General features: G+C 42.8%; 1 protein-coding gene across 1 annotated transcript; it reads left to right on the forward strand.

Moving 5' to 3' along the window:
• The first annotated feature begins 34,046 nt into the window (after nucleotides 1-34,046).
• NUAK1 (NUAK family kinase 1) lies at nucleotides 34,047-90,779 on the forward strand. Its single transcript, XM_067536336.1, has 7 exons — nucleotides 34,047-34,423; nucleotides 59,412-59,532; nucleotides 72,203-72,354; nucleotides 73,866-73,931; nucleotides 84,926-85,045; nucleotides 85,383-85,515; nucleotides 86,686-90,779. Exons 1-7 carry the CDS (start codon nucleotides 34,148-34,150, stop codon nucleotides 87,837-87,839), a joined length of 2,022 nt encoding a protein of 673 aa, XP_067392437.1. The 5' UTR covers nucleotides 34,047-34,147; the 3' UTR covers nucleotides 87,840-90,779.
• The last annotated feature ends 53,400 nt before the right edge of the window (nucleotides 90,780-144,179 follow it).

Here is a 144,179-nt window from a genome sequence, read left to right on the forward strand (position 1 = left end):
GTGTGGTTTAATTCATATTGACAGAGAGCAGTGGGATCCTCATCTGTAAAGGTGTTATCGGACAGTCAAGCATGATTATTCTGATGCTGTAGCACCTTAAAGATTAACAAATTTCTGTGGGCATAAGCTTTCGTGGGCTGCAACCCACTTCATCAGATGCATGGAGTGAAAACCACAGATAGGAGGTATATATATACATCCAAGGGTAAGAAACATAACAATGGGGAGGGCAAGTGCTAACAAAGTCAGTTCAGTTAGGGTAGATGAGGCCTATTCACAGCCGTTGATTAGAAGGAGAGAATGTGTGAACAGTGACAATTTCTTCTTGTAATGAGATAACCATTCCAAGTCCCTATTCAGACCCAGTCTGATTGTGTCAAGTTTGCATATGAGTTCCAGCTCTGCAGTTTCTCACTGAAGTCTGTTTTTGACGTTTTTTTGTAGAAGTATGGCAACTTTCATGTCAGTTACAGAGTGTCCTGGGAGATTGAAGTGCTCTCCGACTGGCTTATGGATGTTACCATATTTTATGTCTGATTTGTGTCCATTTATTCTTTTGCACAGTGACAGTCCGGCTTGGCCAATGTACATGGCAGAGGGGCATTGCTGGCACATGATGGCGTATATTGCACTAGTAGATGTGCAGGTGAATGAGCTCCTGATGGTGTGGCTGATGTGGTTAGGATCTGTGATGGTGTCACTAGAGTCGATGTGCGGGCAGAGTTGGCAACGGGGTTTGTTGCAGGGATAGGTGCCTGGATCACTGTTCATGTTGTATGGTGTACATTGCTGGTGAGTATTTGCTTCAGGTTGGGGGGCTGTCTGTAACCAAGGATAGGCCTGCCTCCCACAGCTTGAGCGAGTGAGGGATCATCTGCTAGGATAGGTTGTAGATCCTGTGTTGGAGAGATTTTAGCTGGGGGCTGTAGGTGATGGCCAGTGATGTTCTGTTGTTTTCTTTGTTGGGTCTGTCCTGTAGTAGGTGGCTTCTGGGTACCCGTCTGGCTCTGTCAATTTGTTTCTTCACCTCTCCAGGTGAGTACTGTAGTTTTAAGAATGTTTTATGGAGATCCTGTAGGTGTTTGTCTCTGTCTGAGGGATAGGAACAAATCTGATTGTATCTTAGGGTGTGGCTATAGACAAGGGATCGTGTAATGTGTCCAAGGTGGAAGCTGGAGGCATGAAGATATGTATTGCGGTCAGTTGGTTTTTGGTATAGGTGGTATTAATGTGACCATCCTTTATTTGTATTGTAGTGTCCAGGAAGTGGATTTCTTGTGTGGACTGGTCCAGGCTGAGGTTGATGGTGGGGTGGAAATTATTGAAATCCCAGTGGAATTCTTTGAGGGACTCTTTCCCGTGGGTCCAGATGATGAAAATGTCATCAATGTAGCGTAGGTAAAGGAGAGGTGCTTGGGGACGAGTGTTGAGGAAGTGTTGTTCTAGGTCAGCCATAAAAATGTTGGCATACTGTGGAGCCATGCGGGTGCCCATAGCTGTGCCACTGACTTGAAGGTATAGATTGACTCCAAATCTGAAGTAGTTGTGGGTCAGGACAAAGTCACAAAGTTCAGCTACCAGGTGTGATATATCATCATCAGGGACAATGTTCCCGATGGCTTGTAGTCCATCTCTGTGTGGAATGTTGGTGTAGAGAGCTTCTACATCCATAGTGGCTAGGATGGTGTTTTCTGGGAGATCACCGATGGATTGTAGTTTTCTCAGGAAGTCAGTGGTATCGCGAAGATAGCTAGGAGTGGAGGTGGCATAGGGACTGAGGAGAGAGTCCACATAGCCTGACAGTCCTGCAGTCAGAGTGCCAATGCCTGAGATGATGGGGTGTCCAGGATTCCTGGGTTTGTGGATGCTGTTACTCAAAATCAATATTCCCCAGGATTACTGTAATTAAAGCAGGGCAGGGGTGTATTCTCACTGTCATGCACAGGGAGGGGCTTGTGTAAAGGCATTGCTGCATGGGGAATGGCTCTGTGAGTAGAGTTATAGCACTCCCTCCTCATACTGCCCCTTTGGGCCTCGTACAGCTGGCTGGGTCTCCAGCTTCTCCCTTTGCTGCTCACTTCTCCTTCCACTCAGCTTCTCCTCCTCATGCCCTCTGGCCAGCCAGCAACTCCTTTCCTTCAGTCAGCACACAGTACTAGCTCAAGGGGTCTGACGCCACCTGTTACCTGCCAGCTCTGTGTTCCTGGGGAACCCTGGCACAGTACTCAGCCTGTCTGACTCACAAAGGACTTCTCCCTCCCTGCCCACCTTTGCCTGAACCGATCAGAGGAAAGTCTTACAAAAAGCAATGAAAATGCAGTGGGAATCACACCTAAACCCCTCCAGACAAGGGTGACAGAATTAAGGCAACTCCCCTAGTCTCATTTGCATCAAAGATGGGACAGGGAGGCACCTCCATTAGTATTCAAAGCAGAGAACAGAGATTCCAAGGCAGGGACCACACTGAACTCTGGGACCAGAGAAGCAGGGGAGCACTGCATGATTGGAGATCTCTGCTCCAGATATTAATGAACCCACGCCTGCACACCTCAACTTAGTTATCAGACCAATTCTAGGAATGAATCCTTTATTGGTATCCAAAATACTGAATCTGCCTGATTGCGTTGTGAGCTCCCTTGAAGTAACATCGCCCATAGCCAGGAATGATCAGTTCCTAGTGTCTGACCTAAACAAAATGACTCTGGTATACGTCCTTGAGCCATCCTTTACCCATAAACAAACCTAGTGTTCTCCCTTGAACCATTGTTGTTTCCCTACAAAAACCCCGACCCAAGTTCAAAATTCTGTTCTGGTGCTTGGATCCAAACGCTGCATCAGTTCCACTGAGACGTCACCTTTTCCTGACTGAAATACCTTCATAGATTATGTTGGCGGCTCTGCCTGTCTCAAGCACTCCGGACCCTAAGCTGAACAGCCTGTCTCCTGGGAACCTTCTACTGGTTCAAGCTGCACTGAGTGGTGAGACCCCAGCTATCTCTCTCTCTTTTTGTTAAACCCACTTTTTCCCCTCAGACCTAATTTGATCTCTCTCTCTCTCTCTCTCACTCCAGGTATAACTTTCTAAGCCTGACTTTTGTAAACAAACTTGGGCTAGGTTTCCCCAATACCCCAATTGAAACCTTGTAATATTGTAACTGTTTGGTTTGTTTTTCTCTCCTTGTATGGCTATTACTACTAGTATCATAAGTTTTAAATACCTGGCAATAAAATAACTTTTATGGTCAAGCTGGTTGCCAGACGCTCTCTGAATTTTATTTACTCTTTCATGTTCTCAGCCTCCCTATTTTGCTCTGCAGCAACGCTCCTCTTACCTAAGCCAAAGGTCCCTGTAACACCCAAAAATCATATGGGGTCTGCTCATCAAAGGAGTTATTACTAGGACAAGTGTGACATAAGATTGGGGGGAGGGTGCTGAGTCTGGGGCATGTGAGGGTGTCAGCTTGAAGGTGCTGACTGACCCTGCTTGCTCAGATGCTCTGTTAACCTGTGTGCATGTGCCAGACTGCATTTTATTGTTGCCCTGCTGATATAAATTCTGTGCTGAGTCTGGGGCATATGAGGGCGTCAGCTTGGAAGTTCTGGCTGACCCTGCCTGCTCAGATACGCTCTGTGCGTGTATGTGTGTTCCACTGATTCTGTGGCTGAAGGAACCCAGCCCTGCTGAACCAAGCCCCGCAGGGTAGCTCCACTGGGAGGCAGGGACTTGCAGAAGAAATAGAGCTCCATATAGAAACACTGCTCCACTGTGCACAGAAACACTGTGCTCCACAAGCAGCACACTGATAAAATTACAGAGACCCCAGAACATAACCGTAATAAATGAGCGCACCCCAAGGTGACGGGCAAAACTGGTAACACATCAGATACGTACCTGCCACGCCCCCACCAACCCCAACCTGTTATTTGGCAGCTGCTCCCCCGGTCTATCTGCCTGTGTCTCCTACTTCTCTCCTTATTGGCCAGCTCTTCAGTGGCTGCTCTTTCGACCTCCTTCATCACCCGTTTGCCTCTATCTTACTCTTGCTTCTCTTGCCTTCCTTCTTCTACCCGCCTCTCCTGACCACAGTGGCTCTGATTGTTTCCTTTGATGTCACTCATCTGGTATCTCCTTTAAGATCAAATCTCCCGCTGCTTCCAACATTAAAAAGAAATCCAGGGTGAAGGAATTGAGAGATGAGAATAGAGATGACTCAGTTTCAGAGTATTTTTTTCCCTATGCAATGTAGCACAAGCTTTATTTCGCTGATCAAACAGTTGAAACCTGCCACCTTGTGGCAATAGTTTGTAATAGCAACACTTTTAAAATGTGTTTTTAAGCTGTGGGCTTTTGCTAAGCACTAATTTAGCACTTATATAACATTTTTCCATCCATAGATCTTAAAATGCTTGCCAAAGGGAGGGCAGCATTATTCCCAGCAGTGCCTGCAAAGTTTTGGATACTCCCTCTAGACTATTAGGACCAGATCTTTCAAGTGCTCAGCAGCTACATATTGGACCAGATTTTCAAAAGAATTCAGCTCCAATGGACATACTTAAACAGGGATGACATTTTCAAAAGGTCTCCATGCCCAAATATGCTGAGCCCTTCTAAAAATCTGGCCCCTGCTTAGATGATCTTGAATGTTATCTTTAGGAGACAATACACTAATAGTTATTAACTTTTGTTATTTGCATTTTAAATATTTTCATAATAAAAGTAAAAAAGCGACAACGTGCAGTGAGTCCAGGTTATTGCACATCAGTAGCTGATGCCTCAGATTGGACACTAATGTGGAAGTATTTGGCCTAATCTCTGATCTTGGCACTGGTGTGGGAGTCAGGAACCAGGAGTCAGGGTTCTAGTCCAATCTCTGCCACATACGGGCTGTGTGACCTTGAGAAAGTCACTTCATGTCTCTGCACCTCTGTTTATCCATATGTAAAATGGAGATCAAGTGCCACTTCCAACTTCTTCTTTGGAAATCTATTAGAATTCTAACTGCCTCCAGCCACGTGAAATGCACATCTGGTTGCTGGAAATGGACAAGATCATTTTGAACTGACATCAAAAGTTTGTAAGCACAGAATTAGTGCAAATAAAGATGTGGGGAGGCCTCAACCAGAGTTCCATAATCCAGGTAGTACATTTGGGAAAGGGCTTATTAGCAGGGAAAAGAGAGTGACACATCACTGGGGGAGCACTGAGTCCTTATATTCATCTTTCAAAGTAGAGCAGTGTAGTGGTGGACCTAGAAGTGGGAAAGGCTTTAATTGCATGTGGAGTTGACAGATTGTGGCCCTAACAGTTTGAATCACCATCTTGACTGTACATTGACACTGGCGTAGGGCCATCTCTGGGCATACAAACGAATCAGCCCCATCCTTTCCCCTCACACTTTATTGAATAGGTTTTAATACAGACTTAGAAGTTACCTAAATGGGCATCTCCTGTCTGCAGTGAGGTTCCATTCCCCATGGAATACAGGCTAGCATCTGCAAGCTACAGAGTCTAGGAAGTTTGCCTATATATTCTGAGCCTCACCACTGTGTAGGCTCCTTTTGCCTGGATCGTGGCCCTTTATAACTTCTTTCTTATGTGATAGGATCCCTTTGAAAACAACTGCTCTTATTTCTGACCACAGCGTTCTGCTATTTCTCCAGAAAAGGGCCTTCTTCCTAGCTCGTCTCTGCTTCTGCAATCAGATCCATGCAGGTGAATCCCTATGCTTGTATGAAGTCCCATTGACCACATAGCAGGGTCAGGGCCTTAGAAATGACCGGTAGTACATGGAAACAACCCCAGATTAATCCCGGCTCTGGTGCTAAGCTACGTATAGAAATGACTGCTTCTTATTATTCCAAATTCAGTCACTTCACTATTGCCTGGTCCCTGCCCCATTTGCTGTCTCTCATCTTATGCTTGGGTTGTATGCTGGGTTTGAGCCAGGGACTGTCTTTTTTAATGTAATGTGTGTGCAATGTCTAGCTGAATGGGGCCCAGATTCCTGGCTGGGGCTCTAGGTGATGCTACAACGCTGTTGCCTCTTTGTCCAACACCAGTGCCTCATTCTGACATCAGCCTCACTTTGTGCTGACCAGTAGCAGGTGTCCAGGGCCTTGCAGGTCAGCCTCTCAGTCCCTGTCACACAGCCTGGGTATCCTTTCGTTGTCACTTCCTTTATTTACACCCAGATGTCATTGCGGATATTATAGGGTCAAACAACATGCTGGGCAATCCCTTTCTCCAGGAATCTCAGCCCAATACTAAGGGGTGGTTCCCAGGGAGCAACTCTGCCTCAAGAGTTGAGGCTAATCAGAGCCCAAGACAGAAACCAAATCCTTCCGCTACTCACACAGCTCCTTCTCCTTAAAATCTGCCTCTGTACAAAATCCAAGAATAGTTCAAATAACTGTGGAACCCCATGTACACATATAGTTCCATACTATTGCACCAGGCACCTGAAAGGATGGATGCATAACCCCAAAATGGCATATGTTCCCAACAGTCAAAACTTCCTTGCAGGCTAAGAAAAAGATCTTGGAAGTCTATAGGTAACAGTGCCACCTGGTGATGCCTATCATAACAGTACAAATACATACATAATAATAGTAATATAAAGTACAGTGCAATATAGCAGGTGTAGTCCATTATGCTAAGGCAAAGAAATCCCTTACCCCTCGTGTCTTTTTATTGGTTGGAGATTATGGGGCAGGCATTCATTTGGCAAGCATGCACATACAGATATTTGATCCAGAAATCCTCGCTGAGCCAGTGCTCTCCATGCTTTTGTTTATGGGAAGATTTATCCATTCAAGATGCTAGCTTTGCTATGGAAAAAATGAACTCCAAAGAAACAATTTTCCATTTTACGACACGTCTCTTTGGAAAATTGATTTCAAACCATACATTAACTATCTCCTTCTCTTCCCATCTTCCACCCACAATTCCAGAGGAAGAAGCTAACTGAAACGGGACAGACCTTACTCTGCTCAGAAGGATTTTCACCTTGGCAATATCCCGACATAAATAGACTGAATCCTGTGAAGAAGTCTTGGGTGTGGGTAGAGAAGAAGTCCTACGGTTATGGGTAAGGATGGAAAGCATAGTAAGCAGACCACCAAGCAGAATTTCCTTGAAACTTTTCTGGCACTTTAAAATTGTGTTCTGAGACTCCTGAGTTCAGAATGAAGTTTTTATTAGGTTTTGCCACAAACAGTCCATTTTCCCTTTCGGTAAAACATCCACATAGATGTGTATGGTTTAAGGGATGGATAATCGGATATATTTATTATGTGTATGACAGTAGCACCCAGAAATCAGAACCAAGATTAGGGTCCCATTGCACTAGGCATTGTACAAACACATGCGTAGGTACAGAACCTGTAAAAGGCCTGACAATTGAAATAGACAAGACAGACAAAAAGTGGCAGATTATTTAGAGCAGTGTGGAGTAAGGTAATTGCATTCCATGGAGGATTTTACTATCTCAAAATGTGGTTTTGTTCTGAATGAAAACCAAAGATTTGGAAATTCAAACGGGATCTCTGGCTCGGGGGCACAGCCTGCTGGGCTGCCCTGCAGCCAGGGAAGCTGGAACAATTTTTATAGTGGGGATGCTGAGAGCCATTGACTCAATCTGTAAACCCTGCATGTGATGGAAACCACTTCAAGCCAGGAGGTGCGGCAGCACCCCCCACACCCATAGTTCTAGCACCCATGGCTGGAGCCACAGACACTAGAAAACCTGGAGGAATCCGCATAGGGGAAGGAGGCATTCTGGGGCCACAGACCCTGGAAGCCTGGGCTTCCCGGCAGCCCACCAGGCAGGCTGCTTTGGAGCCAGGCGAGTGAATTGGCTTGAAACCAGCCTGACAAGAGGGTTTCAAAACCTCCCAGGGTTCTGTCGGAGTTTCGGAGAAATCGGTCCAGCACTACAAAATGTTCCAATTTGCCATGCCGGCAAATTCCAATGAAACATTGTCTTTTTTCAGAATTTTCCCAACCAGTTCTATTATCACCCCCATTTTACAGCTGGGGAACTGTGACACACAGATTTTGGACCTGATCCAGTTCTCACTGAAGTCAATGGCCAAACTCCCATTGATTTCACTGGTACAAGAGCGATCTGAAGTGAAATGGCCTTCTTCAGGGCAAACAGTGACACAGAGGCTCATATCTACATGTATGCCAACTCAGTGCAGAAGGCCTGTCTTTTGAAACATGCAATCACTTGACCAAGCTGCCATGCGACTAGAAAACTTGTACAGGATCAAACCCAAAGTGACTTGCCCAAGGTCATAGAGAAAGTGTATAGCAAATCCAGGAACTGAACCCAGGTCTCCACTGTCTTAACCCCAAGATTGTTCTTCCTCTCATTACAGTAAGTTAGAGCTGTTGACAAGCATCTGGAAGCTGTTACCATCTTCCCCACTTTGCAAACCCTATGCAGGGGCTGGCTAAAACTGCAGGCCCTGCACTTCTCTAAGTGGAAGGATGCTCGAAGAGGTGTCCCACAGCCTCTCCACAAGGCAGAGGCAAGATCATGCCTGCCCACCGTGGATTGGCCAGTACAGTTGGCTGGTGATGGAGAGAATGTATATTAAGGGGTGATGGTATGCTGAGCACCCTCTGGGGTTACCCCCTACTCTGGGCTGTGTCTTAATGGCATCCTCTGGTCATTAAGGGCCAAAGCCTGGTCCCATTGAAGCCAGAATTTGACCATGATGTACATGCATTAGGGGTGTTTAGTGCTCAAATCTTTTTTGCAGGAATGTATGGCAGCAAGGGCAGCCCTGTATTGAGAGGCTGCTATTCAGATCCCTTGATCAACCATTGACCACATCTCAAACTGCAATCTTAGGCCTCCTTCCCTGGTAACTAGTCCACAGGGCATCATGCTACTCTTGTTAAATCTGCCTGGGCCAAGAAAGCTTCTTCGGCTTTTCTTTGGTGGCTTCCAGCAGGCAGCCAAAAGGGAGCGGAAAATGACTAATTCATCCCTCATCAGCAGCACCTCACCTAGCTCCACCAAACTTACGTTATTTTGCCAAAGGAGCAGCTGTAAACTATTTAAAGTTGATCTCTCCCAGAGCGCATGACCTGCATTACGAGCATGGAGTCTCAAAGTGTTTGCTAATCCACACTAACATGTGCAAGCCCCTATGTGCTCTGTGGCAAACTGGCCTTACATTTTGCAGGGCTCTGTGGCACTGTGGTGCAGTCAAGTGAAAAATTCTGAGGCAGTTTCATTTAAATGGGAAACCCAAGGTTCTACTGAAATAAGTATAGGAATGAACAATGCGATCCGCACTGTAGTCAGTTGATTTTGTGCTATCCCCACACTTCCAATAAATCACACAGATTTTTGCACAGACAGTGCATCACTACATCCTGGATATTGTCAAGAAGGGAAATTGGGGACTTTGTCAACTGCGTAATGGACAATCGGGACTTTTGGTACCTGGGGAGGTAGTTTTCAACTGTGGAATAAGCATATTAGCTGGAAGTTTCTGTTCAAATGATCAGCAGTGAAGCAGTTTACAACACAGACATTTAAGTCATCACCATTAGACTTCAGAGTTAACACTCACATGGGATTAAACAGGATTGTTCACACGTCTCAGAGCTACTGTTTCTAGAGATCTGGAAACTCTGGCAGACAACACCACATCTGTTTAAACTCAGCTCATTCTATCAAAGTTTTCCACAACCACAAGAACTAGAAACAATGATACTGACTAGTGTATTTCCATTGTCCTATGTGAATGAAGTTATTACTACTGCTTATTTTGTGTATTGCTGTAATGCTCAGAGGCCCCAACCCCATTGTGTTAGGAGCTGAACAAACAAAAGACAATAAGACAGGCCCTGCCCCCAAAAGCTCACAGCCTACTGGTAAAAATAAACCAGGGGAACAAATGGTAGAAAGTGAACTAGATTTTTTAAAAATGATTTCAGGTTTAATAATGAAACCTGTTTTCAGTAATGCGAGGAGTGATGCATGGGACTCTTCATATGATTTGATATGATCAAATCATTTCATGTGATTTGGATTCTTTAATCCAATAGCATTTCTTTGAGTTACAGTCAACTGCATGTTCACTCATCCCAATTCTGCAAACAGGCGTGTAAGTATTTTTACTCATGTGAATCCTATCATTGCTTTCAATGGGACTATTGTTTAAATTATAGTAGCTCCTAGAAGCCCCAACCACTTCCATAGTGCTAAGCACTGGACAAACACCTACAAACAGGCTCTGCTCTAAAAAGCTAACAATCCAAATAGAAAGGGAGACAGAGACTGAGATTCACAAAAAGGTGAAATGGCATGCCTGTGATCACGCAGCACATCAGTGGAAGAAGCCAGAACAAAACCCAGCTCTCCTACCTCCTAATCTACTGCCACTTTCCTCATACGAGCACCATTACCCCCATGTGTGTTTTCAGCAGTTGGCCCCTAGCGATGAAATACATAAATGTGTTTAGAAGTCAAAATCATGTTAGTGACAGGATGTTAAAAATGACAAATTTTAAAAAGCTTAAAATGTATTCTATCATCATGGTGTGACAGAAGGCAATTTCCTGCATGATCCTAGTTAAACCTTATTGACTGAAGTTTAAATATTTTAGGAGTGCATTGAATTAAGAATGCAAATGTTCCCGTGTTATTGTGGGACTGGATGTAACTTCTTGAAGGAGAAGGCATGGCTATGTAAACCCAAGGACATGTTATGCACTTCAAAGGACCCTTTGAAACAGAGGGCTAGACAGAGAGGGGGGATTCTTAGGAAATACTTGGGAGGGAAGGAATGCAAAATAAGCCACCTTTAGATCCATCCTTTTGAAGCTGCCCCTCAAGCAGAAAACCATTGTGTGGCTGATTAACTATTCACGGTCTCTTCAAAGACTCAGACTGGCTAAAGGGGGGACTCACAAGTCTGCTCCTTCTGAGCAAAAGCTGTGATGAATTTGTGACCACAGGAGAAAACCCTGTGTAGGATCTGAAAGACAGTTTGCTGGCCAGAGTCCTTGCTGGAGTTGGGGTGATCTCCGGTAAGCTTATTAACAAGTGTGTAGTTGGTTTTTTATTGTTTTTAATATGTTTTCTCTGTAATGCTTTACCTTAAGAATAAACTGGCTTGCTTAGACAGACCTGTGTGGTAACTGTAACCATGGCAATTACACTGTTTACCATCTTTGAGGAGACATGCAAAGCAGGCCTGCCTAGGCAATCTAATTTTCCTGGGGAGGACACAGTATAGGCAGGAAGTTATGCAACCTTGAAATATCCCAGTGAGGAGAGAGACACAGGTTTCAGAGCAAGAGAGGTGATGGCTGAGGAGCTGGGAGTCTAGAGTGGGTGCCCTTCCTGGACCACAGCGGGGGAACGCAGGTGCATTTGCCCTGAATTGTGACATGTTATTTTGTTCTGTCCCTTTAAAGTTCTCTAGGTAGTACTCCAAATAAGGTAAATCCAGGAATGAAATGTTTGTGAGAAAGAAACTGTTGCTGTTGACAAATGTCCCATTAGTCAAATGTCAGTCAAAATGTCCCGGGCCATTTTAATAAAGCCATCATTTTTTTTTAGTCTAAATTTATGTCTGGTGAAAGTCAGCACTGAAGTCAACAGAGCTAAACTGGTTTACTCCAGCTGAAGCCCTGGCCCTATGAGTTTCATCCCTTGTGTGGGGTAAGTGAATGAACAATTGAATTCAGTTTAATGGTCACTTTGAATCTGGGACATTGTCCTGACATCAGGCTTCGAAGATTTATGTTTTGTCTAGATTCTTGCACACACCCAGTCATTCTAACACTGGATACAAACAAGTAATATGCACCATAATTTATGAAGACGTTCACAGCTAAAAAGTACAGCTCTTATTTTTCTCACTTTTTAATTGAAGTGAAAGTATGCAGTAAATAAGTGTAATTATAGGAAATTTTGCATGCGTGTGGATTTTGGTATGAACTAAGCACCAGGCTGTGTCCGAACACTGAAGTCTTCATGTTCAGATTTGTACTGATATTTTCATTGACATGCCTGTCACATTCAGGGCTCCTGCACCTGTATTTCCTTCTCATAGTCCAGGAAGGGCATCCCTTAGGCTTCCATTTCCCCAGCCATCACTTCTCTTGGGTGGGGACCCGCATCTCTTTCCCTCCTGACCTGGGTTTCCAGACTGCACAGTTCCTTGCCTACAGTGTGAATTCCCCAGCTATATAGACTGCCTCAGCAGTCCAGTTTTACTTTCTCTTCAGACATTGTGAAGAGTCATCACACAGCACTTTCTAAGCAATCACATTTATACTTACGGTAAAAGCATTATAGAGACAAATTAAAAAAAATAAAAGAACCTCCAAGCATGCTGATAACCTTATCAGAGATCACCTCCAACTCCAATAAGGGTTCTTGCAGTTGAATAGTCCTTCAAACTCCACACAGGAATTTTCCTGTGGTTACAAGTTCATAATTTTTTCCTCAGAACAAGAATCCCCATGAATCTGTGAGTTACTCCATTATGATCTTTGGGCCTTTGGATCCTGGGATTAGGTAATTTGTAGACAAAGGTCTCTTCCTGAGAGCAAAGCTTCAAAAGATACGGTCTGCAGGTGAACTTTTGCATTCCCTTCCTCCCACATATTTCCCAGGAAACCTACTCAACTAACAGTTCATTCTTGTCTTAGCCCATTGTTTCAAAGCGTCCTTTGACACTCATACCACTTCCCAAGGTTTACATCCGTCATCTCTCATAGCCAGGTGACATACAATGCCACACCTGAACACCTCACAATCTTTTAATGTATGTGTCCTCACAGCACCCCAGAGAGGTAAGGAAGTGCTATTCTCCCCATTGTACAGATGGAGAACTAAAGCCCAGAGACACGATGACCCAGATCCTCAAAGGTATTTAGATGCCCAACTTCCATTGATTTAAATAGGCATTAGGCACCCAAATACCACTGGAGATATGGGCCTAAGTTACTTGCCCAAGGTCACGCACCACATATCTGGGGAAGTAGAGAACTGAACCTGGTCTCCCAGCTCCGAAGCACTCTAGCCACTGGCTCATCCTGCCTTTCATTACATTTAGGGAACATTAAGGGAACCCTTCTGTCATTTATTTAACTCTCATAAATTCTCACCAATACTAAGCAAAGGCTCTGTAGCATGATGCCGAAAGCACTGGGCCAACATTTCCAAAACTAGTTGCCTAAAGTCAGGGTCCTAAACATATATTTAGCCACCTGCTGCATATTCAAAAGTGTTGCATACCCACCAGCTCCCATTAGGCCATGTTTTATATATTTCAATATGGACTCATGAGTAGAGCCAAATCTCTGGCCATTCTGCCTCTGACCTAGCCAAAACTATGGCCCCAATTCTGTGAAGCGCTTAAGCACATGGTACATTTTATCATCGAAAAGGGGACAATAAATACAACACTGACTGGAATTTTTAGTCTGCACAGGAAGAATATTGTTTCTTGAGTTGAAAAATGACCACCACTGAGTAATAAATGATGCAGGCCTCGGTCTATGGCTTTGGACGTAACAACCCACTATTGGTCATTTCCCCATAAAATCTTGCAATTCTTTCCTTTTCTTTTCTTACACTTTGCTGCCTCTTTATATGTTTGTAATTAGTTTTTTTTTTAAATGTTTCTTTATTACAGTCCACCCTGTTCCATGCTGTCAGTTATGCATTTGGCCATCAGGTTGTAAGCATTCCTCACCAACATGCCCTCCTATGTTTTTACTAAGGGAGATCTCCTCTTTCTCCAAATTGTTTCCACTAAATTAAATGTCTAGCAAGTCTTCTACACTTAAGGAAAATTCTCCCCTGGGAATGGGCCAAGGTATGGTTGAGGACTTTAGATTGCTGATTAACCTGCTTCCAATAATAACAGCGACATTTAGAAAATGGAAGCTCTCATAAGTGTTGATCTTAGTAATTACATGCACCCTGCTGATGATGAAAATATCATAGTGACAGTATTTTTGATTCTCCTCTGTAGCTGGTCAAAGAGAAATGTCTGGTGTTTCACCAGTTCTCTTGCAAAATGAATCAAATATCCAAGCAGTAGGTCTATTTTTAACTATTTTATTAACTAATCCAGGTTTTGTGATATCTTGAAGCATACCATGCTTTCCGTGCTGTCAGTGAAATACTGCTGACCTTACTTTGCCCTAACCATCAATAATTAACTGCAGGAGACTGGCTACTCTTCTCCTGAACACGCATCCTCTTATTACTTGCATGTTCTTTTGCAAAGACAAAAGTAAGTTTTTAGACAGAGTATCAGCTAACCATCAAAGTAAGTCTCGAAGGGCTGCCAAAAGGATAAAGGTACCACTTTGTCCTAAGATCTGGTCAGATCTCTAAACCTGAGCAGATATGGTAGCTGGATGAGAGACCTGCAGGGAACACATGGGCTGTGCAGGCATTGGTGATTTACATAGAATTCAGTTTGTGCATGGAGATCCTCTTATGGCTTCTAATTCATCTTTTCTAATGAACAGCAGGAGCTCAGTGGTGTGGGAGCAGTAAAGTGTCCTAGCTCATGCAAGTAACAGAACTCAGCTCGGGGCTGGGAATTTTCAAAGGAGCCTATGTGGAGGTAGATGTCCAAACCTCTTTGTAATTTAGTGGGGAAACGGGTACCTAACTCCCTTAGGCTCCTTTGACAGTCCCAGCGTAGGTCTCCAGCTATTGCTGTAAGCACTTTGTCAAGCCCTCTGCTAGATGTGATTTGTGCAGCTGGTTTGGCACCAGTCTCATAGGAGGCCACTTGCCCTTGGCGGCCCCGAAGAGCTCCAAGTTGATAGATGTGACAGAGGAGGAGGGCGAGCTTTTCAGTAAACACATCAGACAAGAAAGAAAGAAAGAAAGAAAGAAAGAAAGAAAGAAAAAGAAATCTGATAAGCCCCCCCCAGTCCTCAGTCACAGCCTTGGGAAAACCAAGCTAGTGGCAGAGTGTAGAAGGGAGAACCATCAATAGAATATTTGAGAATACAGACATGAAACATTTTAGACAGTGATACCGTGATGAATGGAAAGCTTTTGAGATACAGATTTCGATTCCCTGTGCCAAATTCTGCTTCAGTCACACCAGTTTACGTCTGGAGTAACTCTGTTTAGGCCAGGGGCATACCTCTGGATTTTGATGTAACAGAGCAGAATATTGCCCCTTGAATCCTGGTTGCTGCTCATAGTCTCACTGACCACAAGGTTCTCATTAATGTCCTTAAATCTTTGTCCCAATTAAAAAATATGTTTTATAACCTGGCAGCAGGAAATGACACGAAGCACAAAAACCAAACCTAACACCTGCTGCATATATTTTATAAGGCAAGGAGTTGATTGCCTCTACAGAGGGTTTGGAAATAAAACACATTTAATAGTCACAGAGGGGATTTAATATTAGTTTTATGTATTTTTTACTTCAAAGCCCAGGCCCGTGCAGCTTGTATGTTCTGCTTGCCACTGTTTCTTTTTTTCATATAAATCATTCTGCTCCTATAGATGCAGTGCCAGATTCCGCTCTCACTTGCACCAGTGTAAATGCAGAATAACTCTTTGGAAGCTAGTGACGTTATCCGGATTTACACTGGTGTAACTAAGAATAGAATTTGGCCCGTACTGGCTCAGATTCATTCCTGATGTATCTCCACTGAAGCCAAAGGAGCTACAGCAAGACTGCCTCTGGTCCAACTTCTGAGCGACCCTAGCATGTCCTTCAGGCTGCACACAGCATGCCTGTAAGTGAGAGGAAAGTGTGGATAGATAGCAGAAGGTATATGCTGTGTGCTAGGCATATCTCATTAGATTTCTGTAGTTGTACTGGGCAAACGGGCCTATATTGATTCATACCAGCTGAAGATCTGGCCCAAAGTATGCATTTATGACTGGCAAAAATATGTATGCTGTGCAATGGCAGCCTCCTAAACCACCTGTAACTGTGAATGACGAACAACCGCCAGAGTTCCTGACTTAGATCCCTCTTTGGAATCCCATGATAATAACCCCCCGGGGGAGAAAGCCTTTTCTGGGCAGCTGGAGGTTTCATTTCGTTCTTTGTTTAACCAAACCAGCAAAGAGCTCCAAAGATGTGGATTTATATTCAATAGGATTGGGATGCACTGAAGCATGGGGGAGGAGGCGGAGCACCAGGTGTCTCTGAATGAGCTAACGGAGCAACCAGTTTCTGCACTGTTCTCAGAATATAACACCCAGCAACACAATGAGTCAGTATCAGCCCAGGCACAGCTGCCAAAGGTCAGGCGCTGCCCTTCTGCAGGGGGCGTCTTTAATTTAGGCTCCTTGGGGACTCATCTTTCAGCCTATGAGAATGCTGAAGCGATGGCTCTCAAGGGGAAATGACATCAGTTGGTGAGAGGACAGTCAGCTGAGAAAAGCAGCTCTTATTTTAGCCTTTCACACCACACCCTCCAGCAGGACACTCAGGTAGCCCATCCTGCTGTGATTTTTGTTTTAAAGAGCACATAAAAAGTCAGACATGAGCCCAGTTCCCTAAAGAGAGAAAAACGGTTTTCAGTGGAACGTTAAAATTTGGTAGAGAAAGAGTAATAATAAAGGAGGCAAAGAGGAATGTGTGTCTACATTTGCCAACTGTATCGTACGTAGAAACAAGACTATCTTCACTCCGCTCTACATTCACATCCAGAGAGCATTAAGTCTTTTTGATTTGCACTGACAAACCACAACGCTGCCTTTTAGTCTGGACTATTATTTTCCACCGACTTATATTGACTTGGCCTGGGCTGTTAACTGCAGGCGAGTTGTGCAGTGAACATTAGATAGCACAGCCAGCTCCTGAGGATGAGGTCAGGGCCTTGTGGAGAGTGAAACCCTCCTCCCCGTCCTCCACCTTTGGACAATTAACAAGTGGCTTTAATGGACCATTGAGGAGAGTCCCCATTCAGTGCTTCTCAGCTGGAATGGTGGCTGTCTCTCTTTTTGCAGCTGGCGCTGTGGGTACTGAGTACCTCTGAAAAATCAACCCCATCATGTCTGGCTGTTGTAAGTTTGCTCACGATACATGATGGGCTGATTATTTTTTATAAAGATATCCATCTCAGATGCTGTCACTTCGCATGCATAGCAGCACCTTGTCGCCATGGGACTCCGCACCACAGGAACACACTGCAGCACATCGCAGTCCAGCAACCAAAGCATCTGCAGCTGCTGTTTTAGAAACACGAATCCCCAAAGCTTCACCTTGGCTTCAAAAGGCTTCTTTGAGCCTTGCCTTTTATGCTGAAAATGTCCTTTGAAAAACGTTGTTGCTGTCATCCCAGCTTCTAGGTCTCCTGCTGCATTTCTAGACAGCAAGTCGCTTCAGGAATCTTACACTTCATTTCAGGTGCACTTCTGTATGTGGGCAAACAGAGCAACCACTAAGCACCTGCTTTTTTAAGCAGAGAAATGATGGTCGGGACACAGGGAGCTGTCCTTTATTCTTTTCAGGGACTCTTGGGCCTGAGCAGCCACCTGTGAGGAGTAGAAAGTCCTTTGATTTTACATGTCATTGGAAGTAAAGCATATTCAACAATGCAGTGGCAAGAGGTAACTCACTGTATAATGGCAATATTGGCCACGATGAATGCAAGTTCTGGTGTTCAGTTTAAACCTATGACCGTCTGACCAAGAGCCACATTGCCATCCGCTGAGCCCGAATGATACTTACAATGGGTTAAAGCAGAGATTCCAGGTGACGTGGTGGCTGAGTGATATATTGCATAATCAGCCTGAATGGATTTTTGAAGGTTTAAATGTTGATAAAAGCTTGATAGCTTTGTTCTTGATTCTGAGATCACTTACACTAGTTTTCTACTGGTGTCATTCCATGGTCTGATCTACTGTAATGAATTTTATGCCTTCTGGGGGCCAGATGTTTTGGTTTGACTAAGATGCACTTAGCACAAGAGCAGGGGGAACAAAGGCTCTTCTAAATTGTGCCGGATGCCAGCTGACCCCAGAGGCCATTTTGGCGGTCAGGTAGCAGAGGGACACTGAACACGTTCCCTTATCCCAGCATCTCTCCTATGCATAGAAGCGCTAGAGTGCCTCTCTGTCACCGGAGGACTTTCACAAGCAAATAGAATCCTCCACTCCTTGGATCCCCTTTAAAGTCCAGCCACCCTGTGACGTTCTGCCACCAGCATGTTCTAATATTTTTCCAGCAAAAACTCTTTTTGTGGGAAGGACATGTCTTTTTGTTCTGTGTTTGTACAGCACCTAGATAATGTGGTCCTGTTCCATGACTGGGGCTCCTGGGGCCACCACAATAATAATTCCTGTTCTATCATCTCCCTTCTTGACTCTAATAGCTATTTTCTTTTAATTCAACATGCCTGAGTCTTCTGTCACTTACATTGGTACAACTCAATTGACTTCAGGGGAGTTACTCCTAATTTACATCAGTGTCGGTGACATAAGAACCAGGCTTGATGCTTTAAAATGCTGAGAAGGATTAAAAAGTGTTGCTGTAAAAAGATCCTGTCTGTGTTTGTTTTGAATCCTATACTTTCATACTCAACCACTTGGTGGTGCTACAGGAAGGTACTTTTCTGGTTTCAGAGTGAACAATATGCAGATACCAAATCAAAGTGGGTAACACTGTGGCAGTGAACTCTAATCTCATTTCTAAGACATATACAGCCTTCTCTATGAGAGGGTTAAAGACTTAGAAATCCATCCGGTATTTTTTTTTTTTTTTTTTTGCACACGTACTTAAAGTTATAACCTCTGCTAAATCATTTCCCATATAACAAATAATACCTACTTCTTATATAGTGCTTTTCATCCATAGATCTCAAAGTGCTTTACAACAGAGGGCAGAATCATTGTCAGTATCATTTTACAAATGGGGAAACTAAGGCAAAGGGAGAGCAAGTGACATGCTATTCGATTTATGCATTTGCAATAGATGTGGGAGAATACTTGAGAAGAAAGTATCCCATGAGCATTTATTCACATTTAAAAATGCATTTGTTTCATGCCCGCCTTTGTGTTTGCTTTCCACTAACATTCAAGCCCCACCCCCTCCCCATTTTTATTGCACTAACGCTAGCAGAAAATGAATTCTCAGCTTGTATATTGGGAATTCTCAGGTATTCACATTGGAAGTGAGAGTTGGGCACCTAACTATGCAAAATCCCAGCCACATTTTATTTGGGACGGGATGGCACTTGACATGCTGGGAAGGGAATGAGGGAGTTGGAGGAGTTCCAAAGCGCCTCCTCCACATCCAAGCCTGGGCACAGAGGCAGCTACGGTCCTGCTTCAGCAAAGCACTTAAGCCTCAGATATAGGTTTGAAGGTGGAAGTGAATGCTGCATACCCTACTACTTCTTCCTGGAACAGGTGGGCGGGGAGGGAATGAGCAGACCAGCCAGTGGACCTGAGGCAGCATGCGGGGTTGGTGGGGGAGAAGCGATTAGTAATTTATAGCGGCCTTGTGGCACAAGCTAGCCTATTCTGAAAAGGCTATCTGATGTCATGTGTTTGTAGACCTACAGTCACTTTAAGTTGGCAAAGAGACCATTTCTGTGGACTTCCTTCACACAGAACTCCAGCTGAAGTCAGGATATGCAGGATTAAAATGAGCACGATTTTGCCTTACTTTGCCCTGAAATAAGGCAAAAAGAAAAACAACCTAACGATCAGATTGCTCCTTTTATTAGCATTGAATACTTCTTTTAAAAACAGACTCCCAAACACACTCCCTTTAGAAACTAGAGTCTTGCTCCATTAACAGTAAATCTATTTAATTACCATAACACAATTAGTGTCAGCGATGCAGGTCTGATGAGGCTCTGTTTGTGTATAATTCTCGTGAGGCAGGAAAGACTATTCCAGTTGCTGTCAGAGAGATAAGGCGAGTCAAGTTTAAAGGCGGTTTCTTTTAGATCCTGGCCCAGATTCTCTGCTTCACCAGATTTACACAAGCACAGCTCTGTGATTCTCTGCCTGGCCCCAGGCCTCAGTGCAGGTTAAAGATTCCTAGGGGCTGCTTTTACATGCACCCACTGGCAATGATCCCCTATAAATTGCCCACCAGCTACGCCTAGCTGGAACACAGCATGCCCCGGTCCCTCCTCCCTGTCCCTGACATTTCCCACCCCATCCCTGATACTCTGCCTGCATGGGCAGAGAGGGTGATGTCTGAGCCAGCAACTTTGGCTCTACGCCAGCTGGGGACCCACCCACACTGGGGTTATTCCCAGCAAGGGGGATTCATCAAGTCTCTGCTCCCTTTGTACCACATTAGCAGCACACAGAAATGGGCAGAGAATCTTTTACCCACTCAATGAACTGCAGCTGTTATGCATAATGACTCTTTGATCATTTTTGTCATTTAGTCAAATTGTCATTAATTAAAAAGTTAACTCAGCTGAGCAAAATGCATAAAGGATGACATTTCAGCAAGATCTGAATGGAAGATTGCATTTGATTCTTGTGCATCAATACATACACTGATTATTTACCCTTTAATTTTTTTTCCAGCTCACTGCCCAGAATTCTAAGAAATGTGGGCACTCTCTCTTTGGGATTCACTATCTCTTTCTCACTGGTACATACCCCAGAATCAGAATACCCTGTTTGCCTCTCTGTGATCACTCCCCATAAAATGATTATGTTGCTATTAACAGGTTTTATGACTTTATTTTATTTACAAGTTGTAGGCAGCCGGCAGCTTTTAAAGCAGGAAATCACTACAAAGAGATGAAAAGTAAATGGAATTAAGCTAAATAAAGCAGGCAGCCTCCGCTCTGGCTGATCATGAATGTATTTTCTAATTTAGTTTTGTTTTGATCTTGACAAACTAATTTTCAATGATGAAATCATGCAGACAAAATCACAGTTACACAAGGAAACCATGGTGCCCATTGTGGTAAATTCCAAGTGTCCCAGGTCCCAAGTATCTTTGGTAAGAATTTGGGGGCAGGGGGAACAGATGTTGAGAGAGGATTTCATAGGGCTGGACTGTTGCCCTAGGACCTAGCCCACAGTGAGGGGTGACACTTTGCTATGCTACCCCACGAGCATCCAGGGAAGGGATTGTGACTCAGGAGGCCACAAGTCCCTTCCTGCTTGCTGCGGGTATTAATTTGCAATTGGCCAACCTCCTATGTGTGTGTGGGAGGAAGGGATAGTAAGGGGCCAAGGCTCCACTTATTCCCATCCACATGCTCCATAAAGGGAATAAATGGGTGTGCAATGTCCATTACTACTGTACACCTGGAGCCAGCGTCCAGGTGGTTCACATCAAAGAGTCACTTATATTACCACATAATTATAAGGAATGCTGGGTTTTGTCCATATATAGTCACAGTGGACATTACAGTTTATGTTTTATGTGGCTGCTTTTTCAGTATGCATGCAAAACATGCTGATGGTTTCAAACGGCCCAAAATAGACTGGACGGCTCAGTGGGTAGACCAGTAGTTCCACTAGGAAATCCAAGCTAGGCTTGGTGTGTCCAATGTCAATTACCATCCAATGGCTGTGCCATACGTGAAGAGAATGTTAGAGCTAGATTCTGTGCTCACCTCTAAAAAATATATAACTAAAAAGAAGATGAAAAAGGCTACAAATATCCTGAGGTCCCTTCCAACTCTAATATTCTATGATTCTATGATTCTACACCAAAGTATCTCTTTTTTCTAGACTGACAACTGTATTTTAAAAGAAAATTGGTTATACTTATTATTGCTGGGATCACGCAGTAGAAGAATTATACAACCTGACAAAAGTCCACAAGCACATCAACCTTTCCAAAACAAAGTTTATGTAAAATTGACATTTTATTTTCTTCCTCACAGGCATCAGTTCAAAGAATAGGTGCAATGTTTGAGTCATGGATGTATCTGGACCATAGACCCTTCAGGGATCCATCCATGACACATCATGATTAGATCAGGTTGACCTGGAAATCCAAGCATCCTAGCGGGATTGTCTGCTTCATCTCCTCTATGAGTCACCAGGATGAATGGGTCAAAATGACAAAAATTCACTCTTCCTCATATGAAAAGCTTTTCTGACTTTGAGCTAAGGTTCTTAGACTATACATCCCACCAAAACTATGCAGAAAGAGCAAGGAAATAAGTAATTAAACCATTGGATGCCTCCGCTACCCTCCATTTCCTTTTCTGAGCTCAGCTACCTCCCTTCAACAGCCCACAGGCCACATTTCTTCACCCTTATCCGGGACAACCAACTGGCACCCTTGAATGCTGCCTGTTTTTACTGGTTATATGATCAATGATGACTGCAGGATTTGTATGGTTTTCATTAGTCTCACCATCTGTATTGTCAGTACGCAAGGTATAATGTCAGATTGTAAATGGTGGCTGTAAGATAAGTTTCTCCGTAATGTTTCGGAAAAATTTTGTGCCCAGATGATCTATGTTGTTAGTGATTGTTCTAAATTTGGTATTCAAATCTATGCCGAACGTAAAGGTTTGAAATCTGCAGGTACACTCGGCAGAATGTAAAGAAATGACAAATGGTGAGTGTGCTCGTGTGATATATTGATGGTGGAAGATAAGGTTGCCTGTTGTTCAGGATAAGGGTAGAACTGAGGACGTGATGGAAGGGAGGTAATTGAGGATGAGAAAGGGAAGTGATGAGTGGAGTGTGAATGGAGTGTTGAGTGACTTAATTGCTTATTTCCTTGCTTTTTACATTGTGTATTGATGGGATGTGCAGTCAGTGAGCAACCTTAACTCACTGCTAAGGACGATGAAAGATGAAATGTTGGTTTTCGGTTACAACCTGCTGATGTATGTGACTTTAGCACTGAGGAGTAATGCTCCTTTTGATTGTTTATGCTTTGTACTGTATATCTTATTTCCACCATAAAAATAATATTTAAATAACGTAATAACCCCTTGTGTCATCATAGAGGTTTATGGGCATTGGAAGAACACCTAAACGGAGAGGAGTGGGAGAGAGTGGAGTTTCCATTGATTTCAGCTGGAGTTGGGTGCTCTCAGCACTTCTGAAAATCAGGTCCTGTTCTTCTTCACAGGGCACCTAAAACCAGATGCACCCACAATTAGAGGTCACTTTTGAAAACTGGGGGGGAAGGGGGGCTTACCTACTTTAGTTTTCCTATCTATAAAATAGGGATAATGATCCCCTACACCATAGGGCAGTTGTGAGACTAAATAAATGAAAGTTTGTGAAGTGCTCAGATATTACATTGATACAGATTATAAGTAAGTACATATTGAGAACATAAGAATGTAAGAATGGCCATACTGGGTCAGACCAATGGTTCATCCAGCCCAGTATCCTGTCTTCCAACAGTGGCCAATGCCAAGTGCTTCAGAGGGAATGAACAGAACAGGTAATCATCAAGTGATCCAGCCCGTTGCTCATTCTCACCTTCTGACAAACAGCAATTCCTGCCCATCTGGCTAACAGTCATTGATGAACCTACCCTCAATGAACTTATCTAGTTCTTTTTTGAATCCTGTTATAGTCTTGGCCTCCACAACATCCTCTGGCAAGGAATTCCACAGGCTAATTGTGCATTGTATGAAGTAGTACTTCCTTTTGTTCTTTTTAAACCTGCTGCCTATTTATTTAATCGGGTGACCCCCTAGTTCTTGTTTTAAGAGAAGGAGTAAATAACACTTCCTTATTTACTTTCTCCTCACCGGTCATGATTTTATAGACCTCTATCATATCCCCCCCTTAGTCGTCTCTTTTCCAAACTGAAAAGTCCCAGTTTTATTAATTTCTCCTCATATGGAAGTTTTTCCATACCTCTAATCATTTTTGTTGCCCTTTTCTGTACCTTTTCCAATTCCAATATATCTTTTTTTTGAGATGGGGCAACCAGATCTGCATGCAATATTCAAGAGGTGGGTGTACCATGGATTTATAAAGAGGCATTATGATATTTTATGTTTTATAATCTATCCCTTTCCTAATCATTCCTAATATTCTGTTACCTTTTTTGACTGCCACTGCACATTAAGGTCCTTCCAAATCCAGCTGATGACTTGCCTCTCCTGCGCAGATAAGGTGACCAGATGTCCCAATTTTATAGGGACAATCTCGATATTTAGAGCTTTTTCTTATATAGGCACCAATTACCCACCAACCCCATCCCAATTTTTCACACCTGCTATCTGGTCAGCCTATGTGCAGAACCTGTGGCCACCATAACAAAAATAGTAATAAACAATTACTCTTTAGAATTAATGGTAATACATTTGTATTCTAATCCCTCCTTTCAACCTGAAGGAGTAGACTCAGACTAGGCCTCTCAAAGGGGCTTAATGAAATCAGGCTCCACCTCCGCCCCTAAAAAAATCACAGCCTAAAAAGCCAAGAAACCTTCCTGTTTCCCAGCATCCATTACTCATGACCACTCCCCCAAATATCAGCAGGGATCCCAGAAATCCATTTGCCATGGAAAAACATGGAATTTGCATTTTTACAGCGAATTTTTAGTTTTTACATTTTGTGAAAAAAATAAAAACATATATTAACTATTAACTAAATTTTACTGAAAGTACCAGTGTCACTTATTCAATGCACACAACCTCCCCTTCTTGTGGCTGATTTTTGAATGTGCTTTAAATTTACAGTGGAACCCTATTTATCTGATCTAACTAGGACTGGGGCCAGATTGGATAATCAAAAATTGGGACAATCAGGAGAATTGGCAAAGAGCTTTCTATCCCTTATTTTAAGTTGTAGGGGGCTGGGGCTGACTGCCTTAACCCCACCCTATCAGGAGGCTGATGGTTCGGTTAATACAAAGAGCTGGATAATGGAGGCTCGGATAAATGGGGTTCTACTATATAGCAATAAAACATTGTGTTCCACTGATACCTATATATATTGTGACCAGGAAAACTAAAGTACAGTGTTTCATTTTAATTGCAGAAGAAATGCAGATTTTTATGGTTGTTTTATTGGAGAATTTTGGGGGGGGTTTTATCACGGAGAACTAGGATCCCTAGTGAACAGGCATTTATTATTTCACTGAAATATTACTTTATTGGTGAAATAAGATATACAGTACAAATACAAAACATTCCAGTTGAGACATAGCTGGAAGAAGCACTGTGTAAGGGACCAGGAGGTAGACAGTCTGGCCTAGCAGTCACAGCTGGGCTGGTGTCCACAAGTCATGGACAGCCAGAAGGCTATAGTGAACAAGCAGGGACCAGAGTAATCACTAGAGCTGGGAGCAAGAGTCAGGTTCAGAGACCAGAGATAGATAACAGGCTGGAATCAGGAGGCAAAAGTCAAAGACTGGGAATCAGACAGCAAGGTGAGGTGTGGCATCACAGCAAACCAGATGTCCACATGGGTACCAGCCAACTTCCAGGGCCACCCTCCAGGGTTAAATAGAGAGCATGGGCCAATCAGAAGGCCACAAGGTGCTGTTGCTCTGAATCCTTTGGGTGGTATGTCCTGCACTGCCTAATCCCCACAGGACTCCTAGGTTAGAGCACTGTATAACCTGCAGGTGGTGGTGTGGGAGGGAATATTTGCTCTTACAGGCTCTGCAGATCTGGGTTCTAATTCCATGGATCCCTTACACAGTGATCTTCATGGTATTAAAGATTTATTTTTATAAACATACACACCCGTTGCTATAGAGAATATCAACATTACATCCTTCATCCTGAATCCGCTTGAATCTCATCATTCTTTATAAAGTATTTATATAAAGAACTTAAGTGGCAGGATAGGATGTGACCTGTCGGGGAAAATAATACACAGTAATCTGCAGCAGGAGACAGATGCCAGCTACCTCTGCTTCCAAGAGATAGTCTCTGTCACTTAGTGAAACATATTATCATGTTTTCATTTCATCCTACCAAAAATCCATCTATTAGAATGCATTAAGTGGAGGAGGAAGGAGTGTTGCCAGGTTTTCCTTCTATTGACCCTATTAAGAATTGTCACATTTGCAAGTATGTAACTCTTTTGGGGCGTGAGCCTACTTGGTGGTGAGCTCTAGCCTGAACCAGCAAAAATAATTCAGTAATATTTTAGTCTAATCCAGGTGATTCGCCTAAATGCAGCAGTAAATGGGTGGGGTATAGTGGCCTGTTATGTGCAGGCAGTCAGACTGGATGATGTAGTGGTCTTTGCTGGCCTTAAACTCTATGACTCATGAGTCTGTGCTTATCTTTAAGCATATGAATAGTCTCATTAACTTTAATCACATGGTTAAGTGTTTTTCTGGATCAGGACCACAGTCCTCAGCATCTAGAAGGACTGAGCCATAGAAGACCAGCCCATCAGTTTTATAATGCACATATCCTTGTCTATTATTGTATTGTATCCAGGAGTTCCCATAATAATAATACCTACTGCATCCAGCATTAACTGTGATTGTGGTCAGACAAGTGATTATGTACAAATTATACCTCCTTACTTAACAGCTCTGCAATGTACATAATGTACATAACTGGAAACACTTGGTGTTGGAAAGAAGAATTTGGAGGAAATTGCTTTGAGTTCTGCTGTTTATTTCATCCCACTGACATACATGAGAGGAATTAAACATCAAAATCTATTAATCTGATGTATGCATCCACATCAGGATTTAAACATTAGATTGAAAGCAATTAGGCCAACATTTTCAAACTTGAGTGTCTAAAGTTAGGTACTAAAATAAATGGAATGATTTTCAGAGGTACTGAGCACCCACAACTACCACTGATACGTCTTGATTCAAACGTGGTTCAAGAAAGAACTAGATAAATTCATGGAGGATAGGTCCATCAATGGCTACTAGCCAGGATGGGCAAGGATTACTATTTGCCAGAAGCTGGGAATGGGCGACGGGATGAATCACTTGATGATTACCTGTTCTGTTCATTCCCTCTGAAGCACCTGGCATTGACCACTGTCAGAAGACAGGATACTGGGCTAGAGGGACCATTGGTCTGACGCAGTATGGCCGTTCTTATGTTGGCATCAATAGTGTCCATAGGACATTCTAGAAGGGTAAGTTAACATGCTGAATGGTAGAATAGGAATAATAAATCCATTGTATAAGAGCCCCCTATTTTCTAAAAGAAAAATCCAACACTTTTATTTTTAATAGTATGCACCACCTTATGTTGCTCCCACAGTTTGGATCTTGTCTAGGCAGAGTCTCCCTGTAAGCTCCTGGGGTCAGTTAGAAGAGTTCAGACCCACAGTGTTGATGAAAAACCTGCCTTTCGTCTCTATGGGTAGGCTGCCATGAGTACATCAGGTCTATGCCCAAGCCCTTCCAATGGGTCCCAGTCGGCTTCCAGTGCTAGTGTAATGCTTTGGTTGTAATCTTCAAAGCAAGTGATGGACCACGTCCCAGCTGCATCAAAGATCAATTTATGAACCATTGTGGCAGCTGCACTCCTCTAGGACAATGCAGATCACAAATCCCAGGATGTGATGCGTGACCTGGGGACAAAGCATTCTTGTCCCAGCTGGTTGACAGTGTAAAGGAATTTCTCTCATTATATTTTGTCTTCTCCCATTATAGCTCTTAAATGCTAATCTCTTTCATTTTATATGGCATGACAGAATATTAGTTTTGTACAGAAGTTTTTATGGGAGTAGTCTATTGTCTTCTTGCAAATTAGGGCCCCAATCCTACACCCTTTGTCATCAATGGCAAGATCTCCTTTGGTGTCAAGCAGAGGACTGGGACATTTGAGAACAAGGAGATATCACGTAACAATATCACAAATGAAAAATTCCCTCTTGGTTTCTAAAGACACAGAGGACCAAAATCCTGTGGTCCTTACTCAGAAGATGCACTGAAATAATACATTTTTTACGCAGAATCATAATTACTTGAATAATCAGAAATGTCTAGTATCTAAAAGAGTCATTAATTTTAGATTATTTTCTGCACCTATTTTATTTCTTTCCTATCCTCTTTTCTTTCTTTCAGTATCTGTAAAAGTCCATAGGCTTAGAAGCAGGGTCTGAGGCACACACTGCTTCCTCATTGACACCAGGGACCCAGGGAAGGTTGCTTCTGAGAAATACTGAAAACCTAAGCCCTGCAGAAGTCATGTCCTAAGGGGGATGAGTAACAGCCCACTGTCATTCACTGATTGGCTGGCACTTTCCATATAAAACAGGAAGCCATTTCTGGGAATTGTCTGGCAATGCCTCAGATCCCACTTATAACTCACCTGAATCCCAGACTCCCAACCTTATTTAATGTCTTTGGTGTAGGACCATTGCTGACCATGATGCAAGACCCTGGCCTGGCCTGACCCTCACACTCTCAATTTGGTAATAGACTCTGACTCTGTGGTTTTGAGCAGAACTGCCCTCAAACTGATCTTTGACTCTGCGGCCCAGATATTGAGCAACTCACTCCCTGCCCACAGGCTGCCTGTGACCTGGCCCTGGCAGTATCCTCACACCAGACGCTGTTGATGAACAGAGATTTGCTGTTGCTTCATTACTTTAGTTTTTGACAGTGACATAAATATAAAATTGACTGTAAAGCTGACGATTCTTCAATAACAGTCAGGAAATATTGACATATTGTGGTATTTTTAATCTTTTATGGGTACCTTCATGTCTCACTTTATATATATCTATAGTCCATAATAGAAAGGCATATTCTCTGTTGTCACGGTGATTACACCTGGATAGATTCAGTACCCCATATCTTATTTCTAATTAAATATCTAATTTGTTCAATGCCCCTCTGGCTTTTGTTCAATAGGGTGGACATTTAAAGCAGAAAATAGTATTTATGATTGTACAACCTGCATGTACTTATGCCACTAAGAAAAGACATTTCTTAATTTGGAATTTTAGTTTGGAGCATTATTACATTTTATATCTGTCCATTCAGAATAAATAACAATCATTCATGACCTATGAAGTCATATAAATGTGAGTATGGTGTATGCTTATGGGTAGGTCAAAGAGAACATTTTCTTGTGAAGATTAATAACCATGACCAAAATGCAATGGGCAGATTCTCTCCCAGCTGCTGCTCAGAATGTGCAAAGGCTCTAGATACTGCCCTGTATCTGGCTAGCTAAGAATTCACCCCATCAGTCCAAGACTGGCTTAGCTAGTTCCTATGCCACCCTGCCCTCCCTGCCTTAGGGAGCATGCCAATAGCGGGAGAAGGTATGCATGGAGTGCTTCTGCCCTCCGGCAATTTTCAGCTGGCGGACAGTCCCTTGGGAAGATCCTAGACTGCTGTAACTTTGAGCAGAGCCAGGGCTGGCGCTGCACAGGGCTGAACAGCCAGAGAGGTGTAACTGCTTCCTCTCCTGCACTCAGCAGAGCTTGATGCAAGAGAGAATCTGACCCAATTTTTCTAAACATTATTATTAACTTATTTTCCTTCAGACTATGCCAGAAATACATATCTTGGTCCCTTCTGCTTCAAATGAGGTTGCACCAAGTTGGCTAAGTATTTTGGGGCAGGCATGCAAAACAATTTTTCACTTCTTCCCACACTCCCAAACATAACAAGCTCACATCCAGGCCACTATGCACAACCCCAGAAATAGGATTTGCAGGAAATACTCCTCAGACTTAACTAACTTACTTTCCTTAAAATTTTGTGTGAGGGAAACCTGCAGATTGATAGATTTTAAAGCCAGAAGGGACCATGATGATCATCTAGTTTGACCTGAATAATACAGGCCATAGAATTTCCATCCTCCTAGAGATTCCAGTTAGAAACACAGCTCCTCCTCTGCTCAAAGAAGAGGTGAGTTCCCTTTCCCTTTCTTTCTCTCTCCTGGTTTTGTGGGAGCTCTGCCATTCCCTCTCCTCTCCATTCCTCATTGGCAAACGAAGTGAGGACTCAGCAAGTTGGGGAATCTGAAGTGGGAGCAGCAGGAGTAGCTTGTGGCTGGCAAGGGAGTTTGTGGAGCTCCAAGCCTTTCCTGTCTGGCACAGCACTGACGTGTCAACTGATGGGATGAATTGTTTCCATCTGGGAGTCAGTCCCCTACCTGCCTCATTTCTACAGTAAGCTCTCTGACCCTGTTGGACCTCTCTCCCCTCCAGGGGGAAGAGCAGGAAAAAAGGGAGCGTCTGCTGCCTCCTCCTCTTCTTCCTCCTTCTGCTTCCAGAGGAAAAGGGAGACCTTGTCACTGGCTTCCCTCTCCCTGGAAAGAATCTAGGGTAATGGTCCTGCCAGATTCCTCTCCTCTCCTGGCTGTCCAGAGTGGAGCATGCAGGCAGGGTATCGAGGGTGGATTAGAGCACAAGGGTTCCCCTTACTCAGAGCCACTCTTGGCATGTGCATACGCACACTTGTTTGGTTGGCTGAGGGCCTGCTTGGAGACATGGACTCCAGTCCAGTCAGATACTTTTATTTCTTTTGCCCCTTTTCTTTGCCATGTCCCATCCCACTAGGTGATGCAATGTCACTACACCATATGACGTCAATACTCATAATGGACCGTCACCACAACTGTGAGCTTCCTCTGCCATATTGAGCTCCTTTAACCATTGGTGTTGAGCTAGTGACCTCACAGAGGGCTCAGCTTTATCATCAGGCAAGCAAGCTAAAGGTGCTGGGCCAGTAAGCTCACAAATCCTTTTACTTGACATTAGTCAAGCAACACAAAGTGTTGATCCAATAACCTCACAAAGGCCTGTTCTTTACTATCAGCCTTCTGAATTAGAAGAGATTCAAAAATGATTACAAGAATGATTAAGGACATGGAAAAACTCTCTTATGAAGACAGAGTAAAAAGGTTGGGATTGTTCATCTTAGAAAGGAGACAAATAAAAGGAGACACAATAAAAATCTATAAAATGACTCATCTAGAGAAGGTAGATATGGGCCATCTGTTCTCCCTGTCTCACAGCACAAGAACAAGGGGACATTAAATGAAATAAAAGGTGGGACATTAAAATGATAAAAGGAAATATGTTTTGCGCAAGGTGTGATTAGACTCATTGCCACTCAAAGTTAATCAGACCAAGAATTTAAGATTTTAACAGGGGCTGGGCATTTATATGGCTATCAAGAATATCCAATCGTTGTTAATGATAGATTTTATGGAAGGGATATTAAATCTCATGTGTCAGGGTTTAAACCAAACTCTAACCATTAGAGGGGGAACATTATTCCACATCTGCCTACTGCGGGGTTCTTACACTTTCCTCCGAAACATCTGGTACAGGCCATTGTCAGAGACAGGATATTGAACTAGGTCAGGAGCTCTCAAATTTTTTTTGGTGGGATCCCCTCTGAAAATATTTCAGGCTCTGACGACCCCCCTTCCCATGCTATGCCACTCTTACTTCTGCACTGCTGCTATGGGCAGCGCTGCCTTCAGAGCTGGGCACCCAGCCAGCACTTGTTGCCTGCTCTCCAGCCATCCAGCTCCGAAGGGCTCCGCCTCTCAGCCATGCACGGGGCCGGACAGCTCACAAACCCCCCCATAATAACCTCACGACCCCTTGGGGGATCCCAACCCTCAGTTTGAGAACCCCGAACTAGGTGGACCTCAGGTCTGATCCAGTCTGACAATTCCTTTACTCCTAAAATGAAGATGCAGAGCCAATAACCTCAGAGAGACCTGTGCTTTCATATCAGTCCATTGGTTAGGTGTGCGGAGCCATTAACATCACCAAGGCCTGTTTCTTGGCATTATCTCAGCAAGCTAGAGGCACATTGGCACACTTCACAAAAAACTATAAGCTCTCACATGAGCCCAGCAAGTTGGAGGTGCTGATCAAGAAACCTCACAGAGCGCTGTGCATAAACACCACCCCAGCATTCTAACACAGCTGAGCCAGTGTGCTGAGCTTTTGCATTGGCACCGCCAATGACACAAACTGAACTGTGCCGTAGCATCATCCCAGCGGGCAAGAAGAGTGAGCCAGTGACCTCACAAAGGTACAGACGTTGACAGCAGCTTAGTAAGACAATGCTACTGAACACGGGACTTCAAAAGGCCTGTGCTTTGTGATTATTCTAGCAAAGTAGAGCTACTTAGCCCGGAACCTCAAAAAAGGCCTGTGTCTTATCGTCAGCCAGCAAGATGAAAATGCTGAGTCAGTAACCTCAGAGAGCCCTGGGTCTTTGTATCTGTCCTGCAAACTAGTCATGCTGACCCCAGGATAAAGGAGGCAACACAGTTCACCCTCTTCTGCTAAAAGCAGAAGGTGCCCCCCTACCCTCTCCTGGGCTTTGGGGGACATGCAATTTTTAGGGAAGATAAGTGATCAGATTTCAACCCTGGCAATCAGTTAACATTTCTATTTTGGTTTCTAGCTATCTTTGCAAGAGAAAGGACTAGAGACTTCCTTTAAAACATTTCAACCCTGGCAATCAGTTGACATATCTATTTTGGTTTCTAGCTATCTTTGCAAGGGAAAGGACTAGAAACTTACTTAAAAAAAAAAAAAAAAAAAAAAAAAAAGGAAGTTAACTTTCTCCTTTACATTTTTTGGTTCCCCAAACTAGGGGTGAGAGCTCTGTAGGACCAAAAGGTTGGCTCTGGCTTGCATGGATCCGAGCAAAATTTGGGCACAGAATCTAAAGACTTTTCTTAACAGTGAAAGACACTCGCCTAGATCATCAAAGGGATTACACGTGCTGCACGATGCCAACACAGAAAACTGATGGGTGTGCCCTCTGTTTTTCTAAAAGTTCTAATTACACAGAAACCTTACAGAGCTGTCAGGCTACTGGAGAATGCAATCGCTTTTTGGGAAAGCTTTCAAGACATAAATGGGTACATTTTCTTCTGGGCCTCTATCCAGCCTGTGTGTGCGTGCACACATCTATGCCTGCACTATACAAATTCTGAGACTGGTGTGCACATCTTAAATATTCCAATATCTGTGCATGCACACGTTTTTTTGCAGTGTCAAATCTGAACACTTATGCATGCTTTGGTGTAAGTCCATTTAAATTGCACGTCCATGTGCTTGTACCTCCAGAGCACAGGTCATTTTCAAATGCCTTGCGTTTGAGATTTTGGGCCACGGTATTCTGCCGAATCTAACTAGCTCTCTTTACTAGAAGCCAATTTATAAAGTGCTTGGAGATCCGTATGGAAGTGACATTAAAAGCATCCTGTGTCTATCCCCATCTTTGGTATCTATCTATCTGTCCAGAGAATCTGTCCTTCTACTGTCCCGCTGTACGTGGCATCTGTCTGTCCTTCCTGTCGTCCTAACATCCCTCCATCTGCCCCTCCGTCTCAGTTTCATGTGCAGCAGGTTGACGGCTTAGCGCCGACTCCCTTTGGTGCCAGGCTTTTGTCCTTGCCTGGCTTCACGCTGGCGCCGGCTGCGGGGCGGTGTGTCTGCGAGCCGAGCGGCTGGCCGGGCAATGCCAGCCGCCTCCTGCAGCAGCCTGCGGCCCGCTTCGTGACCTGCCAGGCCGGCCACCGCCCCAACCCTTCAGCCCGGCGCTGGGAGAGGGGGCGGCTCTCGGCTGCAAATCCGCTAGGCGCTGCCGGCCCGGCCCCGCAGGGGAGGCGGGCGGGCGAGCGAGGCGGGCTGGCCCCGGGGCATGTGCGGGGCCGGAGCGGAGGAGGGACTGCGGCTGCCGCTGCCGGCCGCGGCCGGGCTGCAGGGACCATGAGGCGGCGGCCGCTCCTCTGCAGGGAGAGAGCGGCTGGGCCGCCCCAGCCTCCCCGCCGGCTGCAGTTCCAGCCCGCGGACGTAGCCCGGAGCGGGCGGGCCACCTTCCAGCCGCACGTGTGCGGCCGGGGCCGGGCCCGCGGGCTGTAAATACCGCCCCCATCCGGCCGGCCGGCCCGGCGGCGGGGCCAGGCCAGGCAGCCTCCTCCTCCTCCTCCTCCGCGGCGGCCGCTGCTGCCGCCGCACAAAGAAGGGAGGCGGCGGCCCCAGAGCCCCCGGGAAGGCCGGCCAGGAGCGGGGGCTGCCCCCGGACCGCTGCAGCCAGGGGATCCCGGCCAGCAGCAGCAGCTCGCCGCCCCGCCTGCCGCCGGGGGTGGGGACTCGCCAGGCGGGGGCTGCGCTGCGCCCGCCTCCCCCCGGGTCCCCAATGTGCATCAGCCGGCGGAGAGGGGGGTGAGGCGGAGGGAGGGGCGCGGCGGAGGTGGGCAGAGCGGGGAGGCGGCGGCCGCGCTCCCCCGAGTGCCCCCCGCGCCCTGCTGCCGCCGCCGCAGATGGACGGCGCCGAGCTGGAGGCTGGCCGCGGCCCCGCTCCCCAGCGCTGCCCGCCGTGCGACTCCCCGCCGGGCGAAGGCAAGGCGGCGGCGCTCATGGAGGAGCCGGCGGAGGAGGCTCCATCCTGCGGGGCGCCGGAGGCGAGGAAGCAGCAGGGGGTGAAGAGGCATCACCACAAGCACAACCTGAAGCACCGCTACGAGCTGCAGGAGACCCTGGGCAAGGGCACCTATGGCAAAGTCAAGCGGGCCATCGAGCGGTTTTCTGGCCGAGTGGTAAGGCAGCCTGGTCGGGTTTTTTTTTTCTTAGCTTGCCCAGCTGTGCGGCAGCATCCTCCCGGGAGTAACTCCGAGGAGGTAGCAATGGAAATGTGGCATCCAAGAGGTGCCCAGGTCACAAAGCGTAGCGCTAAGATTCCCCCGCAGTAGGGGAGGACAGGAATCCGGCTTTTGGGGTGTGCTACCCATTCTGCAGCCGGTTCTGGACTTTGGACTAGACCTGAATAAGCCTGCCTTTGGAACCAGTGTTTTGACTCAAGGCATATTTACCTGGTGCCAAATGATATTTATGATTGGGGAAATGTGTGGTTTCTGCATTGGCCTTCACTCGAGTGGCCATCACCACCGGTAATCGTTATTTCTAACCGTGGAAATGTATAGTTCAGTGAAACTTGCTATGTTCCCCAGCAAAAATTGGCATGCCCTTCAGAATGGTGTCAGAATATTAATTGTTGTTTTTAAGTGCTACATTGCTGTGATTTGTTGCAGTTATTTTTTGTGTCCTGAACTTGGCTGACACCTAAAAAATGCTGGGACTGTGATCCAGCCCCACTGATTTTTACAGTCCAACTTATGGCTCAGTTTTGTGGGATGGCTCAAGACCTAACACAAACCTGAGGCTACCCTGTAATAACTGGGATCCAGTCTCCTCCTACATCTCCTTCAGCATCCCACAGATGGGCTCTTGTAATGCATCTGAAGAGTAATACACACATTAGGCAGAATTATTGCCATTTGTTTCTCAATTGAAATACATAATTCATTTTAGTAGGGTGATGGTTCAAGAAGCAGGGAGTGCAGTAGCGATTGACTGCTCAGAGACTTAGATGCTTTTCTGAAGAACTCTTAACACCTATTTTCATTTGATTTGCAGTAGATTTGATACAAAAGGAAGATATAGCCCTGACATACAAGTTTTGTTTAATTGCTGTTTTTGTTTTGGTTGTCTGTAAACTCAGCACATACCCAGAGGCAGAAACTGAAACTGCCAGTGAGAAGGCTTTAACAAGGGACATTTACTTTACAACTATATCTGTGTGTCCACAGTTCAAATGAGAGTTTCATCCAAGCTGTACAGTTCTGTATGTGTTCTTTCATTTTGGAGGCTGGCTAAAGAGAAACCAGAGATGAACATCTCTGCACATGCTCACTTCAAGCAAATGATTTTCAGTGTTTGCTGTCTTGGCTAAAATTTCAGACTAACAAAAGCTAATGATCTCTGTTGTGGACCTACTGATATTTTTAAAGTCTGTGTTTTTTAGTTGCAAAAAAGGAGCAAACATCTATTTTTAAAACTTGAATAACTTAAAGAAAGATGTTGAATGGGCTTTAATCAGATTTGTTTATGGGAAAAGTCCTCCTGAAAAAAGATGTAATTTTTCAAATTTCAGTCTGAACTGAATCTATATGGCTGAGTGAGCAAAGCTTGGAGAAATAGGGAGAGAGGGTGAAAATCAAAATATAGCTGGATTCTTAAATGAAACAAAAATGTTGCATACAGTCTGTCTAGAAGACTTATTGGAGTATGTTATAGCTTAATTTTATATTGTAAAACATAATCCTTGCCACATAGCATTTATTTTTATTAATTAGGCTACATTCAAGTCCGATGTAATGTTATTGTCTGGACACTTCTCTTTGAGCACATGTAAAATATCTGCATTTTGTCTGTTCTAAAGAATTAGAGCTAGTTGCTCTAAGCCCAGTCAAATATGAAGTTAATAGAAATGCCTTTTTTTTCTAGTTTCCCTATCGGGCCCTCGTACTTTCAGCACTAATTTCTTTCACAGACCACTTCACACACAAGAGGAGAATGGAGGGAAAGGGGGCTGGGTCAGGAGAGGCACAGGGTTTTCATTCAACTTTTTTCATTCTCTTTCCTTTTTTCCCTTCTAGTCTCATGAGTCATCAGCATTTATGGCATCATTGAAAAGGCTTGAATAGATTCTGTACTATGACCAGCAGGGGATGCATGGAGAGCAATGTGGCAGGCACCATTCCATTATGGCTTAAACACAAATTGTCCAATAACCAGAAGCTAGGTTTCAAGAGTTCCAAGGTCACTCTTTAACCTGGGCTGTTTGCTTCCAATCATCTTTTTTTCACTCAGCACTATGTAAATAGTTGAAGCTATATGGCAACAGATTGGAAACCTGAACCTTGGAAACAACATTACATTCCCAATTATTAGCCCTGTCCAAGTGATCTGCACTAATATATTTGGCCTTTAAAAGTTTTTATTAGCCAACAAGCAATTTAGTTATACAACAAGATTATTGCATGAGTGGCCAGACTTTCATATAAAATGTAAGCTTTGAGTTTTGCAGTCAGTTGTTTCTAACTGTAATAAACAACTTAACAACAAAGTAGCTGTCGGCAGGTTTGACAGACTAAGGGTCTGATTCTGATCTCACATTGCTGTAAATCGGATGTCACACCACTGAAGCCAAAGGAGTAACAGAAGTACAAAACCAGCATGAGTGGAGAATTGAGCCCTATTTACATTAATGGCTCAATCCTGCCCCAACTGAAGTCAACAGTAAGTCTGTATTGACTTCAGTGGGAATAGTATTTGGCTTTGATTAGGTTATGTGTATTCAGTTTATCATTTCTTTATCTTTTTGCATTAAAATATGTTCACAAAGTGTTCTGAAACTAAAACTGCTAGGTGGATTGTATGATATATTTCTTTTGTTGTTGAAAACAACTTATTTGAATCTTCATACTACTTTCTACAGTTACTACATACAGCGTTGTGTATTGGATGAAACAGTGAAATTAATACCCCAATATGTTGTTTTGGGGCACCCTGCTTTTCAAACTAAATGTCCTTAATTAGTACTGGTTGGGTATAAAATACACATCTTATGATATCTTAAGTGAAAGTTCCTGTAGGTATAATGGTGAAAAGAGGCTATAGAAAGTCTGTGAAGTAGCATGTACATTGAAATTCCTGTGGGTGTTTTCTCCACTTGTCCTCTTGCACATGAAAGCAGCAAAACAAAATTTTGCTTATGTACTGTAATCAGTACTGGTTAACCAAGGAATCCATAGTGACAATTATACAAGTGCGAGGCATGCTACGTAATGGTCATCTGTGCCCGTACAATGTATGGTGCATAATGAAAGGAAATGATGCAAGATGGTCATTTTAGGAAATGCTTAGTTTTGGGATAATTACCGTAAATTACTGATAGGTCCTTTCAGCCTTGACTCCATCTTTATGTAGTGTTTTTCTGGTATTACATATACACCAGCAGTAAATGGTATTATGCTAATACGGTGCATGTTTTGGTTAATATCGGCAAAAGGGGGTTTAGCATTGTGAAACATGGCAAGAATCCAGATGAAAGCCTGTTACGCTGCACAATGCGCCCAAAGCAGAGCAGAACTTGATTTTTTTTTAAAAAAAGGAAGCATATCACAGTCCCCTGCAGATCCACTCATATAGGCATTCGCTTGTGTCATCAGTCAGTCCCCTCGCCATACTCCAATGTCCCACTTATTAACAACACTGTATATTGTATGTAGCAGTTTCTGACGTGCCCACTCTCCCAAGCATCCAGTCTCTATCCCCCTCAACATCCACCCACTGGACGGATTTTTCTTTCTGCAGGGGCCAGGAGTGGGAGCAGCAGCAGGGAACTTTTTTCTCTGGTCCCCTCCTGAGAGTCAGGGCTTTTATCTTCCTTCTGGCCAGCAGAGGGCAAACACTATTCTTCTCTCCCTACTCCCCAAACGTTTTACATCATGCCCTCCTTACTCCTGTCCGTGCCCCCCCTGGAGCCGGGGCTGCGGCTGGGGCCGGAGCTGTGGCCGGGCTGGGAGCTAGGGGCTGAGGCTGGGGTCGCGACTGGGGGGAAGAGCAGAACTGCATCTAGGCTGGGGGCTGAGCCTGAGATGGAGTCGGGGGCCAAGGCTGGGGTGGTGCTGCGGCCAGGGCCAGGGGTAGAGTTGCAGTTGGGTGTGGAGCCGCAGCTGGGCTGGGAGCCAGGTTCTGAGGCCTGGGCTGTGGCTGGGGGTGGGGCTGGAGCAGAGCTGGGGGCAGAGCAGGGCTGGGTGGCACTCGCTCCCTGCCCCCCATTGGGGCTGGCACAGGCTCCGCCGTGCCCCCCTAAAGAGGCATGCTCCACAGTTTGGGGAACTGGACAAGTTGCAGCACTACATAAAACAAAGGTATTTCAGGCATATTGGTACACGTGTTTACATCTTCTTTACTCTTCTGTGTAGAAATACACCATGCAGCTCTGTTACAGGGACTCTGCCAACTTAAATTTGGCCCCAAATTTACACTGTATAAAAGCAATCTCTTGCAAAATTTTAGATCAATGGAAACATTTGCACAGTTGAAAAAAATTCCAACTAAAAACTTTGTTTTAAAAAAACATCAGCATTCCCCTGTGGTGTTGGAACATTGCTCAAACATTACTTTTGAGAGCCTGAAAGTGAAATGGCGTAAACAAAGGAAAATGGGCTTCATTAATTGTCATTGCCCCGACAGAGAAATGGAAAACATAAATAGTGACAAATAAATTGGATTTTTAAAGTTTGGTATTTTAATAATAATATTTGTAACACAGATAAATGTGTTTGTTTACAACAAGATTTTTAAGGTGAAAGTGTCCCAATTAATGAGATAAGAAGAGCCCTTGCGCAGATCACAAGGAGTAGTGTGATTCTCCATTCTGCTGAGTTGATCTCAGTGTAGGAATGGAGGGGTGGGTAAAGGGGCTGTGAACCACTTTATAGCCTTCATGTATTCTTGCCCCAGTTAGGATCCTGCCCAGTCCTTTGGGCAATCGCGTTGCTCTAATATACATGCTCTGTGCCTCAGCTTGTCCATCTATAAAATAGGGATACTACTACTTTGCCACACAGAGAAGTTATGTTAATTTATAGGCCAAATTCTGCCCTGATGTATATCCCCTGCAATCTCACTGAAGTGGAATTCATGATAGAATTTGGCCCAGTGTTTATAAAGCAGTGCTCTGTTAAAAAATGCTATAAAAGTGCTAAGTATTATTACAAATGGTTTCAGAACACCATGTGTGAAAGAACACAACAGAATGGAAACTGTACAAACTCTTTTTCGGTACCTAATGGTCAAGTGTTCTGTGGTGTTAGGCTGTGTGTGATTTTATTTTTTCTCTAAGAATCACAAGTAGGATATGACATATGGAGAGTGTTTCATAGATATTCTCGTTGGGCTCATCTGTGTTGGATAAAGCTGTTTGGAATTTACAGTTCTTGCTAAAGATTGTTTATTCATTATAGCATTCTCATCACGGTTACTCTGTTGGTCTGTGTTTTGTTTGGTAAATAAATAACTAGAAAATATTTGCTGGATTGGAGAACCAATGAGAAGCAGGTGGTAGCCACAAAAATATCAGAGGAGAAAACCATACACGGGGTTAAAAAATGCTGACAATATTTGGCAGATGTGCAAACCTTGGCCACAGCCAGATCCTCATGCACAGATCTATGAAAATCAAAGGCGAGAGAACATGTTAAACATTTTAGTGTCCTTATAGCATACAAAGATCTGCTGACATTTTTCTCTTGTACTTCCCCCCCCCCCCAAGGCAGAATTTGGCCCTACATTGCCAGGGCATGCACCTGACTCTTTAAAGAATATTCTTGTTACACTTCTTTGTTTGAGACACATTTCCTTGTAACTCCAACTATACCTCGTATACAGATCCATCAGAAGTGTATTACTAGATATGCAAATTATACTGGTTGATGCATATTTTAGCTATCTTTTAACATTCGGGGATACCATGTGTGTCCATTTAATAAACTAAGCCAAAAACAGTTTCCACATTTTGCTAGAAATATGGCCAACAGTAAAAAAACTACAGAGCAAGGTAAAAACAGCATATGTGTATTGTTATATTTGATGACCAATTCACTAAAGCCATAAGTGTAACCAGGCTTTCAATAGTGTTCTCCTGCTGTTGCTTCCTGTATTCCCTGACTATAGAATCAGGCACTGTGGCTCTCATTTGTCTTCCCCACATGAAAGCCTTTAAGCATCTGTGAGTTATGATTTGAGAAGTATCTGCTTTTTAAGCAGATTATATTTATCACCATGTCTGCACAGACAACGTTGTACATAGTATAAATTAGAAGATCCTAGACCTTTGAACACTAGGGGGCTGGGTGAGGTATTCCATGAGAGTATAGTGTCTGGCCATACTGATCAAACATCCTGGACCCACACCAAAAATACCAGATGTTTAATTCATGTAGAGGCCCTCCCATCACCTTTAACTACATGTTCAAATGGGGAAAAAATGCCTGAATGCAGTCGTCCCTCACTGTGGTGCTATCTGATTTCTGATTGCAGCTAAATATAATTTTTATACCAATCACCATGTGTACAAATGAGCCAATTCCCAAATCTCTCCATTAAACTAATATGGATTATTGGTATTTGTAATATCCCTGTTCTCCAAAGGCAGATAACACTGCTACTAGCTTTCATTGTTCCCAAGATATCAGACCTTATAACTGCCACTGGTCCAGGACTGAATACAAGTCCTGGATTTTACTTGAGTGTGATTTTTCAGGTCCTGGTCTGATACACGGAGGAAAGGAATAAAATATTTTTATGGTTAGTTCCTTTTATTTAAAAAAAATGGCTGCTGTGGGAAAAGTGCCTGACAGGATTGAAATGTTAGGAGTAGTCCTGGTGGAATTAGATTTGAGAGCCAACTGTAGGTAAATTCACAGTTATAAAATAAATGCAGTTTATTCCATGGTCTGTAGCTTATTTCATGGCCACAGTCTATTCCTTGGCGAAAATGATCACATGACCCCCATCCCTACATCTCCCAGACCAAAATCTTTTTAAAATAAAGAGTTAACCTTCCATCAATGCAACAATTAATCCCTAGATAATGCCCCAGTCATCCCTTGCAACCAACAACAGTTGTTCCTTATCCTCATGACTTCAGCCACATTCACACCACAGTAATCTGTCCTCCATAGCCCTGTTTCCCACTGCACACCTCACATTCTTGTTCACCCTCCATGTTCTTTCCCACATCCCTACTCAGTCTCTTATGGTCTCTTTATGTGGGGCACTCACCACTTCCTCGCTCCCAGTAGGACAGTTATATGATGCACTGGGGAACCAAGAAAGGCCATGAGGTGGGAGATGGGGAGCTTGATGGTGGTGATAGGAGATTCGATGGGAGGCAGGGGCGTGACTACGGATCCCACTGTCTCTATGCCAAGTCATCAGTTTGTAAAGGGCTCAGCCTGTTGCCTTGGCTACCTGGTAGACCAAGGTAGCAGCACTAGGTAAGCCCTTAATGTGCGGGTACTTCAGCGTAGAGGCACCTAGTTATGTTGGCACTGCCGCTGGCATATTGGAGAGCTCAGGCAATAGCAGTGAAGAAGCCAAGTCTCTGAGCTAAGGCACTGGGGCTCAAAAAACTCCCTGTGGTGCCAATGCTTAAGTGTGCTGGAGAGCTGAGTCAGCAGTGTTTGCATGGCAGAGGGGGCAGCGTGTCTTTAAGCACCAATGCCTTGGCACAGAGACAGTGATTTGTGCATACTTGACTGAAAAGAATAGAACATTCGCTTATCCTACGAAGGATTATTGTGCCAAAGTTGGAGACTACATTCAGTCATTAAGACATAAAGCAGAGGGATTTTGGTCCTGCTTTAGGTGGAAATCAGCAGGAAATCACTGTGCAGTTTTAACTGTGCAGTTGCTACTGATGCCTCCAGAATATATTTCCCATCCACAGAAAAGGATCTAATTAATCCCTACTATAACTACCAATCTCAACATAACCCTAAGTGCTAGGACACTTCCATAATATTCACTATATTTGGAAGAGGTTTGTTGAATTTAAAAATGAGTCTGAATATTTTCCTTTCGGAACCTGCTACATAATCCAGCAATGAGGGTTAGATAAAAATATCTCTGCGAGGCAGCATGAACTTTAAGATCAGCATTTGCTAAAGATCATGATTGAAAATAACTGTTTTGTTTATTATTGATGCAAATGATTGAATCAATATTTAAGTAAAAGTTTAACAAAGAAATGACCATGCATCATTTGTTTAAAAAAAAACCAACCCACAATCAAACACATTTGGAATTTTTGTTTTGTTTGGTTTTTGCCGGGCTTTGCTGAAATAAAAACAGAACCCGTTTTGGTTCCATATTGGGGTTTAATTATGTTTGTCATAAGGAATGACATGCGTGGATTAGTAAATAGCGTAGTCCTGGAATTTAGAACTCTTGGGTTTGTAGTTAAACTTGAAATGAAGACATATCTCATAATCACCATAGCAGTGTTCTGCGGTCGTTTGTTCCGAGTGGAACATTTTGGCATAGGAAAAAGTGACCACTGGGAGAATACTGAAGAGTGGAAACCTCCTTGGTAGCTGGAGGCTCAGCAGGAGGGTAGGTTGCTCTAACACTGCCCTCCCTGAGGCTTGAATAGTTGCTTACTGATATGAAATATTATAGCCTGTAAAAATACCAGCTAAAACACAGTACTACTGCCTTACCACAAGAGTATTTAAAATACATTAGAAAGCAGTACAGTTGGAACTACACCAGTAGGTAAAAACATTTGATAACTCTGTTGTGATATTAGTAGTTAGCTAAACGTTTGTTTGTTTGAGTGTAGGTCTATTTTTATGATTTGTTGGTCCCAGTCATCTGAGAATGAGCTTTAGTTGGTCTTAATTAACCCAGAAAAGGGGTTACCTGAGGGATACTCACCTCCCTCCCACATGCAACGGATTTTTTAATCTTGTCTGCACATGAGTAATAGGATGTTTATCCATTGCGTTATCCTGAGGTGCCTTTTCTTTATACAACTCAACTTTTCCTCATTCACTTTTATATATAGGCTTTTTCTGTGGGGCTTGTCATCACCATAATGTCTGAGCACCTCACAAACGCAGACATAGCAAGGCTTTCCTTTGAGATAGGAAGAATTACTTTCCACCTGGTACAGAAGGGGAAATGAGGTCTGTTTTATACCTACGTTCTGCCAGCGTAGCTAGATCAGTTATGGATGTAAAAAAAACCTCTCACCCTTAACCAATGCAGCTATGTCAGCAAAAGCCCTACTGTAAACACAGTTATACTGGTTAAAAAAACTCTGTTTGCTGGTATAGCTTACTTCATTTGGGGAACTGGTCTGAGCTATATTGTCAAGAGGTTTTTTGTTTTTTTGTTTTTTTTCGCTGATATAAGTTGCATCTTCATTAGGAGGCTTTGACGGTATAGCCATACCGGTTTAGCTGTACTGACAAACCCTTTCTAGTGTAGACAATGCCTCAGGCAATGAGAGATTAAGTGATTTGCCCAAGGCCACATAGGAAATCTATGGCAGAGCTGGAAACAGAAGACTGATCTCCCAGGTACCACTCCAGTGCCTTAATCATAAGCCTAGCCTTCTTCTACTTGACTATCTATGGCAGCTTCATACATCCCAGGAAAAGGCAGCACTTCCTCTGTGACAAGTAAACTGAGTATCCTCCTTTCAGGCTGTAGCTATACCCCATGAATGCTGTATATCTTACCTTTCTTCCCATCCACAGACTGCCACCTCTTATTCATGCCCAGGTCCTACCCCATATCATCTTTAGTAGTTAAGACTCCTAATGAACAAGGGCCTTCAGCAGAATTGTGCAACATATTGGCAGCTAAGTGATAGGCTGTCCCTCTTTTTCAGCAACCGTCTTATTCTGAGTATATAATCCAAGAGTTTTCTATGCATCTCTTTATTTCAATGAAATAAGTATAATCTCTCAGTTCATCCTGTCTAGCATTTCATTATAAAAATGTGTTCTAACAGGACCATGAAATGCTTCATTGTGGAGTGAATATTACCATAATGAAATTCTTTTCTGTAATGAATTCCTCCATGTACTTTAACCTCCCTCCTTCCAGCCTTCCTCAGATGCAAAGAAAACTGTGCAGCCATGAATGTTATTGGTTATCTTTATTCACTCTTCTTGAATGTAAAACAGAAAATCACATCCCTTGTGATGTCTTTGGGCCAAATTCTGCTCGTGGTTACACTAGCACCATTGTAAACTGAAGAGTTTGGGCCCTTTGTTTCATTTGAAGGATTTGTTTAATGCAGGCAAGGGCTAAACGACACACTTGAAAGCAATCTGTGTTATTGTCTGTAGAACAGAGCTTGTGTTTTATGAACTGGCTGATCATAAAGGCAGCATAAATCATTCAAAGCATTCTCATTTGCTTTTTCTCTTTTTTGCAGATGGGGCTCATAGAGTAGAATTGCAGTCAAATGTCTGCTCCAGGATATTTTAGTTGAACTGTATGAGTCCATTAAACAAATGAAATGGCTTTTTGGAAAGAAGGGCTATGTGTTTCAAACCAAATGTTTTACATAGAGAACATCTGGGTATTACTGGTGTTTGTGTGTACAGCACATCAGACAGCAGCTTTAGCGAGCTAAGTTGGGAGGTTGCCTGGGATGTGGTTGTAGGATATGACAGTTCAGTTGTTATAGGGAATAATTTGTATGAAGTATTGCCATAAACTGAATGTTTGGCACAGACAGCTGTGTCTTTGTTTCACTGTACACCCAAATTCTTCTCGTTATCTGCCCAACAAAGCCCTCTATGACACTTTAACAGCCTATTATATAAGCTAATTTAATTGTTGGCTCATTCTGTGGCATGCACATTAAAACACACTTCAGAAAGCAGTCACAGTAAAAGGAGGGCTAAAATTGCTTCATTTTCAGCAAGGCATCTCTATTAATCCCGGTCACGGATTATTTGATGCAATTGAGAGGTTAATGCAGCGCCTGCACAAGTGAATGTAGAATTGAGCTGGAAGTTATCAGTATTATAGTGGTAGCCGTGTGCATTCTTGTTTTGAGAAATGTAAAAATGCAAAACCAGGAAAACACATTAATTGAATACAGCGCATGGTCTTATCCAGGGACTAAAAAAAGGACTTAATTACTGGTGTAACTCCACTGAACGTAATGTATTTGGTTTTATTTTAGCTAAGTCAGGGTTAGTATATTTCTAGGAAATGGAGCAAGTAATTTATGTAGAAAATGTCGCAAACGTTTTTATTTAGAATCTGTTTTAAAAATGAAATTATTTCTGCCACTTAGCAAAGGAATGCATGGCTCAAATGAGATGAAAGAGGTTCTGAATTCCGGAGTAGCAATGCAACCTCCTCTTTCAGAGTAGTTTAAGTAAAAAGTTAAATAAAACGGGTTAGGCAGTTGCTCGCTCAGTCCCTCATGGACAGCAATTCACATTGCAAAGCACCACTTAAATAGTTCTGCACCGTATGACATGATTTGTGGTATTTGCTGAGATGAAATTCTGGACCAAGTAGCATGAGAGGGAATTGTTCTCCGCTCGAGGGACAGTGGTACATCCAAGTCTGTGTTAAGGTCACTGGCAGGGTGAAGTGGGAAGCCTGCATTGCTGCTGGTGCTCTACCTAACTTTTGGCAAAAGGATCCCAGAAATCTGAGCATTGACTCTCCCTTGTTCAATTGACTCTGGCTAAGGCAGATGCCAAAAAAGGGTGTGTGCGTGTGATGGGGGAGGGGGCTACAGCTCGAATGAGATTACACAGTCTGAGTGAGTTCATTGCCAAAGGCTTTTTTACCCATTCCTTCGTTCTGGGTTGCCTCCTTTTCAAATTTAATTCTCCTCCAACTGCTCAGAACAACCGCCTTGATTGCTGAATAGGGAGAATAGGTATCCTTCTCTGCAGCTGCAAAATTGTTGGTAACCAGCTGCTAGATCTTGTGATAGAACAATTCATTCCTCACCCTCCCTGTCACATCTTTGTCCACTCCAGCTCTACTGGTCCAGGAGAACCTGAGTATGGTTGTTCCTGTATTACTCTCTCCTCTGAGCCATTAGGGTGGCCCCTCTCATTTACTTTTGATAAATAGAAAAGAGCAGCAGCAGTTCTCTCTGCTTTCAGGGATACAGGGTATTTCCTAGAAATCAGAGATGGATGGGGAAAAAATGTTAGCAATTCCCTTCCTCCCTCTGTAACAATTCCATGGAAATCTTTAATAATCTCCAAGAAGGTCCATAACCAAAAAAGGGCAATTAAATTAATACCAGTCAGGCTGAACAAGATGAAACCAAAGTAGGAGTTATTACAAAAATGAGAGGAGAGTTTAATGTTACAGAATGATCTGTAGACCCTAGAGCAAAAGGAAACTGGGTGAGGTTTAAACACAGTTGCCAACGTTTGAAAATGTTTGCCAGGGTCAGTTCTCCAAAGAGGATGGGGGACTGTGCGTTATTAGATCCCCAATAGAGGATTGTATTTGCAGCCTGGACCATTTTAGAAAATTATAATAAATTTAGTTATCAGGGCCTCAGAGTTGATACTCCTGTGTGATAAACTCAAGGCCCTAGCCCGCCCTCACCATTACATACCTTTGTGTACCTTATATCATATTCCCTGTGTCTCTTGTATCATAATTGTTGCCCACAATGGGCAATCCTAAAGCCTGAACTTTAGGCCCAGTCCCGAATTTCCTGCACACCCAAAACCCCCATTGACTTAACTGGGAATTTTAGGTGCTCAAGAAATACAAGACTGAGCCTTGATTAGCACAATCATATTCCAGGAATATGGACTTTTTTTAAAATAAAATTTTCAAAGAAAACCTCTCCATGTTCCCTTGTGGCTCTCAGACTGAAATAATAATAATTTCTTTTCTTTTCCCTTTTAATTAACTTTTATCCTGCTTCTAAGGACAAAGTGCCAGGGGAATAAAACAAAATCCATACAAAACCCAGGATGAACATTGCAAAAGCGTATGCATGAGCACATAAACCCCCCTGTATTTATACTGTAAAATTAAATCTCACTAATGATGGAGGAGAGAATCCCCAGAAGTCTATGGTTTGCTGAGCATACAGTAGTCCTGATTCTGCTCTGAATCCACAGAGGCCCTGTGGGCTGGTGCCCTCGTGCATCAGCACCTCCCTTTGGTCAGACAGAGCATTGCACAGAATCTGTTCAGTTCAGGCAGTCTGTCTCTTTTGCCTGAAGCTCTTTAGTCCGCTGGAGGCAAAGACATTAAATTGCGTCTCACTGGAGTGTATGGGCTTCCCCTTATGTTTGGCAAGGGTTAGCTGGTCCTTGTCCTCAAGAGGCCTGGGAAACTCCCTTTGGTTCTTAAGTTCCTGTTAAGGGATGGGTAGCGGAACCCAGGCGCATCCGCTCCACTGGGTTCTAGCACAGGGCTCTCAACCCTGGCAGGCAGAATCAACCCTCAACCATTCTCCTGCTGTAACCTGAGCTCCGCCCTTGGTTTCGTATGCTTCTGCAGCCTGTGGTTCTGCTATCCCTTCAATGGGGTGTTGTCACTCTGGGACAGGGCCCAAGCATAATTTTTTTGGGGCCCCGTACAAAGTTGTAACATGGGCTCCCTCCCACACACATAATGGGGGGTGCAGCCTGGGCTGGACCCTCCAGGGCCTCTGGGCCCCGGTAAAGTGTACCCTTCCCCCCCCTCTCCATGTGGGGGCCCTGCTCTGGGACAGCTTCTCACCAGCTTGTGGGCAGGACCTGTTTCTCTAGCCTGCTTTCTCCTTTGGCAGCCACGCCACCCCTGTGCTTCTCAGCTCTTTTATTCTCCCAGCCTCTCTCTGTGAGGGGGCCAATCAGCATTAGCTGGTAGTTCCTGCATTAACTCATTGGTTGCCAGGCCAGCATGGGGTCTATGCACCCCATGACAGGCCCCCAAAAGGGCGTTTCGTCCACCATCTTCTCACAGCCCTCCGGTGGCAAACCGTAGCCTGCTGCAGGCTCTCTTTAGTGCATTAGAAGTGTGCCCAATAGACCTGTTTCCCTCTCTGTGACATACTTAGGGGAGGATGGCGGGCCTCTTTCCTTAGTAGTGTCTTCAGGAAGAACCTTTTTCCTCTCACAGTGAGTCAGTCCTGCTTCCATTGAAGTCAGTGGCAAAACTCCTACTGGTTTCAACGGGAGCTGTATTTTCATTGTTTAGAGGAGCACGCAGTGCTTCTCCCCTCCTGTCTTTATTTGGAGAGCTTGCTTTGTAGATTACTCCCTGTTAGAGCTCTGTCATAGAAAGCCAAGCATTTTTATTATCATGCACATGCCCATGTAATGTGCCTTATTAGTATGGTTGAATTATCTTAGTGGCAGTATATAACAGAGAGAGAAAATAGGGTGAAGAGTTCCCTTAATGCAGGCGGTGTTAAACTTTGTTGTTCCACAACATCATCAGTTGGACCTTATCCTTGACAGGAAAATGTACCTGCAGGTAGGTCCTTGGAAAATTCTAGTTAGTTGTCAGACAGAAGGCTTTTGGATGCTTTTAAAACTCCCTTGTTTTATGTGTAGAGCCCTACCAAATTCACGGCCATGACAAAGGCATCATGGACTGTGAAATCTGGCTATTGTGTGTGGGGGGGGAGAAGACGAAGGTCGTGGTATTGCCACCATTACTTCTGTGCTGTTCTCAGAGCTGGGCAGCCAGAAAGTGGTGGCTGCTGGCTGGGAGCTCAGCTCTGAAAGCAGTACTGCCACCCACAGCAGCGCAGAAGTGAAGGTGGCATGGTATGGCATTGCCATATTCTTCTTTCTTTCATTCCCCTTCTCCCAATTTGCCAGTATTTTAAATTAGTAATAAACACTCTGCACATGGACTTGGAGACATTAAAGGACTGACACAGGAGACTCTTGCAGCAAGTTTTCCTCCCTTGCACATGTTCTGGATGGTGCTGTGCTGTGTTTGGAAGCTGATCAATAACAAAGATTTCACAATTTTAACCTTATTCAAACTATGATATAAACAGACACGATAGAAACAGATGCTACCAGGTTTTTTCCTACTTATAAGTAAAGTCAGCTTTTTTTTTGTTCCAACAAAATTGTAACCTGGAAGGAAAGCAGTTAGACGTTGTGGAATCCCAATTCGATATTGCATTTGGCTTTAGTAAATGTGGAAGCCAAAAATAAACATCTGCTTGGCAACTTCACCAGAAGTTAATATAAATGCAGTTTTTATCCCTTCAGTGAATGTGGCATTCAGTATTGGTTAACATCTCTTAAGGAGTAATGACTGTGTAGTTAAGGTTGTAAGACAGTTTTTATTTTAATTCCAGTTGTGAACCTCTAGTACTTTCTGGAATAAAACACAATCCCCCATTCTTTTTACAAAAAAAAACGAGAGTCCTGTAGCACTTTAAAGACTAACAAATTACTTGGAAGCTAGGCTTCAGAATTCACCTTACAATCACCAACTCCAGGACACCTCTCTCGAGTTATAGCCCTGTCAGCCCACTCCTTCTCCACTAAAGATGGCACAGATCATGTTGGATCTCTACTTTTTATTAGCTCCCCAACCAACTCCACTTGAAGAAAGAAACAGTGGTCTTCTTCCACAATTCCTGAACTATCCTCGCTCTCTACCACTCCCTCCTGAGGAGATGGAGTCTTTGTGAATGAGGTTGGGTGGATGTTACAAAGTTCAATGGAAAAGAAGGAAAATGACACGAACTGTGTCTTCTGCAGGCACCATGGCGAACTTGCTTCACTGTTGATTGTGCAAGAGAGGTGAGTTTCTGGAATTGCAGTGGTATGTTATAATGTGAGTAAATATCGAGGAGATGGGTTATTGTTGATCCAGCATTTGAAAAATTGGTTAATGCTTCTTAAGTCCTAAGAATGATTATGATATATTTATTCTTCCTTTTGAACATCATGACTGCAATATGGAATTTTATTATCGCCATATTTAAAACCATGCTTTTGGGGGGAAGGTGGTTTTCTCTTAGAGTTGTAAGGTCCACCGATATATGTGTTGGTTTTGGGACGTGGAGTCTTCTGTGGCAACTGGATTGAGACTACCAAATTTAGGAACTATCCGATGGTAACTGATTTCGACTGGATTTGAACCAGCAATAATCTAGAAATGAAAGGTTTGATTGCTCATTGACTGAGCCCTCCAGCTGCCCCTTTCCAAGATCCACTGCACAAAGATGGAAAATGAGTAACCAGACTGCTAACCCGTATTTAAATCCTGTTGGGAAGAAGATTTATGCCAAACCAGATGAGTTGCCTTTTACTTCTGAGGGTAAATCAGTCTTGAAATGGCTGATGCAGAGCTGTCATTTCTAGTTGAAAATAATGAAGAGACAAAGCGGAGCTCCTTCCTAATGCCAAAAGAATGGGTCTGCCTAGGGAATTTTGTTAGAGGATGCACAGTGAAAATATGCCAAGCTGCATTTACACAGCAGAGGACAACAGGTACCAAACAATGAAGGGATGTACATTTTCCAGCAGGGCATTACTCAGGAAATACGCACATAAATCCTGTTAACGTGTACCATGGACGAGGATGAGGGCAGATGGGGAGGAAGGGTGTTACACATATACCTCCTGTCACCGACTCTGTGTATGTACAGCATAAATCCCTTGGTCTGCTTGCTTCTACTGCTCAGTATACCTGATTATACAAGCAGTTTTCTGAGTCTATGAATAAAGGAGGCATGATAAAGGCAATGCAAATCAACCTACTATTTATGAGTCACTAGTTCATCTTCTGTTGCTGCGTAACCACTCATGATATGATGATGGCATTTACAGCCAACAAAATTGGAAATGAAGAAGTAAAACACAGATAAAAGCATCCTGGCTCTCTCCGAAGGCACAGGCACACAGTGTATCATCTTATGCAAATAAAATTTTGATTTGACATTTATCATCCAGACCCAGGACTTCCAGTGCCTGAGCAGGAGAGTGTTTTTTGACAGACAGCAATACGGTAGCAGTAAATCAGCTTCAGATTTGGAAAATATAATCTTTTTTATATGACACATTGGGATTTAAAGGATTGAAACAGATAGTTACAGATGTTCTGTTTTTACTATACAGAACAAGTTTACGGTAAAAGGTAACTCGCCTTTTAAAAGAGAGAAATCAAAGGTGCCTGCATAACCTTTGGTGGGCATGTGCATGTTTGCCCTTATGTACTTGTTGATGCAGCTGCTGGCTCTCAAACAACAGTATTCATCTTTGGAAACATCCATGTAGCGACATGAACAAACATGCAAATAAGAAAAAGAAAAAGCCCTGAGGTTTAAATCAGCAGGGTCCCCTTGGGTACAGATGGCACCGTTTCTTGCTTAGAGGAAGCATTTAAGCAACCTCCCTGATCGTGACATAGTTTGCCAATCTACTAAACAATGGAGTGGTGTCGTTTATAAATAATTAATTAGGATTTTGCTGCATGATTGTCTCCCAGGCAGTATCTCCATGGAGATGATTTGGCTTGCAGGATCTGAAAAGTAACAGTCTCCAAGACAATGGTACTGTGGCGGCCTCACTCTCTACGCCCCGCAGAAGGAGAACACTCAGAGATATATCAGTCCAGTGTACAAGGCCAGGCACTAATTTTACAGCAACTCGTAATACCTTTTTATCTGACTTTCCACTCAGCACATGAACTGTTGTCTGTGTCTCTTCAGAAGCCTCTTGTAAAACAGTTTGCTGTTTATATTGAATATGGCTTGAAGTCAGATTGCCAAGATAGCTGGAGAGGCAGAAACACAGCTAACAGCAGGACTCTGGTCCAGATCAGCCTCTCCTATGGGAAGACACAGAAGAGGGGGCTGTAGGAGAGGAAATCTCCACAAGAACCTTGTGGGGTTCTTTCCTGATTGTTCGCCTTCCCAATGGAATAACCCATGGGATCTGCCTCTAAACCTAGCACATCCAAAAAGGCCCTACGCTTAGCTCTGATACCTGGGGCTTCCCTGGACACTAGCAGAGCAGCTCCGATGGAATCATACTGATAGGGCTCCCATCCTCCCCCATAGACTGCAGCTGCCCCAGGGACTGCCTGGGGTTGGGGGCCTCCATGAAAAATATAATACAATCCCAAGTTTTATTATTTTTTCTGGCTAAGCTCCATGGGGCTGTGGGAGGAGGAACATGTCTCCTGCTTCCTCCCCTGCTCCGCCCTCCCCCGACTTGCTCTGGCATTTGGTCCACCCAATCTATACTTCCACATATAGAACATAAGAATGGCCATATTGGGTCAGACCAATGGTCCATCTAGCTGAGTATCCCGTCATCTGACAGTGACCAATGCCAGGTGCTTCCAAGGGAGCGAACAGACCAGGGCAATCGTCAGGTGATCCATCCCCTGTCATCCAGTCCCAGATCTGGCAGTCAGCACTGGCTCTTGACACCTTCCAGAGGGGAAACAGAGCCACAAAACTGGCTGGACCTGGCTGCTTCCCTTCACACGTGGTGATCCCCTCTGTTCACAGATTTAGGGAAGTGGTGGCCTATGTATATTTAACCCCCCTCCCCCCCATACACACACTCCAAAGAGAAGCAAACCCTATTCTGTTGTATATAACTTTTTTTTTTTAAGCTGCATTTTTAACATATTTCCTAGTGACAGTAGTTGGTCTTCCTCTCTCAGGGGACTGCATTCTCTCCCTGATGTCATTTTCCCTGCACTCTAGAATGCCGTTGCAGTAACAAATTGGAATTTGCTCCATAGCCTAAATGGTATGCTTAATAGGTTGAATCGTCTTAAAATTCCCACAGCACAAAACTATTCTACAGAATAGAAGATAGTTTTCTTATCAGACAAACTGAACATATTGTACACAGAAATTACTGGGGGAGACTCTATGGCCTGTTAGGCAGAAGGGCAGGCTAGATAATCATAATGGCTCCTTCTGGCTACTTTGCAATCTATAAATCTATGCAATAGGGCAAATTCTGCCTTTGTTTACCCTCATGAAACTCCAGGGGGAAATGAGGCAGAATTTGGCATGTTGTCTTTTAAAATCAGTTAGAAACAGCCAAAAGGAACAGTTTTATTCTTTCAGGGAAAATATGGCTTTACTTTTCAAGATGAAGTCTGTATGGCTTAATCTCCAATCTCACTGGATGGCCAGATTGGGCCCACAGACATACATTTCTAGTGGGTACCGAATGAGTGACCAGGAGGTGGACACCTATTACCTCCTTGTGCTTTTTACCAGGTGTTTTTAATTTGTCATATTTTGCTGTGCACAGTGCTCTTACTATATCTTTATGGAAAATTCTGACCATTTTGTTTTGCCCAGCAGTCTGGAAGAAATGAAACATTTCTCATGCAGATAGCACTGAACGTACAGAAACCTTTGTAACTGTCATGAACCATCTATGAAATATAACCCGATACAAAGTATTTGCAACAAACAAAAGCCAAAGTAGTATGAAACATTATGGGAAATTCTCCACCATCCCTCTAGGCAGGCCTGGAGAGCGACTATAAATCCTCTTTCCAGCAAACTGAGACAGGTAATTTATTATAGCCCTGCAAAAGGAGTGACTTACTTCCCCACACATCGTACCCAGCCAACTCTGCTAGCCATTGCATGAAGAAGTGCAGCCATTCTGCTCCATCTTTGCCTGCTTGCTTATCAGAGGGGGAAGAATGGGTGACAGGACTCAGTGGCATGATGTGATCACAGCTGCACCGGACTGTTGTGGGAACCTTATTGCCTTTCACGGCCACGTGAGGGTCAGTGACAGTCTAACCTGAAATGTTTAAACAGTAAAGTGTGGTGGTGTGATGATTTTTTTTTTTTTAAATTGAAAACTTCATTTCCAAATGCATCTCACCCACACTGCTTAACTCTTAACACTGCACATTGCTGAACTGAGTCAGAGAGGGTGGGGATTTCTTGTAGATCTTCACAGTGCAGAAGTTACTACTTTTAAAATTACATTTTTAGGTATATTTTCTTTTCCTATCAGTAGATCCGCACAGGGTGGGGCAAATTAAGATTGGAGTTAGCTACTTCCCTGAAAAAGAGTTTGCTACTGGTTAGATGTTTTTGTCTCTCTTGTTTCTTCTTCAGTTTTTGAAAGAAATGTGTGTTTCTGAAGCATGCAGGATTTACTCTGTTTACTTCTGGTTCTCCTCAGAAGAGGGAATGGGGAGATTTTCCCAACTCAGTCCTGACCAATTGTAGGACTGAAAGAGAAGTTCAGACTCCATGCTCATATAATCCTTGGCTTCAATATGTGACTGACAAAGATTCTAGTTAGTGCTGCTTGTGATCCTTGTGTGTGTGCATGTGCAATGGACACCTGTTCACTAGGAACTGGACGGGGACCAAATCATCCTACTGTGGTCCCCAAAGAAGTCATCTTGTGGCAACTACTTTTGGACCTGGTCCTGAAAAGGCACATGCTTAATTTTGCAAGTGTGAGTAGTTCCATTAAAGTCAGTGGGACCACTTAACTTGCATGAAGTTAACCATGTGCTTAAGTGTTTGTAGGATTAGGGCCTTGATTTCCACTGATTTTGCTTGGACTTGAACCTGTAACATAGGAATGAAAGGCTTTATATCTTGCTGTTATGAACCAGGTATGTCATTCTGTCTGCAACTAGGGTTATGAGTTACCTGAAGCATCTCATCAGTTCAGGAGGCTGGGAAAAACTAAACTGCTCTGCTAGTAAAGTTACCAAAAATAACCAAAAATACCATAATTACATATTCTGAGAGCTGAGGCTAGAGGTGTTTTAAAATCAGTGAAACACAAAGAAAAAGTTTGGTAAGAAGAACATGTACAGTGTTCTGGGATTACCCTAGGAGCTAATTGCACTTCCTCTGCAGGCAGAACTGGAACTGGATTGTCTTGAGCTGTGGATATGGTTGGCATAATATGCATATTGTATCTTATCCTACCAAACTTCATGTACTTTGACCCTAACATGTTGTGAGGGTGAGCAGAACAGATCTGTTGCTTTCAAAGAAGGGCACCTGCAGGATGAACAAACAAGTGCTTTTTAAAAAGTATTTCTCAGTTACGATAATTACTTCTTACGCCTAAATTGTTCTGGTTCCTCATGGCATTATCATCTGGTTCTCTGGCATTAGTCCCATAATTAAGATTTTGACACATGGAGCCTACAATACCTCTCGTGCTAAAAGAGTAAACACATTTTAGAAACGTTTCTTTTTTCTTGAACGTATTTTTGTATAAAATAAATTTCATAAACAAAAATCCATTAGCAGCATTTAGAGTGCTTAGAAGAGACTTGTTTTACATTTTGATACTGTAACAATCAGATAGAGTTCTTGTTTTGTTCACCGAGACCAAAACAGTGAAATATTCAATAATTTCCTAAAATGCCATCATGGCACCTAAGAGAAACAACTGAACATGTTTCAGTTAAATAGTTGAAGAACAATAGAACTGTAAGATGATGTTGGACCAGATCCTCATCTGTGCTGATTTGTTCAAGTCAGTGGAACTGCGCCAGTTCACACCAACTGACGAGCTAACCCCATCTGTGTGAATTTGGTGCTGGTGAAAGTGACGGTTTTGGAGATTGAAGTTCCCTCTATCCACAGAAAAACAACAGCATGGATGCCAATATAAGCTTCTGCACACTGTCGTGCTAACGTGTGCAGTCTAGACCTGGGGTACCGCTTCTGTGAGGGAAAGCTCAGTGTCCAGACCCAACCAATGCTTGGCCTTTAAGATGAGACTGCCAACAAGATTACTAGTCTTTGTTACATGGAGTCTGTCCACTGGGAATTGGACAGACAACCAAACAGGCATCAGATGGTAAACAACATTCGATCATTGTCAGCCTTGGTTGTATATGATCCAGCAACCTACAAGTGAAAAGCTCCATATTTTATTAGAGCCAGATTCTGACACTCTTCACTCATGTAGAGTAGCCCTATTCAGATCAGCGGGGCTCCCTGTGGAGGAAAGTGTAACTCACTGTGGGTGAGGGTGTCAGAAACTAATCGTCCCCAGATTTCCTGAGCAATCCATTCCTCCTAACACAGCGGTTTGAGAGGGAAAGTAGACTTCCATTTCTGAGACAGAGTGCGTGTCATTATCTGCATTGTGGAGTTCCTGTCCTTGGGAGAGTCATGTCACCTTTCTGTCTCCGTTTCCCTGTATGTTAAAATGAGGAAAATAAAGCTCACCCTCTTATCTCCCAGGAGTGTTGTTAGGATCAGCTAGTTAGTTTCGCTACAACACTTTGAACGTGTAAAGTGATATGTAAACGCTAAGCAGTATTATTACTATTAAGCGTAAGAGTCTAGATTCCGCCACCTTCTCTCACATTGAGCAGTACCGGACTATGCATAGTGCCCTATGAAGGGGCAGTACTTCACTCCAAAAATTGCAGAATATGACCCAAAATGTGCATAAATATTCTGAGAAAAGGTGATCAGCTGTTGTCAGTAGAGCTGTGACAATTTACAACATCTGAGGAGCTGTCCCTGTGTTCCTAAGTATCCGTCACTGAGACCAAAAGAGCCTCTGGGACAGGTGAAGAAGTCAAAGTCTGTGGTACTGATTTGCATGAGAGATATTTCTTCCCTCCCATGCATCGGTGCTGGAAGTCGGGGTGCTGCCACATCCCCTGACTTGAAGTGGTTTTCATCATATGCAGGGTTTACAGCTTGGTTCAACGGCTCTTAGCACCCCCACTGTACAAATTGTTCTAGCATCCCTTCTCACATACAGTGAAATCCTGGACCTAAGGAGTCAATGACAAAACTCCCATTGATTTCAATGGCTCCAGGACTTCAGGGTAAATATTTTCAAGAGAGCCCAAGTGACTTAAGACCCCAATTCCCATTTTCAGAAGTGACAAGCACTTAAGAATGAAAGTGGTATTCAGTGCGACAGACTCCTAAGTGCCTAAATCTCTTTTGAAAATTGGATTCAGGCTCCTAAGTCACTTAGATGCTTTGGAAAAATTTAGCCGCAGGCTAATTTTGAATCACTGTTGTATTTATCATATAAAAAGCACATACTTGCATGTTTAAAATTCTTCCATAGAAACTGTGGGAGTTATGAAGCTAATTTTCCTGTTTGCAAGCATAGAGTTAGGATGCTGGCAGGCTGTCATGCCCTCCTGGATGTTATTATCCATTTCCTGACCCAGGATGGTGAAGAATTTGCTACCTGTTATATGTTTGACAATGAAGTCCTTCTTAAATTCTTCTTGAGAGCCAAGTACAAGCCTGTCTTATAATAAAAGGCATGTTTTTACCCATGTCTAAATTTACTTGCAGGAGTACGTGTTCTGCTCCAAGAGCTACCCACATCCTCCTTGTATACAAGGTATGCACTTACACCAGTGCAGAAAAATGGAAAGAGAGGAAAATCAAGCTGCTAGCGTTAGCTCCTTTAGCCCTCTGCTTGGAATTCCTCTGATGGGGATGTTCTCTTGTGACCATTACTAGAAAGGTGTGACTCCTAGATGATAACATGGTTTTGCATTCTTACCTTTAAATGTCTATCTCAAATGTTTGTGTCAAAAAGCAGAAAAGAATCACTTAGCTTTTAGATATGACTCCACTCATGCTTCACTTCCTGCTGTGTTCTGTTATCCCTTCAGGCTCTGAATCAGGATAGTGCTTAAGCACATGCTTTAAATTTAAGCACGAGGTTAAGTACTATTGACTTTAGTGGGATTTAGGTTCATGCTTAAAATTAAGCATGTGTTTAAGATTTTTGCCAAATAGGGATGTTTTTCCCACTTTGAGGTTTTTATAGTAACTTGTAAGAAACCTGATTTTGTAACTTGTTCCCATTTAAGCACAGTTCATGTTAATATTATTTTATATTTTCCCCCTTGCCCTCCAATATTTTTGATGCTACACGATATAATCATAAAAAAGCAACAGTAATGCCATTTGCAATTACTGATGCATTCAAACAATTTTTCACAATAGACTGAAGCACTGTAAACCCAGATACTTTTTCAGACGGCGAAATGTTTTCTTCGGAAAGTTCCATATTATAATTAACTAGTGGAATGACAAAAGTATTATTCACCCACAAAGGGTGGTCTGCATAGCAGGGACAAAGTCACTGGAGGAGAGTCGTAGGATAATTATGTTAGCCAAAAGACTTGTTTGATTTTAAACTAGTTGGTAATTTATTCCTTGTGCCCTGGCTTTAAAAAAAAGAAGCCAGTTGAGGTAAGTATCACAAAGCAAGTGTTGCCATTTGCTGTCATTCAAAATGTACATTCCCCCTATCAGGTTCTGCCCATTGTTCCTTTATACTTTTCTTATGTAGCATGATCTGACCTCAGCAATTATTTATGAGCTCTTTCACATACATCCTTTCTTTCACAGGCAACTCACACACTGGCAAGGGCTTTTTGAAACTGAATTTGTGCTGCAAGTTCGCCTATCACTTCCTCTGTTCCCACCCTGTTTTTTGGAAAGATACCCAGTCACACGATGTGCTTCTGAAAGGTGGCTGATTGAGGAAGGATGCAGGAAGGATATGGTTTTGGAATGATTGCATAAGTGCTGTGAAGAACCTGAATATACAGGATTTATACAAGAGTGATTTTCAAGGCAGTGGCTGCAAATATTAAAGATTTCTTAATTTTTTACTTGGGTTGCTCAGGAGTTAGGGCTTGCCTATTGTAGCACCTCATGTAACAACTTGTAATAATTGAGTGCTCATTGGGTGAACTTAGCCCAATAAATGTTGTTATTAGTACCCTAAAATTTCAGCATCTTTCTCTGAAAAATGAATAGGATTTCTGATGGGAATGGTCTAAAGCTTTTGTCTGAGATTGTCAAAAGCAATCAACTCTGGCCAAATTCTGTTCTAATTGAACTCAATTGGGCGTTTTTACCGTTGACTTCAACTGAAGCAGATTTAAGAGAGTGCTGAGTACCTTTGAAAACCCCACCCTTTTATGAAGAATAAAGCCATACAAATAAAAATCTCAAAACTTAATATCATCCACTGCAGTAATGAGAGCGTATTTATTGTAATGAAATGGAGGGGACATGGGTATGTATTTTAAAACTTTGTTTTGGTCATTCCGCATTCTGCCAGCATCTGACATCTGTATTTATTTTCTGAACTCTCCTAATGGATTATTTGCATCTGTTCTGTTCCAAAAGTAATGCTCGATTTCCTGCATTTATAGGTTGCAATAAAATCCATTCGTAAGGACAAAATTAAGGATGAACAAGATATGGTTCACATCAGACGGGAGATTGAAATCATGTCATCCCTCAGCCATCCTCATATCATCACTATATTTGAAGGTTAGTGACTGCGATTCTTTTCATTATCTGTGCTATTTGTTGTCCCAGACCTAGTTTTCATATGCTTTTAGGTTAGGGCTTGTACCATCTCTTAGTAGAGACTAGAGAGAGTTTTGTGCATCAATTCCCCTTCAAATCCTACTCCACTTTGCAAATGCACACCACTTCCCTAGCAACCACAATAATTCCATGTATGGGGAAGTTTTTCATGTGTGGCTGAAATGCTTCTGTCTGAGTGTCAGGAGAACTGTCACATCGTCTATCCAATCATCCCTGTCCCAAACCAAAAAAATCCATTTCATTTCCCCCTCCCGTTCCAATTCATTTCCCCCACCCAGCAACATAAAAATAACTTCAGTTCATGCCCCTCAACCACGTAGGAGGTCAGACTAGATGATCTGATCATCCCTTCTAGTCTTAAACTTTTTGAAACCCCCAGCCATTCCCCACATAGGTCATTGCTTTAACTTCCCTGGAGCTCACGTGGTCAGTCTGTCTCCCCAGACCCTGGTTCCTTCATTGCCAGCAGCCCCTCTTGCTGGCTCTCTCCCCAGACCCCATGCTCCTTTCCCCTCTAATCCAAGCTCCGGTTTCCCACCTGCTTCTCGACCCTTCCTCCCAACTCAGTCACTAACTCATCACACCTGCCTCACCGTCCAGTCCCATTCCTTCCCTTGGCCCTGCATTTCTGCTCCCTAGCTCCCTTCCTTCAGTACATGGCAGTGGGACTGGTAGCTTTCTCCAGCTGATAGTTCCTGGCTCCAGGGCTGCGATTGACTCTGGGGAGGAGCAGGAAGTAAAAGGCAGCCCTTTTTTTAATAGAACAGTGGCCTCTTGTAGAAGCTCCTCCTCCTTCCTTCCACAGCCTGTGACATCCTGGCCAGAGCTAAACACGTCAGGAAGTGTACATGCTCTCTGGCCCTGAGTAGGAGTGGAGCCACAGAGGACGTGTAGAGTGTGAACTCTGAAGGTTTTAAGGGAGCTGGGTATAACAGCTTTGCCCTGCTTAGTCACTCTTCTTTTTTCACATGCTTATATTGGTAAGAGGCATCTGAATTTGGCCCTATGTATTATCTCTACACACCCACTGTACATGCTAGGTGATGAAAGGTATATGGCAACTCCATTCCGAGAGCTGGTCTGACTGATTAAAACAAGGTCTGGCTTGGAATAACGTTACAATATCACATATTGAGTTATTCAAAAACATGTTCTTTTACTTGAAAGGAGATGAATTCATCTGTCTCTTTATGGAATAAACTCATAACAGGATCTGGGAACAGAAAAGGGGAGGGGTGCTGTGTCAGCATGTGGGTTGCAAATAGAGCAAAAAATATTTCCAATGTGTACTGGAACTAAAAAAAATAGGTATGCTACAGTGCTTTGAACAAGTGGCCCTCTTATGTCTCCTCTCTGCTTTAAAATATCTTAACTCAGTAAAATTATTTAAAGAGTTAGAAAGATTTTTTAAAAATAGAAAATAAATTAAAATTACCTTGAAGCAAAACCTTCCCCCACAACCCTCAGCTCCTTGACTCTAGCTGAAGACAATCCCTTCCCACAGCAGACCCATGACAGTTTTGCAGTTCAGGGTTTTTCACCCCCTTCTTCCCAGTGAAAGTGGATATGGCACATGACAGCGTATCCTCAGTAAGATCCCTTGCTGTTGTTCTGTTGTGATTCCTTAAGCATGACTGATGCTCTTCTACACAGAAGCTGGAGACACTTTCCTCTGATCTTTAGAGGTTTTCTGGATGTTCATTCATTCATTACCGTTTGCCTCTATCCCTTGTCGAATAGCTACTCTTGAAGCAAAATAATTATCTAGAAATTATAGCAAACAGGTTGGCCCTCTGTATTTCAGTCATGGCCTGTGGAGATGGGCTATGGGAATTCAGATGGACAGTGTGATCCTATCCATTATAAAATCAATTGGGTGGCATGGGGAATAGAGGCATATCAGCTGTAGCTCACTAACTCTTTCCAGGAGGCTAAAAGAAATATTCTCTAACAGCCAGCATCATACCGTGGGTATTAAAGTGCAGGACAGACCAGCTGAGACAGAGCCATATCCACAAGGGAATAGTTACATACTGCACAGTGATTATGATCCCAGTTCAGAAAGGTACCTCTTCATGTGGCTCACTTTAAGAATAAGAGGTAGGTCTAATGAATTTAATGGGACTACTCCCATGTTTGAGATTAGGCAGGCACTGTAGCGTGCTGCATCAGGGGCTAGATTACAAAGCCATCTTCATGAATGAGCCATAAAAATTGTTCTAGTTATATATAACATTTATTTTTAGTTCTCTGTTATCTACTTATCATTTATCTTTTGCTCTGGGTATTCAAGAAGATATTTGGACTGCCCCCAAATTCCCTAAAATCCACAAGAATATGTGCAGGGCTGCGCTGAGTTTATCTAGAATGAGTACTGCTCCCTCTGTCTGGAACATCTTTAAAAGTTCTTTGGATAGTACTTACAAACACATGTTTTCCTGAAATGGGATCTATGTTTTGGTATCCTTTTGACCTTGTTGGCTAAAGGTGATTAACCTTTGAATTTGTCAACTCAGTGTAAACATAAGCCATTGGTTTTTAATGCTAAGCAAATCCAAATGCATGTAAACAGGCTTGCTGGTTGAATTATTTTTGGTACCCTAATCACAATGTATTTATCTCATGCACTATTTGCAAGAAGTAGGACCTTTAATTCTGAGTCAGAAGAAATTCCATCCTCTCAAGCAGGACTCTAATTGGCAATCGTTAGAGTGCAGCTGGAAGGGAAGTGCTCTTTCGAGTGACTTTAAATTCCTTGTAAAGGACTGAATAGCTGAAGCTGACTTTGCCAGAAATATTCTGATTTCAGGGCATAAATTTTAACTCAGAAAGCAAAGCCTGCCCCCTTATTTTCCCCCCTTGCAAACTCCAGGACTTGGTATCTAAAGCCATTGAGAGCAAACATATTATTCCGTGAGTAGCCTGACTGCAAAAAACATCCCATCTGGCAATACTTTATTTTATAAGAGTTAAAACATGGGGAGCGTTTAGTGCCCAATCCTGTTAACACTTACACATGTGTAAAACTGTTCATTGGAGTAAAGTTATGCACATGGACATACAAGATCAGGCCCTTGGATCTCTACATGGTGTACTACAGTGTTTGTGTAAGAGTTTCCATTGCTGCACGTATTCCAGGTTTCAGTAAATCCAAAGAGAGAAGTCCCTCCATTTATGAAAAGGAAAAGTAACTTTATAAACAAATTGTTTGCAAACATTATGGAAATGATCTAACAGAGGTTTTTCCCTAATGAATTATAATATTATGAGCCCAGTACAAAGCCCATTTAAGTCAATGGCATCATTACTCCTGTAGAATAAAGTAAAGCATGTGCTGAAGTGCTTTCCTGGGTTGGGGCCAAGGCACTCAGCACCTTGAAGGGTCAAAGACCTTTAAAACATCACAGTACTAAAATTGCATTTCCCTTTCAAAATACACTTCCTTAGGTCTTTGCAATTGGATTTTATTGATTAATAAAAAAAAGAGAATAAAAAGATTCTTCACACATCTCCACAAAGTGTAAATTACAAGTATAAACTGACTTAAACTAGGTTTCTTACTTTTGCTAATCAGGAAATTAGTTTAGTGCTTTTCAATCTTTTAACTTCAATGTAATACCTTTTAAATCCAACATATATTTACAAACACAGCATGTGTTGCCTAGATATAATAGTTTATTTTATTTACAAATACATGTTAAATCTAACATTTCATATCATGCTTCTGCAACAGTAACAGAAAATGATTGGTTAGTTTTCAGTCACAGCCTACATTTTTACAGACAGAATCAAAAAGGGACCTGAGTGCCTGATCATGTGAGTCCTCTGTGTGGAGAACTCCGTGAAGTCAATAGGTGTCCTGTAATATGAAGCACAAGCAGGACTGGGCTCTCTCTTAACATGAATGATAAAAACTGGAAAGCTGAGGTGATTTTTCTTTTTAAAATTTAACCAAGGGAAAGTATTTTAATGGTGACACCTTTTAACCACACTGCTAATTGTCTTCCTCCATTTATGTAGCTTTTTGACCTCTAAGTATATTATTTCCACTGTTTTTCTTTTGATAACATCCAAGAATATAAAGCGATTTTTCTATAGTCCAGTGATCAGTAATGAACAAGTTTAAACAAACTTAACTCCTAGGTTATCATACTCCACCCACATGAATTTCCTTGTATTCAGAATGGTTTAACACCTAAACAACACCATTTGTGAGATGACCCCTCAAGTTCCTGAGAACGCTGGCAATTTCAAATCACATTCTAAAATGGTCTCATACATTACGTTGAAAAAATAAAAACACATTTTTACTTGCCACCTCATGGTATATATTTGCTTGTCTGAGGTTCCTGAGCCATTGGAATCATAATTTTAAACTGTAATTAGCAAACCTGTTCTTCACTCAGGCAAAATTAGGATTAAAATAGTGTAACAGAAAGATGAAACATTATGGCTGATTAAGTGATTCTCACATTTTTCTCAGCTTCTTTTTAAATGGTGACCCATCAAATTCTATGTTTCCTCATCCATTGTACACAGAAAATTGATATCAGCAAGGATCATGGTTCTCATTTTGATTTAATCCACTCAACGGGAATTAATTTCTAAGCCACGGATTGATTTAAAATGATTATTACAGGATTTTAACGACCTTTCTTTAATTTCAGAAGAAATGCGTTGCAGTTCCACTGTATACAGCTGTGATTTAGGAAAGCAATTTAGAACATGCTTAACTTTAAAGCATATGCTTTAAATCCCATTGACTTCAATGGTAATTAAGCTTATGCTTGAAGTTAAACATGTACTTAAATGCTTTGCTAAATTGGATGCTGAAAGAGTACAGCTACCCATGCCCACCATGTCCTTTATTTAAAAACATTATACAACAATAGACTAGTAAATAACATCCTGAAGATACTGATTTAAGGCTTTAAAACACAGAGCTATACATTCTTCCCCTCCCCCCAAATAGTCATGCACTCCCTAAGAATTCTAGCCTAACATACATTGGAAGAAGTTATTTCCCGTTATTCAAGTGTCTTTTTGAGAAATAATTTGTCCTTTATAATATGAGTGAGCTAATTGGGCTTTAAATGATCTTATTGACTGAAAAGGTTATTGCAGCCTGTGTGCCTAAACTTAAAGATAAACTTGCTTGTTCTTTTGATTTGGCTGACCTTTAATAAAAGATCACTTTGTAGCAGTGGAAAGGTACTTCTGTCTGCGGCTGTTGGGAGAGTAATAAAAATACCGCTGAATGGAAAGACACCAGATGGAAGGAATGTCAACATACTGGAACTAATTTAGGAGATTGTTCTGATAGAGAGCAAAGGCATGAGGAGAATTCAGATGGTTCCAGTGAAAGGAGATTGGCTGCCCCTCTTAAACCAACAAACTAAAATTCTTACCCCAGGGTTATATACAAAACAAAAGAAATCAGCCCATGAGGGAGGTAGTCCATGTAAAACAAACAAACAAACAAACAAACTCCTGCCCAGTCCAAATTAGCATCCTGTAAACACAGGAACAAAGGGATGAGGGTATTTTTTTAAAATTAGGTGTCACGCAGGTCCAAGGCTAGTCTTTGCAAAAGCACATTGGTATGCGTTTCAAACATTTAGGGCTAAATTCTACCCTCAGGTTCACTTGTGTAACTCCCATCTCTTTAAATAGATAGTGACGTGTGTTCATCCAACAGCAGAATTTGGCCCATAGGATTCCATGGAAGAGTAACTCTTGTGTTCCAAGAGGGGAATATGGATCACTTTCGGTGTAATAGACTCCTAGTGCTCTGAGCAGAGAGAGGTCCTATCTGGGAGTTGTAAAGCTCCGAATAGAAGCTGAGCTCATCATTTCAAGCCCTCTAAATATAGTTAAGTGAAGAGATTACATCCAGGAATTATTACTGTAGTAGTACAGACTGTGATGAAGAATGATTGTTGACGTTACAAAATGTACTTCAGCTCAGATATATCTTTGGTAGTGAGGAGTTAAGTATGTGTCCAGTTTTACGTTTGTATTCTTCAATGAGCAATGAAGCCAAAGGAGTTGGTTTCAGTTATCTGCTCAGAAACATGGAGTTTTTTTTAAACAAACAAACAAACAAACCTTTTCCTTAGAATTAACAGGAAAATTAAAAGAGAAAGAAAGAAAAGCTGCAACACACATTTAATTGAGTATTTGAATATAAACACCTTTTGCTGGTTGTGCACAATCCTGCTCTTACTCTTAGGAAAGGCTCTTTGGGATGGGAAGACTGAAACAAATTTATAGCTCAGTGGACAATATTTCTCCCTACCTTCTGATTTGTTACTGCAGCACTCTCTCCACCTCCCAATACATTGTCTTAGCGTGCCCCTCCCTATCTCCTGACATGCCTACTGCAGTACTTATCCGCATGCTACTCCAAGCGCTTTCACCCCCTCCTGATATATTACTGTAGCGCTTCCCCGCCTTCTTATACATTACTGCAGTGCTTCCTCCACCCACCTCCTCATTACTGTGGCCCTTTCCCCACCTGCTGATATATTATTGTGGCACTTCCTCCACCACTTCCTGGGGCCTGGCTACATCTCTCCCAACCTCACCCAGCCTACAAGGTGATGGAACTAAATAAACGCAACAGTCAACGGCTCAAAAATAGAAATGACAAACAGGTTCTAACAAGTATTTCTTCTGTTTCTCTTATAACAACTGGGCCTCTGACTTCTCTCTAAACAAATCATCTCTCTTGATTTGTTATTGACATCCTACCCCCCCAGTCCATCTGTTGACGTTGCCAACTCTTCTTTTCTTGCTCTTGATCAACTTGCACTGCTTTCATTGTTTCCCTCAAAGCACTTGTGCATAGCTGTCCCACTGCTGTTATGCATAAATAACCCTTCCATGCTCCCTGGCCCCCCTCCCCACATCAGCCATGGAGGAGCAGTTTAGGGAAGCCTTTCATGAACTAGTCTCCTTGTCCTTAGTGAGCCATGGAGTGTTCCTGGAGCAGTCCGTTTGGCTAAACCCGCTTCCCTGAATTTGCCAGCTGCAGCAGCAGTGCCGAAGCACTTCAGAAGTGGAGTCAGCTTCAGATTGGCAGAGAATGGCGGATAATAAACGCGCACAGTGAAAACACAATATGCACCAAACGTTCACAGAAGCTATGGAGAGGCAATCAGTCTAGCATCAGCTTGCAAGTCACAGCACAGGTGTTAACAGGGTAGCATATTTATTACCTCATTACTATTTGCAGTAAATAAATCCAGCACTCAGTTAATGCCCTCCTCCCTTCCCCCAACTCACAATCACATTATTTTCTTGGGGCATATATTTCTATAAGCGGCAAAGTCATGCATTTCCACTTCACTCATGACTCCTCCTTCTCAATCTAGCTACGTCCTTTCCACCACCATCTCCGCCCTCATCCTGAGCAACCAGTATGCACCCCTATTTATTGGTTATGTGCTCAAGTGTTTTGGTGATTAATACAGGCTTTCGTTACACTGTACAGGACTGTGTATTGGTGTATGGAAGCAATGAAATACAGTGGGAGACTGCAAATGGTGCCTGTACTATGCTTTTCTGTAATGTTCAGGAGAACTTATGCAAATGAGTGATCTGTGTTGGTGATTGCTCTAAAATTAGTATTAATTTTTTATGTAGAAATCAGAGCATTGAAATCTGCATCTGCATGCAGGGGGAGAGTAGGGATGTGAGGTGCCAAGGGATGAATACAGATGTGGAGGAGATGGTGGGGCCAGGGATGTGTGGAGGGATGCCCAGGGTGGAATGGAAAGGGCTGTATGCCAAGGAATCTGTGCTTGAAGGGTTTCCTCTGTGTTGAAGTGTGGAATCTATGGTGCACTGATGCCACAGTGCAGAGAGGTGCTGATGCCTATACTGTGTTCATTCAGTTTTGGTTATGTTGAGAGAGCTTCTACAATGTCCATGTAAGTCAAAGGGTAACGTCCCTATGAAAAGTGTCCTTCATGGAAATAAATAATATGTATCAATGCATCCTTAAGAAGACAGTGCAGTGAATCCAGCATGCTAGGCACTGAAATGCTCGTAGGCTAATTGGGGGGGAAAACATATAGGATCCAAAGGCAAAAATACATAGTAAAGATTGTGTGTTTCCCAAATTTAGCTTTTAAATATAAGCTCTGCTTGTGAGAGGACAGTAAAAAGCATCTAACATTTTATATAAATAACATGCCTTCCTCAAACCAAATACTGTCTGTATCTGTTTCTGTGTAATTGTAGGGAAATATTCTTGGACTAAGACTCAAACTGGATGTCAAATTTAAGCCCTGAGGGAAATTTGATCATGGAATTAGAAATTTCTGAATATAAAGGAAAATGTGACAAAACTCAAAGGTCGAGTTGCTAAGGCCACAACTTCAATAATTCCATGTATCAAAAGAATGCCGTAGTCAGCCAGGGGACATCAAGAAGTCACCATGTTTAGTGGCATCAAACAGCTTTTGTGACATCCTCAGTCATGAGCAGAGGGTGCCCAAAGGGTCAGGGGCAACAAAAGGAGTCTTTCCACTTGCGCCCCTATGCTTTAGCTAACATTCTCCTGGGCTCAGTGTTCTGTTGCTCACTCCCCTTGGAGTGGAAGCCGCCACAAGAACAGCAAGGTGGAAGAGGGGCCCATAGCCTACCCCTCAAATGCACACCACCTAGCCGTTCACAGAAGAGCATCCACCGTGCTTCCTGGAGGTAGTGCAGCTACAAACCATCCCTCTACTCAGAGTTGCTAGACCTCAAGCAGCATGTACACACAACAATCTATAAGACCATGTTATTAATCAGAAAGAAGTGGCAAACCCATTGGGATTAATCAAGCCTCATTGTATCATTGCACACAGAGCAGCCGAATTCACTCTTGTTGCGAGTTAAACTCCATGGAGATCAGTGGAGCTTTCCCTACTTATACCCGGGGTGAATTTGGCCAGTTTAATTGCACACAGAGTATACAATAAAGCCTGGTACATTGTTCAATTGCAGTTTCTTGAATTCATGTATTTTTAGTGTATTATCTAAATGTAAATAATGACTCCTTTCTCCCTTCCTAGGCTGAATAGTGATTAGTTAGCAACTGTCTCTGTGCTTAGAGATATGGGTGTGCTCATTAATGCTGTATCAATAATGCGTCAGAACACTTCGGTATAGAACGCATATTATGTTGAGTACTTTCCAGAGACTATCAGTCTGTCATTCTTGGAGAGGATATTGTAGTATAATCCATCCAGAGACAGTTCTTCCAGTTTCCGAAGTTTATTGTTAATGAGGATGCATGTAGGATGTAATCACTGGCAGGATTATATGCTTCAGGGTACTGTAAGGCCAACAGACAAGTCAGTGGCCAATTTTATCTGGCAGTTCCTTTTCCCTTTTATCAGAGCCATTTGGCTGAAGCCAAGGGAGATTTAGAAAGAACTGCAGAGACTTTGGCTTGTAGAATTTAATGACAAGGTGTAAGGGGACAAGAGACAAAGCCCAAAAATGAAAATTATCTGCGTGTTGGAAGCTGCAGCTTCACACTGAGCTGCAAAAGATGAAGTATGGCCGTTAAAACACTAATGACCATGTTGGAAGGTAATATTCCAGTAGTGCTGGGCCAAGATAGCATCGGTTTGGAAGACCTCTTGTTACCTCGTTCGTTTGGAGGAAGCTTTGCTGCCAGTATGGTCTGGCCTCAGCAAGTTGTCTCCATAGAATGAGCTAAAAGGAAATTCAATACATTCTAAAGTGAGCTGGGGTTACCTAGGCCAGGTACAGTGTTTCCTGGGTGTGCAGTAGCTTGTCAGAATCAGAGGAGATATTACAGAACAGCCAAAGCAGTGTGGCAATTGGAAACTGGTGACAGCCTCTTACGTTAGCTTCAAAGTTTAGTTTTCATCTACTTCCCGTGGACGCGATGGCAGCCGATGGCGCACAGCACCTTGCAGGATTGAGCGCTGAAGAAGCAGTCCAGTCACGTCACGTACTACGGGGGTGATAGTACACACTACAGTTGGCCCTGTCCAGGTGCACATGAGTCAAAGATGGCACAAACACCCACTTGCAGGGTGGTGAGCACAGGTATTGCTTGAGCATAGCATTGGTGGCGTTCGCCCAGAGGAGCCAGGGAAGAATGGGTGAGAGCAGAACTGTGGCCGTCTACCTGTTCTGTACCAGCCGGGGGAAGCTGGATGGGCCTAGAGGGAAGCGCACACAGGACACTTTCAAAGGGTGGCAGAACTCCTGTTTCCACCTGCCCCAATGCCCCAGGAGCAGTATTAGCTGAGTCAGCCAGATTCCTTCTGGTAACTCCCGGTGCTGGATGGCAGCTCCTCACTCACACCCCAATACAGAGCTGGTCATTAGAGGCACAGCACAGTCTCGTCCTTTTATAAACTTGTATGTCCACAAAGATAAGCTTTCGGGAGTTCTTATCAGTGACTATGCATTTGCTGTTATAGAACGCTGAGTTTCAAGACAGTCACAAATATTTGATACCCACCACTCCCCCGTCCCTCTTCCTTCCCCCACCCCGCCCCACGCTGTATGTGTGAGAGCTGTTGTGGGAAGGCCTATAGGTGCTGAGCAGCTAGCCCTCCCACTGAAGTTCAGAATAGCACACACACACACAATTAAGTAATAATAATACCTAGAAGTGTGATAGTAAAGTCAATCACAGGCATAGCCTCTTCCTGGCAGAAGGACTGGCAATGGTAAGGAAATGAAACTCCCTACAGACATCCCAGACTCCCCTTCTATGCTAAATATGTAGGACAATTGTTAGATTAAAATATTTGCACACTACAGATACACTTTTAGGGCCAGAGCTTCAGCTGATGGAAATTTGGCCTCCTTCCTTTGATTTCACCCATTTAAACAAGTGGAGGATCTGTCTCTTTGTGACTGTGAGCTCTTTATGACAAGAGCCAGCTCTTTGTCTGTGTCTGTACAGCACCTAGTGCAATGGGGCCCTGGCTCACTACTGTAATGTAGCTAATAAAAGTTAACAATATCATTTCAAAATGCCTTTGAAGTGGCCTTTCAATATGTGCTAGCATGGCTGTTTTCATTTCTAATGAAAAACATCAAACATATGAAATATTTATGGTAAATATAGACAGTAAAATAACTTTTCATGAATTTGACACTTTTAAGACCTAACTGGTTATTTGTGTGTTGTTTTGATTTATAAAATCATATATCCAACACACTCTAACCATATTATGACTCATGGTTACAAAAGACTTCTTTTAGACCAGGAAGGCAACAGATTGATAGTGTGACTGAGGAGTCTGGACAGATTTAAACCATATTAGCATTGGAAATAAATAGAAACCTGTTTGCAGAACTCTGATTAGTTAAAGATATGACTTCTAAAACTCTTGGGGTCTGATTCTTCATTGCCAAACCAGAATGGTTTTACGCTCATTTTGCACTAGTGTAAATGATGGCACATGAGTGCAGGGAAACAGATTCAGGTCCTTTCATTTTAATGTGCTGTTCAGTGGCACCGTGAGTACACAATGTATAGTAGGGAAAATGCTGGCCTTCCTTGCTTTAACTGAACAAAGTGAGATCTAGAAGCAGCAATGATTTATAACATGAAGAAGTATAGAACATTAAGCGCCTTTGCCTTTATCACAGGTCTTTAATTATGCCTGCTGCAAAGACCTCAGACCTAATCTTTATTATTGTTTAACTAATACTTCATTTATATGTCTGAAGTTATCTGCATTTTTGAATAATCATAGTAACGATGAGTGCTTTACATTGTCATTCTACAAGCAGTAACTAATCTTTATAACACCCCTCTGCGATGAGTATTGCTTCTGTCTTTAGTGGAGTTATTCTGGATTTACATCAGTGCCGGTGCGTTGAGAATTTGTCCCTATACAAATGCTCAAGGCCACAATGGGAATTCGTATCAGAGCTGGGGCTGTAATACAGGGATTTCCAACTCCCAGCCCTATGAACCAGCCTCTCTCTGTAGGCAGCAACTAGAGTTACGTCATTTATTTGGATAAGCATTTGAAAAGATAATGTTGGCAGGGATGAATCTGGTGCATTATTGGCTCACGGAAGATGTCCTGGTGATAAGGTAGTCCTGTGGCTCCCCACTTGCATTTCAATTCTGCCTTGTTTCTCTAGCATGCCTGATAATTTAGGTTCTTCAAAAGATGTGCAGTACCAATCATGCAGACTGGTTAAGTGTGTTTCACAAGGATATAGGAAGTCATTGTCCAATCTGAGTTTAGAATTCAGGAGTTCCTAGCTCCAGTACTTTGTTCAGACAGAGCCTAGTGATCTTTTTCATGCCCCATGTTACAGGGTCAGGAACCCCCTCTCATCTAGCTGAAGAGACAGTGAGGGTAGTTACAGTCCTCCTTCCCTTGACCTGTTCATTGACTCCCGTAGGGGTTGTGATCTCCTAGTTGAGAACCAATGCATTTGACTAGACCATACCTTTGCCAAGCATGTTGGCAGTATATTGAAAAGCTCCCCATCCTACAGTGAGCATGTATCAGACACCGCAAATCATTTGTTTTCTCTTCTCCCTTTTAAGTATCCGTTTTAAATCTATCAAATTAACAATTTATTTTCTTTTTTGCATCTGCAGTGTTTGAAAATAAAGATAAAATTGTGATAATCATGGAGTATGCCAGCAAAGGGGAGTTGTATGATTACATCAGCGAGAGGCGGAGGCTAAGTGAGAGGGAGACGAGACACTTCTTCCGGCAGATCGTCTCCGCTGTTCATTACTGTCACAAGGTGAGTACGGAATTTGGCGTAAATATCTGAGGATTTAACACTGACTCTCATGCTTAAAAGGACCAGCGAGGGAAAAATGTTCAGCTGCTGAAGCGAGAGGGTGCAGGTGCTTTATTTTTTTTATACAGCATGATATCATAAACATAAATACTCCAACAGTTCACCATCCATGTTTAGAGAATAAAGACCATATCCTCTGGGTCCCATTTTCACCAGCTAATTCCCTTACATCAAGCCTAACTCCCATTTGAGCCTTTGAAAATTTCCTCCCTATGTAACAGAATACTCAGCTAGCTTTCTGTGGGAGAAAGGTCACTTCTAGTGATGCAGTCAATAGAAAAGGATTGGTAGTTTTCCTGTAATGGGAATTCAGAACAGATTTTGACAGAAGAATAAGGTACAATGTACACACAATAAAAAAGCAGAGCAGAGGTGTAAATGTACAACTTCAGAACCCGGGAACTCTTTTGATGGGGAAGAAAGTGAGAATATAGATAATGAAGCCATTTAAGTTACTCAAAAGTAACGCCTTCAGATATAATAAGGGGCATCAGAAGGATTCCCCTTACCATAGTCTTTATTCTTCATGGCATGCCTCTGAAGGACAATTTAAGCCATGAAAAACTAAGCTCAGGCTGATTATCTTCATGATGCAGTTGTAGGGGCATTGCATTCATGACATTTCAGTGAGTGTTGCATTTATCCCAGCAGTGCCCATCTCCTCTCTGGGGCCTCTTGAGGTCGGGAAGTCTTATCATCCCTATTTGTAAAGAAGGGGAACTGAGGCAAAGAGACTTGCCCAAGCTCATAGAGGAGATCCATGGCAGAGCAAGGAATTGAACTTGGGTCTCCCAGGTCAGTGTCCCAACCACTGGGCCATCTTTTCTCCTGTGGCTCATGGTTGTATAGAGCCAAAATTTGCACCAGACTAAAGCCAACAAGCAGCTAGTGCAGCTTTCTGTTGCATTTTAAAACATTTTAATCTACGTTTGAATTCTGCTAAGTAGGGGAGGTTTGCAAAGTCCTTATTGCTCAGGACAGAAAATCCATTGCAGCCTTCTGTTAGTTTTCAGAACTTTCAGAACAAGATGCTGAAACTTAAATCCCGCTTGTTAATGACCATTCCTGACATTTGCAGGCGGTAGCAGTCTTTTAGGGTTATAACTTCCCTTGCCCAAATGGCTGCACACTGGAGGAATTAGAGTTTTTGTAAGGACTAACGTCATTGACAGATACTGTTTTCTGGTGCCTGGGAAGAATATATTGCTTTCACACAGTGGGGGTATGATAGGAGTTGGAATTAAGTTCCGAAAAGAATCCCCCTGCTGTTTTACAGGCTTTGTGGGAGGACAGATTCCAGTCATTCTTCTCTTAACCACACAGCAAGTGACTAATACATCTCCTGTCACTAGTCACTGAAATGTAGATACAAAGACCACCCTGACGGTTCAGTTCTTTAACCTGTCCGATATTTCCCCATGTTTCCCCCGCCCCTTATTTTTTCGTTTCAGAACGGTGTTGTCCACAGGGACCTAAAACTGGAAAACATCCTTCTTGATGACAATTTTAATATTAAGGTGAGGTTCTTTCTCTCATCCTCTCTGAATGGATTTTCAAGTCCATAGCAATTTGTATCCAAGGTGTGGTAGGATCCAGTGTTATAGCAATGACATCTGGCAAGTAACTGAGCGGGTGGGAGGTTGAGGAGAGAGAGTACTGTATATGGTTAGCCTAAAGTGCTAAATGGAGTTTTGGATAATTTTTTAGGGGGAAACCCTTCTCGCCACCCAAGGGGCTCAGTTGCCAAAGCAACATTAATTTGCCAGTGGAAGACAGTAAAATGTTTCAAGTGGTACAGTTTATGTTACAAATGGTATTATTGCTGGCTGCGGCTGAGTAAAAAAAACTTTCTTGGCCTACAAGGTTCAAGTACCTCCTACAGAACACTCCGAATGTCCTTTTGATCACGTCTGGAAAATAAGCAAATAGAGTTTCAAAATAAACCTAGTAAAGCACATGTGCTTCATTAGGAAATGGCCTTAGAACTCCAGACACAAATGTAGCTTTGACTGGCTATCAGTGATGTCATATTCATGTCAGTAATTCCCAGTGAAAGCATGGGAATGACCTTCTTTCCTTTCTTCTTCTTCTTCTTCTTTTTTTTTTTTTTAAATAATAACCTTAAGACAAGATAAGTAATGCAGTTCTGGGAGATTAGTGAAGTTCCTAGATGGCTGAACCTGTTTCACCTTCAGCTTGCTGTCACTTCACACTCATGGGGCATACAGTCACTGTCCCCTCCTGATGCAGCATAGATTCCAGCGCAGTTGGGTGTATAGATCCATGGACAAACAAACAGAGAGGCAGATGATAGATACTGCCTGCTGGCTGTTGTGTCTTATGCCTTAATTAACAAACCAAAGCAATCAGGAAATAATCTACACAGCCAACTATCCCAACAGCTCAAGTTTTGACTGTGTTAGTTCTGTGTTGTTTCTCCATGGATAGCCATCCTGCTCCCTGCTCTGCCTTCAGTGCATCATACTGAAGAGATCCTATTAATTTTAAATGTATGCACAATGGAAATAGACAATAACATGTGGTAGTTGCCATCTGTGTAAAACTGATGACAGACACTAACTTGGATCAACCGGTGAATTAAAGACACATAAATATGCAGTTTCTAAAAATAACATATGACAGAGGGCACATCCTATGCGACACTTGAACGTTCGTTGTTAACGTCAAGGCTGTAGTGCTAAAGTGAATGTCTCCCGTTATGTGCCAACAGTGTCACCAACACTGGCAGCTTCCCCTCCCCCTTTTAATAGTGCTGAAAACACAATATCGCCTTTCTAGGACAGTGCATGTGGACCAGGCTTCTGCGTGCAGGATGACCTCTCTTTCTGCATTACGTACCAAACTATCTTCCCAGCGCCTCACAGAATTCTTGAGAGAGAAGAAGAATTTGGGGAATTTGTTAAATGGGGTGGGCTGTGTTCATCACATGCAAACCAATCATTTTCTCAAGCCTTCAGGAAATTGCACCAAGACAAAAGGTCTGATTCTTTTTCTGTGTCAGTTTTATACCACTTCAGCTCTTCTAACTTCAGGGGAGTTAATCCTGATTTATACCCAGTAAGAGGTGAATAAAACCCAAACAGTGTGATCAAAGCACTTCAAAAATCACAGATTTTTTTCTCAGATACTACAGTAGCTGTTATTGGAAGATGGATAGGTGCTAGTCAGAAGGTAGAGAGGGGCCTAATCCTGCAAGTCCTCACCCATATGAAGCATCCTGTTGACTTTGATAGGTATGAGCCAGGACTACTCTTGTGAGCAAGAGTTTGCAGGATGGGGGTGAAATCCTGGCCCCATTAGCATCAGAGGCAAAACTTTCACTCATTTTAATGTGGTCAGGATTTCACCCTTACGCTCTAGACATGTCAAATACCACCACGGTACTTCAACATAAATCTTGTGTTCATGGAATACCTGAAGAAATGTTGGTAGCTGATGAATCTTTTAATAATTACATATTTCCTGCAGCTCCCAGTAAAAAACAACTTGTGGTATTCAGAGACTGTTTTCTCAAGGACCCCTTTTGTTGAAGTAAATTCTGCTTAGTCTACCATGTGTGTGCCTTTTGCATATTTTCAGTTCTTCCTCACTCATTCCTTTGCAAAAGTAATGCACATCTCTGTGTGTGCAAATATGCATGGGCATGATTATACACACAGGTGGCTATAAGCTGTCTTGCTTTATATGATGCCTATATTTAAACAAAGAAGCTCTTGAGGTCTAAGGATTGGGAATGGGAAACATGGTTTATATTTCACAATCCCCACTATCAATGGTGTCTGAATTTGGATTTCTCCGCGTGAGGTCTTTGTACCTTACCTACCACATTGAGAGAACTACTTATAGTACTTGATGTTAAACAGACAGCCGCTATTTGCCTTGATATTCTGGGGTTAGAATTTGTTATTGTGGTTTCTATGTTAGTGACACAGGGTTTTATTTCCCCTTTTTTCTGTTTCACTAAACAGTATTTGTTGGCAAGGAAACACATCTGGTGCTGTAAATTATTTATTTGCAGTTCAGTAAATCTAACAGGCCCTGATTCTGAAAATATTTATACATGCCTTATGCAGAAAGAGAAATGTGCAGTTTGGGGCTTTAAAGGAAAGGGCTGTTGGTTTTGAATGCACAGTGGAAACTCATCTACTAAAATGGGATGACTTATTGTTTTCTGTCTTTTTAAGACATCCATCCTCATGAACTTTTATTTATATTTTATATTTCACCCAGTAGATCCCAAAGCACTTCACAAACTTTACTAATTGGTTGTAAGAAATGTATATAAAAAGGAACCACTTTGTTCACTGTGTTACAAAGTATAAACTTCGCAAATAACCAATGGCACATATAGTGCAGATTACACAATTGTACTATTCACCCGGTATGTTAACATCAGACATCTAATAAAATGTCATCATAAGAAACTAGAACAATGTACAATAACACCCGCCAGTGCTTTTAGGACAGGAAGTGAAGAATATTTTATCTATTAGAAATTTATCCTCTGAGCTCAGTCAGCCATTGTGTTCTATCCTTTCCATTCGATACCCTGCCGATTTTGGAGCCATCCTTAAATTTGATCTGATTAAATTTATATCATGAGGCAGGTGAACAGTGTGCATAGAGATAATTAGGCCTTTGAGTTTAGCTAGCCAGTAAAGTCTCTGGAAACTTGAAAGAATCATGGACTGAAATACCACAGACAGGAAGCATCAGTATTTGAAGATTGACAAATGTACCATCATTGGAATGCAGACCGTTGGGAAGATCCACACTGGTCCACACACCAGAGTGTGTGGGAGCTTCTGGTGTAAGTTATGTGGTTAGATTATCAAAGGACTTTCTGAGGTGGTGGTGTTCCCTGAAAACCATTTCTTCAACAGTCCCTGAAATGGGGAGAGCTAATATATATTAAATCAGAAATAATGTATTGTTTCAGTCACTCCTGAGATGGATTGTGTGCTCAGCTCCTTTGGAAGTAAAGAAAAACAACCATACTAGTTTTGGCTCAGATCTGAACATTGCATTCCTACATCTTAGTACTTAATATCCTCAGCAGTCAGTATTATGTTGATTTTTTTGGAGCAAATGGCTGCATAATCAGTTTCTTGGTAAATTGTGTCTTAGCACAGAATCTCAATGGAGAAATCACATAGCTCTGCTAAATAGGATGACGCTAAGACCTCTGAACTGAACTACAGCATTATTTGGACCAAAAGAGTCACTACTCTGGATGTCAGTAATGGTGCTGACATCACCTAGCACAGCGGGGGGCTAGGTCCTGGACTGATGCTCTTAGACCCTGCCGCAGAACCAATAAATAATAATAATAATAATAAATATGGACAGACCGTTTTATCAGGGAAGAAAAACCATTTTTTAAACTAAGCAAGAAAAGTGGTAGTGATGGAACTTGTCAGATTTGGTTTCACTGAAGTATTACTGTCAAATTGACCACTGAATTTCCCTGCCTCTGGAACATAGTCACATGTCCTTGCCCAAAAGGACTCTCCCAGGATATTAACTATCTGTATCCTGGAGCTGAAAAATGGGATGGAATCCCATGAGTTGATTCCACCCCACCCCCAGGACTCCCAAGTCAGCACAGTCTGCTATTATTGCACTGTATACAGTACAATATATATTGTGGTAATGAAGCGTGGGACCTGCAACAAGTATTAGCCTCTCCCTATTCTGACTCATTTTCCAGCTGCTAGCAATATAATTTACTTTAAAATGACTTTATTAGTACTGTGGGCTTCAGAGCTCCCTCCCTCTCACTGCCAGTCCTCCAGTTCTCAGTAATTCGAAACATTGGGTGGAATGATGTGAACTGAGACCCTCTGTATGTCATATGACCTCACCCACCTTGTGAGGCTCTGTCTTTTATTGGACCAACTTCTGGGGTGAGCGAGACCAACTTTTAAGCTACAGAGTGCTCTTCTTTAGCTCTGTCTAGCTCGAAACTTGTCTCTCTCACCACAGAAGTTGATCCAGTAAATGATAGGCCCTTATCCACCTTGTCTCGCTAATATCCTGGGACCAACATGGATACAACAACACTGCAGGAATAGATCCTCCCAATCAGCTTCACCTTTTGCTGCTCCCCTCAGCTCAGCTGAATTTTCAGTCTCCCACCAGTGCTTTTTGTACCAGTAGGAAGGGTCACCCTCTTTCACAATCCTATCCCAACTGTGTCTGTGCAGTAAATGGCCAGAAAGACAGCAGGGCTAAGGCAGCACCAAAAAACCAAAACTCCTGTTGATATGGTAAACTTAAAATGATACAAGGTGACAGCAGGAGAGGAAAAGTGTAAGTGCAATAGCAACAAGAAGCTGCTAACTGCACTTTCTATTGAGCTTTAAAATAGAAACAAGCCAGAACTCTGGTAACCCAGCGGCGTTACGTATATGCAGAACAGGCAGTTTGCTCACAGTAGATACATGTAATTCAGGTGCATCTTCTTGAAAATTTCATGTAAATTCATCGGTCATTCATCTAATTTAATGGAGCAAATTTATTTTTAGTCCGCATTGAAACACAAAGAGCCAGATCCTCATGCCAGGTAAATCGGCATCGTTCCGTTGAAGTCAGTGGAGCCATGCTAATTTATACCTGCTGAAGACTTGGCCCAAATTCTTTAACTGAGTGCACACTTTGTGGAATTTATAATCCATACCTATAACCAACCAATACATTACCTCTAGTGTATTGTAGTTAACAGTAAACATGAAACATGCGCCTCCTGAAGCTAAGGGAATAAAAGCCTCCTCCTAGCACCGCCCCATTTTAAAGGTTTTGTTTTTTTTTAATTCATGCTTTTGCTCCATTTAAGTGCCAAGAACATGAAGTAATCTTGGCTTCTATTAATCTTGTTTTGGGGGGGCCCGACAGCTTTAACGGGAAAAGATGATAAATATCTGTCTGAGAGTATGGGAGTGGACTGTAATATAAATACCCTTTTCCTGTGTAGCCAAAATGAAAACACGAATGCCCAAGTTTAGGAGTTCCTTGATGTGGAGAGTGGTATGTGCATCCTTATATATGTCAATGCACATATACACATACTTTATACATTCCATGGCCTTCTGGGAATGTATTTTCTTCAGGAAGCATACTGTGGTGTGTCTGCCCCTGTCTTGGCTGCATCCTGAATTAAACTGAAGCTCAGGGACTAGCAGGAAAGTGTTAACACTGAACTGGTTCCACTCTTCTTCTGATTGACAGGACACGCTTCCTTAGACTTAAAACCAACTTTCTGCAAGCCAGGCAGGGTGACATGATAAAAAAAAGTGGAATTTAGAGCAATTAAGCGCAATTTGAGCTATGGGAACATGTTTGCAGATTGCAGTTGTACACCACATTCAATGACATTCCAGCCATACAATAAAGATTTTACGCAACACACTTATTTAAGGGCTGAATTTTCTGCAACAGATAATGCACTCATTGGGATATTGAGTAAATTCAAATTACGATTGTACTGGAATGGGATAAAGTACCATTAATGAACAGAAACCAGCTGCTCCTTTAGCACTCAATTAGAAGCAACAAATGCCAGCAGGACACACACTAGCAAAATGTTAGAGGATGGAGCTTGAAATGGGATAGATATGGTTGGTGACCAAGGATTTAAGCAAAAAAATGGACATGAGCCCCATTTTTTTCTTTATGATATATAAAAAAGGCCTGGTAGTTCTCCCCCACCCTGCTGCTTATTTTTTTCTTTAGTCTGGTGTTTCCTAGTTTTGCTGCAGAACATTTGGAGCGGGAAGGGTGTCCGAGGTGAGCAAAAGGGTGAGGGGTGTCAACAATGTTTAACAAGGACATCCTGTCTCTTATGTGCTGAGTAGACACTGCAGTTATGTAGGTGTTAGCAACAGCAAACAGCATAAATCAGTTTTAAATACTTTGTGTGGGGAGGGGAATTTCTTGCCCTTCTGATTACTCTGCTTTTGTTCTTTTGTCTTTTGTGATGTCATAACATCACTAGTTCTTCATGGTAGAAAAGGCCTGAATTTATAAGGTGAAAAAAAAACCTCAACAGAAGACTCCTTCCTTTTTAATATTGTGTTATTGGTCTGAAAAATACTTCTGAAGCCTCCTTTATACATCATAAAGAAGCAAAAATGGGTGTAAACCCAATTTATTTTTCTGTCGTAGGTCACCTTTAAGCCATCTATTATCATGGCAGGAAACATGATACAAGCTATAAGCACTAGCCTCATGTCTACTCTCCATGCTATCTACGCTCCTCGCATCACTGGTAGCCGTTGGCGTGTGTGTTGATCGGCTCCCACTACAGCTGCACCCCTAAACCATCTCTTGCTGCCTGATCTGGCTTTTGCATGGTCCCAACCCTTTGTCCCATTTTTTGCTACCCAGTTTTTCTACTCTGGTGAGAGGCCCAGCTTCTGTGCCTCCATTTCCCAGGAGGGGAAGAGGAAGCAACTTCTGCTCCCGGCTACTCTGCTGGATTAATTTTTATAATGTAATTTAAATAACAACTAAATAGGAAAAAATGTCTATCAAGGCACTTAAACCCAGCAAAGCTCCAGCTATGTAATTCCCAGCAACATAATCCTAGATGGTAATCCACCCCCTCTACAGCATCTTATATGGGTGGGCAAGCTGCTCTCCCCACAGGATCTCAAAGGAAGCCACACCCCGACTCACATGATAGTCCCATTGAAGCTATGATAGTAAGGGGAGCAGGATTTGTCCTGTGAAGGGAGAACTTGACTGTGCTAGCAGCTGCAGTGTGGCTCAGAGGAGGTCGGGGGTAGCTACGCAGAAAGCTACTGTGCATATCACCAATTCTAAGTTTTGTGATCCAACAGTTCTTCCTCTTCGAGTGCTTGCTCATGTCGATTCCAAGCAAGTGTGCACGTCGTCAGAAGGTTTTTCCCCAGTGGAACCCGTCGGGTCAGTGGAGCTGCCCCCCTGAAGTGGGGCCTCCATGGTGCTGTATATAGGGCCCTGCTGACCCACCACTTCTCCAGTTCCTTCTTACCGCTCGTGGCAGTCGTTGGAGCTTCAGTCTTCTTGCTTCTGCTTGCATTCTCCCCATGTCATTCCTTGCAGTTCCCGTAAACAGTTAGAATTAGTTAGTGTTTCCTAGTTACATGGTTGTATAGAGTAGTGTTAAGTGTTGGTTGAGGGGTCTCCCCACCCCGTTTTTGGGACTCCCCTCCCCAGGGCACCGGGGCATGCCTCGGGTCTAAGGCTTCAAGCCCCGAGGATCCTGCCATAATTCTATGCCGAAAGGCGACCCGCACAACTCCTGCTTAACGTGCCTGGAGGAATTGCATCAAACAGTTGGCTGCAGGATCTGTAACAGTTTCTGCCCAAGAAGCCGGAAGGAGAGGAGCACGCGCTTCAAGCAGATCCTCATGGAGGCAGCTCTTCGGCCTCAACCTCCGGACCTGGCACCAGTACGCAGTGCCCCGGCGTCCGTCAGAGACCCAGCGCCGAAGAAGACCTCGGCACAGAGGGAGTCTCGGCACTGACACTCGCCAGTGCTGAAACTGGTTCGGCACTGCTCCCATTCACCGGTGCCCTGCAAGACGCACGGGTCTGACAGAGGACACTCGCCTACTGTGCGGCCTATGGGAAAGGATGCTGCTTCATTGCGCCCCCAGACGCACTCGGTGCAGAGGTCTCCGGGACCATCAACTGCAGCTCAGCAGAGGGCACCTGTGAGTCTGGCAAAAGAGAGCGAGGTGGAAGAGCTGGACCTCCTCTCCCCACTGGATACATTTGAGGTGGCACGGGACCTGATTGCCATGACGGCTCAGCAGTCCCCCATCTCGGAACTAAGGGGAAAGGGGTTTTACTCCAGATATTTCCTGATCCCGAAAGCAAAAGGGGGGCTCAGGCCCATCAATCTGTGGAATCTCAACAAGTTCATAAAGAGCTAAAATTCCACATGGTCTCCCTAGCCTCGATCATTCCTTCTCTGGATCTGGGGACTGGTGTGCAGCCCTCGACCTTATTTTCATATTTCAATAATACCCTCCCACAGGAGGTTCCTCAGGTTCGTGGTAGGATGCAATCACTATCAATTCGCAGTCCCCCTTTTGGCCTCTCGGCGGCTCTGAGAGTGTTTACCAAATGTATGGCCGTGGTCGCTGCCTTCCTAAGGAGACACTGTGTCCAAGTGTATCCGTGTCTGGACAACTGGCTGGACAAGGGCCGCTCCATGGAGGAAATAGATGCTCATGTTGTCCTAATAACGTCGACCTTCATCAATCTGGGTCTTCAGTTCAATGTAAGCAAATCAACACTAGTGCCCATGCAGAGGATAGAATTCATAGGGGCAGTCCTGGACTCAGTACAAATCAGAACTCTGCTGCCAGAGTCTTGTTTTCAGACTATGGGCTCCATAATAAGAGACTTCAACAGTTTTCCCACCACAACAGTTCGGAATTGCCTAATACTTCTGGGCCACATGGCCTCCTGCACGTACGTGGTCCAGCATGCGAGGCCGCGACTCAGACCTCTCCAGTTGTGGCTGGCATTGGTTTATCGGCCCCACAGGGACAGTCTGGACAAAGATGGTCTCTCTTCCACCACAAGTCTTAGAATCTCTCCAGTGGTGGCTCAACCCTCGACAAGTGTGCAAGGGGGTTCCCATTTGCCCGACTGCAGCCATTGGTGGAGCTGGTTACAGATGCTTCAGCCTTGAGTTGGGGAGTGACTCTTGGTGAGCTGAGGACTCAAGGTCTTTGGTCCCCAGAGGAGCTAACGCTCCACATAAATGTCAGGGAACTGTGAGCAGTCTGGTTGGCCTGCCAGGCATTCCAATCTCATCTGGAAGGAAAGGAGGTGTCAGTAATGACAGACAACACCACGGCAATGTTTTATATGAACAGACATGGGGGAGCACATTCCTCTCCCCTGTGCCAGGAAGCCCTCAAGCTGTGGGACTTCTGCATCACCTGCTGCATGCATCTGGAAGCGTCCTACTTGCCCGGCTCCCAAAACGAGCTGGCGGACCATCTCAGCCGCTCCTTCAACACCCACGGATGGTCTCTCCGCTTGGATATTGTAAGAAACATTTTCCAAAGGCGGGGGTTTCCCCCAGTAGACCTCTTCGTGACATGGTTTATGGTACAGATCCCCACACAGGAGATTTGTAGGGCTGCAACATGGTCATCCATACACACATTCACTTCGCATTATGCCATTACCCAGCATGCCAGAGATGATGCGGCATTTGGTAGAGCAGTGCTCCAGTCAGCAATCTCGTCAGCTCTGACCCCTCCTTCATTGGTCTGCTTGGGAGACACCTGCTTGGAATCGACATGAGCAAGCACTCGAAGAAGAAAGGATGGTTACTTACGTTTCGTAACTGTTATTCTTTGAGATAAGTTGCTCATGTCCATTCTAAGACCCACCCGCCTTCCCCTCTTGTCAGAGCCAATCGGCAAGAAGGAACTGGAGAGGGTCGGCAGGGCCCTATGTACAGTGCCATGGGGGCACCACTCCAGGGGGCGCCTGCACCGACCCAAAGGGTACCTCTGGGGAAAAACCTTCCGACATCTGTGCACATGGCGCTCGCAAACCTGCTAGGAATGGCCATGGGCAACACGTCTCGAAGAACAACAGTTACGAAAGGTAAGTAACGATTTTTTTACGTCAATAGTGTGCGTTAATAAAAAGTGGATTTCTCTGACACAGACGCTTGGGTCAAAAACAAGATAAAATTGTGAGCTATGTTGCCTTGTGCTGGAGAACGACGACAATGAAAAGGATGTGAGAGTTTTTAAGTCCCTCTGTCACAATCCTCAATTTTTATTTGATAAGATGAAAAGCAGAGAATTGAAGTAATAAATACATTTCCCAAAAATCCCAAGGGGGGTTTTGCCTGTGCTGGGAAACTTAGAAATGTAGGATTGGACCCATTGTTTCCGATTAGGAATGGACTTCTGCTTATTGCCTTACAGAGGGCACTCTTGTTTGGTTGACCATTCAAATCCATAATGGCATAATTGTTCAAAGCCTATTGAACCTGGAAAGGTTAGTCAGTGCCTCACTCTCTCCCCAGTATAATTGGCTCTATATCACTTCAGATGCTACTTCCTTCTGGAACCTTATCCCCAGGACTCCACTGCCTCACTTCTCCTGTTGAATTATAAGGGCCTGACTCTCTTTTTACCTGCATCTTGTATTGGCATTTACATCAGTGCAACCACATCAGAATGGTAGCCCTTTATGCCCGCTTTGCACTGGTATAAATGACTACAGACGGTGCAGGATAATCAGAAGACAGTAAGGTCCAGTTTCTTCCAATTATACTTGCAAACGTATGTGAGGTATCCAGGACTAAGTGACTTACTGAGGGTCACATAGGGAATCAGTGACTAAACTGTGAATAGAACCCAAGAGGCCTGGCTCCCAATCCTGAGGATTAAATTAGTAGATTTTACACTATGCCCATCTTTTCGTAAGATAAATGTCAGTATACAGACCCCTTTTGTCTTTACAGATTGCAGACTTTGGGCTCTCCAACCTCTATCACAAAGACAAGTTTCTGCAGACCTTTTGTGGGAGCCCACTTTATGCTTCTCCAGAAATTGTTAATGGAAGACCCTATCGAGGCCCAGAGGTAAGGGGACGAGGGGGTGGAGAAGGAAGTGAAATTAAAATTAATCTTTGTTGGTAGTGCAAGTATGATCTATATTTGATAGTAATGAGCAAGAACATTAGTTCTATCCTGATAGTATCCCACACATGGACTATGTTGAGCCTCTCCTAGGTTGGAAGTATTCAAGCTGCCTTCTGTTACACTCATTTGCTTTGCTTACACATTGTCGGCTGTTAAATACCTGTATGCTGGTAACCAAGCACAGCTGGACATTCTGTTGCTTTTGTGGTACTAATGGTCTGGGAGACTGCAGGAATCAGCTTTTCTAACCTTTACACTCCTTGTCTATGTCTTTTAGGTCGACAGCTGGGCCCTTGGTGTATTGCTTTACACTCTGGTTTATGGAACGATGCCCTTTGATGGCTTTGATCACAAAAATCTGATCAGGCAGATCAGCAGCGGAGAATATCGTGAGCCAACACAGCCCTCAGGTATAAAAAGGCGCTGGTGTAATGCATTGAGATGACAGGAGTTCAGAATGGCTGGCTGACCTGGCCTCTACCAACATTTTCTGGTGTGTCATTTTAGGATGACAAATAAAAGGATATGCCATCCCTCCTCAAAATGTCATCTGTTACCAATTCCCATCTGGATAGAGCCCTTAGCAAAAGCCCTTTTGAAATGAAAGTTTTCCAACAGATAGATTTTACTGCCTTGGGGAAGCTTTAACAGGATCTTTTAACTAGATCTATGACAGTGGAAAGTCTGTTGGCTATTGCAACTGGAATTGTTCAGACAAGCTGTAAACTGATACAGGGTACTGATACAGATCATTCTTCTAGTCTAACTACATTGTGGGATATATATCAAAAGCAGAGAAAGGATGAATAGTCATGGGGAAGCAACCACTTGGCCCAAGAATCCATTCCGAAGTCTAACTTCAATACCAATATGTTCACAATTATTATTACACAAGAGAATGCCACAGTGATTGGAACCCTGATAGAAAGGCACCAAAGAATTCTAGTCCAGTTACATGATCATAATGGTCCCTTCTGGCCATGAAATCTATAGATCTATTAATAAATTCCAATAAGCATTTATTTCTCATTATTTGTTTGCCACCATTTCTCATATTTCTCCTTCCTGGTTATTCCTATCATGTTGTTTGCTTTGGGGAATATTATCTTTAAAATGCATAAAAGACTATATTATAATTGCATTTACTTTCTCTCTCCCCCCCCCCCCCCCCGTTTTTCTTTTAAAAAAAAAAAAAAAGATACGCACAAAAGCAATAATGTACATCATTTGGAATACCTGAGTCCCCTTTTGTTTTCCTCTAATGTTTGTAATAATCAGGGTTGATGTAAAGTTCAGTATCTACACTAAATTCCTTCACTAATATGGAAAAACACTTAACTACTTGAAGCCAATGGGTACATTTGTTTGGGTGTATCGTGTGTCTTCAGATACGAAATAGCACTTAATTTCATTTCCTGAAGTTGAATTGATGGAGAAACTCTTTCCAGATAGCACCTTCACTTCAGCTGTTTTGAGAAGCATTGTTTCGGTTCATCTGTCTTGCCCATATTTCTGTTTTGAAATGAAAAAATAAAGATGTCTGTATTCTGACTATTTTAAATGTCGTTCTTTGTCCATAGATGCTCGTGGTCTGATCAGGTGGATGCTGATGGTGAATCCTGAGCGCCGAGCAACCATCGAAGACATAGCCAATCACTGGTGGGTCAATTGGGGCTATAAGAGCAGCGTTTGTGACTGCGATGCTTTGAGAGATTCAGAGTCCCCACTGCTGGCTAGGTTTATTGATTGGCATCACCGTTCGACTGGTCTCCAGCCAGAGACTGATACCAAAATGAAGTGCCTTTCCAAACCCAAAGGTTCTGACGTTACATTGGAGCGACAGAGGTCCCTGAAAAAATCAAAGAAGGAAAATGACATTGTGCAATCTATTCAGGAAGGAGGGGCTGAGAATGCTTCCAAACCAACCTCTAAAAGGCCCAAAGGCATCTTGAAGAAAAGAAGCAACAGTGAACATCGGTCTCACAGTGCAGGATTCATCGAAGGAGTGGTCAACCCAGTGTTACCCTCCGCTTTTAAGATAGAGCAAGAACTGTGTAGGACTGGTGTAGTCATTAAAAGTGCCATGGAGGGAGAGGTAACAAGCAAATATGGCACTCAAGCGTCTTCCCTCATGCCAAAAAAAGGAATCTTAAAGAAGACTCAGCAGAGAGAGTCTGGCTACTACTCCTCTCCAGAACGAAGTGAATCTTCTGAATTGTTGGACAATAAGGATGAGACAGAAAACAGTGACACTTCCCCAGGCATTACTGAAACTTCAAGAGTTGGGTCTCACAGCCATTCCTATAGACGTAAGGGCATCTTAAAATACAACAGTAAGTATTCCACCAGCAGCATTGACTCTGCTTTGGTCAGTCCTGAAACACCAGTGGTGGAAGCCATGGAAGAAGGGGTCCTGCCTGGGGATGGATTATCTCGAAGTTACAGTCGCCCTTCTAGTGTGATTAGTGATGACAGTATTTTGTCCAGTGACTCCTTTGACTTGCTAGATTTACAAGAGAGCAGGCCAAACAGGCAAAGGATACGGAGCTGTGTGTCTGCTGAAAACTTCCTCCAGATCCAAGATTTTGAAGGACTCCAGAACCGCCCACGCCCACAGCATCTGAAACGCTATCGAAATCGGCTGGGGGACAGCAGTTTTTCCCTTCTCACGGATATGGACGATGTGACTCAGGTCTACAAGAAAGCTCTGGAGATCTGCAACAAGCTCAACTAGCATAGTGGAGATGGTGGGAAGGGAAGGGAGCTGTCATGTGTACCTTTATGATGGAGTTAGCCTGGTTACCAATTTGCTGACAGTGGTAAGATCATTAAAATGGGGTTGCATCGTATACTCAGCTGAAAACCTTGAGATATGTAAAATTCCCAAAGACTTCTCTTGAACATTATGCAAACTCTCATATAGTTTGCTTTATTAAAGTATTACCTAGTGTCCCAAAGAAAATATTTGTATGCCATGCAGACATACAGCACCTAACACAGTTGGGTCCTGCTCCATGACTAGGATTTCTAGGTGCTACAATCATATAAATAATAATAATAATAATATCAGGATCTGGCAGACAAAGTCATAACATAGATTCACATTGGAAAGAAGGCACATATTTTTAAAAGTGAGGGTAGTTAACTATTAGATCAACATTACTAAGGGAAGTGATGAATTCTTCATCACTTAAAATCTATGTCAATATTGGATGTCTTTCTAAAAGATATGCTCTAGTTCAGCCAGAAATTATTGGACTTGATGCCGGTATTACAGGGTGAAATATCTATGGCCTGTGTTGTGCAGGAGGTCAGAATAGATGTTCACAATGGTCCCTTCTGGCTTTAAAAATCTCTGAAATTGCTGTCGGAAGGGTAGTTTTAAATAGGCACCCTCAGTGTAGTGTGTCTAGAAAATTTGAGCCACGTGACTACAGATTCACATTTTACATCTACCATGTCAGTCTCCTCGCTAGCAAGGAGCACAGATTGGTATCTGACCATCAATACCAACAGTGAAAAATTACAACTGAAACCATAGTCTGAGCTAGAAAAAGTTGTACATTGCAAGTGGCTAGCCAATCCCACTCTCCTCCCCGTCCCCCAACATATTTACTAGGTCTGTGACATTTTCCAGATTGCCAGCCAAACAAATGCTTTGGAAGAGGTATGTTTAATACATTCCCTCAAGGTTAATTAAGCACAAGATCCAGATTTCAGTCACTTTCACTGTCAGCAAATGATGCCGTCTTGCTTATTAGCATGTATCTGAGAGTGGAAAACAGTTTGCTTTTAAAAGGTTAGCTTAAGAAAAGGTTGTAGAATGTAGGAAATGGACAGAGGACTGAGAATCAGTGAGAACGTGCCTTTTTCCAAATAAGACTGTTTCGAAGTAGGTAGTAGTGGAACAGAAGGAATTTGACGCTGAGTACTGGAATGAGAACGGTAAACTTGATAAGGGATTACGTGTAAAAATGCAGGTCTCTCTCTATTTGTAGTTGGTACTGCATGAGCAGCGGTATTAGTTTGAAAAGAAGAAAAATGTATACATTTCCTTGGACATATCGAAATATCTAGACTTAAGGCTTCAACTCCCATAAAGGTACCACTTGGGTCTACTGGATTACGTGAATGTAAGCCTCAGTTAGCAAGGCACTAAGTGTTTGACAGGCCTGGGCAAACTGGAGCCATATGGCCAGTTTGGGATCTCATTTACATGAACCTATGGCCCTGGGCTTCTTTGGGGCTGCATTGCTGTGAGTGAGGGCAGAATTTGGCCTATGATGTCAAATTGGCTACAGCTCTGATAGTCCAAACACACAAAAAACTGGAGGTTAATGGGTCAAATTCTGCTCTCATCTTTACTCCAAGACTTCAGCTGGGAGCGGAATTTGGCCCACTCTCTGGACATGCTCTAAAATCATGAAAGCCATAGAGAAATAGTACCAAGTTCCACTTGGGATTAGCTGAGAATCCAGAATAACAACATGAATAGATTTAAGATAGAACAAAGAGCTGCTTTATTGCTCATTGCTTCCCAGCTTGCAAACTCCTTATTTTGTGTGTCAGAGAACTTCAATATATCAGCTCCTTCTTAAAACCAGCTGGATTAATTGGCATAAAGGTGGGTGAGTTTTAATTTCCTGAATCACCACCTTTGTCTCGATGGAGAGGTTTCTTCCAGCATGAGACACTGGGCCAAAAGTGAGCCCTGGTGTAAAAGGCATTCAGGGAGCTGTGCTCACACAAAGTAAGGCTAAATGCTCACTGTTTATTCTCTTGGGGGGGATTTCAGTCTATTCCTTTATTCATAGATACCTCGCAGTATGATAGTGAGGCATCCTGTCCCCTCAAGGGCTTAACTGTGTTGTTTTTGCCCCTCCAGAATTCATCTACTATTTTGAGCACTGCAAAGTCAACAGGTTTGCCATATTCCATTTCACAGCAACTTGATTCAGAGCCCGGAGTATTTCAGCAATACAGATGAGCTTTGCAGCCTTGCGCAAATATTGGGAGTTTAAGATGCCAGATCCCGAGCTGGTGTCAATCAACCTAGTTCCATTGATCTAATAATGGAGTTTGACTTCAGTAGAACTACACTGCTTGACACCGGCTTTGAATCTGGCTTTAAGTGTGTAAATGATGTATACAGGTTTCAAGAGAGTCCTCAGCTTGCTGTTGTGAGGAACTGAGAAGCACCCCAAAGGCTTAGATCTCCCTAGGCTTTTGCCCAGGCCTGCCATCTTGTGTACAAATGTGAATGAATGATTGACTGCTTGCTGCCAAACTGGAAATATCATGTAGGGATTTACTGGCATGTTATCATTCCTAGAAGAATAGAAAAAAAAAAAACTTGACTGCACATTATTATTATTAGTGTTGTGATTTTTATTTAATTTTTTTTGTAATACAAAGTTGACTTTTTTATTTGAATTTGTCTTTTTTTTTTTATTTATTGGTCTGAAAGCCATTTCAAAAAGGTATAATAATATATTTGGTGTAATTTAATTGGTGCAACATTATTTTACAGCTGCAGCCAAAATGGTTTTGTTTTGTTTTCCACTCATTGGTTGGCTCTAGAAGGCACACAGGGAAAACGCTGGATAATCACCCAAAGTGTTTGTATTTTTAATCTGATACTGTTTTTTATTAAATAAAAATAAAATGAACTGAATGCAAGATTTGTTGTTTTTTTTTTAAATACCTGTAGATCAGCTGTGGCCAAATACCAATGAACTTCTCATGCAAAAATACAGCAGCATCTCAAGTAAACTGTACCAAGTTGTTTACTCAAAGCTTTTGACTTATTTGTGCATTTGAAGAAAACGGGGGTGGCCACTGAGACTTGCATGCTATGAACCAGCCCAGGTTCTCATCTATATTGTAATAGCCCACAGAAGAATAGCTAACTGGGATCTCCTTTCCCTGGAGATTAATGAGATCCATGAGCCAGGTGTACCACAGGTGAGGACAAAATAGTCTGTCTCACAGCCAGGCACGGCACAGCAAACTTACGCCAAGCGACAGCCCAACAGTAATCCCTCTCCTTTCTCCTCCCTGATCAGGGAAGGAAATGTATTATTATTTTAAATCTTCATGCTGATGTAATCCAAGACCTGTTTGGACCGAAGGCTGTCAGCCATCTGTTGTTATCAGATGTGCTGTGGTTTTAGTCATACGGCTTTCAGCAGGCCACGTGGTCGGCTGGTGGAAGACAAAAAGGGAGGGTTTTTGTTTTTTTTTTTAATTTAATTTGTTGGAGTCCACTTGAAAACTGGAGGCTTTTGATGCTCAGAGATGAAATCTTGGTGTTTTGTCTTGGCAATATGGGGTTGCATTAAGAGAAGCCGGAGACAGGATCTTCCATCAGTGTCAAGGACCTAATTCAATAAAGGGAATGGCTGTAATGGCCTGATACTGGCTCTGTCTCAGGCTGCCTAAAAGCTCTTGCTTTATTTAGTCAGTGAAGGTGCTTTTTTTTTTTTTTTTGTTAAACTTACAAGAGGTTTGGGTGCCTTGCGAATTCATTCGCGAATTAATTCTACCCTGATCTTGTTAGAACTAAAGAGACATCATCTTAGGGGCAGGGCTTCCGTACCACAACACTAACACAGCATGGTAATAGTGACCACAAACCAATAAAGCACAAAGGCAAATGTGCATTAATACATTACAAAGGGAGTGATTAAACCAGCTGTACACGAATTGACACAGGAAACTAGTAAAGGCCTAGCCAGAGTAAGCCATTACATTAATGTGCCTGATGTTGCTAAGGCCTAAACTGTGTGCTGAGTGCCGTAGAGCCTCCTTACTGCTAAATTGGTGGGGGAGGTGGTTGTGATGGGAGGAAAGCAGACTAGTCTGTGACAGCACTTGGGAAGCCCTGTCCGGATTCCCTCCCTCTCCCCTTCTTTATTCCCTGCCTCCACACACACTAAATAAAGGGAAGTTGAGTCAACATTTATTTTTGTAAACATTTGACTTTTGGAAGAACAGGTGGCCCAGGGCAAGGAAGCCAAGAGCACTTAGCACTAATTGCAAGTGTGTTTATAGCTCTCAAAGCACATATACTTCACAAAGATCAGTGCTTTAGCCCCATTTGACAGTTGGGGAAACTGAGTCATGGAAGATAAGTGACTTGCTCAAGGTCAGGCAGCAAATCTGTGATTTAGCCAGGAATAAAAGCCCAGGTCCCCTCATCCCAGGCCTCATCTACTGGATCAGATTGCTTCCAAATAACTACTGGCATTTCACTGAGTGGATAAGAAGGGCATTACTGCTCTGGAAGATAGGTAGCACTCGGGCAAAGTGCCTATTATTATTATTTATTTTATAGAGTCCACAAACAGGGTTGGAGCATCATAGTATGCAGAGGTCCTTACCCTCAGGAGTTTACAGTTAACGCCCTGGTCCTGAAAAGCAAGTGCATAACTTTGCTTGTGTGTAGTCCCGATCATTTCAATGTCACTGCTTACTGAAGTCAAGAGGACAACTCACATGAGTTAAGGGTGAACATGTGTCTATGCTTTTCAGTATCAGAGCCTAAATGATGGGACCATGTGTGAGGATGTAACACCCCAAGAAGGGGGGGACGGAGGAAATAAGGCGTTGGCCACACATGTAGTGAGGATACTCAGTTTAGGCAGACACATATCTTGGTGGTTCAAATGTGCAGTGTTAATGTGCAGACAGATTCTCTGTAGGCGATGCTGCAGAAGTGAGTTTCCATCATTACGGAAGGATGACAATTTCTGAACAGACATCAATGTGCTGGATAGTGTCATCCCAGACTTCACTGACACCTCTTGCGTTCCCCGTTTCAGGTTGTTACATAGAAGAGCTACTGATGCTTCTTCCCTTGACCAATGATATTCAATATCTAGCTGAATATTGGCGCTAGTAAACCATGTGGGGACTGTCTTTTTTCTTCCCCCTCAAATAAAGGGAGATTTGTCATGAATAACTGACTAATTGAACTTGGGTTGGGCAAGAGATTTTTTTGGATTCTCTCCCTAGCTCTTTATTTCTGGCCATCAATATCCTCCTTTTTGTAACATTTTATGGACTTTCCCACAGTACACACAATATTTGCCATACATGTCAGCAGGGCACACGCAATCCTACCTATCTTTGGCATAAAGGACATTTTACTCATCCCTATTTGCATGTGCATTTAAACGTTCCTTGAGATGGCATTTAAAGGTGCAATTTTATCCAATACAGGATGGATCCTTCACCGACTCCATCTATATACAGGTACTTACATGGGTCCCATCACTAGTAGCTGAGTGCCTCTGGTGATTAGTTACATGGAGCACGTGACTGAACCCTTGCTCATTCCACAGAGCATCTAGCAGCACTACGTGCTCAGTCCTGCTGAAATTCAGGCCCAAAGTCTCACACTGAGCATCCAAAATTAAAGCATCAAATACTGGGGGGCTATTTGAAAAATTTGGCATTAACTTCCCTTCTCTTTTTTGTCCGCTCCTATCTGTAGCACGCTATATAATTTACACAAGTAGTGGTGTTCCCTGTCCGTTTAACCTAGTTTATGTCCTTTAGCTTTCCAGAATGGACTCAGTGGCACCCTGTCAACTGTTGGGTTGTATTTTACTAACTACGTTCTTTTTGGGCACTCACCCGGGCTGTGGCATTGAATCAATAATATTTGGCATCGATTTAGACCAGTAGCCTATGGCAGAATTCTGCTCTGTCAGGTTTGGTTCCATTTCTGGTGTCCCGCCTTAGTTCAACATCCAGAAAGAAAAATGACCTGATACTGGGCAACTGTGGGAGGGACCTTGAGCTAATAGTGGCCTGTTCTCTGCAAATAACGAGACGATGTGGAGGAGCATTTAAAAAACTAGAATGCTTGGATAGACAATCCAATACTATCAATCTGCAGACGTTATGGTGAGATTATACAGTCCCCAGCAGGAATCAACTTAGAAAACCATGTGCTTTTCATACATAGGTACAATACTGTTGGATTTGGAAAATACAAGACGTTGAACAAGGAGCTGCCAGAGGAGAACTGGCTAATAAGTGAAACCAGGAGGGACTGGAAACAATTTATACTATTGCACTGCAGTGATACAGGTTATTAACCTCCCACGCCCTCCCCCCCCGCCCCCGTGTTCCAAATTTCAGACTCAGAGATAATAGGACAACGCATACTGTAAATAGAAACAAAACGAAAACAAATTCAAAACAGATGCCAGGAAACATTTTTTGTTTGTCTGTTTGCAAGACACCCTGACTGCATGTAAAAGCTTGCTGGGAAAGTTTGCTGGAACTAGACATATGTCAGCCTTCTGCATGCTCTGGGATTTACCAAAGAAATCCTAGATAGGCTGAATATTTTTTTTTAACATGTTCCCTGTTTTCTTTAGTGGCATACACCAGATCTTGAGTGGTAAATCAGCCGGCATCTTCAGAAGAACCTGCTGCCTTGCTGGGAGGAGGAGGTTGGCAAAGTTCCCATATAATACAGAGCTGCATGAGATTTGCAGGCTAACTTCAACCATATAGTTGCATGAAGCTTCACCTGTATTTCCAGGAGCACTTTATGTCACAGAGGTAAATACAGTGAGTAGCAATTGAGTGTTAGAACCTCATCTGAGGTAAATTGGCATCACTCCAATGACACCAATAAAGTCATGCTGATTGGCACAAGCAGAGGATCTGGCCCTAAAATATAAATAATAATTATGCTATGGTAAAACTTCCTTTGGAGTCAATGGGAGCAGGGGCAAGCCCTAAAAGTTGGTTGGCAAATTCCAGTCTGTATAAGCCCAATTTTCAAAAGTGGTCACTTGTTTTGGGTACCTCAGTTTCTGGGTGTCTAGCTCGAGCTAACTTGGCCCTGATTTTCAGCAAGTGTTGAACGTTTTCTGGTCCTCTTGATTTCAGTCAATGCTGCAGGATTCAGCACCTCAGAAAACCAGGCCCCAGACGTGTCAGACAGGAGAGCCAAAAGCGGAAGTACCCAAACTCAGTGGCCTTTTTTGGAAATGTTGGCCTTAATTTCATAGACACATAGAAATGGAGGACTGGAAGGAACCTCAATAGGTCATCTAGTCCAGTCCGCTGCACTGAGGCAGGACAAAGGACTATCTAGACCATCCCTGACAGGTGTCTGTCTAACTGTTCTTAAAAACCTCCAGTGACAGAGATTCCACAACCTCTCTAAGTAAGTTGTTCCAGTGCTTAACCACCCTGACAGTTATGAAGTTTTTCCCAATGTCCAACCTAAATCGTCCATGCTGCAAATTAAGCCCATTGCTGCTTGTCCTCTCCTCAGTGGATAAGGAGAACAACTGACCACCCTCCTCCTCTTTACAACAATCTTTCCTTTACTTGAAGATTTTTATGTCCCCCCTCCCCCATCTCTTCTTCAGCTAAACAAACCCAGTTTTCCCAATCTTTCCTTTTACGTCATGTTTTCTAGACCTTTAATCATTTTTGTTGCTCTCCTCAGGACTTTCTCCAGTTTGGCCACATCTTTTCCTAAGTGTGGTGCCCAGAACTGGACACAATATTCCAGCTGATGGCTTATCAATGCTGAGTAGAGTGGAAGAATTACTTCTCATGTCCTGCTAACACATCCCAGAATGATGTTCACCATTGTTGACTCATATTTAGTTTGAGATCCACTATAAACCCCCAATCCTTTTCTGCAGTACCACTTCCTAGGCAATTTCCCATTTTGTATTTGTGCAATTGATTATTCCTTCCTAAATGTAGTACTTGTGTTTGTGCTCATTGAATTTCATCCTATTTATTTCTTATTTATTTCATCCTATTTATTTATTTCACCAGTTTCTCAAGATCATTTTGAATTCTAATCTTGTCCTCTAAAGCATTTGCAACCCCTCCCAGCTTGGTATTGTCCGCAAATATTATAAGTATGCTCTCTATGCCATTATCTAAACCATTTATGAAGATATTGAGTAGAATTGGACCCAGGACAGATCTCTGAGGGATCCCACTTGAGGTGCCCTTCCAGCTTGACTGTGAACCACTGAGAACTACTCTCTGAGTACACTTTCCAACCAGTTGCATACCTACCTTATTGTAGGTTCGTCTAAGTTTTATTTCTCTAGTTTTTCATGAGACAGTATCAGAAGCCTGCCTAAAGTCAAGTTATACCACATCAACCATTTCCCCCTGTTCACAAGGCTTATTACCTTGTCAGAGAAGGATACTAGGTTGGTTTGACATGATTTGTTCTTGACAAATCCATGTTAACTGTTACTTATCACCTTATTTTCTTCTAGGTACTTACAAATTGATTGATTATTTGCTCCATTATCTTTCCAAGTACCAAAGTTAAGATGACCAGTCTATAATTCCCTAGCCTGTCCTTACTCCCCTGTTTATACATAAGTACTATATTTTCCCTTTTTCCATCTCTGGAGTCTCTCCTATCCTCCATGAATTCTCAAAGATATTCGCTAATGGCTCAGAGATTTCTTCAGCCAGTTCCTGAAGTATTATAGGATATATTTTACCAGGATTTGCTGACTTGAAGACATCTAACTTGTTTAAGTAATCCTTAACTTGTTCTTTTCCTATTTTAGCCTCAGGTCCTACCCCACTTACACCGATATTCATTATATTAGTCATCCAATCATTGTTAACTATTTTGGTGAAAATTGAAACTAACAAGACATTTCTAATTTCTGCCATTGCTGCATTATCGGTCTTTCCCTCCTCATTGAATAATGCACCTACCCTGTCCTTGGTCTTCCTCTTGCTTCCAATGTATTTGTAACATGTTTTCTTGTTACCTTTTCTGTCCCTAGCTAGTTTAATCTCATTTTTTGCCTTGGCCTTTCTAATTTTGTCCGTACATGCTTGTGGTTTTGGGGGTTTTTTAAAAAAAAATTCTTCCTTCATAATTTGACTTAGTTCGCACAAGTTGTATGACTTTTTTGTGTTTTGGATCATTGAAGATCTGGTTAAGCCAGGGTGATCTCTTACTGTACAGTCTCCTATACATTTCAATAACTTGTTGGGTAATCTGTGCCCTGTTGCATTATTTTCCCAACAAGTGTCTGGATAGTTGAAGTCCGCCATTACCACCAAGTTTTGTGTTTTGGATGATTGTGTTAGTTGTTTAAAAAAAAGCCTCCTCCACCTCTTCTTCTTGGTTAGATGGTCTATAGTAGACACCTATCATAACATCACCCTTTTTACCCTTATTATTCTTACCCACAGACTTTCAGCATGTCTGCTTCCCACTTCTATCTCAACTTCAGTGCAAGTGTATACATCTTTGATATGCAAGGCAACACCTCCTCCCTTTTTTCCTGCCTGTTCTTCCTGAACAAGTTGTACCCTTCCATACAAATATTCCAGTTATGTAAATTATCCCATCAAGTTTCTTTGAAGCCAATTATGTCATAATTGTGATCATTGACTACTTTTTAGTTCTTCCTGTTTATTCCCCATACTTCTTGCATTATTATACAGACATCTAAGACGTTCATTAGATTTTGCTCCTATATTCCCCCTTCTCTCCTTTATCCTTGCTGTGGTTGCCCATGTTCTCCCCTCTCCCCCTCCCCCCCCAGATTCCGACCCTTCACCCAGGTGTCCATGTTTTGGACTTACCTGTAGGCTTTTGTCTCCTGCCCTCATCAACCGTAGTTTAGAGCTTGCCTCACTAGGTTAACCAATCTGTATCCAAATATACTCTTCCCCTTCTTTAATAGGTGGACCCTGTCATACTGTCTGGAGTGACTCAAGAATACCAGCCTCAGGGCACAAACCCTCAGCTGCTTGTGAGTTCTACAATTAGATTTCACCAACCAAGAAACAAGGGTAAACTCCTGAGGCACTATACAGCCTTAAGATGGAGTCACAAACAGTCCCTTTGGGCATTCCTATCTAATTTGCCACCCAGGCAAGCTGGACTCTGTGATAGTTGGTCACTTGAAACCAAAGTTAACAAAATACTCAGTTTACTCCTAGTCCGAAAGGTCCAGTCATTTGCTCCAGGTTAATTTGCACCTTAGATCTCACACCAAAGATACTTGAAGCCAACCCTGTAATAAACTACCACGGTTTGTTAATAGGAAAAAGAAATAAGAGTAATTTACAAGGTTAAAACAGATAAACATACACACACAAATGAGTTGCAGTCTTAGGTTGCAGATGGTGACAGAGCAGCTGAAATATATCAGCTCTATATGTCCATTAGTGCTAACCTAGGTTAGTCCAGGGGATCTCTTGCTAACATTTAGGAATCTTTGCCCCTTAGAGTCCAAACAGCATAAAAAGACCCTGACTCCTTCTGGTCAGACATTTTTATTCCTCCCCTCCCTTGAGCCCAAGATGATGAGATGAGCACTTCTGTACACAACCTTATCATGGGTGGATGGGGTGAGCAATTGACAAAGTCTTTGTTCCACAAAGGTCCACTTGGATTCAATGGTTTTTCCTTATGGACAGGAGATAACACCTTCAGTAAGAATCCAGCATTTTGAATTAGGTGATTTTATTTTCCTGTTTGGTGAGTTAAAGAGTTTCAGAACAAACATTTTACAGTTACAGAACAAACACTTAAATATTACCTTATAGCATGGGATACAGATCTTATAAGTACGATTAATACATGCAACATCCTATAGGTGTTCCATAAAGTCTAAATATTAAACACATTCTTATCACACCAATATCAATTTTAACTATACTAACCCACAGGTGAGCCAGACAGGTTTCCAGCTATGCATTTATCAATGTTCAGTGAGGCCCAGGGCCTTGGCATGAGCTGGCACCTGATCTGCCACAATCACAGACCCCCATCTCAGCCCAGCAGTCCTTCTTCTGAGAACACTTAAATGGAGGAGAGCTCCATGTATGTTAAATAAATTCCCTCCTCCAAGATTTTGGATATTTAAGTAATTTTTCAGTTGCGTATGAAAAACCATGATAAATATCATTCAAGTAGCAGGACCGAGTGGTTCAGGGTACTGGTAATGTGTTATGGAGCCTTTCACCTCTGCATTTCCAGTTCAAATGCTGGCCAGTCTGAAGTCATCATTCCACGACTGTTTAGTGGAAATGAACTGGTGGCCTCAGTGAAGTTCCTAGTGGACAAGAATCCATAGCACGATCTTCCGCCCCATCAGAACCAGAACTCCTCTTGCTGATCGCAGTGGAGGCACCCAGGGGTGGATGGTGTACAGACTACTTTCCCATGAGTAGAGATGGTCCCTATAGGCCAGAACTGGGGGAGGAACAGTGTGGGGGAAACTCTCGCCTCTTCCGTCTATGCTGTACCTGTTCTGCAGAGATGACTGCAAACTGCGGCATTTCACCAGCACAAAATGCAGTTTTTGAAACGTACCAAAGTAACGCCCTGATTCTGCAAAGACTTATGCCCATGTTTCCATTGATCATGCACTGTGAGTCGATGGGCTGAGTCACTGCTGAAGTCAATGGGACAGCTCACAGTGCATAAAGCGACTCGTGTGTTCACAGAATGTAGGCCTACATCTTCAGTTCCTTGGAGGAATGGAAGGTGGTAGGCTGGGCCATGGTCTTTTTCCCTCCAAGAGCCTCCATTAACATTTGAGCGAGTCCACTTGGGCCCTCCTCAATCACACAGTGGGCTACTGGCAGCAGACGTTTACGTGGCGTGGGACACTGCTCAGAACAGAAGCAGGCAGCGTTCCCCAAAGCCTTTACCAAAAACCTTGGCACACAGTGAGAGAGGGCTTGGAACCAGGAGTGTGCTGAAAGGGGCTCTCAGAGACTGCAGGGAGCCTCTTGTTAAATTTCTGTCACTCAAATGCAGGGAGGGTTTGGATGACTTCTCTATCTTTGGCAGACTTCCTCCCCTCTCTAAATTCTCCTGTCACCCCTGCCAGAGATAGCCTAAAAATACATTTGACCAGCATGTGTTTGCCTCTGGAAGGGGCATAGCACAGGCTGGAGGGGAGGTGGGGGGAAGGTTACATTTTTATGGAAGCCCCTTGTTAAAGTACTGGCAGCACATCACTGATGTGACTTTCACTCCTTACAATCAGGGCCCCCACAAGGGGGAAAAAGGGTACATTTTACCAGGGCCCAGAGGCCCTGGGGGGCCCAGCTCAGGCTGCAGTCCCCATTACCACAAGGAAAAAATGTTTCATGGTCCATGAGATTGTACGTATGGGATGAGGGATTGAAGTGTGTGTGTGGGAGCGGGCCCGTGTTACAAGTTTGTACAGGGCCCAAAAAATGTCTGCTTAGGTCCTGCTCACAATGAGACCATGTATGCACATGCAGTTCCTTTATCCCAATCGTTGTGGTGCTGACATAAAATTACAGACAAGTAAATGCACTAAAAGCACTTAGTCTGTTTTGAATGGGATGGGGCACTGCATATTAACCCCGCCAGGAGACAGAACTCCCATTTCCCCCACCGGTGTCCTTACATAGAGGCAGCCAAGAATCCGACCTCGCCCTTTGTAAGTAAAACTGCCCATGCACAATTCATTTACATTTAATGAATGTGGATGAGACAAAATTAAATTAAAACTCTGCACCCAGCCATTCAATCTTATAAGAGTCTGATTTTCTTAGGAATGATACCTTGGATAAGGCCTGTGGGGCTGTGAAGAGAAAGGGTTTAAACGTGTCTAACACTCCCTAATCCTATTTATCTGCCTCCACTTCTTAACCTGCTTCTTTTTCCAAAGAGGTTCAAAGCCTGAGTCAGTAGCTGTTTCAAGGCTACTAACGTTATTAAAGTCATGCTCATCCAACCAGGGAACTGAAAGAAAACCCTGTGACTAATATGGCTTATCACAACTTTTCTAAGCAGCTCAGATTTTGAGTATTGAATAGTTAGTAGTGAACTATTCATGATCAATTCATAGAGTAAAAAATCCACAGAAAAATGTCAAGTAATTCCAAAACATAAATAAACTGGAGAAAATTGTATTTGGATCCCAATGTCTTGAGAGCAAACAAAGAGGCTACATTAATTCAGTAAATTATCTTTTATAAATTATTCTTTCAGCTCTACATGGTATATACCCCAAATTAACGTTTCGTTGGCTGATTTCTAAAATGACAGCAAAATCCCCAGTGATGCTACAATTAACTCATGCGCTGCAAAGTTCAAAAAGAAAGCTTTGACCTTTCATCACAAAAATATCCACTTTGCATTCAAATGCATGTGAAATAGAAAGCCTTTGTTCAGATCAAGCAGAGAAGAAATAAACTAGTGTTAAAAGGTCATCTTAGTTTCCTTTGACGGATGGAGAAGAATGACAAAAAAATAGCCAAATGTGGTCTTCTTTAGAAATGATTACAGATACTGTCTTTCAGTAGTACAGACATGTTTTTGTTACAGGCCTATTCAGTAGTAAAATAGAATCTTTGCTGGTATGGGCTAAGATTTAAAAAAATGGCTATTGATTTTATGTGCCACAATTCTTGGTGCCTTGGAGACACCTTAAAGGGGCTTGATTTTCAGAGAGTGGGTGGCTCAGTGCTTTCTGAAAATCGGGCCCATTTTAAATTGTCGTATGTTGGACATCCAAAAATCAAGGCACCCCAAATCACTAGTCATTTTTGCACATCTTGGCCATAGTAGATTTCTTTCATGGTATATTTAATTTTTCAGCACCTAAAAAAATAAGCATCAAGTTTAGAAACATAAGAACAGCTATACTGGGTCAGACCAATAGTCCGTCCAACCCAGTATCCTGTCTTCCAACAGTGGCCAATGCCAGGTGCTTCAGGAAATGAACAGAACAGGTAATCATCAAGTGATCAATCCTGTCACCCATTCCCAGCCTCTGGCAAACAGCAATCCCTGCCCATCCTGGCTAATAGCCATTGATGGACTTATCCTCCATCAACTTATCTAGTTCTTTTTTAACCATGTTACAATCTTGGCCTTCACAACATCCTCTGGCAAGGAGTTCCACAGGTTGACTGTGTTGTCTGAAGAAATACTTCCTTTTGTTCGTTTTTTAAACCTGCTGCTTATTAATTTCATTTGGTGACCCCTGGTTCTTGTATTATGAGAAGTAAATAACACTTACTTTCTCCAGACTGGTCATGATTTTATAGACCTCTATCATATTCCCCCTTAGTCGTCTCTTTTCCAAGCTGAAAAGTCCCAATCTTATGAATCTCTCCTCATATGGAAGCTTTTCCATATCCCTAATAATTTTTGTTGCCCGTTTCCAATTCCGATATATCTTTTTTGAGATGAGGCGACCAGATCTGCACATGGTATTCAAGATGTGGGTGTACCATGGATTTAAAAAGAGGCAATATAAAATTTTATGTCTTATTATCTATTCCTTTCCTAATGATACCCAACATTCTGTTAGCTTTTTTGACTGCTGCTGCACACTGAGTGGATGTTTTCAGAGAACTAGCCACAAAGACTCCAAGATCTCTTTTGAGTGGTAATAACTAATTTAGACCCCATCATTTTATATGTATAGTTGGGATTATGTTTTCCAATTTGCATTATTTTGCAGTTATCAACAATGAATTTCATTTGCCATTTTGTTGCCCAGTCACCCAGTTTTGTGAGATCTCTTTGTATCTCTTCACAGTCTGCTTGGACGTAACTGCTTGAGTAGTTTTGTATCATCTGCAAAATTTGCCACCTCACTGTTTACCCCTTTTTCCAGATCATTTATGAATATGTTTTTCCCAGTACAGACCCCTGGGGGACACCTCTATTTACCTCTCTTTATTGTGAAAAATGAACATTTATTCCTGCCCTTTTTTCCCTGTCTTTTAACCAGTTACTGATCCCTGAAAGGACCTTTCCTCTTATCCCATGACAGCTTACTTTGCTTAAGAGCCTTTGGTGAAGGACCTTGTCAAAGGCTTTCTGAAAATCTAAGTACACTATATCCACTGGATCACCTTTGTCCACATGCTCATTGACCCCCTCAAAGAATTCTAGTAGATTAGTGAGGCATGATTTCCTTTTACAAAAACCATGTTGATTCTTTCCCAACAAATCATGTTTATCTATGCATCTGATAATTCTTTTCTTTTGTTTCAACCAATTTGCTGGTACTGAAGTTAGGCTTACCAGCCTATAATAGCCAAGATTGCCTCAGAAGCCTTTTTAAAAAACTGATGTTACGTTAGCTATCCTCCAGTCATTCGGTACAGAAGCTGATTTAGATCATAGGTTACATACCACAATTAGGAGTTTGCTACTGAAATAGGAAATGCTTCTATATATTTTTAATTATTCTGCCCTCCTGTGCTGTTAAATATTGCTATTTTGTGTGGCTTTGCCTACAGTAAATAGTCCATCATAACATACGTCTAACTTAAGAACACTGGGAAGGTAGCTGCCAAGTTTAGTCTGTCTTCCTGCAGAACCACAACTTTATAAAGTAGAGTTCTGTTGCTGATCCACAGCTGATTTGTCCTTTAAACAAAAAAAGGAAAAAAATGTAAGTACATTTAAAGTTCCAAACTGAACATCTACAGGTATTCTCACCAGGTCAGGTCTCTTACGAAGTCCCCCATATTAATATATATCTGTCTCATGTGGGCCCTTATTCAGGGCGGTACTTATGCAGGTGCCTCAAAGATATTTAGGAACCCAACTTCCATTGATTTCAAGATTGAATGCTTGAGAAAATTCAACCCCAAAACTTTTGGAGGATTTTGTCCATTACGACTGCAAAAGCCAAGTCTTTGTACCAAATTCAGACTGATGAAAATGTCTGAGGGATTCTGCACTGGGGTTATTGCATGCAGAAAACATGCCATGGCCTTTCTTGAAAACTGCAAAACAAGGACATGTTAATTATAACTGCATCTTAAAAGTTCCTTTCTTATGTGTGTTTAGAGACAATAGGAAAAATGTCAGAAGCAAAGCTGCTATGGTTATTTGACTATTACCCAGAATTACCTACTGTGCGTGTTTTTATTTGCATGTTATCCAGTGTGGTTGCAGCTGCAACTCAAAATGAGCTGTCAAATCAGGTTTTACATGAAGCTTTTTCTTTCCCAAGTGACACAGATAATCTCCTCTGGTCATAGTTTAACCTTTAGAAAAATGTAAGGTGATATTAACCTGTTCCTTTTTTTTTTCTTCCTTTCTTTTTTTGGAAAAAGCCCAAGTAAAGCAAACAGAAAAGAAAGGACGTAAAGCGAGAGGGCAGATAAAAATTGTTAGTCTTACGGATTATTTTTTCTCCGCTTCTACATTCCTGAGGGTGTCACTGTCACCATCAGCCACTGTCACATTTCTTAAGACGTTAATAGTTTTGTCATCATCATCAGCCTCCACAGCTAGCGTACTCCCCGCCCCCAAGGCCTAAAATGAATGGTGAATCTGTGTTGCTTCTCTCACCCTTACATTCTTCCTGAAGACTCACTTCTTTCAGTCAACTCAACCTTCCATTCCAGCCAGGCCTTCTCTCTATCCACAACCCCTTGTAATGTTACGCTATAATTTTTTGTCCAAAGACAAAGATGAGCTAACAAAATGAATCCATAATATGAAGAACTTGATATTCACTGTTGAGAGCTGCACCTTCCCACACCCTCTGGCCTCCCATGCTTTGTGTCATAGAATCATAGAAATGTAGGACTGGAAGTGATCTCGAGAGATCATCACGTCCAGCCCCTGCTCTGTGGCAGACCCACATATACTTAGACTATCCCTGACAGATGTTTGTCCAACCTGTTCTAAAATTTTTCCAATTGGTGATTCTATAACCTCCCGTGGAAGCTATTCCAGAGCTTAACTGCCCTTATAGTAGAACGTTTTTCCTAATATCTAACCCATCTCTCCCTTGCTGCAGATTAAGTTCATTACTTCTTGTCCTATCTTCAGTGGACATTGAGAACAATTGATCCCCATCCTCTGTATAACAGCCCTTAACATATTTTAAGACTGCTATCAGGTTCCTCCCTCAGTCTTCTTTTGTGAAGACCAAACATGGCCAGTTTTCCTCATAGGTCAAGTTTTCTAAACCTTTTACTATTTTTGTTTCTCTCATATGGACTGTCTCCAATTTGTCCCCCTCTGTTCTAAAGTGGGGCACCCAGAACTGGACACAATACTCCAGCTGAGGCTTCACCAGTGCTGAGTATAGCAGGACAATTACCTCCCATGTCTTACGTATGACACTCCTGTTAATATACCCCAGAATAATATTAACCTTTTTAGCAGCTGCATCATGTTGTTGATTCATATTCAATTTGTGATCCACTGTAACCCCCAGATCCTTTTCTGCAGTGCTGCTGCTTAGCCAGTATTTCCCATTTTGTATTTGTGCATGTGGTTTTTCCTTCCTAAGTGAAGTACAATGCATTGAATTTCATCTTGTTGAATTTCCCCCAATTTATCAAGGCTATTTTAAATTCTAATGTTGTCCTCCAAAACACTTGCAACCCTGCCCAGTTTGGTGTCATCTGTAAACTTTGTGAGCACACTCCCTACATCATAATCCAAGTCATTAATGAAAATATTGTATAGTACCGGACCCACAACCAACCCCTGCTGGACCCCGCTAGATATGCCTTCTCAGTCTGACAGCGAACCATTGATAAATACTCTTCAAGTACAGTTTTTCAACCAGTTGTGCATCCATCTTATAGTAATCACATCTAGACCACATTTTCCTAGTTTGCCTGTCATTCCAGGCTGTGTAAAATATAATATAGATTGTAAACTCCTTAAGGGTAGTGACCTGATATTGTGCTCGGTTGTGAAACATCAAGCACACTTATGACACTGTCTAGATAATAATGGGGTAAACTCTGCAGTCCCCACGCATAACTGACTGAAGTCACTATTACTTACTCCAGACTTCCCCTGAGGACTTGTAGGTGTCTCTTCCCTTTTGTTGGTGACTAGAGAGTACGGTGTTGGCCAGAGCTCATAGGAAAGATATCATGACCAGAGAAAGAGTTAGAAATCTGACAGAATTTTGTTTCCACCAGCTGTTTGAGGTATTTGAGACTGTGAGAGTTATAGAGAATATTCCCTCTCCATTGCATTTTCATTAACTCAGGACTGTGGTCTTACTCCCAACAGCTGTACACACATATCCTTATGAACTCATTGTGTTCTAAACCAAGTAACCCGGAAGCCCTCACAACAGGAATGTCTGTCTAGTTGATTTGAACACTCACAGTATTTGGTAGACAGAGCATGATGGGTCATCATGGAATCACTGGAGTGCCCATTATTGTCATTTTTGTAAGAACCCAGCCCACACAGCTCAATGCCTTCAGTATCTGTGGATTTGCAAAAGAAATGGGTCAAAAGTAGGCATCTGTCCCAGCCTTATCAAACATGCCATTAAAACCATATAATCATCAGAGCTGGTCGAAAAATGGAAAACATTTTTCACAATGAAAAAAAATTTTTTTCAGGGAAAAAATGTAGTCTAAAATTATGAAATTTCAAAACCTTTCAGCCAGTTCTCCTAATCACTTGCTCTGCAGCTGCAGTTAGGTGAAGATTCAGCAACATGTAAATAAAGGCTTGATGGACAAAAAATGCTGGCTCTAGGAAATAAAAATGGGACAAGGTATATGCTTGAGAATGTCTCCACCTATGACGTAGAGCATGTGCACTGAGGATTTTCCCTCATTATTTGCTGCTTTCCTAAGTAGCCTGTTTCTTCTCTAAACATTTTCTCTTAGGTGTTGTACTTGAATGAGGCCAACATGTGGCTGACAACACACAGTAGTGGATGTTTTTTTTCTTATTTACACAGGCCTGCTCTTAGGCCATAAAAAATTCGGTGCTGGGAAAGCATAACAAATGTTCCCCCTGCTGTGTGAGCAAGTCCCGTCCCACATGGGTACTTGCTGCACTCATTAAAAACCAGTCATGGTGTAGGTAACATTTTCATAGACTTTTAAATCACTTAGGATCCTAAATCCCATTTGAACGTCAAATTTTACCCTATATGTTAACATACCTTCATGGTAGGCAAATGAAAAAACACTCAAGTTCACCCTACGCTGGGTACATTGCAGTCTTTGAGACAATGTGTCCTAGTGAACAGAGCACTGGACTGGGATTCAGGAGATCTGGGATCCATTCCTGGCTCTGCCACTGGCCTGCTGGGTAACTTTGGGCAAGTCACTGCCCCTCCCAGTGTCTCAGTTTCCCCTTCTGTAAAGCGGCGACACCAGCCTCGTTTGTAAAGTGCTTTGACATCTGCTGATGGAAAGCGCTATATAAGAACTAGGTATATATCACACAATATAAAATGAGAATTAAAACTGCTAATTTGTTACCCTAAGGGTAACCTAAGGGTGCATAGGATTTCAGCTGCAGAATTCCCAATGACTTTAACCTTCAAAGAGATCCCAAAATTCAATGATCATGGAGGCCAAGATCATGATCCAGAGAACAGAGGATTCAACCAGAATAGAAGCTATCCTAGATCTGCTTCCCAACCGCATAATGATTCCTTCCTGTCAGTAGTGGAGATAGCTGGTGGAATTAACCACAAGGTATTTGACGTCTTCATTCCTAGGAATGGATGGATAGCACACTGAAATAGAAAGGGATTAGATTTCAAGAAAGCAAATTGGATTTACGAAGAAAGATTAAAAGCACCAATTATGTTTAACTTGGCTAAATGACAATTACAAGGGGGATATGATAACTGTCTAGAAATATTTGAAGGATTCAAATCACACCAAGGAGAGAGAGGAATGATTTAGGATGAAGCCTGAATAAAGGAAAATTTAGGCTGGATGTTAGGAAAAGAATCCTAACAATGAGGTTTATCAAACCACAGAATAGCTTCCCAAAGAAATGGGCAGACACCCCATTTAGAAGTAGACTAAACCAGTGGTTCTGAACCTTCCCAGATTACTGCACCTCTTTCAGGGATCAGATTTGTCTTGCGTACCTGCTTCACCTCACTTAAACTACTTGCTTATAAAATCAGACATAAAAAGACACAAAAGTGTCACAGTGCACTATTACTGAAAAATTGCTTTCTTTCTCATTTTGTCTGTTAGAAGTTTTAGTTAGTACTGACTTTGCTGGTGCTTTTTATGTAGCCTGTTGTAAAAGTAGGTAAATATCTACATGAGTTGATGTACCCTCTGGAAGACCTCTGCGTACCCCTGGTTGAGAACCACTGGACTAAACACCATCCATAACAATATATTGAAGAGAGTAATCCTGCATCAGCAGGGGATGGGACAGATAGTCTAAGAGGTCATTTCCTTCTCTAACATCTATGGTACTGTCCAATTGCATGGGATCTTAAACAATCTTTTCAATAATATTGTTATTGCAAAAGCTTTAGCGCTTAGCCAGTACAGAAGACCTCTCTGACAGTGAAGTCACTCTTGTCACAGAACAATTGAACTAGGAAGAGGAGTTTTGTTATATATGGACTCAAAATGATTGCACCGCCACACACTAAAACAATGTTGGACTTTTATTCCTGTTCATCAGTGGAGTGTCGCTCAGACTGAGTTCACTGTAAGTGGGTGCAACTTGTATACCAGACATGCAAGCGTATAATTATTCAGGGATTGACTTTGATCCATTTCGCACAGCTAGAGTATAGCAAATGTCGGTGAACATAAGACCTATCCTTGTTCTTACTGAAGTAAAAGGCAACAAGTCTTGAGTTTTTAAAAACAAAACGGACCCGATTTACCAGTGAGCTACCCCAGTTTTATGCTGACGTAACTCTATTGAGTTACATGGGAATAAACTGGAGAGACACAATGCTGAATCAAGCTGAGTATGTCTAGTATTTTTGTGCTTATTTTAATCACATAGATTTATAAGCCACTTAGTGACATTTGCTTTATGTGAAGTCATCAGCGTTCTCAGGATGATGATCTGATTATTCACCAGCCTGCTTGTTACACTCCTGCAATTTCTTTAATGATTTTTTAATGTTCATTGTGACCTTCAGAACTGGTTTAATCTGGTGTCTAGGTACATGACAGTAAAGCACCTATATGTAGCAAAAAAATAACAGATCTATCACATCACATATAGCACAATGTATCTGCGATAAAAGGTTGCGTTGTTTTTATCTTTTGGATGACAACCAGAGGAAGCTGGGCTGATTCACATACCAGAACAATTCTGTTCACCGAGTAAGCAACATAGGAATGCATCAGCGGACGTAGAATTTTCTCTACTAGTTTCCTCTCAGTAATACTGGTTTACTGTAAGCCTGAGACCAAAAGAATGGCAATTTGAAAAATGGTACGCCTGACAGAAAAAGCAGGCAAGGCACATTGGAGTTGGACTCCTGGAGAGAGGATCTATAGTTAGTGTAAATCACGGTTGTCATTTTCAGGAAGTGCTTCTAACATTGTGTTTGCTCTAGTGGGAGTTTCAGGTGGGAGCAGCTCTCTGTCTCAGAGATGACACATTTTTTTTTTTTAAAAGAAAGCAAGAATGAGACAGGGGAGAAAGGAGCAGGCTTCTAGCTTCAGCATATGGTGAGAACAATAGGGGAAGGGATTTCAATCTGCAAATGAATTTTTTAAAATAATACTATACTAGTGTCCTCACCATAGGTGGCTGGGGAAAATAATCTTGATGGCGGAGGGATCCTAGGCACATGGGGTGTGGGTGGCCCCCATTGCGCATGTGCAGGAAGAGCCCACTTTCTGGGGGCGGGGTGTCAGGCCCTCCTCTCTTGTCTATGTGAGGGGTGGATTGCTATCTCTATCCCGGCCTGGTATGGAGGGGAGGCTGCCAGGGGGTGGGATGTTGGAAATCAAGCCCAACCTGCGCTCACCCTACAGTGGCGGCTCTTGTCCCATGGGGCTGGGCCAAGGTTTGTTTACTTACTTAGAATCTTCTCTGCCTAGTGGTACATGAGGCAGCCCACTTTTCCCACTGTTATCTGTCCAGAACAAGATGTTTGGCTTCATCATACATTATCTCTATCCTGGCAGCATCCTTTTCACTTGACCTGTCATAGGTCATTCTTTGTTTTCCATGCCTTCTCTTCCCTCCAGGTGGAATCCAGTTTAAGATATACCTTGTGCTTCTGCCATAAGGTAGTCTGATGACATGGCCAGACCACGGTATCCATCTCTGTCTAATTACTCAGATGGCAGTCTGCTGATGCCTGCAGTACACTGCTTCCACTTTGCTTCTACATTCTTTCCAGTGAGTACCCAATATTCTTCTTCAACAGCAGAGGTTGAATTCATCATATACTTTCACTATCTGCTATGTTTCTGAGTCATACAGTAGAGTTGGGTGGACAGTGGTGTTGTACACTCTCATTTTAGCATGTAGCTGCATCTTCTTACTCTTCCTGATGTTTGACAAATGGGAAAATGAGCCACTGACTTTCCTGATTCTTGTCTTCACTTCGTTAGTGTGCTTCCCACTAGCAGATATTGTACTTCCAAGATAGATGAAGTCATCAACTCTTCTGTTCTCTTTTCCATCAATCACACATCCACCAGCGTTGACAGCATTCTCGTCTACCTCCCTGATCTTGGTCTACTGCATACTGAAATCAAGTCCTACTTTAGCAGCTTCTGCTTTTATGCTCATAAAGAGTCTTTTCGTTCTGTCCAAGTTATATCAGCTGCAAAATCTCAGTCTTGCAGCCCAAACAATACCAGTGGCCTTGGCAACAGCCATCACTCTTCTCATCAGAAAGCCTCTGACAATGCGCAAGAGAAGTGAGGATTGGATGCAACATTGCCTTACACCTGTATCTTAAATCGTTGTGTCTCCACTCTCTGTTCCGATGCAGCATGCAAGCTCATCATACACATTTCTATCAAATTAGCAAACTTTGGCTGGAATTCCATAGTGTCTCAGGAGCTTTCAGGGGACTTCTCTGTGGACACTAGCAAAAGCTTTCATTAAACCAAGCAAGTTAAAAACCATCTTCCGCTGGGATTCTGAGCCATTCACAATAAGTCTTCTCAAGGTGAAAATCTGGTTTGAATATGACCTACCAGATGGAAATCCAACCTGTTCTTCCCTGAGTACTTTATCAACAGCCGTTTGCATCTTATTCAAAATGATAGTGCAAACCACTTTTCCAGGTACAGATAGAAGTATGACCCCTATCAAACTATCACCGATAAACTGGTCTCCCTTCCTAGGAATTTTGCAGATAAGACCTCTTCTCCAATCTTTAGGACAGATCTCCTTTCCATCAACTATCCTGTACAACCTGCCTACCTAATTCACCCCCACTTTCTCTTCAGCTTTTAACATTTCAGCATCTATCTTATCATAGGCTGGTGCTTTACCACTCTTCAGTTGGTTTATGGTTTTAGCTACTTCGGCAAAGGCAATTACTTCTAGGGACAGAGGGTAAGTCAGCTATTGCTTCACATCTCTCAATGTGTGTTAGTGTTCTGGGCAGCTGAGCCCAGCCTGGAAATGTTCCATCTGGCCTTCCTCTCTGGTTAAAACTGTACATCCTGAGCCTTCAGAATGCCACGACAGTTCAAGAATTGGGATGTCAGTTGTTTAGATACTTGAAAAAGCTTTTTGGAATCCCCTCTTTTGTACATCTCCTCAGATTCTCTTGCTTTATTTTTTGTCCATTCTCTCTTCTAGATGATCTTTTACCTTCCTTGTCTTTGCCCCCATATTCTTGTTGGAGAGTAACTCTTTTACTGCTGTCTCCTTTTTGATGAATTCTCTTCTTTAATTCTTTCCTCTCTTCAACTAATCTCCATGTATGTGGTTGGAGCCATTCTCCTTTCTTAGGGCCAGAGTTAAGGCTAGTTAGTTAATTTAGTGCTAAACCAAACAAAGTAAAACATGGCATAAAAAAGGAGTAGGAAATAAGGCATTTATTTTGAGGGGTGGGGTGGAATAAATAACTCTCTGTGACTTAGCAGAGCTAAGGGGGGGCAGGGAGTAGTCCCGGGTGTTGGAAGGAGGGAGCAATTTGCAAAGGTAATGATACCGATTGGGCCAAGCTGATATCCTTGAAACCCTGGCAGCAGCTGCTGCTATTGGTGCAGTAGGCCTGGCTTGCACACACTGCTGCTTCCCAGGTGTGTAGCCCTGGCCTTCTGCCTGGCCTTGTGGGAATTGTAGTGTGCAGAGCCCGGCGCTGTGGGACAGAGGCAGGGAGCCCTGCCCTCAGGTGGACTACAAGTCCCAGGCAGAGTTGTCAGGCAGGAAGCTCACTGTGGCTATTTCTGGAGTGCTGGAGTGGAGCTCTGTCCTGTATTGCAGAGGCTGGAGCGATGCTCTGGACCACTCCAGCAGCAATGCATCCCAGCGCCTACGATCTTCGTGCTTAGAAATGGAGTGGAGGGAATGTATGTAACCTCCAGGGTACTTCAGCTGCAAACACCTCCAAAGCAGGGAGGTAAAACTGTCCTGCTGGGGGCATGAATCTGGAGATTTCAGGGAAATAACAGGACCACTCACTGCTGCTGTGTCAGCTTCGTGGGCTGGAGGAGGAGACAGGGCTAGAATATAAACCAATTTGTCATCTATCCAATCGTCATCTACGGCTGGCAAATCGGATCATGATGGTCTCGAGCAAGGCCACCCTTTTATCCCCCCGACAATAGTGCCAGCTACGTGCTTAAGCAAAGCGTTTCCATGGTGTCCGATGAGTGATTATTCTCACCACTCACTGACAGCCTTTAAATATTACATTTGAAAAAAACCAAAACAGTTCAAAAAAAAATCCGTCATGGTCATTTTAAGGAACATGAAGGAGGCACTCACATTTTACTGCCCGCCTGTCATCTCACGTGACAGCTCAGTGATGTGTATGAACTAGAAAACTGAAAATCCAGCCATTTTGTTTGCCTTGGGTTGTCAGAGAAACAAATGGAAATGTGCTTTCCCAAAAGAAGCTTATAATATCACTTCAAATGTCATAGGGGCAGTGGCTGGGGCTTGTATATCCTCCAAATGAAAACATACTTCCTTTGTTTATATACTACTGATACAGATTCTGGCTCCTGGCTGGAAGTGAAAAGCAACCACATTGCATCTCTCACAACTGTGGAAACAGTAAACCAGCACAATCGTTCATTGTGCTCACAGTCACAATCACAATCACACCAAGAATTCTCAGCTCAAATGCACTGACTTTAGTGGTGCTAAGACCATCGACGCCAGCCAAGGATGTAGCCCCTCTTCCCCCATCTTTCTAGCCTACTCTTCCTTCTTTGGGGTTCCCCCTTAATGTGGATTTTGTTCAGGCTACTGGTAGTCTCAGCCTCTGTTTGTTTTTTGGACTCCTCATCCCTGTTCACATTCTGATGATCGTGACTGGGAATAATGGCTAGGTTCACGTAGTGTGAGAGTTCTTGGGTTTGCCAGGTGATGAAAAAAAGAGAAACTCTCAAGGTGATATTCACCCCTGCACAGAAGTTCCAGCACCAGGCCCGATCGGGCTTAAGTTGTGCATAGGCCTTGTGGTGGTCCTCTGCACCCGGGTGAATTTCACCTTTAGGTCGTCAGCTAAACACATTTTACTGGCTGAACAAGCAGCTCGTAATTCCTACAGTGCTACGCCTGGTCCTTCACTTCCTTTCCTGCAGGGTTCTGACTGCCCCACACCACCCCAGTGCAACAACAATCACTCTTCTCTCAGATCATAGCTGGCTAATGCACAGAAATGTGCCAGTTGTGGGAAAGCGGGTGCGAGGAACCGTCCCTCCTTGATGTCAACTGCTCTGGGACTAAATATAAGTGCAGTCTCTGAGTGCTCCCAGAAACAGGGTCTTTCTCCTGCTAATCGCCACCCCACAAGGAGCAGGAAGGAAGCAGGGGTCTCTGGGCACAAGGGGAGGGGGCTATGGAGAGGGGAGGGGTGTGGGACCATGAAACTTGGCACCACGCCCAGCATAAGGCACTAATTAACGGTCACAAGGCTGTTAGGGGGTAGCCTCGGGCACTGAACTGTAGCTACGTTCCGTGGTTAGAGACTCTAGATTACTGAGGGTTGTGGTCGTTAATAAGAGCCCAGAGACAGAAGTGAGCAATGGGACAAAAGGTGAATCAGAGCAAGAAGGTGAGAACGACACAGGAGGGTGCGCTGTTCAAAGTCAATGGCCTGCTTCTCATGTCAGTAACACTAGCATACGTTTGGGGGTGACTGCACTGAAATCTGTGGCGTTCCTTTGGATTTACACCAGTGTTAACGACATCAGAATTTGGCCGGCATTTGCAAAATCTTTGAAACACCTGGATTTCTCCCACTCAGGGCCCAAGCTCTAACTCACCATGGCGGGGAACGGGGGGGGAGGAAGGAAACTTCGGAAGCCAGGAAACTAATGCTATTATTAGTTGAACTGCAGATATTTAGTGTTGCTCGGAATGGGGTTGGCTGAGCCCATACTGGCACACGTGCTTCCAAGGAACAATGCTATTATTGGTTAACGTGTCTGGTTATTTCATAGACCCAGTTCACTACAAAGGGGGGAAAGGGGGAATTCCTGCATTGTGCAAAATCCTCTCCCTCCACCCCTCACCTCCCCTTCGCTTGGATCTTTGCCATTGTTTAAATTTGCTATCCCAACATCTGCAGTTTGATTATTTGACTATTGCCTGGCTCTCGCTCAAACCACAGCAGAACACACTAGCCTGTGATTTACAACCCAGGCTGTGATTATAATGGTTTTATTTTAGCCGGACCCCCATTTACAGGCTCATTTATATTAGTGCACCGTGTTATAACAACAATGGTAGAACTATTAGGTCTTGTAGAAACAATTGCACATAGTAAATGGTTGCAACTCACGGTGTGCTGCTTAAATACTCTAGCAGTCTTGCCCTGTCTGCAGCACCAGGTTTTCCACTTTAATAGGTAGGTGCAGTGGGGATCCAGGCACAATGAGGTTATTATTAATTATTTTCTAAGCAAATAGAAAGGACGTGTGTTTCCTAGATTAGTAACTGAAAACAAAGGCCGTGGGGGTGGAGGGGAATGCTGGTGTTTCCCTCACCAAGGTTATATAAGGTACCCTGCTTCAGTACTTAAGGAAGTCAGCTGCTTCTGAGACATGCTGTAAGCTGTGCAGAATGTCAGGCTGTTGAATGTGGATTGTTAAAACAGGAGACACGCTAACAGCCACCACAAGGTTTGGTGCACATCTAAGGATGCTCTCAGCTCACCAGAGGTGAAATGGAACTGCCGACTGCAGTGGAAAGTGACTCGGATGTAGAAGTGCAATCCCAAAGGCTTTTTACTCCTGGGTCCAAGTGAGAATGAAAACTGATTCTGCAGTAGGGAGATTTATTTATATTTGTGTCTCAGATGTACACTGAAGTTCCGTCGTCAAGTGCCAGCACAGTCCTGTGTAAACCATCAGTATATCTCATGGCCACACCTGGTCGAATGATTGATTTGCAGACATTAATGTGTTCTGCCTTGGGATCAGCATCTCATAAAAACTGTGCTCAGTTAATAGTAATAATACTACTTAGGGCTTTCCCTAGCACTTCATGAACACTAATTAATCCAGTCACAACAATCCTGTGAAGCAGGGAAGTATCATTAGTCATATTTTACAGATGTGACAGAAAACTTAAGGTGCTTGATTTTCAGAGGTGCTGAGGCTCAACTGCTCCCACATACTTCAATGGGATTTGGGGTGTTCAGCATTTCTGACAGTTAGGCCCTGTAAGTGACTCCCAGGGCTGTGATCATTTACCAGACAAAACTTCTATGTATTGTGTTAATACTACAGTACAGTTGAAAAGTGAGCGGTTCTCACACCAATCCCTCTCACCCATCATGGATGGCGTGGAGAGGCTAACATGTCTCATTTCTGAAAACACATAGATCTGGAGGACTTTTCCCCCAAAGGAGAGAGTACAAAAAATGCTGGATCTTCATGCTGAGTGCAGGAAAAAACTGGTTAACATATCTGTGTTTACTGTCCAGAAATATTAAGCTTTTCCATATACATGCTGGTTGATTTTAGAAGCTGCATTTCTGTTCATGTTTTAAAAGCCAACATGAAAACCCAACAAAACCCACTCTTGGGTGGTGGTGTTACTTCAGCAGCTGAGAGGAATTAAACACACCTGTAGCAGGTGAGGTTGACTGGGGGAAGTGGCTTAGCAGATTTCAGCTGGGAAAACATTAAACTCAGCTAGTTTAGGCTGTGGGTATGGATGGTCTGCTTTGCGGTTGAGTTTGGTATTAAAAAAAAATGACTGCAAGGAAAGTGGATCTTTCTGTAAAAAAATACCTGGAGTATAATTTAGAATAACTGTTTTCATGGAAATTCCACTCAGGAAAACCCATGCCTATGAAAATAGTAAATTGGAATTTTCTGTATGTTTGGCATGCAAAAAAACCTGGCACCCACTTTCACTCATGATTTGAAGTTTTCAACTTTTTTTTTGCCATTGACCCAATTGGAGGATTGGGCCAAAAGAAATCTGATGAAGTTCAATGAGGAAAAGTGCAGAGTCCTGCACTTAGGACGGAAGAATCCCATGAACCTCTACAGACTGAGGACCGACTGGCTAGGCAGCAGTTCTGCAGGAAAGGACCTGGGGGTTACAGTGGACAACAAGCTGGATATGAGTCAACAGTGTACCCTTGTTTCCAAGAAGGTTAATGGAATATTGTACTAAATTAGCAGGAGCATTGGCAGCAGATCGAGGGAGTGATTATTTCCCTCTATTCGGCATTGGTGAGGCCGCATTTGGAGCATTGTGTCCAGTTTTGGGCCCCCCACTACAAAAAGGATGTGGACAAGTTGGAGAGAGTCCAGCTGAGGGCAACAAAAATTATTAGGGGGTTGGAGCACAAGACTTATTGAGGACAGGCTGAGGGAACTAAGCTTGTTTAGTCTGCAAAAGAGAAGACTGAGGGGGGATTTGATAGCAGCCTTTAATTACCTGAAAGGGGGTTCCAGGGAGGATGGGGCTAGGCTGTTCTCAATGGTAGTAGATGACAGAACAAGGAGCAATGGTCTCAAATTGCAGTGGGGGAGGTCTGGGTTGGATATTAGGAAAAAGTTTTTCACTAGGAGGGTGGTGAAGCACTGGAATGGGTTACCTCGAGAGGTGGTGGAATCTCCGCCCTCAGAGGTTTTAAGGCCCGTCTTGACAAAGCCCTGGATGGGATGATTTAGTTGGGGGTTGCTCCTGCTTTAAGCATGGGGTTGGACTAGAAAACCTCCTGAGGTCCCTTCCAACTCTAATCTTCTATGATTCTATGACCCCTCCTGGACATGAGGTCAGATTTTAATAAGGAATGTGGATTACATAGCAAGACCGCGCTAAACATATTTCAAGTTCCATATTTTTAAAGTTCCTCTAAACAAACAATACATAAAGATAATGCTTATACCCTGGAGAGTTCACAGTCAAAATAGACAAGACAGAGAAAGAGTGGGGGGAGGGGAAAGAACTATCCACATTATACAGATAGGATCTGAGGCAAAGTGAGATTGTTTTATCTAAGGTCACACAGGAAGTCTGTGGCCATGCCAGGAATGGAATCCAGTTCTCCCGAGTCCAAATCCAGTGTCTAACCACAAGCCTATGCTTCCTCTCATAGAGGTTGCTGAACAACTATATGGAGATGGAGAGAGAGGGAGAGAGCGAAATCCTCTCAAGCGAAAAGAAAACACTTCTCTTCTCTTCTGACTGATCTCTCCCTATCCATATCTATCCATTTAGAATGTGCTGATTTCTAAGATAGCCGAGTGCTCTCTCCCAAGAGGTACTCCTGGAAGAAGTACCTGGTGGTAAGCTGTGCGTGTTTTCCTGTGTTCTTCTGTACAAATTAATCCCTCTGCCCCAAGATCACCAAAACTAGATCCATCCCATTTTCACTCTTGCAGTGGAGTAAATTTCTCTGGTCCCTACACAATTTATATATGTTTTTTGTTGCATCTTTCACTTCTCTTGGCTTTATTCTTCAGAATGGTCTGATCTCCTATTAAGCTTGCACTTCTGATAACGCATCTCCCCGCCCCACACACACACCTTAAAACTCTCAATACCAGGACTTTAATAGCTGCCTATTATTCATGGCCTTGCTCTGCTCACAATAAACAATGGAATAAGCACTGTAAGTGCTGAAATCACTCAGCTTGTCATGGTATCCTGATTTCCTTGTAATTTATACATCACCCTTCGGTTGTATAAATGGAACCATTCCTTTTTATGAATGAGAAATTATGATGCATTTCCCGCCTTTTTCATGTCGCTAATTCTCAATATAAGGTTGTTTCTACTAAAGGGGCACAGACAATGGACAATTAATAAGGGTGGGACTGATGAAATGCTAACATACAGAACTGCTGCCTAAGACGGACATCTGTACGCTTTCCACAGTGCAAGAATTCTGCAGCCAAAAACTTTTTCTATGAGTCAAGCCTAAAGTTCTTCCCCATGTTTTTCAGGTGCTAGTGTATTAATTTCTTCAAAGCTAGGCAATAACAGCCTTCCCCACCGTTCATTTCTTTTATCCTCAGTTTTATTTAAGCCAATTGAAATTTTATAATTTTCTTTTTCCTTTGGTAGAAGAAAATGCCGGAGTGGCATTGGCACCAAGAACAAAGCCCTGGGTCATTCAGTATTGCCACTTGCCAGGAATGACAGAAGTTGAAACATACTCAGCATTAGAATAGGCCAACATCATCCAGTCCTCCTGTAACCTTTTCCCAGCTGAGGCTGATAGTAATAGTGATGTGGAGCAACAAGAATGCTGAAATGTCTAAATATATCACACATCCAAAGTCAGTTTTAATTATACTGTGTCTTAGCTATGGTCTTTCCATCATATAGGACAATCAGCCTAAGATTCCTGTACAGCTGCCTGGTTTTATTAATGGCATTCCAGAGTACCCGGATTTGTAAATTGCTTGCCCTCGCTCATTTCCTCTGTTCCAAGAAGTTCTTTTGGGAAAAGCAATCTTACTGTTTGTTGAGGTTATATGCTGCAGACAAGGATAGCACAGCAGACAAGTGTTTTGCCTGCTTATTTAGGTCCTGATTCTACTTACATTGACAAGGGGGAGGGGATAATTCAGGGGGAACAGGGGTTTAAAAAACCAGCTCTTAACTGACCAGAACAGCTAGCCACACAGGGGAGCTTTTCAAGGGAGTTTAGAGAAGGAGTGCGAGAGGTAGCTACACCTAACAAACATACTGTAAACGTAGGCCAATAAGCTCCCCGCTCAAAACAAGCGAACAAATAAACCTTCAGGAGGCAAAAATAATGCAGGCAGCAGCAGAGTGGGGGCTATCAAGTTTATCACACTGAATGCAGTATGTATAATTACCTGCCTGATGGACAGGTAGAGTAAGTGTGCATACAGTGCAAGCAGCTCATGGCCTTCAGAGCCATGGTACGGGCTCTTGAGGCCAGAGTGACTAAACTGGAGGAGTTAAGGGAGACAGAGACGAACATAGAGGAGATTTTCAGGGATACAATAGAGCAGTCCCACTCCCAGTCCGACAGCCTCTGTGCTGTTAAGGAGGATGAAAGTCTCAGGGAAGGAGAGCATCAAGCTGGACCGGAGGGAAATGATCCTATAGTTGGGATCCTGCTTCCAGATGATGTCACGGTATCCTCTTGCACTGAGCATACCCCTATTGGAAGAGGCTAGGTAATAGTAAAGGGGGATTTGATTATTAGAAATATAGATAGTTGGGTTTGTGATGGATGGAAGTTCTTCATGGCAAATTGCCTGCTAGATGGTTGCAGATCTTTCGAGACATCTACACAGACTTATGTGCAGTGCTGGGGAGGAGCTGGTGGTCATCGTACATGTAGGTACCAATGACGTAGGGAAGGATAGGAGAGAGGTCCTGGTGGCCAAATTGAGGCTGCTAGGTAAGAGATTAAAGTCCAGGACCACCATGGTAGGATTCTCTGAAATGCTTCCAGTTCCACATGGCCAATTAGACAAGCAGAACTGCTGGTTATCAAGGCATGGATCAAATGATTGTGTAGAGAGGCGGGATGTAGGCTTATTAGGAACTGGGGAAGCTTTTGGGAAAGGAGGTGCCTATACAGGAAAGATGGGCTCCATCTAAACCAAAATGGAACCAGCTTGCTGCTACTTATAATTAAGAAGTTTGTAGCGGAGTTTTTAAACTAAAGGCTGGGGGAAACCGACAGGTGTGGAGGAACACACCGTTCAACCGGAGACATCCTTTAGGGATTGAATTTATTAAAGGGAGAACTCTATATTTTAGTAAAGAGGATAAGAAAGGAGTTGGTAAAGTACAGCCTGGGGCTAGTGAGGAATAGGCAAATGTAAAAAAAAAGTACCATTTAAATATAACACTAAGGCAAACAACTGAATATTGACAGTAGATCAATATATACAAATGCTAGAAGTCTAAATACTAAGATGGGCCAACTAGAGCAGGGGTTCCCAAACTGTGGGCCGTAGGTGGTTCACCATGGGCAGGGTTGGGGATGGCATGGGGAGGGGGGGGGGGGCTGTTGTTCCCCCCCGCCCTCAAATTGAATACGTTGGTGGAGTGGTGGCTGGTGATGGCCCCAGCCAAGGGCCGGAGGAGCCCAGCACCCCCAGCGGACAGCAGAAGGTGAAGCGGAGCCGCTAGGCAGTGGGCTGAGGGTGAGGAAAAGAGTCTGGCTGCAAGAGATGGCAACTCCCAGGGTGGCTGGAGGAGGCTGGAGGGTTCTCAGCCATTCCTGCTCCAAGCTGCCATACTCTGTGTGATCTATGACTGTTGGGCCCCCTGGAGTATTGGCCCCAGGGCCCCCCCAGTGATCGGGTCTTGATGGTAGGTGGTAGGGACCATCAAGGTAATGGCTGGGCCCAGAACAAGCATCTGCCTCTGCCCGGCACCGGCGACCTTCCCTCGTTCCCAGGCAGGGGGTGCCTGTGAGGTGCACCAAGATGCTGGGTGGTGAGTGGGGCAGGGATGCCAGGTGTCCAGCTCAAGGCAGACTGCTGAGGCAGAGGGTGTCAGCAGAGGCTGGCTGTGGCATCTGCCTGGCCCCTATGCCCTCTCTCTGGCCCTCATCACTGCTGAGGCGAGGGGCTGCGCATGCCCCGCAGAACCTCTCTCCCTCATGGAAGCGTGTTAATAGTGGGCCACAGCGCCTATTGCAGCTGCACTGGTGGGCTTCAGGGAAAAAAAGTTGGGGAACTCCCGAACTAGAGTGCCTGGCATTAAATGAGGACATTGATATAACAGGCATTGCTAAAACTTGGTGGAATGAGGATAATCAATGGGACACGGTAATACCAGGGTACATAATATATAAGCATGGGTTGTGTGGGTGGGGAGTGGCATTATAAGTGAAAGACAGACTAGTCAAATAAGGTACAAGTCTGAAATCAAACTGACCCATACATTGATTCTCTAGACAGAAATTCCATGCTTGAACAATAGGAGTATAGCAGTAGGAATATACTACTGGCCACTTGGCCAGGATGGTGACAATGATTGTGAAATGCTCAGGCAGATTAGAGAGGCTACAAAGGCAGGAAAGACAATAATGGGGGATTTCAACTATCTTCATATTTGACTGGGTACATGTCACCTCAGGATGGAATGCAGAGATAACATTTCTAGATATCATTAATGACTACTTCTTGGAGCAGCTTGTCCTGGAATCCACAAAGGGAGAGGCAATTCTTGATTTAGTCCTAACTGGAGGTGAATATATCTGAACGGTTTGGTCAGAGTGACCATAATGTAATGAAAATTAACATCCATGTATGGCAAAAAGGCCAGAGAAACCCACCACAGAGTGTTTAACTTCAAAAAGGAGAACTACACGAAAATGAGGAAACAAGTAAAACAGAAATTAAAAGGAGCAGTCACAAGAGTGAAATGCCTATAAACTGCATGGAAACTATTAAAAAACCCTATAATAGAGGTTCAAATTAAATGTATAACCCAAATAATAATAAAAAACAGCAATTGGAAGTCAAATCCCACTGAGGAAAATAGAAAGGAGCATAAACTCTGTCAAGTCAAGTCAAGTCAAGGGTAAAAATATAATAAGGCAGGCCAAGAAAGAATTTGAAGATCTACCAACTAAAGACAGAAAAATGAAGAGCAAAACATTTTTTTAAAGTACATCAGAAGTAGGAAGCCTGGCAGTCAGTGGAGCACTGGACGATCAAGATGCTAAAGGAGCACTCAGGAAAGACAAGGCAGTTGCAGAGAAATTAAATGAATTTTTTGTATTGGTCTCCACGGCCAAGGATATGGGGGAGAGCTCCGCACCTAAGCCATTTTTTTAGATGACAACTCTGAGTGACTGTCCCAGATTGAGGTAACAGTAGAGAAGGTTTTGAAACAAATTGATAAATTAAACAGTAATAAGTCACCAGGACCAGATGGTATTCACCCAAGAGTTGTGAAGGAACTCAGAAATGAAATTGCAGAACTATTAACTATGTTAAGTAACCTATCGCTTAAATCAGCCTCTGTACCAGATGACTGGAGGGTAGCTGATGTTAAAAAGACTCCCAAGATGATCCTGGCAATTACAGACCAGCAAGCCTAATTTCAGAACCAGACAAATTGGTTGAAACTATAACAAAGAACAAACTTAGCAGACACATAGACGAACACAATATGTTGAGGAAGAGTCAACATGACTTTTGTAATGCAAAATCATACCTCACCAATCTATTAGACTTCTTTGAGTGAGTCAACAAGCAGTCGATATAGTGTACTTGGACTTTCAGAAAGTCTTTGACAAGATCCTTCACCAAAGGCTCTTAAGCAAACTAAGTAGTCATGGGACAAAAGGGAAGATCCCCTCATGCATCAGTAACTGGTTAAAAGATAGGACACAAAGGGTACGAATAAATGGTCAGTTTTCATAATGGAGAGAGTTAAATAGCACCCTCCTTCTTCCTGCCAAGGATCTGTACTGGGTCCTGTGCTGTTCAACATATTTATAAATGATCTGGAAAAGGATGGTAACAGTAAGGAAGCAAAATTTGCAGATGACACAAAATTACTCATGATAGTTAAGTTCAAAGATGACTGTGAAGAATTACAAAGAGAGTTGAAAAAACTGGGTGACTGGGCAACAAACCGGCAACTTAAATTTAGTGTTGGTAAGGGTAAAGCAATGCACATTGGGAAAAATAATTCCACTATACATACAAAATGATGGAGTCTAAATTAGCTGTTACCACTCAAGAAAGAGATCTTGGAGGTATTGTTCTCTGAAAATATCCTTTCAATGTGCAGCAGCGGTCAAAAAAGCAACAGAATGTGAGGAACCATTAGGAAAGGGATAGATAATAAAACAGAAAATATCATAATGCCACTATGTAAATCCATAGTACGCCCACACCTTAAACATTGCCTGCAGTTCTGGTCGCCCCATCTCAAAAATCATATATTAGAATTGGAAAAGGTGGAGAGAAGGATAAAAAAAAATGATTAGGGGTATGGAACAGCTTCCATATGAGGATAAAATAAAAAGACTGGGACCGCTCAGCTTTAAAAAAGATGACTAAGGGGAGATATGATAGAAGTCTATACAATCATGGCCAGTGTGGGGAAAGTGAATAGTGAAGTGTTATTTACCCCTTCACAAAACACAAGAGCCAGGGGCCACATGATGAAGTTAATAGCCAGCAGGTTTAAAACAAACAACAGGAAATACTTCACACAATGCACAGTCAACCTGTGGCACTCATTGTCACGGGATGGCCATAAGTGTAACTTGGTTAAAAAACAGAAGTGGGTAAGTTCATGGGGGATAGGTCCATCGATGGCTATTAGCCAAGATGGTCAGGGACCCAACCCCATGCGCCAGGTGTCCCCAAATCTCTGACTGCCAGAAGCTGAGACTGGACGACAGGGGATAGATGACTCAACATTGCCCTGTTCTATTCTTTCCCTCTGAAGCATCTGGCACTGGTCACTGTCGAAAGACAGGACACTGGCTAGATGGACATTGGTCTGACCCAGTATAACTCTTCTTATGTGATAAAACTTCTATTGATTTCAGTGGAGTATCGGCGTGAAGAAGGAAGACAGAGCAGCAGGATCAGGGCCACAGTTAAATCAAAGGATTTGTGTCTATCTGGGAAAACTGAAATTGAAATTAGTTCACAAAACTCCTTCTGTTACGCTCAACGAAACTGGCTCGTTTCCCTGCTCCAACTTTAAATGCTGCAATGAATTTTTTGGAGCACAGGTTATCAGAAAATAACATCTGGAGAAGAACAATTCACCGACACAGTGAACAACAAAAAAGAATTCCACTTCAATGGCACCACTAATTTGTATAAAACACCAGAACTATTGCTGTTTATATATGTGCTTGGCTTGTTGCTTACATGATAGAAGGAAAAGTGCACAGAATTCTGCCTTTAAAATAACAAACCAAAACAAATGTCTGACAAATTGTGTTACTAGACCACGGTACAGGAAGTGTACAATAAAAAAAAAAAAAAATCTTTTACATTTTGGATTGTTTAACCATATAGGCTTTGATTAAACAAAGGGCTTAAGTATTATGCTTACGTCTCATTGAAGGCAATGGGACTTAAGCACATGCTTAAAGTTAATCAAGCATTTAAAAGCTTTGCTGAATAGGTTTGGGATTACTGGATATGCTTACAGTTAAGTATATGTTTAAGTGCTTTCCTGAATCGGAACCGTAGGCCCCTAGCTTCAAAGTTCTGAGCACATCCTACCAGGAGCAGAGGGAGGCCTCAGTCCAACGGAAGTGATTGGGAGTTGAGTCTGCACTGCACAACAATGGAGGTACTGAGCACTTTACAGACTTTGGTGCATAATTAGATCTAAAAAAACCCCCAACCCAATTCAAACCCTTGCTATATACTTTTGTCTTCTTAAAAAGGGAGCTTAAAAAAATACCCCAAACATCAAAATTTGTCAGGTACCTAGTCCCATGTCTTTGTCTGTAGCTGCATGGGGTAGTTCAAAATGAAGGAACAATCAGTGGCAATTGTCGTTTAGCCGTGAGCAATGACGATCAAAGGAAATCACTGAGGCAAATTCTCCCCACAGTTGCACCCCCCAAATTCTGCATTCAGTTTCCCATGGGCATCTGCATGGCAGGTAACAGCATTGTCAGGCTATAAATGCCCTACAAAATGTGGTCCATTGGTAACTATGCCAGCTAACCAGATATAGTAACACATTTCCTTTTGATTCTACACTTTAGGAAACATATGCAGATTTATTTTAAAACACAGTTTTAAAAGTCAAAACATTTTCCCCCAGGACAAACTCATGACAGATGTTAGTCATGTTGCTTAATGCATTACTGGAAGGTGCTCAGACGCTATGGTGATGAGTGCAGCAAATAAACCTATAATGGAATAGGGTGTTCCTATTGCCTTAAGTCCCCTCTTTATTAATCATGTTGCTTAACACCCTGCTGGAAGGTGGTTACCTACTACAGTGATGAGGGTAGTATAAGAAAGAACCTGTGTATAATAGAATAGTGGTAATGAAAGTTATTATGCAAATGAAGGCCTGATTCTCATTTATGCTAAGGCCTATTTACACTGCTTTGGCCTATGAAACCCTAAGCGTCCTCCTTTTTACTTGTTGAATGATATTCTCTAAGGGCTGTATTGTGACTTGGACTGCGCAGCCACACAATGGAGTCAGCAGTAGTAGGACAATCCCTTGCATCCCTGTGTGGGCTACCCAGGCCTATGGCCCAGGAATGTAGGAGTGAGGTGGGGACTGCAACTTCCGGCCCCAGAGCACAGGGAGTGGGTGGAACATTGGCACTGGCCCCCAATGCACTAGCCAATGCAGCTGTGGGGTGTGTGTTCTACGTTTCTGCTGGCAACAAATCACTACACACATACACCAAGGAACAAGATGGAAGCAGAGAGGGAATTATGCCTGGGAATCACTGAACTGTGTCTCTGAGCCACCCCGGCTATTCTGTGTATGTGAGTGTGGGTGGTGGATTGGAGCTTCAGCACTCGGTTATTGCTCAGCTCTGTTCTCAAAAGCACAATCCAGCCCTGCCGGTTTAAAGAATTAATTTTGAAGACATGGTACACCAACCAACTAAGCTTCAGCTGTAGCAGCCTTAATGTCTACAGAATCCAAAAGGGGTGTCAAGACTTTAGACTGCCTGTGAGTGATACAGTCTGAAGTAGCTATGAAATTAGCAGCTGGGAGATAAAAATGTCAGGGGGCGAGGGAGTGGGAAAAGAGCCAGACCTTACAAAAGCATTAGGAAAAATATCATTATGAATGCTCAATTTAATCTGAATATTGTTTAAAATGCATGGGTGGAGGCAACAGCAGGCAAGGAACATCTGTTCCCATTGAATCCCATTCCTTTTGTTTTAGAAGCAGCATAAGTCTCAACAAACGTGGGGGGTTTTTAGCTTAGATTTTTTTTTTAATGTACCTATCTTTATTTATAGTGTGGCTAACATCATTCAGGTTTGTAACCTTGATTTATAATATTGTAAATGCTGACATGATGTTTTGTTTGTATGAAAGCTAGATAGCTGAGTTGCACACTTGAGTTGTTCTGTTGCTGTGAGGAGTAGCAGATGTTAAACTGTTTTCATTTCCACTCCTCAGTGGACAATAAGTGATGTCTGATCACACCTCTGTTTTGCAAGGAGGTGGCCCAGTGTTCTAAGTGGGGGGTCTAGCCAGAACAATGTATAGTACAAAGTCAGCAGCATATCTCTTATGGCCTTTATACTGTTTTAACTACAGTACAGATCCCAACAATTTGCACATTGTTTGGACCCTTTTAAAGATTTCCACTAATGAAAGTTCTGTTGCCAAGGCTCCTTGTGCTATTGTCAAGCAATCTCTCTCTTTTCCAGGGCTCAGTCCTGGAAGACCCAAACAACTCTAATGAGTTATTTAGCACCTTCAGCTCCTGTTCCCTGGGAATTGAGAACACTCGGCAGAGCTGGTTGGGAAATAATTTTTTTCCCCAATGAACATTTTTGGTGAAAATGAAAAAAATGCCCATTTTCATCAAAGATTTTCCACACACACACACACACACACACACAAATGACAACAAAAGTCTATTTTACAGCAAAATATTCAACCAATTCTAGTGCTCTGAATTTTTGCAGCCAATGTGTAGTATGTCCTGTGTGCCACAGAAATATAATTCATTACTTTCAATTTATCGCCAGACTAAATCCAAACTTCTTTATATTGTTTTTCTCTATCAGTTCTCTTTCCCTATACCGGGTCAGATCTCCACCTGGTTGAAATCCGATCTATACCAGATGCAAAACTAATCCATTGTCTTGACTGAATCATATTGATCATGCACAGGCTAATCTAGAACTAGTCTACACTGTGCATTAGTCCACACTAGAGAGGTGTAAATTCAAGACTGCATTAGGGTATTGTGCACTAACCGGCCTGTTTAGACCCTGCTGGTGTGCACTAAAAGTTCCCTACTGTGTGTTAATGCCATCCCATTTCACACAGGACTACAGTAATGTGCACTAGGGAACTTTTAGCGCACACCAGCAAGGTCCACACAGGGCCAGTTAGTGTGCAAACCCTAGAGCACACTAGAATTTACACCCATCTGGTGAGGACTAATGCACCGTGTAGACAACCCTTGAACTGATCAAGAAGGAGCACCATTTTAAAATGGTGGTAACGTCACTGGCTTCAAGGGAGTTATTCCTGATTTACACAGTATAACTGAGAGCAGAATCAAGCCCTGAGGCACCATCCATCTCTCTTGCTGCTCCTCCCTCCTTTGCTTGGGCCTAGATTACAGTAGTTCTGTTTGGCCTTTTTACAATTTTAAAATGGATAGCCTTTGATCTCTTCAGGAGAGCAGAAAGGTCCAGGGTGTTATGCTAGGGAAAACATCTTAAACCAACCGGTCGGCAGACTATTTTTAGGTTCTAGTGCTGTTAAAAGTATAACATGCATAGGCCTGAAAGACTAGGTTTTCCTCAGCTGGATAACAGAATACAAGTAAGCAGTAATTCTGTGGCCTTATTTGGCTCCAGAAAAATTGCATGTGTCATAGATCCAAAAATAGTGGTTCCAAGGAAGCCAGTTTATTGTATTACATCCACCGGAACAAAAATGCCTGTAAAGAATGATTACATTCAAATCCCTGAACTACATTCACTACCTTACAATCAAGACGTAGTCTTACAGACGTGACTATTTTAAATGGCTCCATGTCTTGAATTCATCTTCTGATACAGGTGTGCACTGCCTCGTGAGACATGCAAGGAAGATGAATCCATTTCCCTTAGAAGACACACCCCAAAGCAATCCATCAGCTGAGAAACATCTGAAAAAGGATGGGTTTCCTCGGAGCTATGGCTAATGAAAATGTGCGGCTTTCAAAGGAGGCAATCTTTATTATTATTAAAGAAAGAATGCAATCCACAAAATATGTTGAGGTCTGGCATTTGTTACTTGAAATATTTCATGTGGTTCAGCCCTGTAGCTATTAAAATACTTGTTGCACCTGCCAGTCAGAAAGTAACCCTGTGGTTGAAGGTGCTGTGTTTGCATCTTCTTTTTCCCCCCATGCTGTTCATCCAGCTCTCTGCACTTTTCAAAGGCCATTCATCTTCTTACTCTGACCTTAGAATAAGATACCAAAAGAGCCATCTGAAATTGACAGGTTTCATTTATTCTCTTAGGGCCTGCTCCAATTCCCTTCAAAGTCAGTGTCTTTCCACTGACTACAATGCATGTTGGATCCAACCACTAGTAGTTTAATGTTGGTTATATTTTGTCTTCAGTATTCCCATGACAGGGCCTTGACCTATAAAAGCATTAGGGTGAAATTCACCCTTGTGCAGGAGGCCAGTGCAAGCCTATTGTGAGGACTTAAGTGATGCATGGGTCTTCTGCTGCTCTTCTGCAGATGGGTCAGTTCCACTCTTATAGCATGTATCACTGCCAAAGTGTGTTCAGTGCTCCTACTTCCAAAATACCAAATAACCCAAGCAAAAAATCCCCAAAACAAGACAAAAGAAGAACTAAATAGGAGCCCAGAACTTACATTTAGAACCACAAATTTCCTGTGCTTCCAGTTAAAATTCTGTACATCACAACATAGGCCCTGATCTTAGCTTCTAGTAATGATGACTGATGGAACTTTCTCCTTAATTCTTTTGGGCCATTGACTTAAGTGGAATTAATCCAGAGTGACATCAATGTGAGAGAGCTGAATTTGGCCCTCCGTGTTTATACTATACCTGAGAAGAGCCACATCATCTGAAGAACTTGTATTGTTCCTAGTGTTCCCTCATCATAACCCTCCTACCCCCTTATAACATAATCTGTCAGCAAAACTAAAGAGAAACCTAACAGATTGTGGACCCCACTCTTTTTTTGTTTGTACCTTGGCCTAAAAAAAAAATGGGAGCAGGTCCTGCTCCCACTATGACCACGTTCAGCCGTCAATTATACCAACACCTACCAAAGCAACTCTATTCCCTTCAGTGGAGTTACTTCATGTTTACACAAGTGTAATTCAGCAGAATTTGCCCACTGAAGTCAATTGAAACTTTGCCATGTCCATTGCCTTCAACGGGTCATTGTTTCTAGGTTTGGCTAAAACTTACAATCAGTACTATTTTCCATTTATTAGGGTGGGGGGAATAAAGGGCTGAAAGAAGGGAAGAAATGGAAGTATCACAGAAAGCCAAGTTAGAGGGTTTGAAAACAACATCATGATATGCTTCCTTTTGGAACAATAAAAACAAAACCTTTCTCCATAAAAATGTTGGCTGCCTAAAGTCAAACTAGAAGACTTGCATATTTATCCCTAGGACAAATGTCATGGTGAAAATGTTAATGATTTTTTAATAATGCTTTATTTTACATGGAGCAATTTTACAAGTATTCTTTACTTCCAGAGCAACTATTGACCATTTAATGACATGGTGAGGATCATGTATTGGCAAAATATGTATGTGGTAAGTACCATATAATCACCAAGTAAATTCATCATTATTTTTGCCTTGAAAACCTGCATACGTGTTAAACGATATTTTTGGGCCTGCTGTGTGTAATTACTAAGTACTGTGCTCGGCAGAACCATGTAATTACTGTGCAGTTGCATTAGGAGTATATAATTACTCTCTCTGGTCCAAATTCTGCTCTTGGATGCTGAGTATGCTCAGTTTGAAAGGCCAGATTTGAGCCTAAATATAAGAATCCTTATAAACTGGATCTTTGTGTGCTTTAATATAAATAGCTGATTCATTATTTATCTCCGTTCCAATTCATCAGTATTCTCTTGTATCAGAAAAGCTGGAAAGATCCCTGTTATGCCAAGATGCAACCAAATTCAGCAAGGGAGCCATGGATCTTACTGGCCCCTCAAGATGGCACTTTGTCTTCTTCAGTCTTCACCTCACTTGAGAACAGGATACTAAACCATTGTATATTGGTCTGGTGTCCACATTTTAAAAAGGATATTGGAAAAAAAACTGGAGAGGGTGCATAAAGGAGCCACAAATACAATTCAAGGGCTGGAAAATATGCCTTAGAGATATCAGAAGCAAAATCTACCTTGCTTATCATAAAAAATATCAATAAATGACTTGATTACTGTGTGTAAGTTCCTTCATGGGGAGAAAACAGCAGGTACTAAACGGTTCTTTAATTTAGTGGAGAAAGACATAACAAGAATCAACGGCTGGAAATGAAAGCCAGACAAATTCAAATGGAAAATATGTCACAAATTTTTAACAGTGAGGGTGAGTAACTACTGGAACAAATTATTGAGGGAAGTGGTAGATTCTCCATCTCTTCATGTCTTCAGATGAAGACTGGATTCCTTTCTGGAAGATAGACTTTAGCCAAAGACAAATTATTGGGCTCAGGGGAAACTGGGTGAAATTCTATGGCCTGTAAGACACAGGAGGTCAGACTAGATGATCTAACGGTCCCTTCGTGGCTTTCAACTCTCTGAATCTATCAGCAGCTGGGAATCTGGATTTATAGGAACTGAATGTTAGCTGCATCTGAAAGTGAGTTTGCTTTGGGCCAGATCATGCGCTCCATCACCCAAGTGTAACAGATTCACTGAGTTTAAGGCCAGTCTGAATCTAGGGTAACTCCACGGTCATCCGTGGATTTATTTTGGATTTACACAGGTGTGACTGAGATCAAAATCTAGCATGTGATAGGCCACGGGCCCAGTGGCCTTTCTGAGAGTGCTCAGGATGAGCAAGAAACACTGCACAGCAGCAGCCTCTGCACCCCAGGGAGCACGGGTGCGGCCCAATTCTGGGGTGCAAGACACTGGGAGAGAGGCGGGAGGGGCAGGGAAGCATGAGGAGGAGATGAGGTGATGTAGCACAGCCCCCACCCTTTCCGCAGCGGCCCAGGGAGCCAGGCTGGTGTCCTATAGAAATGCTCACCTCACTGCACAAGGCGGAGGCCCAAAAGAGGTTGTGTCTGCCTGAGGCAGAACTTCCCCGCTGCTCCTCATTCCTCCGGAGGGCAGTGGTATAAGTGCCATAGTCTATCTAATCTAATTCCTCCTCTAAGAGAGACAATAACCAGAATTCTTCCATTGACCTAGCGTTGTCTATACTGGGAGTTAGGTCAACTTAACGGTGTTGCTCAGGGGTGTGGATTTTTCACACCTCAGGGCAAAATAGCTGAATCAATCTAACTTCTTAGTGTAGACCAGGCTGAAATTTCAGGGAAGAAGGTAGAGGCAATTTTTGGGCTACGTGTGTGAGTGAATTACCTGGGAATATTACCTGTTTGACACAAGTGCTGTGATTGCTGCCATAATTTATAGCAGGACAGAAGTAGAAGCATACAAAAAAGCCAGACTTGCATAGGATATTATTGAATTTCTACCCAATGCTTTGAGTGGTGAACCAGAAAAATATTTCACCAGGATCACCCCTGTTCTGTAAAGACATCCTCTTCTACCAGTTGCAAAGCTCTAATGGTCTGCTAAGCCCTTCTAGTGGGAAAAGAAAGCATTATAATCCCAAGAAGCAGAATCAATTGTCATTCATCTAATAACTCCTGAGTTGTGGGACTGAACTTTGCTGTTCTTTATTTAGCAAGGCTCTGGGAGCCTCTTTCCACAGAGGATCTACAGCACTGAGTGATTATTTTGTTTCTTTCCTTTATGGGTTTAGCCAGGAGTTCTCCTCAGCACATCTGGACTCCCTTTATTGTGATGAGCATAACATTTGACTAACGTTAACCTGGTTTGTTTTGGTTTTTTCCTGTTGTGAATAATTGGCTAGTAGTCACTATGTGCTGCACGTGAGGAAAATCACAATCACTTATCTCAGTTTAGCTGGTAGGTCTAACTCTCTGGCTCTCCACAGGACCATAAGCTGCCCGTGTTTACGTCTATGTCCATCAGCATTGACGGGCTGGCATCCTGTTTTGTGAGTTAGCATTTTTTGGTGGCACCTACTAGGACATAACTTGGCAGCTTTCTTCACACTGTTTTGCCAAGTGTCTGACGCTTAAATTTCTGATGCCTTTCATAGATGTGGCTGTGTTGCATTGTTAGACCTCGATGTTCTCTGCGTCTCTACACAGCTGGCTCCGGGTCACTGCAATTCAATGTTTGTCTGGCTTTCTCAGTCTGAAGCCTATTATATGAGGAAACAATTACCTACTTTTCCTCCCTCCTCCCATTTATATTCTGTTGTCTAGGGATCTCGGAGGGAATGTTAATTAGGCCAAATCCAGTTCGACTTTAAAGTATACGATAGGACCTTAGGAGAGAAGGTCACTTTTTTCTGCATGATCCCACCAACAAACCAGGGATTTGTAACAGTGCTAACTGATTCTTGCTTGTCAAGTGTTTTTAAAGTGTTCTGTATAAACGTTATAAACATCAATAGTTTGTCAGTGTTAAACAGCCCACGTTAGTTATTTCAGTTGGAAATGTTTTACCAGGGCCAACCAGAGGATGACTTAGTAAACCTGAAACTAGTAACAAGAGGCACCGCGGCTCATGCAGGCTAAATTGCTTTGCACTGTCTTCGGTTCCCCCAGCCACGTAGCTATGATTCAGGATAATACCATCAAGTATTTCCACTGATGTTAGATAGCATTAAGAGATTAAATGAAAAGCATCGCCACACAGAGTATAATCTTCCTGAAAAATTCAAGATTAAACATGGTCAGTTTTCTGGGCTGGTATATAAAATGTCATTAATACCAGATTAGTTCATGATGCTACTTAGTACCTCTAGAATAGCAGATATTTATGGTAACCATGTGACGTGCTAACATAGGACATGATTTTACTCTCCCACTGGTGTGAGTCAGGAGTAATGCTGCTTGACAATGGAGCAAGTAAAGAGTGATATAAGTAAGAGCAGACTTAGGCCATATCCTTTATTCATGAGACAATATAAACGACTGAAATGCATGAAATATTTGCAAATATTTGGCGGCAATGGGATTCAAGGAATGGACAATGGTGACAAATGGGCCGTATGGAGTGATTTAGAGTGGTCCATGGTGGGTGCTGAATGCCATCATTCTAGTCTGGCAGCATATTACAGTCACACTGTATTCACTTTGCCCAGGTGTAAATGACCATGATGGCCTAGGCAATAGAGAATCAGGCCCTACGGTGAGTGGTTCAAGTCTGGTTAGTAGTGACTGTAAGTCAGTATTATCTGACAGCTAAGATATCTGAGGAAACAGGCTTCAGCAATCATAGGAGAGGCTCAGAGGAGATTTGAGGCAGCTGACACTGGAGAAGTAGAGTTAAATGTAACCATACTGCAAAACTCAGAATAGGGGTGTGTCAAAGGCTGGAGGAGAACTGAGAACAAAAGAAGGTTGAAAGGCAAAGGAACCAGGCTAATGAAAGGGCGATGGGTGTTCAGGAGGGCCTTGAAGGCAGACACAAGGAGAAGGAGGGTCCAGTAGAGCAGAGAGAGCTGTCGTCCGAGAAGCATGGTAAGGTCTCTGTGGCCTGAAGAGCACTGGGAAATCTCAGTGTAACATGCAGAGCTGTGAGTGCCTCTGGCCAACTTTCGTCCTTTTGCTCTTCTCAAAATAGTTATTTGTTAGAACAAGTTTCATGCCAGGGTGTCGCAATCGAGACATTTGCTTCAGCTCCTGGCTGCGATTCCGTCCGCTCAACTATGCCGGGTAAATCCTCAATACCCCTCCCTCCAATATATGCAGCAGAAAACACAAGTCCGCTCTGCTCTGCCAAATAACAAACTTTGCCTCGTTCCTTCTTTATGTGCCCCCTTTGTGCAGTTATCCTCCCTGCTGGTGACAACAGAGAATTAACAGCCATTAAACACATCAGTTAGGAACCTTTACACGGATGCTGTTTGGGGTACACGTTTTCTATGCCCATCCGAAAATGGTGCAGCCTCTCCAGACCCTGTGCTGGCCATGGAAAGCTAGGCTAGCGTAACCCACTGGTGTGCATGTGTGTATCACAGAGCCCTTCTGTGCCTGCTCTGCAAAGAATATGAATGTGTTACAGCCCTAGCTAGAGAGCTTGAGCTCATGCTTTTAGCTTGACATCCCTGGTTTAATTCCCAGCATCTCAGCCAGGATGGTGGCCACCATGCTAGCATATCACATTAAAATCTATAGGCTCATATATGACACTGTTAATCTCTGGGAAGGGGGAGGGGGACGGGACTGTCTAGTAATGAAGCACATTACAGGTGCTGTATTATAGTTTGGAAGTGAAGCAGAATCTAACTGTGCTCTCCTGCTGGTATTTAATTCCATGTTTCAGCTCTTTACATTTGTGAGCTACTGCAGGAACTCTTTCTTCTGGGAGTTGTAGCATAGCAGGACAGCATCTATTTAGCTAAACTGTCATGTATATGCATGTGCCATAAGGGCGGGAGTGTTTGTTTTGTGATAGCAAACCATGGATAGACTTGACAAAAATAAATAGAAACCATGTTAGCCATCCATGTGAGTGAGGCGGTATTGGAGGAGAAGGAAGAAAAGAACCAAAAATGGGTGAATAAACTTCTGTGAAGTCAGGTCCTGATTCAGCATCTTCAGACTTCAATAGGACTAGTCAAGTACTTAAATGTAGGCATAAATTCTTACCAACTCAGTATACAGTGACCACATCTTACAGTGAAATTCCCCTGGACACAGCAACGTTTAGGTTTTAAATGGAATTTAATTGGTGCATAGGACACATAGAAAGAGTTCTTACCCTGAAGAGCGACAATTTAAATCAGCAAGGCAGACAAAAGGGGAAGAGTATTATTATCCCTGTTTTACAAATGGGGAGCTGAGACACAGAGAGATTAAGTGACTTGCCCAAAATCACACAGGAATCTGTGGCTGGGCCAGGAATTGAACCTGGAGTCCCACTCCAGTTCCTTTCCCCCCAACACCATCCTTCCTCTCAAACCGCTTTTATCTCAGATGTGTAAATAACAAACAGAGCTACTGCCAACCTGATGCACAGGGAACAGAGTGGGCAAATGCTCCCTGGTGACTAGAACATAGTCCACAGCAGTCTGGCTAAACGCTGACGTGCAGCAATAACCCCATTGTGTGTGCATGTGCAAAAGTAACAAAACAACGCCGCCCCCACCCCCGGCGCGCCCACCAAGCCTGCCTTGTTACTGTGGAGTGTGTTTGGCAGGGCTGCCGTCAGCAGTTGAAAGCCATACAATGCTGTGTAAAGTCTGACTCCCTGACAAACAGAGCACCTACGTGCGAACTTTGTCTCCCCTGAAAAGGCCAAAAAGTTAGTCAAACACATGGCCCTCCCTTCATGCATAGGCCTGTCTGGCCTTTTTTGCACAAAGCTTGTGTGGAAAAATGCAGGGTTGGTGCCCCTAAAAAGGTAATCAACCAGAGTCGTTCATTGTCTTCAAAGAAAGCTGGTTATTTACTGGAAGGCTTTCCCTTGGGAAGAAAAATGACATTGAATTCCTCACACTTTTAGTTGCTGCGTGGGCTTGTATTGTACCACTGACATTATCAAATGGCGAGAGCGGTTTCAGGTGCAGTTCTGTTTATGTGTTCTATTGCATCATCAGGCTCTCCGCTAACGCAGCACTGGTTTAGTCGCTACATTCAGCCCTTATTCATGGATAACATCTGACCCGACAGATCATGTATTTCTATGACAGGTCGCTCAAGAAGTAATTCATTAAGTGTCAAGCTGCAAGGAAAAAGCAAAACCATTGTGCCTTAAAAGATCCCAACTATGACTGAAGCCACTGGGCGAGATCTATTGTTGGTCTAAGGTCTCTTAGTGCCTGCAATCAGGAACACGCCTTGTGCATGGGACCCCTACCCCAGGTGCAGAGCCAACTCTGCCTACTCTGTGCCACCTCCATAGTAGCCCCTGGATAATTCCGGGGAGGGAGCAAGAGGGTGGGGAAAAGGAGAGGAGCATGGCCTGAGAAGTCCTTCACGCCGGTGCTTCTGTGTGTCTGCAATGACCCAGAGGATCTATTGCAACAGGGGTGCGAGGATGGCTTCACCAGAGAATGAACTGGATCCTTGCAGCCCCTGAATAGGGGAGACCCAAACCACTTCACCTCTGTCCCTAAGCTGCCATCAGTACCAATGCAGGGATGAATCTGTCCCAACAGGAGCTGAAGGCACCCAGGAGCTTGCATGATGTAATCTCAGAGGATCAAGCTCAAGGAATATAAAAACCTGTTTTAACTCTCCCCACCCCCAACACATGCACGCATACACACACACTTTTTAAAAGCTCTACTTGCTATGGGATCCACCTGATTCCTTGACTATGGATCCAGCATCTCTGGCAAGTTCACCAGGCCTGTAGTCCCCTTTCAATAAACTTATCACCATTTTGAATCCAGTACATAAGGTGGGATAGACTTAATATGGGAAAATGTGTATAACTATAAGTAGAGTATAAGAACTGGCAGACAAATGAAGGTAAAGTAGGCTATCACACACACAAACCAGACTAAATCAGAGACATATCAAACCAAAGCCATCAAATCAGACATGAAGCAGTGGCTTTGCAAAACAATACAGAGCAGTCAATTACAGAGAAGTCATTGGCGGTAACAGTACTTTTTTGCGGTGGCCATTTGTGTCATAGCTGTAAGTGGTCTGCAGTCCAACATGAAAGCATCAGATTATGACTGAAGTGATGTTCTGCTGGAGGATTCAGGTAGGAAGGATGATAGAAATACCACTGCAGTGAGAAACCCTGGTGATGAGCATAGCTGGAGAATATGCGCCTGATTCAATGCTCAGTAACTCCAGTTCTCACTGGTGTTATTCCATTGACGTCAATGGAGAGTTACACTGTTATCAACCGGGAGCAATGCACCGCTGAATCAGGCTCTGTGTGATTTTCATATATTTATTTAATAGACTATTTGGATAAGAAGAACCAGAGGTAACACATCCAACTGGAGAATATTAATTGTATCTTCATATCCCAAAGTAATTCCATTAATAACTGCCTGTGATCTCTATACCACTTCACTGCAATTGCAACCTGCATCGTTAAAAATCATCAGTTATTTATCTTTGAGCTAAACAGGCCACTTTGTGAAGCAGATAATCCAGTTTGCTATCAGTTTTGGCAGCTTGCTAATCACACAGAGCAGTGTAATACTTCATGAGTTCAGTATTTAGCTAGTAAGCTTTCAGTTTTATTCTTTGCATGTGCTATCACTTTTCAGATTTAATTTCTTTTTTTAAATGCTAAACTCTGCACTGAATATATTGCTATCTAGAGTAGGTGTCTGAAGTAGAATCCGTTTATATTTTCCCCAACCACTATTAATCCAATGAAAACCTTTTTCCAGGGCATGAATAGGGTCACATCAGTCAGCATCACCAGTGACTTTGCAAGAAGTACTGTGATGTGAATAGCAAAGGCAGCAGAGTGCATGTCTCTAGATCGACCTTGTTTGGAGGAACCTTAATGAAATGCTGGGCCAGATCCTCAGCTGATGTAAATCAGCATATGTTCTTTGTCTTTGAGAGAAAGAATGGTCCAGTGGTTAGGGTATTAGCCTGGGAACTGGGAGATCATGCTCTGGCACTGACTTGCTGTGTAAGTGTGGGCAAGTCACCTAAGCCCAGAGCAACAAAGATATTTAGGTGCCTAACTCCCATTGAAATCAATGGGAGTTAGGTGCCTAAATGAACCTAATGCCTAAATGCACATAGCAGTTTGGATTCACTGGGACTAGGGTAAAACCTGTTTCTTGTTTTTAGTTTATGTGGGTTCAAATCTAGTGAATTTTATGTTCAAAAGGGAAATGCAATTGAAAACACAGAGCTTGCCATGTTTTGCACCAGAAGCCATCAATCTCTCCAGGGCATTGCATTTTCCTAGAGAAATGTTGCCAGAGTTTTTGTGAACCTTTGCTAAGATTCAAAGATCATAACCATTCTTTTGGCAAACTTGGGCTGAAGTTTGTAGACGATTTCTTGATGGTTCGGGGTGTGGTTATAAATAGCTCACAGAACTCTGCAGTCAACTAGCAGTTGCTGCTTATTCACAGCAGGTAGGAATTAAGACACTCCTTTTCACCCTTAGCTTTTAAGATCAGGTGAGTGGAAGGGTATATTTATGGAGGGCTTTGAAGGCGATGACAAGTAACTTGACCTCGATGTATTGGAGAAGGGGGGCAGTGGAGCGATTCAAAGGAGTAGGGGTGCTAACATGAGCAGATTGATTGATGAAGAAGGAAAATGATCTTATCAACGGCATGTTGAATGGTCAGAAGGGATGGTGTGGGTGTTGGAGAGGAGGAGGTTACAGTAATCAAGACAAGAGGAAATGAGGGCACGGATGAGCATTTTCTCTGTCCAGACAAACAGGAACAGTTAAGATTTATGGATGAGAAGCACCACGAGTTGTATCGATTTACACCAGCAGTCAGAGAATCTGGCTCTAAATTTATTGTTCTTACAGATGTGGAGAAAGACCTCCCTGCCAGATGATCTAAGACTGACACTAGCCTTCTTTTAGTACCGATGCAGGACATCATTATAAAATATAATACGTTGTAATGGCCCACAATTAAGAGTCAGTGAGGTAGGAGAAACTCCCTGTAGAAAGGCTGGATACAAGCAGGTAGCCAGGGGGATTTAAGGGAGTTCTGAGCAGCCACAACAGAAGTAGTGGCTGGTTCCATGTGTGTTTAAGCAGTTAGAGTGAGTAGTCAAAGCCGGAGAGAAACAAAAGCAAATGGTTTGGGCTTGTGGATCTGAGTGAGTGTTGGAGAGAGACAGAGACATCTCTTGGGAGAGGGCAGAGATACCAGGTCTGAAGTTTCTGTCTGTGTGCTGCTCCTTACCACCCTTGCCTTCGGAGAAGAGGACTCCTGTAGTTGGTAAATAAATTACACAAAGAAAATATCCTGAGTTTGTGTCACCAATTTCTGCTCCAAATGGGAAACTGACCCAGGAACCTCCAACAATCTGCTGCCACTTGGCAGAGGAGCATGAAACTTTAAAAGGCAGAAATGCTCTTCGTAGAAGGAAACATGAGATGAAGTGTGCAGCTACTGCCTGGCTAAAGCCTAAATCACTATACAAAATGGCCATTTAAAATTCAGGACCGCCCACATCACGACTTTGTCAAATTTAGCCTTAAAGTTAGATTGTGTTCCTTAAATACACACAGAAGAAAATACTAAACTGACCTCTTTGTGGATGGGAAGGAAGAGAGAGAGAGAGAGAGAGAGAGAGAGAGATTGTGACTGTTTTTACTCTTGGAAGGCTCTTAGAAACTATGCATGATGGGCACCAATATATAAAGACATAGATTAGCTGGACACAGCAACATTTGGACATGGCTTGGCAGTGAGGAGTGAAGGAAAGGGAAGAGTCAAAGATGGCACCCAGGCTAGGGACTTGAATGACAGAGATCATGGTGGTGGGTGTTCCACAGTTTCCCATGAAACAACGCTTTTAAAAACAAATCCTGCTTTTCTAGGGCTATGTCTACACTGCAGTGCTAATTCGAATTAGCTTAATTCAATTTTCAGAAACCGATTTATAGAAAGTGCTGCAGACTATCCACACTATGGAGTTTTTGCTGGTTTATTGCATCCCCACTGGCCAGCCTTAATTCGAATTAGAAAACAGTGCTATTTATCAGGCTATTTATCTAAAAACCCTTTCTTCGGCTGTCTCTGGAGAATGCAGCTTGAATTAGTATATGTGAGCCTCCTGGGGATGTCTTCTCTGGGGATGTAACAATCTGAGTGAATTTGCCTAATCAGCCCCTGCTGTTCTCCTATTTATCCTTCCCATGGAAATACGTAATTCCAATAACACACACACACAACTGCCTTTTGAATACAACAGACCCCAAAGGGGTCCCCAGAGCACTGGACACAGTATTCCAGATGCCGCTGCGACAGAGCTGTACTTCAAGGGATCATTATCTCCCTTCCCTGTGACCCCTTTGTGTATGTATCCCCTAATTCAATAAGATTTAACTTAATTCAATAAAGTTCATTAAGGATATTGGAGGAAATTGTCTGTCACAGATGCACTTACAGAAAACATTCAGAGTGGCAGTTTGGTGCATGCTTTTCTGCAGGTGATGTAGGCCTCATGGAGGAGAGCAGAGAGGAAGTGGAAGAAAATGTATAGAGATGGAAGTCCGTACTTGAAAGAAATGACACGAAAACCAGCAGGAATAAAACAGACTATATGGTCTGTAGATTTGCTGATACCCTGTAGGAAGACAACAAGATGGAGTTTGGAGGGCCAGCCACTACCAAAGGTGCAGAAGTTCAATAACATAGATTCAATAGCACAGGGAAATGGTGTACTCAGCGATGAACTTATAAGCAGAACCTGAGAGGCATGGACTAAATGGAGAGAAGTCAGCGGAGTGATCTGAGATAGGAGAATACCTATCAAACTGAAAAATAAGATCTACAAGACAGTAATCAGGCCTGAACTTTTGTATGGCTCTGAATGCTGAGCACTGAGGAAGAGACAGTGCAGATCTTGAATACAGTGGAAATGAAAATGTTAAGATGGATCCTTGGCGTTACAAGGATAGGACAGTTTTAGGGATGAACGAATTAGGGGAAAATGTGAAGTTGGTACCAACCACAGAAAAGTTGAAGGAGTCCAAGCTTAGATGCTTTGGAAATGTGTCAAGATCAAAAGAATACATAGGAAACCACATGTTAAACTTAGCAGTGGGGGTAAGAGAAAGGTTGAAAGACTCAAACTAGGTGGATGTATGTCATACAAAAGGCTTTGATTAGCTGAGGAGTTTCTGAGGAACAGCTTCAAGACAGACTGGAATGGAGAAGAAGGACTTGAAGAGTCGACCCCATATATGTTGGACTATGGCTAGAAGAAGATTGTTCTACCCTCTCTTTCTTGGGTGTTAGGCCCCTGCAAATATATCCAGGCTTATCATATCCTCTCATAGTTGTCACAATTCTTTTAATCTTTCCTCTTAAATCTCAAGACCCATGATCATTTGTGTTGCTTTTCTCTAAACCCTCGCCACGGTTCATCAATATCTTTGTAGTAAGACAGCAACCAGCCTGGACACCATATTCCAGATGTCGTTGCACCAGAACTGTACTAAAAGAGATGAATACCTCCCTTCCCTGTGACCCCTTTGTGTATGTATCCCCAAAAAGTGCATTGGCTTTTTTTGCAGTCATATAATATTCCAAGCTCACATCTGATTTGCTGTCTATCATCCCAAGGGCTCTTCCAGTATTACTGCTTGCCAGGCTACTCCCTCCCTTTGTCTATGTGTGTTTTGGGTTAATTCCCCCACCATGTATTAATTTATAACAATAAAAAGAACCGGTTACTTACTGTTATGTTTTAAATAATAACGAGTTTGGGGTCTTAATTAGAACAATATCAAAATCAGAGAAGACATAATAATCCAGCAACTGAGACATTATTTAATCTCCTAAATGCATTTTCAAATTAAGCCGTGGCGCTCTTTAAAGCTAGAGCAGAGCCATTTAAAGCAATCCATATTGGTAACATTATTTACTGAAGAACCGTGCACACGCCACCTGTATCCATCAAAACTAAGGACGCCTTAAATCATCTGATGCCAAAATTTAATGCAAACAACCAGCAGAAGGATGAAGAACAAAGAAAATAATATTCCAGCCCTGGGGCCTCTCTAATCTTGAGAGAAGCCTCAGGATAGAAACGTCAGTTATTTTCTTTGTTCATCCTTCTGTACACTGTTTGCATTACAATTTGGCATAATGATTTAAGAAGCCCTTAGTTTTGTTGAGTGTGGGTGGTGTGTGCAGAGCACAGAGATTGTGTTGTTGTTGTTGTATATTACTGACTAACTCCCAGGAGACTGGGGCTCACTGTCCTCCATCTGTAATTAATTTATCACTGTGTGTGTGTGTGTGTTATACTCTGTATTTATTACATATACTATATATATACACGCACATGTATCTACAGAGTAGTATAATTCTATTCTTTCCTCACTGAAGTGTAAAGGCAAACATATACCAAGACTCTTCCATTTTAGATCACTTATATTATAGTAGGGTGTATTTTGCTACTTATATTCAAACAAACAGCAATGTCAGTCTGGTTGGCTTGTTGCCTGTCTTCAGATTACACAGATACACCTTGTTCAGAAATGTCCCAAACTCTAGCAGATGACAAGACTCTCTGTACACATGGAAATTCTTGCCATTCCATATCTAGAAGCTGGTCTATAAAGCTATTTACCCTGTTTTGACACTGCAAAAAGATTTGGTTCAGAAATCTGTTCTCTAGAATTAGATGCGCTTCCTTTTATGAAGCAACAAATGGGTGATTTTGAACGTTCTGTGTTAATACAACTGTGCTGGTGTAACTGGTTCATACTAACCTCAGCCCGGATTCTTGGCACAGTTAAAAAAGGGTAGACTATTGAATTCCTTCAAAGATTAAAGAATGCTCTTTAAGGCATGTAGACATCTTAGCATACACATTCATCCGTGGTTCATCTCATGGGTTTTGTCTCACTATTTCTTTAATACCACAGATCTAATTCACTGCTGGTGTAAATTCACCGTCTTCAATTAACTTACATCAGAGATAAATTTGCCCCATTCTACTTAATTCAGAAACATAGACTACTGCAGTGAAATAAAGGCACAACCATCAATACAAATAATAAGTGCTGCGTTAGAATGATGTGCGTAGGTGGAAGAACAGTCACTGAAGGAACTTAATACTCTGAGTGCAACCGAATACCAAACAGAAAGAGAAACTAATCATTAAAAGCACGTGTAATTCTTCTCAGACTAGCATGATGATGACCAGTCAACTTATCTTTTGATGGTGTAGCACGCAAGACCTGTCACTTCACAGATTAGCCACTGGTTAGCTCTAACAACATCCTGGTAAGAATTGTTCTGAGCTGTACAAAACAGGCCAAATAGGATAGTTTTTCAGCCTTTTTCAGTGGTTTTTTTAATAGCAAAGTCAGTTATAATTCATTTTGGTGATGTGTGCGCAACAAAAGGGGTTGAACAACCTGATGCTCATTTATACTTAGGCCATTTTATGTTGCTCTGACAGTGTAAAAGGGTCTTAAAGTGGCTTTACCCACTAGGCCACACCTCTATGAGCTAACCTGCTAGTGGCTGCTATGAAAACACATCCACAGTGAGTACGCTATAATAAACTAAATTGGCACATCTCCATTGACCAGCAAATAATCTGGTCCAAAGTTTCCACACCATTTTTCATGTTTTTTACTGTCATTCTGTGGGTTTTGGGGGGGCTTTTTCTCCAGCATGCTGCCCTGAGCATTAGTGGACTGATCTACACACAGAAATTGCTGTACAGTTGTGATGCTGAACCAATTCATTTAAACAGGTGCAACTTTGTGTGTAGACTGACCTTAAGCCTGGCTTCGATTGTCATAGCATGCTCTTATTTGGACAAGCTAAACTAATGTAAGAGTGTCCACCCACAAAGTTTCACTGGTTTAACTAACTCGGTGCCACCAACCCAGTGCCACCTTGCATGGTCTGTTAAATTGGTTCCACTTCTGCATATAGACCAGGCAGTTGTGAATATAGCAGCTGAGGGTGTGCTTATTGCTTCTAGGAAGAGTATGACTGCAACTGGATGAAATTCTGGGTCAGGCCTAGCAGGGCTGTGCTAGAGGTGGAAGCATGGAAATGGGTAGGAGGCCTGTTACTTGGGAATTAGGTTTTTGATAACGCTTCTTGGATG

The sequence above is a fragment of the Emydura macquarii genome, unplaced genomic scaffold, assembly GCF_026122565.2.
Source record: "Emydura macquarii macquarii isolate MOO-44397 ecotype Brisbane River unplaced genomic scaffold, CSIRO-AGI_Emac_v2 contig_3530, whole genome shotgun sequence".
Classification (NCBI taxonomy): domain Eukaryota; kingdom Metazoa; phylum Chordata; order Testudines; family Chelidae; genus Emydura; species Emydura macquarii.

Bases quoted from the DNA above. Each gene is read 5' to 3' on its own strand.
- NUAK1 (XM_067536336.1), top strand. From the start codon at position 34,148: ATGGACGGCGCCGAGCTGGAGGCTGGCCGCGGCCCCGCTCCCCAGCGC. The intron at 72,355-73,865 runs GTGAGTACGGAA...TTTTCGTTTCAG, and splicing joins CTGTTCATTACTGTCACAAG to AACGGTGTTGTCCACAGGGA. The intron at 73,932-84,925 runs GTGAGGTTCTTT...TTGTCTTTACAG, and splicing joins ATGACAATTTTAATATTAAG to ATTGCAGACTTTGGGCTCTC.